A 144179-nucleotide genomic window follows, 5' to 3' on the forward strand; every position below is an offset into this window, starting at 1 on the left:
CGGTGTACTCTTTCGATTATCATCTGGTCGCATCTTTCTTGTGGGAGTATCAAAGCAAAGATTTCCTTGGTTGATTTTTCCAGAATTTCCCTAGAGTCACTTTCCGGAATACCTTTGATTCTAACGTATTTTCTACGGCTCCGGTTTTCTTGGTCTTCCAAAAGTAGGGAAGCGGAGTTTAATTGAGACCTATGGAACTCCAGATGGTCTTTGATGATGTTGGAGTGGTTTATTATGGAGGATTGTGTGGTTTCCAGGGTCTCTACCCTATTGCCAATTTGCTGTATGACCATTCTAAGGCCCGAGACCTCTGCTATTAATGGCTTCATCGCCAAGGCTAATGCGTTTTTGAGGAATGATTTTGATATTCTTCCAGCAACAGATTTTGGAGCATCACTTTCTGATGCGCTATCGCTAGAGTCAGAGTCATCTATGTGGTCCTCTATTGCGCTGTTAGAGTAACAATTTTTATTAGCTGAACGGCTAAATGCAGGGCTACAGGAGGTGCCAGGATACAGGCCAGGCTAATGGGAGAGCGGGAAGGCCGTGGGCTCTAAGGCCGCAGAAGCAGTCTGTCTGGAGGGGATCCTCTCTATTAGATGTGTAACGGCCCTCTGGTCGAGGGGGGGAGGGGGCGGCGGGGCTCCGGCAGGGACGAGGGGAAAATGACAGCCTCTCTCCTGTCTGGGCACAACAGCAAGGCTTCAGTCACAGGTAATCTCCCTTCAGAGGCTCAGCAGCCTCACTTCTGCCCAGCGGTGTACAGCGGGCCTCTCGTCTGTCCACCCCCTCCGCCGACCGGGCCCCCAAGATTCGCCGCTCTCACCTGGTTAGTCGGCCCATGTGGGGTGAGTATAGTGGCAGTCGGCAGCAGCCGCCGAGAGGATCTCAGCAAACCGGCGGTCTCTCCCTCCGCTGTGCTATGGCGGTCGCGGCCCTCTCCTACTTCCCGCGCACACCGCATTCTCGTGTGGCCGGGTGTGCTAGGCGCACTGCAAGATGGCAGCCGCTCCTGCAGGCCGGAGTTCCAGCGCCATCTCCCGAGTTTGAGTCTTTTAGTTACCTTGTCTGTATACCCTGTTATTTGTAGAATTATTACACTGGTGCAGTCCACCTTCTTTGGGTGGAGAGGGGGCCACTGATAGGGCCTGCACAGGAGACAGGGCTATGCTGGCGGCTCGGGCCTCCTAACCATCCTAGGTACTCCCGAGATAAGGAAAAGCCAGGGCCCCATTTATGTGGTAGGGACAGGAGCGGGTCCCAGTGCGCCGTCCTGCCCCTTTATTGCCGCATACGGCGTGACAGGTTCATTACAGAGCCCTAAGGGCATCACAAGGGACTCATAATGGTCGTCCCTGGTGTTAAAAGCCATTTTCCATTTGCCCCCTTCATGGATGCGAATCAGACCACCGAAACAATTCCTCTAAATATAGATAACAACGATCCTCTCCACAACTCAACAACTAAAACCAATAGAGATAGCGAAGTAAAAACACGATCAACTTTGATAGAAACAAGAGGTCATTTAATTACTAATATTACTAGAAAAATTCAATAACAATTATAGATAACATACATATATTCAAATACAAATAGTTGCATATAAATAATTACAACAGATATAGAATAATAAAACTCTGCTGCCCATGGACTGTACTATATAACAACAGAGACACACAATACTGAGGCCACCCTCTCCTACCTATGCTGGTATTGCAAGACTAATAAAGACAGTATAAGGCCGGCGTCACACTTGCGAGTTTTACGGACGTAAGAGCGCAGAAACTACGTCCGTAAAACTCGCAAAAAATACGGCACAATTATTCTCTATGCCCCTGCTCCTATCTGCCGTATTTTACTGATCAGTATTATACGGCTTTCTACGGCCGTAGAAAATCGCAGCATGCTGCGTTTGTCACCGTATTGCGCAAATAAAACGCCAATGATAGTCTATGGAAGCCCCAAAAATACGGATTACACACGGACCAGCAGTGTGACTTGCGAGAAATACGCAGCGGTGTTAGATAGAAAAGCCGGTAATTCAGTGCGGTGTACAGTAAAATCACACTGACAGCTTACAGTAGAATAGGTAGAATAAATGTGGACACATAGAATAGGTATATATATATATATATATGTCAGTGAGACACATATATGTAAATATATTCTTACTTCATACAGCCGCGATATAGCAAAAAGCCGGTAATTCAGTTACCGGCTTTTGCTTTCTCCTTCCTAAAACCCGACATGATATGAGACATGGTTACATACAGTAAACCATGTCTTCTCTCCATTTTTTTGCAGATTCCACACTACTAATGTTAGTGGTGTGTATCTGCAAAATTTGGCCGTTCTAGCTCTTAAAATAAAGGGTTAAATGGCGGAAAAAATTGGCGTGGGCTCCCGCGCAATTTTCTCCGCCAGAGTAGTAAAGCCAGTGACTGAGGGCAGATATTAATAGCCTGGAGAGGCTCCACGGTTATTGGCCCCCCCCTGGCTAAAAACACCTTCCCTCAGCCACCCCAGAAAAGGCACATCTGGAAGATGCGCCTATTCTGGCACTTGGCCACTCTCTTCCCATTCCCGTGTAGCGGTGGGATATGGGGTAATGAAGGGTTAATGCCACCTTGCTATTGTAAGGTGACATTAAGCCTGATTAATAATGGAGAGGCGTCAATTATGACACCTATCCATTATTAATCCAATTGAATGAAAGGGATAAAAAAAACACACACACATTATTAAAAATTATTTTAATGAAATAAAAACAAAGGTTGTTGTAATATTTTATTTAACGCCCAATCCAATCACTGAAGACCCTCGTTCTGTAAAAGAAAAAACATAATAAACCAACAATATACTTACCTTCCGCAGATCTGTAAAGTCCAACGATGTAAATCCTTCTGAAGGGGTTAAAATATTTTGCAGACATGAGCTCCGCTAATGCAGGCTGCTCCTTGCTGCAAAACCCCGGGGAATGAAGCTAAATATAGGCCAATGATCTATATTTAGCTTCATTTGCGGTGAGGCGCCCTCTGCTGGCTGTTCGTAGATCGTGGGAACTTACCTAGAAAGCTCCCAGGCTCGAGTTCATATGAGGACAACCAGCAGAGGGCGCCTCACCGCAAATGAAGCTAAATATAGATCATTGACCTATATTTAGCTTCATTCCCCGGGGTTTTGCAGCAAGGAGCAGCCTGCATTAGCGGAGCTCGTGTCTGCAAAATATTTTAACCCCTTCAGAAGGATTTACATCGTTGGACTTTACAGATCTGCGGAAGGTAAGTATATTGTTGGTTTATTATGTTTTTTCTTTTACAGAACGAGGGTCTTCAGTGATTGGATTGGGCGTTAAATAAAATATTACAACAACCTTTGTTTTTATTTCATTAAAATAATTTTTAATAATGTGTGTGTGTTTTTTTTTAACCCTTTCATTCAATTGGATTAATACTGGATAGGTGTCATAATTGACGCCTCTCCATTATTAATTAGGCTTAATGTCACCTTACAATAGCAAGGTGGCATTAACCCTTCATTACCCCATATCCCACCGCTACACGGGAATGGGAAGAGAGTGGCCAAGTGCCAGAATAGGCGCATCTTCCAGATGTGCCTTTTCTGGGGTGGCTGGGGGCAGGTATTTTTAGCCGGGGGGGGGACCAATAACCGTGGACCCTCTCCAGGCTATTAATATCTGCCCTCAGTCACTGGCTTTACTACTCTGGTGGAGAAAATTGTGCGGGAGCCCACGCCAATTTTTTCCGCCATTTAACCCTTTATTTTAAGAGCTGGAACGGCCAAATTTTGCAGATACACACTACTAACATTAGTAGTGTGGATTATGCAAAAAAATGGTAATATGAGATGGTTTACTGTATGTAATCATGTCTCATATCATGTCGGGTTTAGGAAGGAGAAAGCAAAAGCCGGTAATTGAATTACCGGCTTTTTGCTATCTCGCGCTGTATGAAGGAATAATATATATATATATATATGTGTCTACTGACATATATATATATATATATATATATATATATATATATATATATATATATATATAGACAGTATATATGTTTTTATTTTTTTTTTAACACATGGATCCCTTGTATAGGCGTATGTCAGTTTGGCAAGCCTGTGATAAAAACACACAGTACGGCTGCCATACGGATTACATACGGAGGATGCCATGCGCAAAAAACGGTGACACACCCTGCCTACGGAGGAGCTACGGACCACTATTTTCGGGACTTTCCAGCGTATTACGGCCGTAATATACGGACCGTATTTGCATACGCTGAGTGTGACGCCGGCCTAAATAATGATTATACTGCGGTAAGTATCCCCTCCCATAAAGTTAGAGATGGGCCATTAAACATGTATACATCCACTAGTATGGTGTTAACGTCCTGCCGATAGTAGGCCAACACCCATCAGTCATATAAAGAATACATGTGCCCATTACCTGCAGCCATCGAAAAAGTAGGTCAGTGGTCCCCAGATACACCTCGACGCGCGTTTCGCTGTGCCTGCAGCTTCGTCAGGAGGTAACAGACAGTGTGTATGGCGTCCATTATATGCTAGCTGAGATAACCTAACTGCTTGCAGCTGTGACGGCGCGTCCCCGGCAAGTTGCCGCCCGATGACGAGCGCGGCGCTCAAGAATCACGTCACCCGGTAACATGGCCCGGTCATGTGACCAACCCTGTAACCAAGGCAGCGCGATGCCTATACAGAGCACCGCCACCCCCATCGGCCAGCAGCGCATGCGCAGGTCGCGCTCAAGTCTGCATCAAACAATGAAGACGTCTGCCAGGTAAAAGTGAACACTATACTAAAACAGAGCTATCTATCGTATACCTCAAATAGTGTGCTACTATAAGCCAATCAGTGACCATCCATAGATGAGTAGACACAGATATACACTGTCACCTACTAGCCCCCATATTTAAACATGAATTACCATGGTAATGAAACGTAATAAATAAATAATACAGCATTTAAACAAAACGAACATTGTTCTTGTGGTATATATATAACATATAATAAGGAGCATAGGTAAGAGTACAAATACAGTGGGCAAAAAAGTATTTAGTCAGTCAGCAATAGTGCAAGTTCCACCACTTAAAAAGATGAGAGGCGTCTGTAATTTACATCATAGGTAGACCTCAACTATGGGAGACAAACTGAGGAAAAAAAAATCCAGAAAATCACATTGTCTGTTTTTTTAACATTTTATTTGCATATTATGGTGGAAAATAAGTATTTGGTCAGAAACGAAATTTCATCTCAATACTTTGTAATATATCCTTTGTTGGCAATGACAGAGGTCAAACGTTTTCTGCAAGTCTTCACAAGGTTGCCACACACTGTTGTTGGTATGTTGGCCCATTCCTCCATGCAGATCTCCTCTAGAGCAGTGATGTTTTTGGCTTTTCGCTTGGCAACACGGACTTTCAACTCCCTCCAAAGGTTTTCTATAGGGTTGAGATCTGGAGACTGGCTAGGCCACTCCAGGACCTTGAAATGCTTCTTACGAAGCCACTCCTTCGTTGCCCTGGCGGTGTGCTTTGGATCATTGTCATGTTGAAAGACCCAGCCATGTTTCATCTTCAATGCCCTTGCTGATGGAAGGAGGTTTGCACTCAAAATCTCACGATACATGGCCCCATTCATTCTTTCATGTACCCGGATCAGTCGTCCTGGCCCCTTTGCAGAGAAACAGCCCCAAAGCATGATGTTTCCACCACCATGCTTTACAGTAGGTATGGTGTTTGATGGATGCAACTCAGTATTCTTTTTCCTCCAAACACGACAAGTTGTGTTTCTACCAAACAGTTCCAGTTTGGTTTCATCAGACCATAGGACATTCTCCCAAAACTCCTCTGGATCATCCAAATGCTCTCTAGCAAACTTCAGACGCGCCCGGACATGTACTGGCTTAAGCAGTGGGACACGTCTGGCACTGCAGGATCTGAGTCCATGGTGGCGTAGTGTGTTACTTATGGTAGGCCTTGTTACATTGGTCCCAGCTCTCTGCAGTTCATTCACTAGGTCCCCCCGCGTGGTTCTGGGATTTTTGCTCACCGTTCTTGTGATCATTCTGACCCCACGTGGTGGGATTTTGCGTGAAGCCCCAGATCGAGGGAGATTATCAGTGGTCTTGTATGTCTTCCATTTTATAATTATTGCTCCCACTGTTGATTTCTTCACTCCAAGCTGGTTGGCTATTGCAGATTCAGTCTTCCCAGCCTGGTGCAGGGCTACAATTTTGTTTCTGGTGTCCTTTGACAGCTCTTTGGTCTTCACCATAGTGGAGTTTGGAGTCAGACTGTTTGAGGGTGTGCACAGGTGTCTTTTTATACTGATAACAAGTTTAAACAGGTGCCATTACTACAGGTAATGAGTGGAGGAAAGAGGAGACTCTTAAAGAAGAAGTTACAGGTCTGTGAGAGCCAGAAATCTGGATTGTTTCTGACCAAATACTTATTTTCCACCATAATATGCAAATAAAATGATTAAAAAAAGACAATGTGATTTTCTGGATTTTTTTTCTCAGTTTGTCTCCCATAGTTGAGGTCTACCTATGATGTAAATTACAGACGCCTCTCATCTTTTTAAGTGGTGGAACTTGCACTATTGCTGACTGACTAAATACTTTTTTGCCCCACTGTATATACAAAATAAGTGAAATTAATAATAATGCAAATATATGAACTATAATAAGTAACTATGTTTGACTGTGTACTTATGTACATATCTACTGATAACTCATGCTCTCAAATACCATATTAGTATATTAATGCTACTTAAAATAAACAGTGACATTGTTTAAAACTGTATACAGTGCATCAGTGATCTCATACACAACATAATATGGGAGCCATAGAACAACCCATTATTATATCTGTAACCGCCTAAAACAATATAACATGTATCACATATATTATTTCCCAACAGGATTTTTTGAGAATAAAATGATTTGTGATTCCAATCCAATAGCGATAGGCAACTTGTTCGTCATCTATGGACATATCATCAATATTCCTTTCTCGCCAAGTAGCAAAGTTGAGGTAAGTACATGGCCTACATACCTGGACAGATAGACATAAACAAATGAATAACACAATATTAAAAACAAGCAAACAAAACATTAATTAAAATTTGCGCCATACATTAGATGAAGGATTTGAAGCTCACCACCTCATTAAGCCCATTGGGTGCAAGGGTATTGAGCGATATAATCCACTTAGTCTTCCTTTTCAGCAATTCTTTTTGGTAGTTGCCTCCTCTTATTCCCAACTGCACCCTATCTATTCCTCTTATTCTGAGGTCTTTGGGATCACTGTTATGATGGACTAGAAAGTGTCTAGGAATTGTTTTTAATGTTGTTATGTCTTGAGTTTGATCTGCATTTTTAATGTCCCTCACGTGCTCTAATACCCTTACTCTCAACTGTCGAGTAGTCATGCTGATATAGATCTGATTACATGGGCAAGATGCAAAATATATTACCATATCCGCTCTACAAGTAATGTGATGACTATTGTGAAATGTAAACGTACGCTCTATAAATTTGCAGGCCGAACAGTCGCCACATTTGAAACAGCCCCATTTAGGGCCTGCTCTCTCTGAGAAGAAAGAGTTTTTGGGGGCCACATAGTGGCTGCGGGTCAAAATGTCTTTTAGATTTTTCGATCTCCTCCACGTAATGGATGGAGTTTCAGAAAGATACTTCACCAAGTCATTGTCTACTGTCAGGACTGACCAATGTTTTTTACAGATATATAATATATCTGTCCATCTGGAGTTAAAATCAGTGATCAGTCTCACCGGCTGTTCTGCTTGTATCACAGTTTTTTGTTTTTTTACAAGTAACTGGTTTCTGGGTGTAAATTTCGCACGCCGATATCCCGCACGAATATTTTGATGGTTATAACCCCTTTGTTTCAAATTTCGTGTCAAAATTTTTGCCTGATTCTCAAATCTTGTATTATCTGAGCAGATACGTTTCATACGCAAAAATTGTCCCACCGGGACGGACCTAATAGTCTGTTGGTGATGTGATGACCCTGCGTGAAGGAGTGCGTTGGTTGCCGTATCCTTACGACATACGTCTGTTGTCACAAATCTATCATTGCCAACCTCTATAAGGACATCTAAAAATTCCACTCGTGTTTTACTGAATTTCCAAGTAAGATTGATGTTAAGCGAATTTTCATTTAATTTATTAAGAAATGATGTCAATCCCGTTTCAGTTCCTTGCCAGATGAACAAAATATCATCAATATATCTTGACCATGAGATCAAGGCAGCAAAACCCTCCAAATTATATACCACCTCTCTCTCCCACAGCCCCAGGAACAAATTTGCATAAGAGGGCGCACAAGTCGCCCCCATAGCAGTGCCCTGGAGCTGTAGGAAAAAACGGTCCTTAAACATAAAAAAAATATGTGTAAGAGAAAATTGCAGTAGATCAATAATAAAATTAATCAATTCCAAATCAAAATTAGTCATATTTAAGAAGGACCTCGATGCCACGATCCCATGGTCGTGATGTATAGAGGTGTAAAGTGACTCGACGTCACATGTAACAAGGAACATATCTTGCTTGAGTTCGACATCATTCAATCTCCTAAGGATGTCCGACGTATCTCTGATAAAGGATGGCAATAGAAGTCTATGAATCTACACACCCCCTCACACAGTCCACCAATCCCAGAGACTATAGGTCGTCCCGGTGGGTTGCAAGCATCTTTGTGTATCTTAGGGGTCATATAGAACGTGGGAATGATTGGTGAATTATTGATCAAACCATCTAACATTTTTTTGGAAATGATACCCTGCTCAAAACCTTGTTGGAGTAACACGTCCAAATCATTTTTAAATTTGTTGAGAGGGTTGCTATCCAGTTTAGCATAACATTGTTTAGTATGAAGCTGTTTGAAGGCCTCACGCTCATACATATCTACAGGCCATAACACAACATTTCCCCCCTTATCCGCGGGCTTAATAACAAGGTGCTTCATTTTCTTAAGTTCCTGAATTGCCCTATTCTCAACAGCGGACAGATTATACCTGGAGACATCCTCTGATAATGACCTTCAATTCCTGTATTTCCTTTTCCCACTTATTCAGATCTGTGTCCAATTCCTTGTCAAATTTAATACAATCTTCAACTGATAACACACTCTGAATTTTATTTCTCAAGACATCAATCTCTCCTTCTATGCTATCCAAAGATTTGCAATCCGCACCAATGAGTAGCTCCAACAGCGTACGTGAACATTTATTGAGGGACTCCTCCCATTTGTTAGTAAATGTTGGATCACTAATATCTAGGATAGGATGAATCTGGATCCTTAGACCCCTAGGGATGATGTCCTTTTGTAAATAGTTCTCTAATGCTGCCTTATTCCACCACACCTTGGTGCGTTTGTGGAGTAAATCTTTAATGCTGAGCTTCAAATCCTTAACATCTCTGTTGTCTGTCTCTGTTGCACTTTGTTCACCAAATAGAGACCCCAATTGGGTAATCCAATTTTTGTCACGTTTCCTAAAGTCCATGTAATCGGTACTAGAGGCAACACAGACAGTATTATACAGACCACCGAAACAATTCCTCTAAATATAGATAACAACGATCCTCTCCACAACTCAACAAGTAAAACCAATAGAGATAGTGAAGCAAAAACATGATCAACTTTGATAGAAACAAGAGGTCATTTAATTACTAATATTACTAGAAAAATTCAATAACAATTATAGATAACATTCATATATTCAAATACAAATAGTTGCATATAAATAATTACAACAGATATAGAATAATAAAACTCTGCTGCCCATGGACTGTACTATATAACAACAGAGACACACAATACTGAGGCCACCCTCTCCTACCTATGCTGGTATTGCATACATACTACATACAGTCATGGACAAAAATTTTGAGAATGAGACAAATATTAATTTTTCCAAAGTCTACTGCTTCATTTTTTCTAATGACAATTTGCATATACTCCTGAATGTCAGAGTGATCAGCTTAACAGCAATTACTGTACTTGCAAAGTCAATATTTGCCCAGAAAACGAACTTTAACCCCCAAAACACATTTCAACATCATTGCAGTCCTGCCTTAAAAGGAGCAGCTAACATCGTTTTAGTGATTGATCCATTAACACTGGTGCGGGTGTCGATGAGGACAGGGCTGGCGATCAATCAGTCATGATTAAGTAAGAATGACATCACTGGACACTTTAAAAGGAGGCTGGTGCTTGGTATCATTGTTTCTCTTCAGTTAACCATGGTTATCTCTAAAGAAACACATGCAGCCATCATTGCACTGCACAAAAATGGCCTAACAGGGAAGAGTATCGCAGCTACAAAGATTGCACCTCAGTCAACAATCTATCGCATCATCAAGAACTTCAAGGAGAGAGCTTCCATTGTTGTCAAAATGGCTCCAGGGCGCCCAAGAAAGACCAGCAAGCGCCAGGACCGTATCTTAAAACTGTTTCAGCTGCGGGATCGGACTACCAGCAGTGCCGAGCTTGCTCAGGAATGGCAGCAGTGCCGAGCTTGCTCAGGAATGGCAGCAGGCTGGTGTGAGTGCTTCTGCACGCACTGTGAGGCGGAGACTCTTTGAGCAAGGCCTGGTTTCAAGGAGTACAGCAAAGAAGCCACTTCTCTCCAGAAAAAAACATCAGGGACCGACTGATATTCTACAAAAGGTACAGGGAGTGGACTGCTGAGGACTGGGGCAAAGTCATTTTCTCTGATGAATCCCTTTTCGATTGTTTGTGACATCTGGAAAACAGCTTATTCGGAGAAGAAGAGGTGAGTGCTACCACCAGTCTTGTCTCATGCCAACTGTAAAGCATCCTGAAACCATTCATGTGTGGGGTTGCTTCTCAGCCAAGGGAATCGGCTCACTCACAGTCTTGCCTAAAAACACAGCCATGAATAAAGAATGGTACCAGAATGTCCTCCAAGAGCAACTTCTCCCAACCGTCCAAGAGCAGTTTGGCGCCCAACAATGCCTTTTCCAGCATGATGGAGCACCTTGCCATAAAGCAAAGGTGATAACTAAATGGCTCATGGAACAAAACATAGAGATTTTGGGTCCACGGCCTGGAAACTCCCCAGATCTTAATCCCATTGAGAACTTGTGGTCAATCATCAAGAGACGGGTAGACAAACAAAAAACAACAAATTCTGGCTAAATGCAAGCATTGATTATGCAAGAATGGACTGCTATCAGTCAGGATTTGGTCCAGAAGTTGATTGAGAGCATGCCAGGGAGAATTGCAGAGGTCTTGAAGAAGAAGGGTCAACACTGCAAATATTGACTTGCTGCATTAACTCATTCTAACTGTCAATATAACCTATTGGTACTCATAATATGATTGCAATTATATTTCTGTATGTGATATAAACATCAGACAAACACTAATAAAAGCCAGAGGGCAGCAGATCATGTGAAAATATAATTTTGGTGTCATTCTCAAAACTTTTGGCCATGACTGTACATACTTACTACATACATACTACATACATACATATTACATATATACTACATACATACATACTACACACATACTACATAAATACTACATACATACTACATACATACATATTACATATATACTACATACATACATACTACACACATACTACATACATACTACATACATACATATTGCATTTATACTACATACATACATACTACACACATACTACATACATACATATTACATATATACTACATACATACTACATACATACATATTACATATATACTACATACATACATACTACACACATACTACATAAATACTACATACATACTACATACATACATATTACATATATACTACATACATACATACTACACACATACTACATACATACTACATACATACATATTGCATTTATACTACATACATACATACTACACACATACTACATACATACATATTACATATATACTACACACATACTACATACATACTACATAAATACTACATACATACTACATAAATACTACATACATACTACATAAATACTACATACATACTACATACTACATACTACATGCATACTACATACAACATACATAAACACATACTACATACATACTACATACATACTACATACATACATATTACATATATACTACATACATGCATACTACTCACATACTACATACATACTACATAAATACTACATACATACTACATAAATACTACATACATACTACATAAATACTACATACACACTACATACTACATGCATACTACATACATACTACATACTACATACATACTACACACATACATACTACATACATACATACTACATACAGACTACATACATACATACTACATACAACATACATACTACATACATACTACATACAACATACTGCATACATACTACATACAACATACATACACACTACATACATACATACTACATACATACATAAAAAAAGAAAACCAAAGAAACAATGGACACAAGAGCTCAAAATAACAATATTAACAGTTTTATTAGAGACAGATAAAAAAATATGTAATAACAATAAATGCGTAAAAGACACCATATATGTAAGATACAAAAGATAAAAGCAGAGGCGAGCCTAGTGCCACGCACAAATACGCCAATACAACAACGGGCAAATCAAATAGTAGCTATAAGGTCAAGAAGCCATATATGGGAGCATATAAATGTAATCAAGGTGATGAAAAAAAGTATAATCCCAATATTCGCTATAATTCCTAATACCAAAAGAATGGCAGCTACATAAGAGATAAGGCTCCAAGATACTGAGCGGACAACAGGAAGATAACGTGAGTATATAACCAGATGTATGGGTGTCACATTAGAGCATAGTGCAAATAGACATAACCCACATGGCGAGATAGCATCTATCAGATCAGAGAAATTTGGCGTTATGGTCTGATTACCCCTAGTGGCTCAATAAGTCGAACATTGCACATAGTCCCGGGAAATCCCATGCAAAAGGGGAAGACTGAGCCGATAGAAGATAGATATTTTACCGACCTGCTGCTGTCATGCATGGAAGAGGAGGCCCCAACGCGCGTTTCGCAATAGTTGCTTCCTCGGGGGGCGCATACTACGTACATACATACTACATGCAGACTACATACATACATACTACATACAACATACATACTACATACATACTACATACAACATACTGCATACATATTACATACATACACACTACATACATACATACTACATACATACATACGACATACAGACTACATACATACATATTACATACATGCTACATAATACATACATACATACTACATACTACATGCTACATGCATACTACATACAACATACATACATACTACATACTACATACATACTACACACATACATACTACATACATACTACATACATACATACTACATACTACATACATACATACTACATACATACTACATACAGACTATATACAGACTACATACATACATACTACATACAACATACATACTACATACATACTACATACAACATACTGCATACATACTACATACAACATACATACACACTACATACAGACTACATACATACATATTACATACATGCTACATACTACATACTACATACATACTACATACACTACATACATACAGACATACAGTACATATAACATAGAGTACATACTCACCATTACTTGTCATTTTGTTCCCCCGAAGCCAGTGTCATCTGTAAAAAAGATTAAAATAACAAACAACCAATATACTCCCTGTCCGCAGAAATCCACGAGTGTCCCACGACGATCTCCCGTGGAGAACAGCAGCATCAGCTGATGCGACCGCTCTCCAGGGGCTCCAGGAACACAATGACGGGATGAAGGTATCCTTCCGCACTGTATTCCTCCGCCGCTGTAAAAAAATAGTCCCTAGTCTCACTTTTAGCATTGCTGTGTGAGAAATTTTCCCACGCAGCAATTGCCATAAAGTAAGACTTTGTCCTAAGGTAACCTCTCAGTGATGCACTGCAGGAGCCATTGTCTCCTGTCAGTGTGTCACTGAGGGTCCTATAGAGCAGTGACATCACCCGATGTCACTGTTCTATAGGGGAGATCGTCGTGGGACACTCGTTATTAATTGGACTACGGCGGACAGGTAGTATACGGTTTATTATTTTACTTTTCTTGCAGGCGCTGTAGTATGGTAAAATGAAGAATATTAAAATACTTTTTTCCTAATGTGTGCGTGTTTTATTAACCCTTTCTTACTATTGGATTAATAATGGATAGGCGTCTTATTGCTGGTATTTGTAGGGGGGGGGGCAATATCCATGGCCCCTCTCTAGGCTATGAATATCAGCCCGCAGCTGTCTGCGTAGCCTTTCTGGCTATAAAATATAGGGGGACCCCACGTCATTTTTTTTTGGGGGGGTCCCACTATTTTAATAGGCAGTAAAGGCTACGCAGACAGCTGCGGGCTGATATTCATAGCAGGCTACAAATATTGGCCCCCGGCCGTCGGCTTTCCCCCTCTGGCGCAGAAAATTGCGTGGGAGCCCACATCGTTTTTTTCCGTTTTTTTTTTAAATTCAACGCTCGACACACGTATCACGTATCGACGCACGTTGTGAAATTTGTGCACGACGTGGGCAGCGGATGCAGTTTTTCAATGCATCCGCTGCCCATTCTGAAGTCCGGGGATTAGGGGGCAGAGTTTCGGCCGCGCATGTGCGGTAGAAAATGGAGGACGCGACGGACAAAAAACGTTTACTTGAACGTTTTTTCGTGCCGACGGTTCGACAAAACACGACGTTGCACGATGGACAAGACGTGTGGCCATCCGTCACCATCCGTCGCTAGTACAAGTCTATGGGTAAAAAACGCATCCTGTGAGCACATTTGCAGGATCCGTTTTTTTCCCAAAATGACGGATTGCTAAAAACGCAAGTGTGAAAGTAGCCTTAGAAACATCGGCCTTTCTATTATATATCTATGGATATATCTATAGATATATTTATAGATAGATATATCTATAGATACATAGATGTATCTATCCATATATCTGGCTGCTTTCACACATCAGGTTTTTGCCGTCAGGCACAATCCGGCGAGTTTTGAAAAAAAAACGATCCATTTTTTTCCGCCGGATCCGTTTTTTTCCGCCGGATCTGTTTATTGCCACCGGATCTGTTTTTTTTCCCACCTGATCCGCTTTTTTTCCGCAGGATCCGTTTTTTTCCACCGCATCCGTTTTTTCCACCGGATCCGTTTTTTCCGCCGGATCCGTTTTTTTTCAGCAGGATCCGTTTTCCCGCAGGATCTGGTTTTTTTTTCGCAGGATCCGTTTTTTCCGCAGGATCCGCATTTTCCACGGATCCGGTGGAAAAAAATGGATCCGGCAGAAAAAAACGGCTCCCACGCAATTTTTGGACCTCCTGGCTGTCATAGCAGGACAGTCACCCAAAATTGCTCCCAAGGAAGGCTCTGTACTCAAAATAGACCAATGTTTACTAAGGATCTGCCTCATGTCCTCCCAATTGTGATTAAACGTGGAAAATGAACCTAATAGGTCCCGAATTTTTAGTAGGTAAACGGGCCCTGGAGGGCTTAAGGAGATCGGCACGTGGGGTCCAAAAATCTTAGTGACCTCTTGGTCAATAGCCATTATGTTCCTCCTCCGAGCTATCCTTTTGGCTCTAGGGGCCTACACCAGGTTCCATCTCACGCGGTCACTGTCTTGCCTGCACAAATGTCCTGCGCTGCACCACGTTTTCCTCCTCTGATGGCAAAAAACAATTCGATATCAGGCACCGGATCTCGTGTAGTAGCACAAATGTCATTTACTACGTCACCTGTGGCTGTTCTAAGATCTATATTGGCCTAACATCAAGGGAATTAGGAGTGCGCATACGTGAGCATGTGCGGGACATCCGTGCGGCCAAGACAGTGACCGACCCCTCCCTCCTTAAAACGATCCCACGCCATTTTAGGCAATACCATGGGAGTGAACCATCTACTTTCATGGTGAGAGGCAGGGGCGGACCTACCGCCGGTTCAACCGGTGCAGCCGCACCGGGGCCCGGAGGTGGAGGGGGGCCCATGCAGACAGGGGCATACAGGTCCCCAGCTTTCTGCTGCCGCTGTAGATCGATGCAGGCCCGGGCCCGCACTGTATTAGCAGTGTACAAATGCCGGCCGGCATCCCCCATTGCAGACAGCAGGCTGTGTGTCTGCTGCTCTGACGTCACCTGCGCGCCTGTTTCACTCTGCCGGAGGCCTGGAGAGGAGAGAAGAAGTTGGCAGAGAGCGAGCCAGGGGGTCGGGGCAGGAGGTATGTGACGGCTTCATCTAATTCCTGCTTTCTTATCTGCTTTCTGCAGAGGATCTACAGTTAGGGCCAGAAATATTTGGACAGTGACACAATTTTCGCGAGTTGGGCTCTGCATGCCACCACATTGGATTTGAAATGAAACCTCTACAACAGAATTCAAGTGCAGATTGTAACGTTTAATTTGAAGGGTTGAACAAAAATATCTGATAGAAAATGTAGGAATTGTACACATTTCTTTACAAACACTCCACATTTTAGGAGGTCAAAAGTAATTGGACAAATAAACATAACCCAAACAAAATATTTTTATTTTCAATATTTTGTTGCAAATCCTTTGGAGGCAATCACTGCCTTAAGTCTGGAACCCATGGACATCACCAAACGCTGGGTTTCCTCCTTCTTAATGCTTTGCCAGGCCTTTACAGCCGCAGCCTTCAGGTCTTGCTTGTTTGTGGGTCTTTCCGTCTTAAGTCTGGATTTGAGCAAGTGAAATGCATGCTCAATTGGGTTTAGATCTGGAGATTGACTTGGCCATTGCAGAATGTTCCACTTTTTGGCACTCATGAACTCCTGGGTAGCTTTGGCTGTATGCTTGGGGTCATTGTCCATCTGTACTAAGAAGCGCCGTCCAATCAACTTTGCAGCATTTGGCTGAATCTGGGCTGAAAGTATATCCCGGTCCACTTCAGAATTCATCCGGCTACTCTTGTCTGCTCTTATGTCATCAATAAACACAAGTGACCCAGTGCCATTGAAAGCCATGCATGCCCATGCCATCACGTTGCCTCCACCATGTTTTACAGAGGATGTGGTGTGCCTTGGATCCTATGCCGTTCCCTTTCTTCTCCCCATCATTCTGGTCCAGGTTGATCTTTGTCTCATCTGTCCATAGAATACTTTTCCAGAACTGAGCTGGCTTCTTGAGGTGTTTTTCTGTCTATTTTTGGTATTGATGAATGGTTTGCATCTAGATGTGAACCCTTTGTATTTACTGTCATGGAGTCTTCTCTTTACTGTTGACTTAGAGACAGATACACCTACTTCACTGAGAGTGTTCTGGACTTCAGTTGATGTTGTGAACGGGTTCTTCTTCACCAAATTAAGTATGCGGCGATCATCCACCACTGTTGTCATCCGTGGACGCCCAGGCCTTTTTGAGTTCCCAAGCTCACCAGTCAATTCCTTTTTTCTCAGAATGTACCCAACTGTTGATTTTGCTACTCCAAGCATGTCTGCTATCTCTCTGATGGATTTTTTCTTTTTTTTCAGCCTCAGGATGTTCTGCTTCACCTCAATTGAGAGTTCCTTTGACCGCATGTTGTCTGCTCACAGCAACAGCTTCCAAATGCAAAACCACACACCTGGAATCCACCCCTGACCTTTTAACTACTTCATTGATTACAGGTTAACGAGGGAGACGCCTTCAGAGTTAATTGCAGCCCTTAGAGTCCATTGTCCAATTACTTTTGGTCCCTTGAAAAAGAGGACGCTATGCATTACAGAGCTATGATTCCTAAAGCCTTTCTCCGATTTGGATGTGGAAACTATCATATTGCAGCTGGGAGTGTGCACTTTCAGCCCATATTATATATATAATTGTATTTCTGAACATGTTTTTGTAAACAGCTAAAATAACAAAACTTGTGTCACTGTCCAAATATTTCTGGCCCTAACTGTATCTGTACTGTAGTGAGATTTATTGCACCATCTTAAACTTACATACAGATAAGGTCCCGGCTCCAGCGTCACCCGATCTGTATGAAAGCTGAAGCTGCAGCAATGAGTCAGCAATATTCTACGTGGCTCTGCTGTATACTATGTGTCTGGGCAATATACTACGTGGCTCTGCTGTATACTATGTGTCTGGGCAATATACTACGTGGCTCTGCTGTATACTATGTGTCTGGGCAATATTCTACGTGGCTCTGCTGTATACTATGTGTCTGGGCAATATACTACGTGGCTCTGCTGTATACTATGTGGCTGGGCAATATTCTACGTGGCTCTGCTGTATACTATGTGTCTGGGCAATATACTACGTGGCTCTGCTGTATACTATGTGTCTGGGCAATATACTACGTGGCTCTGCTGTATACTATGTGTCTGGGCAATATACTACGTGGCTCTGCTGTATACTATGTGTCTGGGCAATATACTACGTGGCTCTGCTGTATACTATGTGTCTGGGCAATATACTACGTGGCTCTGCTGTATACTATGTGTCTGGGCAATATACTACGTGGCTCTGCTGTATACTATGTGTCTGGGCAATATACTACGTGGCTCTGCTGTATACTATGTGTCTGGGCAATATACTACGTGGCTCTGCTGTATACTATGTGGCTGGGCAATATTCTACGTGGCTCTGCTGTATACTATGTGTCTGGGCAATATACTACGTGGCTCTGCTGTATACTATGTGTCTGGGCAATATACTACGTGGCTCTGCTGTATACTATGTGTCTGGGCAATATACTACGTGGCTCTGCTGAATACTATGTGGCTGGGCAATATTCTACGTGGCTCTGCTGTATACTATGTGGCTGGGCAACATACTACGTGGCTCTGCTGTATACTATGTGGCTGGGCAACATACTACGTGGCTCTGCTGTATACTATGTGGCTGGGCAACATACTACGTGGCTCTGCTGTATACTATGTGTCTGGGCAATATACTACGTGGCTCTGCTGTATACTATGTGTCTGGGCAATATTCTACGTGGCTCTGCTGTATACTATGTGGCTGGGCAACATACTACGTGGCTCTGCTGTATACTATGTGTCTGGGCAATATACTACGTGGCTCTGCTGTATACTATGTGGCTGGGCAACATACTACGTGGCTCTGCTGTATACTATGTGGCTGGGCAATATACTATGTGGCTGAGCAATATACTACGTCGCTGGGCAATATACTACGTAACTGGGCAATATACTACGTGGCTGGGCAATATACTACGTGACTGGGCAATATACTACGTGGCTGGGCAATATACTACGTGGCTGGGCAATATACTACGTGACTGGGCAATATACTACGTGGCTGGGCAATATACTACGTGACTGGGCAATATACTACGTGGCTGGGCAATATACTACGTGACTGGGCAATATACTCCGTTGCTGTGCAATATACTATGTGGCTGGGCAATATACTACGTGACTGGGCAATATACTACGTGGCTGGGCAATATACTACGTGACTGGGCAATATACTACGTGACTGGGCAATATACTACGTGACTGGGCAATATACTACGTGTCTGTGCAATATACTACGTGGCTGTGCAATATACTACGTGACTGGGCAATATACTACATCACTGGGCAATATACTACGTGACTGGGCAATATACTACGTGGCTGGGCAATATACTACGTGACTGGGCAATATACTACGTGACTGGGCAATATACTACGTGACTGGGCAATATACTACGTGGCTGGGCAATATACTACGTGACTGGGCAATATACTACGTGACTGGGCAATATACTACGTGACTGGGCAATATACTACGTGGCTGGGCAATATACTACGTGACTGGGCAATATACTACGTGACTGGGCAATATACTACGTGACTGGGCAATATACTACGTGGCTGGGCAATATACTACGTGTCTGCAATATACTACGTGGCTGGGCAATATACTACGTGTCTGCTGTATACTCCGTTGCTGTGCAATATACTATGTGGCTGGGCAATATACTACGTGACTGGGCAATATACTATGTAACTTGACAATATACTACATGACTGGGCAATATACTACGTGGCTGGGCAATATACTACGTGGCTGGGCAATATACTACGTGTCTGTGCAATATACTACGTGGCTGGGCAATATACTACGTGGCTGGGCAATATACTACGTGTCTGTGCAATATACTACGTGTCTGTGCAATATACTACGTGGCTGTGCAATATACTACGTGACTGGGCAATATACTACGTGTCTGTGCAATATACTACGTGACTGGGCAATATACTACGTGACTGGGCAATATACTACGTGGCTGGGCAATATACTACGTGTCTGTGCAATATACTACGTGGCTGGGCAATATACTACGTGACTGGGCAATATACTACGTGGCTGGGCAATATACTACGTGACTGGGCAATATACTATGTAACTTGACAATATACTACATGACTGGGCAATATACTACATGGCTGGGCAATATACTACGTGGACATGCATATTCTAGAATACCCGATGCGTTAGAATCGGGCCACCATCTACTATATTATAATGTGAGTTCCTGCAGCCTGGTCAGTGCTCAGTGCATGTAACACTATATATGTGCACATAGTACAGTACAGTGGTGGCGATCCTATGGCACGGGTGCTAGAGGGGGCACGCGTGCCATCTCCTCAAAACTAGCTCCGCCATCACTTTTCTCAGCCCGCGTGTAATCTCCCAGACCCTCCTCACTAGCACCACAGCCACTCTGCTCCTAAGGGTAAGGTTCCACGTTCAGGATTGCCGACGCTTTGGATGGAGCGGAAAACTCACTCCGCCCAAAGCGCCGCTCCCTTCCATACGCCCAGTGATTCCGGATGTGTTCATTGCACATATCCGGAATCTCCGCACCCCATTCATAAGACCCTGTGATTTACCTTGCGGCGACGGAGCGTCGCCACAAGGTAAACAGACATGCTGCGTTCTAAAAAGACGCACCGCATGTCCGGAAACGCAGGGCCGCCGGATGCGTGTTCACGCATAGTGGGGACGGGATTTCATAAAATCACCTCCACTATATTGTAATATCTGGACGCTGCGGATTGAATGCTGCGGTTGTACGCAGCATTCAATCCGCAGCTAATCCGGATGTAATCTGGGCAGTGGACATGCACCCCAACTCTCCCATCAGGCCGCACGCCGTTCCATCAGTCTGTGCTCTTGCTGAGGACTGGGATGGTGCGCGATCTTAGGAGAGTGACGGCGGCACTATTGCCGAGATGGTGCGCATGCCCACAGGTAGGACTGATATATGAAGAGACTAGATCAGTGTTGGAACGGACAGAGGTGAGTATTTTTTTTGTAATGCAAGGCCATTACACAGTATGGAGCAGTATATGGGGCCATTATACTGTATGTAGCATCATGTGGGGCCATTATACTGTATGTAGCATCATGTGGGGCCATTATACTGTATGCAGCGTCATATGTGGCCATTATAATGTATGCAGCGTCATATGTGGCCATTATAATGTATGCATCATCATGTGGGGCCATTATATTGTATGCATCATCATGTGGGGCCATCATACTCTATGTACCATCATGTGTGGTCATTATACAGTATGGAGCATCATGTGGGGTCATTATACAGTATGCAGCATCATGTGTGGCCATTATACAGTATGGAGCATCATGTGTGGCCATTATACAGTATGGAGCATCATGTGTGGCCATTATACAGTATGGAGCATCATGTGTGGCCATTATACAGTATGGAGCATCATGTGTGACCATTATACAGTATAGAGCATCATGTGTGGTCATTATACAGTATTGAGCATCATGTGGGGTCATTATACAGTATGGAGCATCATGTGTGGTCATTATACAGTATGGAGCATCATGTGCGGTCATTATACAGTATGGAGCATCATGTGTGACCGTTATACAGTATGGAGCATCATATATGGCCATTATACAGTATGGAGCATCATGTGCGGCCATTATACAGTATGGAGCATCATGTGTGGCTATTATACAGTATGGAGCATCATGTGTGACCGTTATACAGTATGGAGCATCATATATGGCCATTATACATTATAAAGCATCATGTGCGGCCATTATACAGTATGCAGCATGATGTGTGGCCATTATACAGTATGGAGCATCATGTGTGGCCATTATACAGTATGGAGCATCATATATGGCCATTATACAGTATGGAGCATCATGTGTGGCTATTATACAGTATGGAGCATCATGTGCGGTCATTATACAGTATGGAGCATCATGTGTGACCGTTATACAGTATGGAGCATCATATATGGCCATTATACAGTATGGAGCATCATGTGCGGCCATTATACAGTATGGAGCATCATGTGTGGCTATTATACAGTATGGAGCATCATGTGTGACCGTTATACAGTATGGAGCATCATATATGGCCATTATACAGTATGGAGCATCATGTGTGGCCATTATACAGTATGGAGCATCATGTGTGACCATTATACAGTATAGAGCATCATGTGTGGTCATTATACAGTATTGAGCATCATGTGGGGTCATTATACAGTATGGAGCATCATGTGTGGTCATTATACAGTATGGAGCATCATGTGCGGTCATTATACAGTATGGAGCATCATATATGGCCATTATACAGTATGGAGCATCATGTGCGGCCATTATACAGTATGCAGCATCATGTGTGGCCATTATACAGTATGGAGCATCATATATGGCCATTATACAGTATGGAGCATCATGTGTGGCTATTATACAGTATGGAGCATCATGTGCGGTCATTATACAGTATGGAGCATCATGTGTGACCGTTATACAGTATGGAGCATCATATATGGCCATTATACAGTATGGAGCATCATGTGCGGCCATTATACAGTATGGAGCATCATGTGTGGCTATTATACAGTATGGAGCATCATGTGTGGCCATTATACAGTATGGAGCATCATGTGTGGCCATTATACAGTATGGAGCATCATGTGTGGCCATTATACAGTATGGAGCATCATGTGTGACCATTATACAGTATAGAGCATCATGTGTGGTCATTATACAGTATTGAGCATCATGTGGGGTCATTATACAGTATGGAGCATCATGTGTGGTCATTATACAGTATGGAGCATCATGTGCGGTCATTATACAGTATGGAGCATCATGTGCGGCCATTATACAGTATGGAGCATCATGTGTGGCTATTATACAGTATGGAGCATCATGTGTGACCGTTATACAGTATGGAGCATCATATATGGCCATTATACAGTATGGAGCATCATGTGCGGCCATTATACAGTATGCAGCATCATGTGTGGCCATTATACAGTATGGAGCATCATGTGTGGCCATTATACAGTATGGAGCATCATGTGTGACCGTTATACAGTATGGAGCATCATATATGGCCATTATACAGTATGGAGCATCATATATGGCCATTATACAGTATGGAGCATCATGTGTGGCTATTATACAGTATGGAGCATCATGTGCGGTCATTATACAGTATGGAGCATCATGTGTGACCGTTATACAGTATGGAGCATCATATATGGCCATTATACAGTATGGAGCATCATGTGCGGCCATTATACAGTATGGAGCATCATGTGTGGCTATTATACAGTATGGAGCATCATGTGTGACCGTTATACAGTATGGAGCATCATATATGGCCATTATACAGTATGGAGCATCATGTGCGGCCATTATACAGTATGCAGCATCATGTGTGGCCATTATACAGTATGGAGCATCATATATGGCCATTATACAGTATGGAGCATCATGTGTGACCGTTATACAGTATGGAGCATCATATATGGCCATTATACAGTATGGAGCATCATGTGCGGCCATTATACAGTATGGAGCATCATGTGTGACCGTTTTACAGTATGGAGCATCATATATGGTCATTATACAGTAGGCACCATCATGTGGGGCCATTATACAGTATGGAGCACTATGTGAGGCCCATTTCACTGTATGGAGGAATATGTGAATATAGTTTGACATGCCTGGCTTAAAGGGTTATTCTCATCATGATAAAGGGTTACAATTGCAAAGAGGCTGTAAAAAACAAACAACTTGGCAATATTACTTTGGAATAAAAATCCTCTTCATTCTCAAGAACAGACCTCCGCTGCAATCGGTGGCTAGTATCTTTGGCTTGGAGTGCAGTGCTTACAAGCTCTTTGCTATGACGTGCTAATGTAGGAGATTTTCTAATCTAAAACCACAGTATTCCGGTTAAATTGCTGTGTTGGCACTTTGCAATAAATACCGTAAGTGGATTTTAGATTGCAGTTTGGGCACTCGGTCTCTAAAAGGTTCGCCATCAGTGGTATAGTGCGTAACATCTAGTACACAGATTAGTATATGGCTCATATATAACAGACCTGGGCAAAATGTGGAAATCGGACCGGGCTATCTGTGATAACAAAACACCCGGAAACACTGGTCCGCAGGTCGCAATATACAGCTGACCTGCATCCAGATGTCATCGGGGGCTCTGTGAGGGCTCCTGCTCTATATAGGGGGCTCTGTGAGGGCACAAATTGTATATAGCTGTGTGGGGGTTATCCCTGTAGTACGTCTTTTACATGATACTGTTGTATGGAATAATGCAGTCTACTACACGATTCCATACTTTTATTTGTAGTATACTATCAGATACCAGACATATAATGTAATACAATATATAGGTACATGGTCAGGCTCTGCCGCTTCCCACAGTAATCACATAACCAAGAGGATGCACTTCGCACACTTGCTGTCTTGTGCCAACTAGAGAGTCTGCAGTGTTCTATTCACTGACAGCAAACACTAGTTGTCACCTGACTGCAAGTCTGACTGCACTGGAACCAGCAGAACCAAATCTTAACCTTTGATAATGAGGGCAATCTGGTTTGTTGCTCGGAGCCAGATTGCACTCATCATAAGCAGCATGCTGGGCCGGGCGGGGGGCCCAGACACATTTCCTGCACAGGGCCCCAAAGCTGTCAGTGTCCGCCACTGGTGAGAGGGATTGATGCCATTCATCTAGGAATTAGAGGTGGTAACGATAGAAAGATCCTGGCGCAAACAGAAGCTAAACGGATGGTGACATTGGACACTACGACCCCTAGAGGTCTGAATGAATCATTATCATTTGCATCTTTTCTGTGAATCGCCCCTTTTGTGAGTTTGAATCCTTGATTCTTATATGCGTTCTTGACCATTGGATTTGTACATATGCATAATATCTTTGCTGCTGCTCTCCGTCTACCCTCGTATTTTGGTGTAGGGCTTTTCTTATTTTTAACATTTTAATTCATTATTTTTTTATTGGTTTCTAACTTTTTCTTTATGTGTTGGTCTCACAGCAGGACTCTTTGGTCCCCCATCCCTAATGTATGTCTGACTGATTGGCGCAACCTTCAACTTACCTCTGGATATGTCTATGTCTGTGTTCCTGTTCCTGTTTCCTGTTTCCTGTTACCTCTGGATATGTCTACCCCTCATGCCAGCCTTCAGATATACATACAGTCTTTTTATTTTTTTATTTTGGGACTATCATGTCAGACTATTTGTGATTGTATGTATTTTTATTGCGATTTTGTATATTCATATTATTTCCAAATACCTCTATTTATATACATCGATGGTGGCTTTTACTGTGACATTAGGTTTGTTTTTTCCTCTGATATTCATTGGTGGGCTGTACTCTCTAGCATTTTTTATGTCCTGCTTTTACATCATTGGCGGTGTTGTGGGAGTGCGCATGCGCCCCAGCGCTCTGTGTCTCCGGCATGCGTTGGCGCAACTATTATACCTTCCTCGCATGCCTGGGGTCCATCCCCTTTGCTCCCAGGTGTGCATAGGAATGTGTGATGCTCTGATGTATCTGTCCGGACCTGAGCAGTGCGGTGCGCATGCGCCGTTATAACCACTATCATTGGCCACACGGACGTCACATGTCCGGTCACATGGCCATAAAAGGTCCTGCTCTTCCTATTATTCTTACTCCCCTTGATAAAGCGGTGTATTTGCCACGCGAAACGCGCGTCAGGGTCTGTCCACACCTGGCCCAGGGTCCTCTCTTGCTCTGCCTTTGGTAAGTTTTGCCCTCTCTGGTGTTTGTTTTGCCACCGTTACAATAACCTGTTTGGAATGGCGATCTTACCACCCTATTGAGCTTATATGCACTGACACTTTACCTAAAATTTCCCTTATCATTTACTCGGGCATGTGCAAGTATGGTCCCTCTGGGTTTTTTCTGTCTTTAGCCTGTGATTTTATCATATGTAATATCTAACTGCTATTCTTGTCTATATATTTGCTATTGTTACTAATAAAGACTTATTTTGTTACTATGGATACCTAGTTGCTCCGTTTTCTCCTTTTGTCATTACATATAGTGCGTCTGCACTCTGAATGGGAGTCTGCGTACTTACAGTCCTCTATTCCACTAGAGCGCTAGCGCATCTAGAGCACAGAACAATGGGTGTTCTGTCATGGGCAGCTGTGTCTCTCACCTGGCCAGATGAGGGCGGTGTTGGGTAATATGGAACCTCCGGTGGCAATGGCTCCGAGTCTCTAGATGGCAGTCTTCCCTCGTTCAGCTTACGCTTGTCCACGTGGAGAGCATACCATCTCTTGTCTCCCCAATGTCTGGTGTAGGTGACGCGGTCACCAGGGTAGAGATCACGGCCTGGATGCCCCTCCAACAAATGGGCCTCCACGTCACGTCGGTTCACGAAAACCTCGGGGTTAAGGTCCGGTTCCTTGATGAACCCCCAGCCGGCCTATCTTTCTGGCCCAGGCATTGGCTTGCAGATCTTTTTCATGCGCGACCTGGTGCTTGAATTTCTCCTCCCTCTCACTGTGCTCACGCCGTAAGGCCTGCTGCCGGCGGTACTCCTGCTGGGTGACAACTTCAATCCGCTCCCCCTCTCGCTGAGCCTCCCCAGGGAACCTGATCAGGTCGGTGGTGGTGTGGGTCCATCTGAAGGTCACCCACTCCCCTTGGATGTGTATGGCCTTTTTGGTGGGCTGCAGCGGGGCGTTGGAGGTCCTCAGGGTCTCCCAGGGCCTTTCCCATTCCAGGCGGTTACACACCTGGCCAGGTGGTGGTGGCAGGGGAGAGTCGACTGGCACTAGCAGGGCGGTGTCCTCAGCTACCGGGGTAGGGTCTGCAGGCTTACCCGCGGTCACGGCATCGCTAGGGCTGGACTCCTCTACTGCAGGTGGCGGCTCCGTCGGCTGGCTGCTCTGCTGCTCCTGGACACTGGCAGCTGCACGGTACCAGGATTTCCAGAGCTGGCGGCACAGCTCTTCGACTTCCACGCCGGGAACCTCCGGGTTCATGCATGATTGGCGGGAAGCACTGCGGGTATTCACCCCCTCCTCCTGGTGACCTCCGCTCGCCATCTTGCCAACCAGAGTAGTGTCTGCTCCCTCCTTTGGTTCCTGCTCCTCCTCTTCTGGAGGGCGGTTCCTTCTTCCTCCACCATCCCAGACTAGGAGGCGGATTCGTTTGGTTGATGGGCATATTTTTCTGACATAGTAGTATCTGTGAGGGGCTGGTTCCATTTTCGCGCCATCCTTCCAGGCTACGCCTACGATGACACGCCCTACTCCTCCAGCATGCCGCATGGCGCTATAATGGCGGCGGTTTTGGCGGGAATTTTTGGCGGCAAATCACAATCCATTAGTTACACAGTCTTTTAACACAAATCATGGTTAGGCACAGTCTCTAGGCGCACATGACCCAATCTTCAGGCTTTAGTAGATCCTGTTTGTGATGCCAAAGTTGGATTGCCCCCATGGGGCCGTGGGGTACTCGGTATCGGGTCTTGCGGTTCACAGGGGTATGTCACGGTGGCAGACCCAGGCCGTGGCCCTGGGACGTCCGTGTAAAAGGGAAAGGTCTTTAAGGGGAATGTTCATGACGCCACCTGTGGTATTCGGTCAGGGTGACCAACGCTGCTTTAAGGGGTCTGTTGGGGTGATGTTAGAATGTAAGTCCGCAAGGGCAGGGTCTTCGCCCCTCTGTATCAGTCCGTCATTGTTAGTTTGTTTACTGTAAGTGATATCTGTAATTTGTATGTAACCCCTTCTCATGTACAGCACCATGGAATCAATTTCACATAGTTTCCCGATGGCAGTGAGAGAGGCGAGGTGAGTGCGCAACGGGCTCCAAGGGGTGCGCAGCCAGGTCGCAACGACACGCTGATCTTCCAAGCTGTGGCTTCACACTTATTCTACGGTGAATAGGTGAATAGAATTGGCGCTTTGTCCCGGCCGGTGACTCCTCCAGCCGTCAGCGGGGATGCAGCCACTGTGTTCAGGTCCTGCGTGTTGGCAGCGAGCAGTTCTGCTTCACTGGTTAACCCCTTAGGTATCAAGGCGTCCAACATACAGATCCACCGGCTCTCTGCTCGGGACATCAGATTATAGAGTTCCCTTTTCTCCAATGTTGGTGGACAATTTCTATTCCCATTCCCGCCATATCCTGCACAGAGCCCCACGGTGTTGTTACATAAAGTGTCGCGACGAGGGAGGATCTGTGAATATTTTCTTTCTATTTCTGATGTGTTCATCAATTCCTACGTCCAGCCAATAAATCGGCCTCTGTGTTGAAGTCCAGAGGTTTGGAGCAGTTACGGTGAAGCCGCATAAATTGGCTTTTAAGGACGTTAATCGGCCAACGTGGCAGATGGCAGCCGTCTGTTGGAGTGAGCATATGGGCGTCTGGGCTTGTGGAAGGTGCGGCTGTGACGGGCGAGGTCCTCTATAAAGATCTTTGATTGTTTCAACACTGATAGTGGATGTGAATTTTTTTAATTATAATATCTTATCTATTTTGACAACTATGTGGTTGTCGTCATATTTGCAGCAGAACCTTTCTTTATACGTCAGCGCCACTAAGTACAACAACTTATGGTCAGACAGAAAAGACCGACAAGTTCCTCCTGATCCCAACAAAGAAAATATCAATAAAAGAAAAGAATCTTTACAAATATTCGAGCAACTGTTATTAAAGAAACGCGCAATTTGTGGGTAGTTGCCTCCTTAGGGCGCTACATAGCCTATGACTGTATCCCAAAGGGTTAACTCTTTACAAATCTCTATCGGGGATATTGGAGACCAAAACACATTGTCAAAATGGGATTCAATGTTCAGAACTTTCCCCAAACAGGCTGTTTTATCTATTATTGAGGAAAGTGTAAGGAGGTGACAGAGTCCGTCAGGTGTCTTCCCCCCGTGGATACTGTACACATGTATCACGTGCGGCACCTTAACGTTTACTAATGTTAATGTATTGTAATGTGATGTGTGTTATGTATAGAAGTAGGGATAGGCACATTAGAGATAGGGAATAGGCACATTAGTTTAGGAATAGACAGCCCCAGGCTGAGGAATGTGCTAGCGGTCTCCACCTTCAACGGTAACCCACCGCAAGAGGATCCGGGGCCTAAGGCAGGGATTAGGCACTGCTGAGATGGCAAGCCTTCTACCTTCTCCTTCTGAGTCCGGACGAGGGGAATGAGAGGAAGCTGGTGGACCTAGAGGCGCGGGTGTCATAGAAGAGACAGAGATTGTCCAGGAGAGAGAACAAATTTTAAGTTATTGACGAAGTGGATGGAAGTCCAATAACTAACACTCCATCAGGAGATAGATTTTCCATGTACCCTACTTTAGAAGGGGACAATTCATTTTCCCCTCGTCCATCTACTTCTTCTAACCACAAAGGACACAAAACTCCATCTATTACTGACAACTTACCCTCTGGCGGTCCTATGGATAGGGAGAATCCCCCTCTAATACCACCGTCCACACCTACAGTTATTCAACCATTGGAATCAAATGAGGGCACATCCACTGGAAGAATCAATAGAAACGAAGACCCTACACAAAATACAACTAGGGAGAACTCGAAAAGTACAGGAAATGCAACCTCTGGCCAACAGATCCGCAAAAAAACAAATTACTCAGTCGGCCCAAGAAGACACGTAGGAGGAGGCTGCCGAGGGGCGAAACTCACCCAAAAGAAATTAAATAGACCCAACTTGAAGGAACAGTCTATTTATAATTGGAGAAACATACTCTAGACCAGAGTGAAGTATCCTCGCTGGACAAAGGTCTCAACTACGCCCCTGCCAGTAAATTCGACAAATTCCAGCCTTTCATAGGGATTAAGCTCTTTATGAGAAAACTGGCTATTAAAAACATTTTAAAATAATACTAATAAAGGATTCAATGACCAAGCCCAAATCAATGCCTACGTACATACCAACTCAAGTAAGAAATCCCATTTTCACCCCCTCAATGAATACTCGGATCCATTTGAAACTTTTCAAAAAACCGTAATGGACGATATACGTAAAATCAGTGATAAGAGATGCTCTAAATACAAGTACAGTCTAACATTTCATGGACGAAGAGCTGTCGGATCTTTACAAGACAACAAAAGGTAGTAATGCGTCCAGCAGATAAGGGGGATCGCAATATTAGACCAGGATCAATACTGTACTCCTGAGCCATACACGCACCTATAAAAAAAATAGATGTAGACCCTACAGACAGTCTTATTGGGGAAATGAAAGTATTAACTAGCAGAGGGCTGAATATAGGATTTTTAAGCAAAAATGAATTAGAATTTATTAATACAACATTTCCCAGGACGGCTACTTTTTATTATTTGCATAAAATTCATAAAAATTTGGTGGATCCATTGGGGCATCTGATAATATCTGGTACTCAATGCCTCACAGACAATTTGTCAAGATTTGTAGATTGCCATCTTCAAAAACTTGTACCTTTATTGCCAGCTTATCTAAAAGGCAACACTCATGCTACAACTGCATGACACCATCTACCCTGGGGACATGCTGCACGCGAACCTGCTCCCCTGGCAGCGTTTTATAGACGGTGTTTTATTTATATGGTCAGGAGGCCATGAATCACTGAGGTCAATAAAAATGATTTCATTTTAGATTCACATCCACTATCAGTGAGGAAACCATCAAGATCTTTATGGAGGACCTCGCCCTTCACAGCCGCCCAGACTCCCGTATGCTCACTCCAACAGACGGCTGCCATCTGCCACGTTGGCCGATTAACGTCCCTAAAAACCAATTTATGAGGCTTCACCATAACTGCTCCAAACCTACGGACTTCAACACAGAGGCCGATCTATTGACTATAGTATTGGAGATTTCATTACGTGCGCCGCCCCTGGGGTGATATACACAATCACATACCCCTGTAATGAGCTGCACGTAGGCCGCACAAAATGTCCGACGAATGTGGGAATTGATGAACACCTCAGAAATAGAAAGAAAATATTCACAGGTCCTCCCTCGTCACGACACTTTATGTAACAACACCGTGGGGCTCTGTGCAGGATATGGCGGGAATGGGAATAGAAATTGTCCACCAACATTGGAGAAAAGGGAACTCTATAATCTGATGTCCCGAGCAGAGAGCCGGTGGATCTGTATGTTGGACGCCTTGATACCTAAGGGGTTAACCAGTGAAGCAGAACTGCTCGGCTTCTACTAATACACACCTGTTGACTCAACTTAAAGTCTTCCCACCATGAGCAGGACCATCCCTGAGGAAGGAAACCGGAGTTTCCGAAACACGTAGAGGGTGGTACGCTCAGCGCCTCGTACCGTTTGCCAGTCACGCGGCATCACGGGAGCATCCACGTCACACAGGTCCTGCACCAGCCGCACGCTGCCAGCACGCAGGACCTGAACACAGTGGCCGCATCCTTGTGGGCTCACATTCTACAGGATTATGGGGAAGGAGACAGTAGGTTGAGGGTTGCAGGAGCTCCGGTGGTGGTGAGGCGGTAGCTCCGGTGGTGGTGAGGCGGTAGCTCCGGTGGTGGTGAGGCGGTAGCTCCGGTGGTGGTGAGGCGGTAGCTTCGGTGTTGGTGAGGCGGTAGCTCCGGTGTTGGTGAGGCGGTAGCTCCGGTGTTGGTGAGGCGGTAGCTTCGGTAGTGGTGAGGAGGCAGCGGGGTCAGTGCAGGCTGTAGCTTTCCTGAAGAGATGGGTTTTCAGGTTCCGTCTGAAGGATCCGAATGTGGTTGATAGTCGGACGTGCTTTCACTTAAAACTGCGCCCCCAGCATCCGGGTCAGACCCCTGGTCCGGTCCTTTTTGCCTTCCTCCAGGAAACAAGAGACGCAGCCTCAGCAGTTCCAGACCCGCCTCAGTACAGGTACTTCCAGCCTGGTCTTCCTCGGTACGTAGCATCTAAACACCGTCTGGGACCTCACATTGTGTGGACATCAATCCACTACGGGAACAACTAATTGACTTTCCCTATACTAAATTTTTTTGACTGTACTGCCCCTCTACTGACCTCTAACTGAATGTACCTCATCATATATGTGAACCCTATGTGCACTTTAGACATTTCTTGCGCCTCATAGATCCAGCAGCTATACTGGTCTTTCATTGGACAATCCGTGAATTACATTCCCACTGTTGTACAGGTTTTTAGTGAGCTCTGTACCCGCTTAGGTGCATTTAACTCCCGCTTGGAAAAGACTTGCTAGATGCAGCATGGGGACATTTGTATAGGAGTAGTATGAACAGTAGCTGTGAATCCAGCACCAGAGTGACATAAAACACATATTAGAAGTAGCAGTATTAAGTAGTGTAGCTGTGAATTCATCACTGAGTTGATATAAAACTTAATAGAAGCAGCGTGGGGGGACATTGTACAGAAGTATTGTGAACTGCAGCTGTGAATTCAGAACTAGAGTGCGATAAAACACTTGCTAGAAGCATCATGGGGGACATTGTACAGAACTATTATGAACTGTAGCTGTGAATCCAGAACTGGAGTGAGATAAAACACTTAATAGAAGCAGCATGGGGGGACATTGTACAGAAGTATTATGAACTGTAACTGTGAATCCAGAACTGGGGTGAGATAAAACACTTAATAAAAGCAGCATGGAGGGACATTGTACAGAAGAATTATGAACTGTATCTGTGAATCCAGAACTGGGGTGAGATAAAACACTTAATAGAAGCAGCATGGGGGGACATTGCACATAAGTATTATGAACTGTAGCTGTGAATCCAGAACTGGAGTGAGATAAAACACTTAATAGAAGCAGCATGGGGGGACATTGTACAGAAGTATTATGAACTGTAACTGTGAATCCAGAACTGGGGTGAGATAAAACACTTAATAGAAGCAGCATGGGGGACATTGTACAGAAGTATTATGAACTGTAGCTGTGAATCCAGAACTGGGGTGAGATAAAACACTTAATAGAAGCAACATGGAGGGACATTGTACAGAAGTATTATGAACTGTAACTGTGAATCCAGAACTGGGGTGAGATAAAACACTTAATAAAAGCAACATGGAGGGACATTGTACAGAAGTATTATGAACTGTAGCTGTGAATCCAGCACTGGGGTTAGATAAAACACTTAATAGAAGCAGCATGGGGGGACATTGCACAGAAGTATTATGAACTGTAGCTGTGAATCCAGCAGTTGAATGAGATAAAACACATATTAGAAGCAGCAGTATTAAGTAGTGTGAGTAGTGCGAATACATCACTGGGGTGCGATAAAACACCTAGTCAAAGCAGCATTGTACAGCAATGTAACTGTGAACATAGGTTCAGTGTGAGATAAAACACTTACTAGAAAGCAGCAGCTCCCATGTATGTGTCCCTCTGCCTCTCTCTCTGCTCCTTCCTCATGCTCTTGGTCAATATGAATTATAAAGGGTAAATTTTACCATATAGTTTTATGTCTAAATTATTACAGAAGTGGCACGGTAGTTACTGAAAACAGAGCGATTCTTCAATAGCTTGGAATTTTTTTATTCGGGATGTACCTAAAAACATACAACATGAAGCTGCTCGGGTGGGACGGGGGTCTCCCCGCATCGGACCAACTCTATGCTATTCAGTAGTGTCTGGTACACTCAGGCACATTCAGTGTCAGTCAGCTGCTGCAAAAGTCCAGACTGTAAAACATCAAACCACCATATAAATCCCTGATCCATTGATACATAGAGCAGTAGAAATGGAGATTGGAATAAATAAACCTTTGTGTCCAATTAATATTTTACCCACAAAACTCAACGAAGCCGACAGATAAAACCCAAATCCTTTAGTGTTTCCAGGCTTCCAGCCTTAGTTCACGAGTCCTAAAGACAAGTCTGTGCAGCACTGAGCGAGATCATCCTATGACCTACGGAGATGACCCAGAAGGCTCCGATAAACACGTCCTATGATGAGCCATGAGCTCTGATATGAGCCCTAACACACGGGGTCTGTGCTCTCAGCTGGATTTCCAGTCATTGGGACCCTCCATCCGTCTTATCGTTTCATGTTTCCGATTAACCCCAAAACTTGATGTTGGGTCCGGTCAGGCAGTGCGCTTCTTGGACCTGATTCCAGATTTGTAGCAGGTTCTCAGACTCCACTCTGTGCACCACAAGAGCTCGCTGGTAGTTACAAGGGTCAAACTTCAGTCCAAAAACATAAAAGAGATTGTTATGGCGGAGAGTGAGATTTGAAGCCAAACACAAGAAGCCTAAATAAACATCATCGAGTGGAAAGACAGGAATCCGCAAGGAGGTTTGATACAGGGAGCGGACCAAAGCTGCTGAGAAAAGGAAGCCTCCTCCGGAAAGGAAGTAAGGATATTTCGCGTTGGGGAACAAGGTATAGGAGATTTTGTATTTGGAGTATCGAAGGACAACAGAGTGCCTCTGTAGGGCCCCGTGCAGCTGGAACGGAGACGGCGCATTCTCATTTATATATCGAACCAAGGAGGATGGATTCACAAACAGATCATCATCACCTAAAAGACAAAACATTGTCAACATCAAAATATAAACCATGATATAATCAAGATTATTCACCTGAAAGAGAGCACACAAGCATCATCAACAACAAGAAAAAAAACAACACACGGTCACAAGCATCAACAGATACTAAAACCAAGAAAACAACACCAACAAAACTTAGGCATGGTCATCACCTAAACAACAACACCCAGGCATCAGCATCACCAAGAGAGAACACAAGTATCATCATAACTAAGAAAAAAGCACACAGTGACAAGTATCAACAGTCATCAACACCAAGAGAACAACACAGTGACAAGCATCAACAGACATAAAACCAAGAAAACAACACCAACAAAACCTAGGCATGGTCATCACCTAAACAACAACACCCAGGCATCAGCATCACCAAGAGAGAACACACAAGTATCATCATAACTAAGAAAACAGCACACAGTGACAAGTATCAACAGTCATCAACACCAAGAGAACAACACACAGTGACAAGCATCAACAGTCATCAACACCAAGAGAACAACACACAGTGACAAGCATCAACAGTCATCAACACCAAGAGAACAACTCACAGTGACAAGCATAAACAGACATCAACACCAAGAAAACAACACCAACAAAACCTAGGCGCAGTCATCACCTAAACAACAACACCCAGGCATCAGCATCACCAAGAGAGAACACACAAGTATCATCATAACTAAGAAAACAGCACACAGTGACAAGTATCAACAGTCATCAACACCAAGAGAACAAAACACAGTGACAAGCATAAACAGACATCAACACCAAGAAAACAACACCAACAAAATCTAGGCATGGTCATCACTTAAACAACAACACTCAGGCATCAGCGTCACCTAGGAGACAACACACAAGTATCTTCATCACCAATAAAACAACACACAGTGACAAGCATCAGCAGACATCAACACTAAGAACAACACCAACAAAACAAAGGCATTGTCATCTCTTAAGCAACAACAATACACATGCACCAGCATCACCTAACAGAGAACACATAGGCATCATCATCACCTAGAACACAATACAGAGACATTGCCATCACCTAGAAGACTGCACACAGGCATCGTCATCACCTAGAAGACCGCACACAGACATTGTCATCACAGAGATGACAACACACAGGCATTGTCATCATCGAGAAGGAAAACATACAGGCATTGTCATCATCGAGAGGAAAACATACAGGCATTGTCATCACCGAGAGGACAACACACAGGCATTGTCATCACTGAGAGGACAACACACAGGCATTGTCATCACTGAGAGGACAACACACAGACATTGTCATCACTGAGAGGACCACACACAGGCATTGTCATCATTGAGAGAACAACACACAGGCATTGTCATCACCGAGAGGACAACACACAGGCATTGTCATCATCTAGAGAACAACACACAGGCATTGTCATCATCTAGAGAACAACACACAGGCATTGTCATCACTGAGAGGACAACACACAGGCATTGTCATCATCGAGAGGACAACACACAGGCATTGTCATCACCGAGAGGACAACACACAGGCATTGTCATCATCTAGAGAACAACACACAGGCATTGTCATCACCGAGAGGACAACACACAGGCATTGTCATCATCGAGAGAACAACACACAGGCATTGTCATCACTGAGAGAACAACACACAGGCATTGTCATCACCGAGAGGACAACACACAGGCATTGTCATCACTGAGAGGACAACACACAGGCATTGTCATCACTGAGAGGACAACACACAGACATTGTCATCACTGAGAGGACCACACACAGGCATTGTCATCATTGAGAGAACAACACACAGGCATTGTCATCACCGAGAGGACAACACACAGGCATTGTCATCATCTAGAGAACAACACACAGGCATTGTCATCATCTAGAGAACAACACACAGGCATTGTCATCACTGAGAGGACAACACACAGGCATTGTCATCACCGAGAGGACAACACACAGGCATTGTCATCATCTAGAGAACAACACACAGGCATTGTCATCACTGAGAGGACAACACACAGGCATTGTCATCACTGAGAGGACCACACACAGGCATTGTCATCACTGAGAGGACCACACACAAGCATTGTCATCACCGAAAGAACAACACACAGGCATTGCCATCATTGAGAGAACAACACACAGGCATTGTCATCACTGAGAGGACAACACACAGACATTGTCATCACTGAGAGGACCACACACAGGCTTTGTCATCACTGAGAGGACCACACACAGGCATTGTCATCACCGAAAGAACAACACACAGGCATTGTCATCACTGACAGGACAACACACAGGCATTATCATCACTGACAGGACAACACACAGGCATTGTCATCACTGACAGGACAACATACAGGCATTATCATCACTGACAGGACAACACACAGGCATTGTCATCATCGAGAGGACAACACACAGGCATTGTCATCACTGACAGGACAACACACAGGCATTATCATCACTGACAGGACAACACACAGGCATTGTCATCATCGAGAGGACAACACACAGACATTGTCATCTTCGAGAGGACAACACACACATTGTCATCACCGAGAGGATAACACACAGACATTGACATCCCTGAGAGAACAACACACTGACATTATCATCACTGACAGGACAACACACAGGCATTGTCATCACTGACAGGACAACACACAGGCATTGTCATCACCGAGAGGACAACACACAGGCATTGTCATCATCGAGAGGACAACACACAGGCATTGTCATAATTGAGAGGACAACACACAGGCATTGTTATCATTGAGAGGACAACACACAGGCATTGTCATAATTGAGAGGACAACACACAGGCATTGTCATCATCGAGAGGACAACATACAGGCATTGTCATCATCGAGAGGACAACACACACATTGTCATCACCGAGAGGATAACACACAGACATTGACATCCCTGAGAGAACAACACACAGACATTATCATCACTGACAGGACAACACACAGGCATTGTCATCACCGAGAGGACAACACACAGGCATTGTCATCATCGAGAGGACAACACACAGGCATTGTCATAATTGAGTGGACAACACACAGGCATTGTCATCATCGAGAGGACAACACACAGGCATTGTCATAATTGAGAGGACAACACACAGGCATTGTCATCATCGAGAGGACAACACACAGGCATTATCATCACTGACAGGACAATGCCCAGCCATCGTCATAAACTAGAAGACAACACATACACAGATTAATCTTGCAGTGTGGTCAGGTGTCTAAATTCTATTTGGGGCTTCTTCTGCGGTCTTATATATTTTTGGGCTCGGTTTAGGGTCCTAATTAATATTGGTGTCTGCTCTGGATTCTGAGTTGTTCTGTAATCTGGGGTTTAATTATTTTAGAACTTTATGTGTGACGTTTCCTGATGTAGGGACCTGCACAGGTGCATTCCCTCACTTTTGGACAGAGCGCACATGGTGGGAATGGGTGAGAGACATGCATCCTATTAGGACTAGAGCAGTTCTTTAATCTTGCATGTGCAGTATACCGTATATATATATATTTTATAAATATACACACAGTGGGGAAAATAAGTATCTGATACTCTGCCGATTTTGCAAGTTTTCCCACCTACAAAGAATGGAGAGGTCGGTATTTTTTATCGTAGGTACACTTCACCTGTGAGAGACAGAATCTAAAAATAAAATACAGAAAATCACATTACAGGATTGTTGCATAATTAATTTGCATTTTATTGCATGAAATAAGTATTTGATCACTGACCAACCAGCAAGAATTCTGAACTTATTATGGGGTCTGAATTTATTAGGGGGGTATGAAGTTATTATAGGGTCTGGTTTGGGGTCTGATTTTATTATGGAGACTGTATTATTGGGTCTGAAATTATTATGGGGTCTAGGTCCAATGTTTTTTCATGATGTCTGGTCTGAGGTCTGATTTTATTATTGGGCCTAGCCTGGGATGATTTTATTATGTGGTCTAGTTAAAAAAATTTTTATTGGGTCTGGTCTGAGGTCTGTTTTTGTTATTGGGCCTGGACTGGGATGATTTTTTATTCGGTCTAGTTCCATTTTTTTATAGGGTCTGGTCTGGGGTCAGAAATTGTTATGTCATCTGGTCTTGATTCTGACTTTATTATGGGGTCAGGAGTCTACTTTAATTTTCCCGAATATCTCAGCCTTGTTGTGGCTGTCTGTACGTTTTCAGATATTTTACAATGACTCCACAGGTGAAGGTGCCCTCTCTCTTACTCTCTCATGGTTAGGGTAGAATTACGGACCTTTGAATATAAAATTGGCCTCTTGAGGGTTGTCGTGCAGCCACTCCAGGAAACATCGCTCCTTGAGAGACAGGTTGTGGTGTCCTTCTGTGAAGTCCCACAGTAAGATGTCCCGGTATGCCTCCTCCTCCACCTTCACGATCTCCATGTGCTGCTCACGATCACTTAGTCCCATCAGGAAGACGGGCCTAAGCCGGTACCCCATCACTTCCGCTTGTTTGGCCCAGGTTTCTCTTATGGCCGCTCTCCTACTGGTGGACCTAGGGTGAGATTTGATAGCAAGCAGCAGTATAGGGGACAGACCCAAATCTTCTGGTTGTGGGGTGTACAGCAGGGAGCAGCGGTAACTCTGAAGGTAAGGAAACTCCTCCTGGAAGCGCGAGAAGTTTAGATGGTAAATGTGGACCCCATCATCCAGTGTCACGGACTGTCTCTTTGGCTCAGGGGACATTTTAAGGAACACAGGGATTTTGAATGAAAGCTTCAGACCTACTATAGAGAGGAGAACAAATACTCCCAAAAACAGAAGAGTGTGGAACCGAACTACAATCCGGGAACTCATGATGCCTACAAAAAAAACAGAAAGAGATGGATGAGACAGAGTCCTACTCATACATAACTCCCACTAACTGTCGCGCTACGACCCCTATACGCACACATGACTTCTCTTGACCACCATCTTACCACCCACATACACCTAAATGACACCTGATGACTGTCATTCTACAACCACCATACCTATACATGACTCTTGCTGACCATTGTCCTACAATCCCCATACTCATACATGATACCTGATGACTATCGTCCAAAAACCCCATACTCACACATGACTCCTGATGACAGTCATCCTGTAACTCAAACATGGCTGCCACCAGGAATTTCATGGCCCCATAATGGCAACATTTTTGGGTCCCCTAGAGACTAGGCTCCCCTCCAGCTCCACTTCCACCCCTCGAACCTTCCATAGTCCCACCACCGACTCTTGGAAAAACTCTACTTTTGCACTACATCTTCACCAGTCACACATTAACAGTTCCCATTGAACATCATATCACATACATAGCCATCAGCTTTTGTTTTGGCCAAAAGATTTTTTTAAGCCGCCACAAGGTAGACTCTTTTGGTCGAACTTTACTCTAACCTATTAAACATTTCTTAAAATATCCAATACTCTTTTTAGGTATATTTTTATTTATTTTTATTCAAGGGAATGTGTCACATACATCATTTAAAATAACTAATATTACCACCACATAGAGACTGAATAATACAACATACAAGGGACAAATACAGCCATACCATGACCAGATCCCATATTACCACCATATAATGACCAAAAAATACCACAAACAGGGATCAAATACCACAACACCATGAACCAGACAACACATTACCACAACATAGTGACTGAATAATATCACATACAGTGAACAAATGCTGTCACACCAGACCACAAATTACCATCACATAGTGACCAAATAATACCACATGCAGGGGACAAATACTGTCACAACATGAATAGACCACATACTACTATCACTTAGTGACCGAATAATACCACATATAAAGGACAAATACTGCCACACCATGACCAGACCACATATTACCACCACATAGTGACAGAATACTACATACAAGGGACAAATATAGTCACACCATGACCAGACCACATATCACCACCACATAGTAACTGAATAATACCTGCATAATCATCAACATTAACAGAAATAAACACTTGAAATAGATCACTCAGTTTGTAATGACTCTATATAATATATGAGTTTCACTTTTTGTATTGAAGAACTGAAATAAATTAACTTTTTGATGATATTCTAATTTTGTGAGAAGCACCTCTATGTTCTCCCATCCTGCCCCATATATCCTCCATTCTGGACTCACATGTTTTCCCATCCTGGCCCTATATGTCTCCATCCTGGCCCTATATGTCTCCATCCTGCTCCCATTTATTCTGTCATCCTGCCCCATATGGTCTCCCATGCCGGCCCACATATTCTCCATCCTGGCCCCATGTGTCTCCATTCTGCCCCATATTCTGGCTTTCAGTCCCCAAAAAAATTATCCTTACCTGGCCATGGTCCATCATATTTCTTCCCATTCCAGCCCAATATGTTTTCCCATCCTGGCCTTATATGTCTCCATCCTGCCCCCATATGTTCTCCCATCCTGCCCCCAATTATTCTCTCATCCTGCCCTATATGGTATCGCATCCTGGCCCCATATATTATCCATCCTGGCACCATGTGTCTCCATTCTGCCCCATATTGCGACTTTCAGTAATAAAAAAAAAGTTTTTCCTTACCTGGCCACGGTCCAGCATATTTCCTCCAATAATAGCTCCATGTTTCCCATCCTGGTCCTATATGTTCTCCCAACCTACCCCATATGTCCTCCCATTCTGGCCCCATATATTTTCCCATCCTGGCCCTATAAGTCTCCATCCTGCCCCCATACGTCATCCGATCTTGCCCTCATATGTTCTCCGATCCTGCCCCCATTTTTCTCCCATCCTGTCCCATATGGTCTACCATCACGGCCACATATATTCTCCATTCTGGCCCCATGTGTCTCCATTCTGCCCCATATTGCGGCTTTCAGTACAAAAAAAAGTTTATCCTTATCTGGCCGCGGTCCACCATATTTCCTCCCATCCCAGCCCCATCCTATCACCCAGAGACTCCAGTTCAAAACCCTTACAATGACGTACAAAGCCATCCACAACCTGTCTCCTCCATACATCTGTAACCTCGTCTCCCGGTACTTACCTACACGCAACCTCCGATCCTCACAAGATCTCCTTCTCTACTCCCCTCTTATCTCTTCTTCCCACAACCGCATACAAGACTTCTCCCGTGCTGCCCCCATACTCTGGAACTCTCTACCCCAACACATCAGACTCTCGTCTACCATAGAAACCTTCAAAAAGAACCTGAAGACTCATCTCTTCCGACAAGCCTACAACCTGCAGTGATCCTCAACCTACTGAACCGCAACACGACCAGCTCTACCCTCTCCTAGTGTATCCTCACCCATCCCCTGCAGACTGTGAGCCCTCGTGGGCAGGGTCCTCCCTCCTTATGTACCTGTGTGCCTTGTTTTTTGCTCATGTTTATTGTATTTGTCTATGTTTACCCCGTATTTACATGTAAAGCGCCATGGAATAAATGGCACTATAAAAATGTATAACAATAATAATATGTTTTCCCATCCTAGCCCTATATGTCTCCATGCTGCCCCCATATGTTCTCCCATTCTGCTCCTCTATGTCTCCATCCTGCCCCGATATGTTCTCCCATCCTGCCCCCATATGTTCTCCCATCCCGAGCCCATATATTCTTCATTCTGGCCTCTTGTGTCTCCATTCTGCGCAGTATTGTGGCTTTCAGTACAAAAAAAAAGTTTCTCCTTACCTGGCCGTGGTGCAGTATATTTCCTCCCATCCTAGCCCCATATATTTTCCCATCCTGGGCCTATATGTCTCCATTCTGCTCCATATGTTCTCCCATCCTGACCCATATGTCCGCCCATCGTGGCTCCATATGTTTTCCCATCCTGGCCCTATATGCCCCATATGCTCTCCCAATCCTGTCCCAATTTATTCTCCCATCCTGCCCCATATGGTCTACCATCACGGCCCCATATATTATCCATCCTGGCCCCATGTGTCTCCATTCTGCGCCATATTGCGGCTTTCAGTACAAAAACAAAAGTTTCTTCTTATGTGGCCGAGGTCCAGTATATTTCCTCCCATCCTCACCCCATATGTTCTCCCATCCTGCTCTATATGTCTAAATCCGTTCCATATTGCTGCTTTCAGAACAAAAAAAAAGGAAAATTTTTCATGACCTGGCTGCGGTCTAGCAGTGTCCTCTCCCTCATCCATTTGACGCGTGGACGAGCCGGTGCATGGCAATGACATCATACGCTGGCAACATGGGGCTGACGCCAGCTGCCGGCCTCTGACAGATGGCTTTTAACTATTGTTAACTATCGGTGGCCTCCTGCATGACAATAGATTTCAGCTGAATTTGTGTCTGCGGGCACACATTAAGTTACTGAACTGGCTGAATCCTGCCCATGGGGCCAGGTGAGCAAAAGCAAAAAGAGGGGGGACCCAGTTCTTGCTCCTGCTCACGGGGCCCCATACACCATTAAGGGCAGTAATGCCCTGATAGTGGCCATGAACACAAATACTACATATCAGCAAATTAGGACAGAGATGTATGCATAGGACAGGTTATAAATTGGGAAAAATTAAATTATATCAGTGAAGTATGGAGAGGACAGGTCTAGGAAGAGGAGCATAGAGTCATGGAGGAGGCAGACGACAGGTCCAGGAGGAAGAAAATGAGAAGGAAGGTGGAATGCAGAGGACAGGTCTGGGAGGAGGAGCAGAGTAATGTAGAAGGCAGAGGACATGTCTAGGAAGAGGAGCACAGAGTAATGTAGAAGGAAGATGACAGGTCTAGGAGGAGGAGCACAGAGTAATATAGAAGGCAGAGGACAGGTCTAGGAAGAGGAGCAGAGTAATGTAGTAGGCAGAGGACAGGTCTAGGAGGAGGAACAAATATTATTGGAGAAGTAAGTGGATTGATGTAGGAGGAGGAGAACAGAGTAATGTAGAAGACAGAGGACAGGTCTAGGAGGAGGGGCACAGAGTAATGTAGAAGGCAGAGGACAGGTCTAAGAGTAGGAGCACATAGTAATGTAGAAGGCAGAGGACAGGTCGAGGAGGAGGGGCACAGAGTAATGTAGAAGGCAGAGGACATGTCTAGGAGGAGGGGCACAGATTAATGTAGAAGCCAGAGGACAGGTCTAGGAGTAGGAGCACATAGTAATGTAGAAGGCAGAGGACAGGTCGAGGAGGAGGGGCACAGAGCCATGCAGAAGGCAGAGGAGAGGTCTAGGAGGTGGAGAACAGAATAATGCAGAAGACAGAGGACAGGTCTAGGAGGAGGAGCACATAGTAATGTAGAAGGATAGAGGAGACAGGTCTAGGAGGAGGAGCACATAGTAATGTAGAAGGCAGACGACAAGACTAGCAGGAGGAGCACAGAGTAATGTAGAAGGCAGATTACAAGTCTAGGAGAAGGACCAGAGTAATGTAGAAGGCAGAAGACAGGTTTAGGAGTAGGAACACATTAATGGAGAAGGAAGAGGAATGGTCTAGGAGGAGGAGAACAGAATAATGGAGAAGGCATAGAACAGGTCTAGGAGGAGGAGGACAGAGTAAATGTAGAAGGCAAAGAACAGGTCTAGGAAAAGGAGCACAGAGTAGGAACACAAATTAATGGAGAAGGATGAGGACAGGTGTAGGAGGAGGAGAACAGAATAATGTAGAAAGCAGAGGACATATCTAGGAGGTGGAGCACACAGTAATGTAGGAGGCAGAGGACAGGTCTAGGAGGAGGAGCACAGAGTAATGTAGAAGGCAGAGGACAGGTCTAGTAGGAGGAGCACATAGTAATGTAGGAGGCAGAGGAAAGGTCTAGGAGGAGCACATAGTAATGTAGGAGGCAGAGGACAGGTATAGAAGGAGGAGGACAGAGTAATATGTGACACCTCAGGGTCCTGGTCATCACAGTGGCATTGCTTTCCCCTTGGGGAGAGGGATGTCACGCTTGGAAGCGATGAAGGATATCTTTCACCAGGTAAATCTCACATACAACACGTTCACACTCCAGGCCAGAAGGGGGAGATCTGAACCCGGATTAAGGGGAACATCCCTGATATATTCTGCCTGGAGGGGAAGTTAGAGAGCAGACTGTCAGAGGACAGGGACGAGAGCAGACAGACATATAGTGTCGGAAGGTCTGAGGGAGCCATGTAGTCCGAGGAACTACAGCTTCTGGGAGAAAAGAACAGAAAGTACGAACAACTTGTAGAACAAGAGCAGGAGGGAGAAAGCACAGGAGAGAAGCACCAGTGGAGCAGAGGTGAGAAGAGGCTACATCCATGGTTAGTGCAGAGTCCGGTAGCCGGAAAACCGTGCCCGTGCTGAACTCTATAGAGGCATAGCAGAAACCGGCAAGACAACTGGATTGTACATCACCTGTCCGGATTGATACCTAGGAGACACAGTGATAATTATAGGGCCCGGGTCGTGTAAGAGACCCTGTAAAAAGGCCCAGTTCACCTGTCATATGGGTTGTGTCCTAACCTTCATGGGGGACAGAGAGGAACTGTGAGGACCTTATGTGAAGCGATAGGCAGTAAGGAACCACATCACCACCACACTTGAAGGAAGGCTTTGATCTCCACCTGGTAAAGGGAACTCCGGATTCACTTCTGAGCTGGCCGGACCCTGCCTGTACCTGTTGTCTGGTGCCCTGGACTGCGGTTGCCTGAAGCTTCAGTAAACCAGGTAAAGACTGCAAACCTGTGTCCTCGTTCTTCATTGCACTTCGACCCAACTTCACTTATACACCAGGAGCCCTGGGGACCTACTTCACCTGTGGGAAGTTATGCCATCTAGCTGCCATATCATCACACCAGAGGACCCCTTTAAGCAGCGTCGGTTCCTACTGACTGAATACCACAGTTGGCGTCACAAACAATAGACTTTATTCACTATTCCCCTTAAAAGATCTTTCCCCCTTTTATTGGGCGCCCAGGGCCACGGACTGGGTTGCAGCCACCGTGACATCCCCTTTAAGACAGAACCTGGTGCCGAGTACCCCACGGCCCTGGCGGGCGACTCAAATGTAGAAGTCAGAGGACAGGTCTAGTAGGAGGAGCATAGAGTAATATAGAAGGCAGAGGACAGGTCTAGGAGGAGGGGCACAGAGTGACGTAGACGGCAGAGGACATGTCTAGGAGTAGGAACACATTAATGGAAAAGGAAGAGAACAGGTGTAGGTGGAGGGGTACAGAGTGATGTAGACAATAGAGGACAGGTCTAGGAAGAGGAGCACAGAGTAATGTTGAAGGCAGAGGACAGGTCTAGGAGGAGGGCACAGAGTAATGTAGAAGGCAGAAGACAGGTCTAGGAGGAGGAGCACAGAGTAATGTAGAAGGCAGAGGACAAGTCCAGGAGGAGGTGCACAGAGTGATATAGACGGCAGAGGACAGGTCTAGGAGGAGGAGCACAGAGTAATGTAGAGGGCAGAGGACAAGTCCAGGAGGAGGTGCACAGAGTGATATAGACGGCAGAGGACAGGTCTAGGAAGAGGAGCACAGAGTAATGTTGAAGGCAGAGGACAGGTCTAGGAGGTGGAGCACACAGTAATGTAGAAGGCAGAAGACAGGTCTAGGAGGAGGGGCACAGAGTAATGTAGAAGGCAGAGGACAAGTCCAGGAGGAGGTGCACAGAGTGATATAGACGGCAGAGGACAGGTCTAGGAGGAGGAGCACAGAGTAATGTAGAGGGCAGAGGACAAGTCCAGGAGGAGGTGCACAGAGTGATATAGATGGCAGAGGACAGGTCTAGGAGGAGGGGCACAGAGTAATGTAGAAGGCAGAGGACAGGTCTAGGAGGAGGGGCACAGAGTAATGTAGAAGGCAGAGGACATGTCTAGGAGGAGGAGCACAGAGTAATGTAGAAGCCAGAGAACAGGTCTAGGAGTAGGAACACATTAATGGAGAAGGAAGAGAACAGGTGTAGGAGGAGGGGTACAGAGTGATGTAGACAATAGAGGACAGGTCTAGGAAGAGGAGCACAGAGTAATGTTGAAGGCAGAAGACAGGTCTAGGAGGAGGGCACAGAGTAATGTAGAAGGCAGAAGACAGGTCTAGGAGGAGGAGCACAGAGTAATGTAGAGGGCAGAGGACAAGTCCAGGAGGAGGTGCACAGAGTGATATAGATGGCAGAGGACAGGTCTAGGAGGAGGGGCACAGAGTAATGTAGAAGGCAGAGGACAGGTCTAGGAGGAGGGGCACATAGTAATGTAGAAGGCAGAGAACAGGTCTAGGAGTAGGAACACATTAATGGAGAAGGAAGAGAACAGGTGTAGGAGGAGGGGTACAGAGTGATATAGACGGCAGAGAACAGGTCTAGGAGTAGGAACACATTAATGGAGAAGGAAGAGAACAGGTGTAGGAGGAGGGGTACAGAGTGATGTAGACAACAGAGGACAGGTCTAGGAGGAGGAGCACATAGTAATGTAGAAGGCAGAAGACAAGTCTAGGAGGAGGGGCACAGAGTAAAGTAGAAGGCAGAGAACAGGTCTAGGAGTAGGAACACATATTATGGAGAAGGAATAGGACAGTTGTATGGAAAAACACATGAGAGAGCCGGGATACAGATGTCCCCAGCCGTCACCAATCTGTGATGGAGCTTACACAGTCACAGTTCTCTGACGCCCCTTACCCTCAGGTCAGCAAGGAACTGCACCTAGGATAAGTAGTCACCTGAGAGGCTGCCCTGTCACGTACTGGTTTTTGGGGCACTCTTCTGTGAGGGCGGTATATATCACCAGTCCCAGGCCGGGAATATAGATATTAACATTCTGATCCGTCACTGCCAGGATCCCCCAATAACATCAGAACAGTACGCTGTCACCAGTTCCTCATTAGATATAAGCCCAGTCCATTAATAAACTGATATCGGGTCAGAAACCAACCCCAGGTAGCGTATCAGTATCACAAACCACACAACACACTTCACACTCCAGTCCACCAGGGGGAGCTCTGCTCCTATCTATTAGGACACTCCTCACAGTTGGGTAAAACTGGTGGCTTGGATAGGAAGTTAGAGAGAAGCTGACTGGGCTTCACCCAGGCAGCACCTGTCAGGCAGACGGGAAAGGAGGAACATCAAATAGCTGCAGACAGAGTGGTCCCTGACAGGGGTGGGATCCTGTCAGAGGCCTAGCCAGAAGGTTACGGAGCTGCCCCTGCCCAACGTGCAGCAGCATCCTAAGAAAGGACACGAAGAGAATTGCGTTGCTGAGAGTGAGAAACAAAGTCATAGCACAAGAAGAGGAATCCAGAGGGAGTTCTGCCCTGCAATAGGCTGCCTCCCTCTGAGGCGCAGAAGCCGGTAGCCAGAACACCGAGGGAGTAAGGATCTCTATGCTTCACTTCAGAGACTGGCAGGACAGTTAATTCCACGTTAGCTGCCTGACCTTATACCCAGGAGGCACGGTGGCAACTTGTGGGGGCTGGGGTGTCGTAGGGTTCCTATCCATCTGGGGGACAGAGAGAAAGAGACATAACATCTAGAACACCAACATCAGTTGTGAGGACCTCACCGAGGAGCTCAGCAGGGAGGTACTACAACACTCAGGCACTAGAGGAAGGCTACTGATTTCTACCTGGATAAGGGGACTCTGCCTTCAGACCGGCCGAATTCTGCCTGCCCTGTGATCTGGTGCTCTGGACTGTGGACGCTGAAGCCTTCAGTAAAGGTAAAGAGACTGCAACCTTGTGTCCTCGTTATTCACTGCGCCTTACAACATCCACCATTCTCCATCTATACTCTGCGAAGCCCTGGGGACATACTTCACCTGTGGGAAGGTATACCATCTAGCTGCCATAACATCACCCCAGCAGACCCCTAAGCAGCGTCGGTCACCCTGACCGAATACCACAGATGGCGTCACGAACACTATTCCTACAAACTTTCGTCCTTTTGTTGGACGCCCCTCAAAGGGCCACGGACTGGGTCAGGCCACCGTGACATCCCCGACAAGAACCGAAGGACCCGGCTCTGAGTACCCCACTGCCCTGACGTGGGGGCAATCCAACTTTGGCGTCACGAACAGGATCTACTTAAGCCTGAAAATCGGGTTATGTGCGCCTAAGAACTGTGCCAGAATCGTATTTGAACTGTTTGTGCTTAAAGACTGTGTATTGCCATTTATCGCCAAAATTCCCGCCCAAACCGCCGCCATTACAGCGCCACGAGGGGCGCAGGAGAAGGGCGTGCCAACATGGGAGGGAACTACCAAAGCGGCACCAAAAGTGATGACCGCACCCTCTGACTACTGCTACGAGATGATGACGTGCCCAGCACCCAAGGAGCTCCGCCCCCAGAAAATGGAGGAGCAGCGTGCGTGTGTTGCCGAAGACCCAGGAGCAGAGATGGCAACCAGCGGGTACCTGAGCAACAACGAAGTGACCCAGAGCTGTCTCGAACCACTAGAGGCGAACCCGAACTCGCCGCTGCTGGAGGATCCGGACTTCCTGAAGTCGTCGGCGGAGGAGCCGAGCCACCAACTCCTGGACGCAGAGCCGAAAGCAGTGAAGAAATGGAAGTCGGCTCTGTGCAGGAAGAGCGCACTGGAAGAATTGCGGTCCGGGCAGCAGCAGACTCCAGCGTCCTCATCGACATCGATGGAACCACATCAGATGCAGGTACAGAAAACGCCTCTGCCCCACCGACCGCTCCTGCTCCAGTGACCACTCCTCGCCCAGACTGTGACCAACCGCCAGCCGCCGCTCCAGCCCCAGCGACTTCCCGTGCCACTGAGAAGACACCACTCCCGGGCCTAGCGATCGAGGGCATACCGGTGGATGTGAGCCCGGAGGGGGTGATATTCCGCTGGGACGCCCCGAGGGACGGAGTGAGCGGGTCCTATATTGCAATGCTCACCTCGGAGGAGTATAAACAATGCCTACTCTCCCACTGGAAAAACCGAAAGGAAACGGAACAGAATGCCCAACGTAAAGTAAAGAATCACAAAACCAAATGCTGCAATAAGAACACCGCGAAACAAGGGACAGTATTAGCCTTTCACCCGAAAAGGGGTTGGGGCTTTATACAGGAGCCAGGACTGCAAACCGAAGTCTTCCTTATTAGCTATAACGTGGAAGCCCAATTTCGCGACGGTCACCCTAACCGAAACTTGTGCAAAGGGGACCATGTGACCTACACCCGCCATTGGAGTGAGGTAGGTTGGTACACTAAGAACGTTAAGCGATGTGAACCTGCAGCAGCGCCACCTGCTGCCACAACTAAGACTAACGACATTACCCCTCTAGTCTCTGAACTAGCGGGTCCTCAAGCCAAAACCACCACTACTGTGTGCATCATTTCTACTACTGAACCTACTACTGTAGCAGATGCTGACACTTGTACCCAGACAAATAATGACTTGACCACACCTGAGAGACAAACCAATGACGTTGATACTGCATCAGATGAGGATTCGGATACCTGTAGAAGGGAAATGAAAGCCAGCACTCAATCAGTACAGTTCACGGTGCCAGTGAACGGGATATTCAATCCCACAACTCATAAAGTCAGAAGAAATCACTGCACTCATTTGGTTTTCAAAAGCATTAATAAGTAAGTTTATTTGATTTGAATCGGTGAAGAGATATTTAGGCGAATTGACGTTTCGGCCAACCCGTGGCCTTGTTCACAATATCGCTGTAATAAGCAAAGAACAAAACAGTATTACAAACAAGTAAATATATACATATATACAATTATACATAGGGGCAAATATCCATATCATGCAGCTGCCTTTGATCAGACATATTCTGTAGAGATAAGGACTAAAAGATCGTGCTGTACGATGGCGGGAAGTTCCAAGGAGAAAATATATTGAAGTATCGCTAAACATTATTGGAGGAAGAACATACCCTGTTGGAACTCTGCTGCATATAAAGAAGGACCCTTTACTTTTGGATGAGTCAGAAAGAGTGATATGGCAATATAACCTGAAAAGAACAACATAGCGTGAGGTAGCAGCTAAAATCCTATGTCCACCCGGTAGAGGACCTGCACAAACCTCATAGGGTTATATAGTAGTACAGATAATGACTAGATAGTATAGTGTTCTCTTCCTAGTGCCTGGATACAACAATCCCAAGTGAATGGCATAAAATGGAGATACTGACCCAGTTAGTATGTAAGATAACGTATGCCCATGCACAAAAGCCGTATCTGCGGCTGGAACGAAACTTGTGGCTGAAATATATGCACATATATATGAGAATGAGGCACAACTGTATATACTGACTGGACTGTGAAACATACAAAGTCATGGTAATACCTGTCCTGTAGGTGCAGTGAGCAACAAATTCGTCCTGTATATTTTGACGCGTCCCCCAGGGAACATAAAGGTATAGTGCTGTGGGCAGAGCAGAAGGGAGGATACATGTGGGGTCATGTCTTATATAGGGGATAGTAACCAAGCACATGCGTGTCATAAATAGGTACCTGTGTTAAGTATGCATATAGACGACCACATATGTTCTGGCAAATATCCGTAGAGGTAACCTCCCTGTGTGCTAGGGTATGTTGCCAGTGGATAGAGGAAAACCTTCCCTATTGGAAAAGATAGTAGTTCAGTCTAAAATAACTTAACCTAGTGGTGCAAAACATATCTGCTGATAGCGCTGGAGTCTCACGTTTCCGTTGTTCGTACAGGCAAGGGGCAAGCGTTGGTGACGTAGTGGAGGAGGCCGACACAGTCCTGTGTCTTGGCAGTGGAGCGGCTCAGTGTAATGCATGGTGCCCGGCGTTTTATCAGATACCCCAGCCGGTCATGTGACCGGAAGTTCCAGGGGACGCCGGCGCCTGCGCAGGAGACACTCACACTGCTGTGTGGGTCGGCAGATCGGCGCTTGCGCACACGGCCCCAAATCTGGAGCTTGTGTACAGCGCTTGTGTAAGGGACAAAAACGGCGCCTGCGCACATCTAACCCGGCAGAGCGTTGTGTTGACTACAGAGAGGCGGCGGCGCTGCGCTATTATGTGGCCCCAATAGTCGGCCAGACCGGCGCCTGCGCACCATGCTTAGGGTAGAGCGCTAGTATACAGAGGCAGGAATATGACGCCTGTGCGTATCGGTATGCGCTAGTGTGCTAGTTGGTGCTCGTACGGGTTAGTGTCTGTGATAGAATGTTGTATAGCCTAAATAAGCCCTCCTTGTCTAGAGAAAAGGGGAAGGAAAGAGGTTAGATAATAACCGGCATTCTATCGGGATATTACAGGCACTAGTCTCGGCCAACCCCTTGCTTGTACAGAAAAGCACATCCTCCAAATATATATATAACAACATTGTAATGACATTCATAATGGTAGGAGTCCAAACGAAAAAAAGGAAATAAGGAATAAAAGTTAACGCAAAGAAATGAAATCAAAGAAATGAAATGAAATAGGAAAAATGCAAAGAAAATAAAGAATAATGCAAATTGAGCAAAAAGGAAGTACTGACCACTAAAAAAAATAACTGATGATAATTGAATGGAATTAAAAAAAAATATATATATATAAAAATAATGAATCAAATAAAATGAATGAAAAAATGAAAAAAATGAAAAAAATGAAAAAATGAAAGAAATGAAAAAAATAAAAAAATAGAGGGGAACTGATATAAGGAAACTTATAAAAAAGGGCTAATTTGGGTATGCGTCTTACCATCCAAAACGCGTTTACCAAAGAGATTGGTTGTGCAAAAGGTCAATTGGCCTATACGGGAGAAAAAATTAATTAATTAAGTTAGCCAGTCTATCTCGCGGTTTAAGCCGCGTGGATGTAAAGTGTCGAGTGTATAAATCCAAAAAGTCTCTCGCTGTTTCAATAATCTAACATGATTCCCTCCTCGCCTAGGACGGGGGACCCTTTCTATTACTTGGAATCTTAATTGTGCTACGTTGTGGTTGGCTTCTTTGAAGTGAAGAGGGAGGGGGAGCCACACTTTGCCACAGCGGATAGTCGATTTATGATTAGAGATACGGTCTCTAACCGCCTGGGTGGTCTCCCCTACATAAAGTAACCCGCAGGGGCACTTTATGATATACACCACAAAATTTGTTGCACACGTGTAATAGTCCTTAATTTTGTAAGATTTGCCTGTTCGTGGGTGTACCACCTCACTACCCTTAATTACATTTGAGCAGCTCATGCAGCCCAGACACGGGAAGGTCCCTGTGCGTTTCTGACCAGAAAGCATTCTATGTACCAGTGTTTTTTGAGTGCCTAGGTCTGCTTTGACGACCCTGTCTTTTATGTTCTTGGGCCTTCTTGTGCACATAAGAGGGGGTTCTTTGAATACCGGGATAGTAGGGTACGCTTTATTTAAGAGTGGCCAATGTGCCCTGATTAGATTTTGTACTCTATGCATAGTGGGATGATGACTATGTACAAATGGGAGTCTAGGATTTTTCTGAATTTTAATTGTGTCATTCTCCGTTTCATTAAGAATCCTAGTGGATTCAGTTGTAAGAAGGTCAAGAGGGTAATTGCGGGCCCTAAATTTGTTAGACATCTCTTGTAGTCTGGTGGCTTTCAAATCTGGATCAGAGACAATTCTTGATACTCTCTTAAATTGGGACCTTGGAAGACTATCTCTCGTGGGTTTGGGGTGACAGCTGTTGTAGAGCAGGAGGCTGTTACAATCCGTTGGCTTGGAGTATAGGTCCGTGCTTAAAATACCCAAAGGGTTTTTGAGGACTTTAGTGTCTAAAAAGGTTATCTCACTGTCATGATGAGTCAGTGTGAAGGTAAGTTCCGGAAGGGTGGTATTAATGGCATCGTAGAATCCCTGAAGGCTGGTATGATTTCCTTGCCAGATGCAGAATATATCGTCGATATATCTGTACCAAACTAATGCGTTTTATTGGAAGATGGGGTTGGCATATACATGTTCCCTCTCGAAGTGGTCCATGTATAAATTTGCGTATGCCGGGGCCACATTGGACCCCATTGCGGTACCGCACGTCTGCACAAAGAAGTCATCTTCGAAGAGGAAGAAGTTCTCCCTAAGCACCAAGTTCAAGAGGTCTAGGCAGAGGTCATGTGTGTTCCTGTCGATGCCTACTTCCTGTAATGTAAGTGAAACAGCTGTAACACCCCTGTCATGTGCGATAGAGGTGTACAGACTGTTGACGTCTAAAGTACAAAGGAGGCTGTCGGGAGGGATGTTAGAGATATTACGAATTTTGGATAAGAAATCACTGGTGTCCAGTATGAAGGATTTAGTCAACTTGGTATAAGGTGTAAGTATTTTTTCCCAAAATTTTGAAAGGGGGTTGAGCACTGAGTCAGTTGAAGCAACAATGGGGCGGCCAGGGGGATTTTGAAGATTTTTATGTATTTTCGGGAGAATATACAATACTGGAGTAACTGGATGATGGTTAGTGAGGTAAGTTTTGGTTTTGCTATCTATGGTACCTAGGCTCATGTATTTATCAATTACAGTACTGATCTTCCGCTGTATAGAATAGGTGGGGTCCCCCTGGAGTTTTCTGTAGGTATTTGTATCAGATAGTTGGCGTCTTATTTCAGTGACATAGTGGTGCTTATTCATGATAACAATGGCTCCCCCCTTGTCTGCTGGTTTAATTACGATGTCCCTATTTTCACTCAGTGTGTCTAATGCTCGTTTTTCTGAGGAGCTAAGGTTATGTCGGACTGGGAGGAGACCTAGGCGTTGTTCATGTATGGTCTTCCTGATATCTCTATCAAGGAGGTCGATGAAAGTTTCCACTGCATGATTAGATTTAGGTGGAACAAAGGAGCTAGGATTCCTCAGGCCAAGTGATCCTAAGGTAATACCAGCTTCTTCACTCTGACTAGATGTAGTGCCCAATCTACTGACTCCTGTATATGTTTTTATTTTTTTCATTTTTTTCATTTTTTCATTTTTTTCATTTTTTTCATTCATTTTATTTGATTCATTATTTTTTTTTTTTTTTTATTTATTTTTTTTTAATTCCATTCAATTATCATCAGTTATTTTTTTTAGTGGTCAGTACTTCCTTTTTGCTCAATTTGCATTATTCTTTATTTTCTTTGCATTTTTCCTATTTCATTTCATTTCTTTGATTTCATTTCTTTGCGTTAACTTTTATTCCTTATTTCCTTTTTTTCGTTTGGACTCCTACCATTATGAATGTCATTACAATGTTGTTATATATATATTTGGAGGATGTGCTTTTCTGTACAAGCAAGGGGTTGGCCGAGACTAGTGCCTGTAATATCCCGATAGAATGCCGGTTATTATCTAACCTCTTTCCTTCCCCTTTTCTCTAGACAAGGAGGGCTTATTTAGGCTATACAACATTCTATCACAGACACTAACCCGTACGAGCACCAACTAGCACACTAGCGCATACCGATACGCACAGGCGTCATATTCCTGCCTCTGTATACTAGCGCTCTACCCTAAGCATGGTGCGCAGGCGCCGGTCTGGCCGACTATTGGGGCCACATAATAGCGCAGCGCCGCCGCCTCTCTGTAGTCAACACAACGCTCTGCCGGGTTAGATGTGCGCAGGCGCCGTTTTTGTCCCTTACACAAGCGCTGTACACAAGCTCCAGATTTGGGGCCGTGTGCGCAAGCGCCGATCTGCCGACCCACACAGCAGTGTGAGTGTCTCCTGCGCAGGCGCCGGCGTCCCCTGGAACTTCCGGTCACATGACCGGCTGGGGTATCTGATAAAACGCCGGGCACCATGCATCACACTGAGCCGCTCCACTGCCAAGACACAGGACTGTGTCGGCCTCCTCCACTACGCCACCAACGCTTGCCCCTTGCCTGTACGAACAACGGAAACGTGAGACTCCAGCGCTATCAGCAGATAAGTTTTGCACCACTAGGTTAAGTTATTTTAGACTGAACTACTATCTTTTCCAATAGGGAAGGTTTTCCTCTATCCACTGGCAACATACCCTAGCACACAGGGAGGTTACCTCTACGGATATTTGCCAGAACATATGTGGTCGTCTATATGCATACTTAACACAGGTACCTATTTATGACACGCATGTGCTTGGTTACTATCCCCTATATAAGACATGACCCCACATGTATCCTCCCTTCTGCTCTGCCCACAGCACTATACCTTTATGTTCCCTGGGGGACGCGTCAAAATATACAGGACGAATTTGTTGCTCACTGCACCTACAGGACAGGCATTACCATGACTTTGTATGTTTCACAGTCCAGTCAGTATATACAGTTGTGCCTCATTCTCATATATATGTGCATATATTTCAGCCACAAGTTTCGTTCCAGCCGCAGATACGGCTTTTGTGCAGGGGCATACGTTATCTTACATACTAACTGGGTCAGTATCTCCATTTTATGCCATTCACTTGGGATTGTTGTATCCAGGCACTAGGAAGAGAACACTATACTATCTAGTCATTATCTGTACTACTATATAACCCTATGAGGTTTGTGCAGGTCCTCTACCGGGTGGACATAGGATTTTAGCTGCTACCTCACGCTATGTTGTTCTTTTCAGGTTATATTGCCATATCACTCTTTCTGACTCATCCAAAAGTAAAGGGTCCTTCTTTATATGCAGCAGAGTTCCAACAGGGTATGTTCTTCCTCCAATAATGTTTAGCGATACTTCAATATATTTTCTCCTTGGAACTTCCCGCCATCGTACAGCACGATCTTTTAGTCCTTATCTCTACAGAATATGTCTGATCAAAGGCAGCTGCATGATATGGATATTTGCCCCTATGTATAATTGTATATATGTATATATTTACTTGTTTGTAATACTGTTTTGTTCTTTGCTTATTACAGCGATATTGTGAACAAGACCACGGGTTGGCCGAAACGTCAATTCGCCTAAATATCTCTTCACCGATTCAAATCAAATAAACTTACTTATTAATGCTTTTGAAAACCAAATGAGTGCAGTGATTTCTTCTGACTTTATGAGGATTCGGATACCAACCTTCCCAGGTCAGGAAGTGTTCACTACCGACTGATGTCTTGCACTCTACTGTGAAAGAACACTGAAAAGGATGTAAATAGTTAACTGTTTTTCCTTTGCTTTTCAAGTTTAAACCCGTCCAGGGTTAATTCTTAAAGGGATCCCCTACTTAAAGGGATCCTAAGTTTTTGCACAAGTTTTCTACTTTTATCAGCGAACTGCAGAATCATGAACAGTGCATGATCACAAACTACCTGTATATATAGTTTGCACCTTCTTAAAGGTGCTTTCTACTGGTTTTACAAAGGAGGCTTTTACAGAGACTGCCTCTTAACAGAAGCTGCTGTTAATTTTGCTGTAAAAATAACTTTGCCTTACAGACCTGAAGAAAAACCCGTTGGTGCGGCAGAATTCCGGGTCAGGATTGCACATCTTGTAGCCCACCCAAGACCAACGTTCAGGGGTTCGTCACGGGTCCCTCGCATCACATCACCTTTGTTGCTAAAACTGACTTGAATATTGATGATGTGGTTGTTTGCACTCCCTCTGAAAAGACTTGACTTTGCCAAATCTCCGGGCGCGGATGGGATACACCCCCGAGTACTGCAGGAATTAAGTACAGTCATTGATAGACCATTATTTTTAATCTTTAAAGACTCCATAATAACAGGGTCTGTACCACAGGACTGGCGTATAGCAAATGTGGGGCCAATATTCAAAAAGGGAACAAAAACTGAACTCGGAAACTATAGGCCAGTAATCTTCACCTCTACTGTGGGTAAAATCCTGGAGGGCATTCTAAGGGACGCTATACTGGAGTATCTGAAGAGGAATAACCTCATGACCCAGTATCAGCACGGGTTTACTAGGGACCGTTCATGTCAGACTAATCTGATCAGTTTCTATGAAGAGGTAAGTTCCGGACTGGACCAAGGGAACCCAGTGGATGTAGTCTATATGGACTTTTCAAAAGCTTTTGATACGGTGCCACACAAAAGGTTGATACATAAAATGAGAATAATGGGGATAGGGGAAAATATGTGCAAGTGGGTTGAGAGCTGGCTCAGGGATAGGAAACAAAGGGTGGTTATTAATGGAGCACACTCGGACTGGGTAGCGGTTAGCAGTGGGGTACCACAGGGGTCAGTATTGGGCCCTCTTCTTTTTAACATATTTATTAATGACCTTGTAGGGGGCATTCAGAGTAGAATTTCAATATTTGCAGATGACACTAAACTCTGCAGGGTAATCAATACAGAGGAGGACAATTTTATATTACAGGATGATTTATGTAAACTAGAAGCTTGGGCTGATAAATGGCAAATGAGCTTTAATGGGGATAAATGTAAGGTCATGCACTTGGGTAGAAGTAATAAGATGTATAATTATGTGCTTAATTCTAAAACTCTGGGCAAAACCGTCAATGAAAAAGACCTGGGTGTATGGGTGGATGACAAACTTAAATTCAGTGGCCAGTGTCAGGCAGCTGCTACAAAGGCAAATAAAATAATGGGATGCATTAAAAGAGGCATAGATGCTCATGAGGAGAATATAATTTTACCTCTATACAAGTCACTAGTGCGACCACACTTAGAATACTGTGCACAGTTCTGGTCTCCGGTGTTTAAGAAAGACATAGCTGAACTGGAGCGGGTGCAGAGAAGAGCGACCAAGGTTATTAGAGGACTGGGGGGTCTGCAATACCAAGATAGGTTATTACACTTGGGGCTATTTAGTTTGGAAAAACGAAGACTAAGGGGTGATCTTATTTTAATGTATAAATATATGAGGGGACAGTACAACGACCTTTCTGATGATCTTTTTAATCATAGACCTGAAACAGGGACAAGGGGGCATCCTCTGCGGTTGGAGGAAAAAAGGTTTAAGCCTAATAACAGACGCGGATTCTTTACTGTAAGAGCAGTGAGACTATGGAACTCTCTGCCGTATGATGTTGTAATGAGGGATTCATTACTTAAATTTAAGAGGGGACTGGATACCTTTCTGGAAAAGTATAATGTTACAGGGTATATACACTAGATTCCTTGATAGGGCGTTGATCCAGGGAACTAGTCTGATTGCCGTATGTGGAGTCGGGAAGGAATTTTTTTCCCCAATGTGGAGCTTACTCTTTGCACATGGGTTTTTTTTGCCTTCCTCTGGATCAACATGTTAGGTTAGGCTATGGGTTGAACTAGATGGACATATAGTCTTCCTTCAACCTTAATAACTATGTAACTATGTAGCTATGTAACCTGTCAGGCAGACAGGGAAAAGGAGGAACATCAAACAGCTGCAGACAGAGTGGTCCCTGACAGGGGTGGGATCCTGTCAGAGGCCTTGCCAGAAGGTTACGGAGCTGCGCCTGCCCCACGTGCGGCAGCATCCTAAGAAAGGACACGAAGGGAATTGCGTTGCTGAGAATGAGAAACAAAGTCATAGCACAAGGAGAGGAATCCAGAGGGAGTTCTGCCCTGCAATAGGCTGCCTCTCTCTGAGGCGCAGAAGCCGGTAGCCGGAACACCGAGGGAGTAAGGATCTCTATGCTTTACTTCAGAGACTGGCAGGACAGTTAATTCCACGTTAGCTGCCCGACCTTATACCCAGGAGGCACGGTGGCAACTTGTGGGGGCTGAGGTGTCGTAGGGTCCCTGTAAAAAGCCTCAGGCCATCAGTCATACGGGTTGTTCCTATCCATCTGGGGGAAAGTGAGAAAGAGACATACCATCTAGAACACCAACATCAGTTGTGAGGACCTCACTAAGGAGCTCAGCAGGGAGGTACTACAACACTCAGGCGCTAAACGAAGGCTACTGATTTCTACCTGGAAAAGGGGACTCTGGATTTGCCTTCAGACCGGCCGGACTCTGCCTGCCCTGTGGTCTGGTGCTCTGGACTGTGGATGCTGAAGCCTTCAGTAAAGGTAAAGAGACTGCAACCTTGTGTCCTTGTTCTTCACTGCACCTTACAACATCCACCGTTCTCCATCTACACTCTGGGTTGCCCTGGGGATACACTTCACCTGTGGGATGGTATACCATCTAGCTGCCATAAGTCACCCTCACATAAGTCACAGTTCTAGAAGGAGAAGCACAAAGTAATGTAGACCACAGTGGACAGGTCTAGGAGTTGGAACACAGTAATGTAGAAGGCAAAGAACAGGTCTAGGAAAAGGAGCACAGAGTAAATGTAGAAGGTAGAGGACAGGTCTAGGAGAAGGAGCACAGAGTAAATGTAGAAGGCAGAGGACAGGTCTAGGAAAAGGAGCACAGAGTAAATGTAGAAGGCAAAGAACAGGTCTAGGAGAAGGAGCACAGAGTAACTGTAGAAGGCAGAGGACAGGTCTAGGAGGAGGAACACAGAGTAATGTAGAAGGCAAATGACATGTCTAGTAGGAGGAGCACAGAGTAATGTAGAAGGTAGAGGACAGGTCTAGGACAAGGAGCACAGATTCATGTAGAAGATGGGGACAGGTCTAGGAGAAAGATGACGGACCTTTGTCATTTATCTTTGGCAGGTTGGTTGTGACTTAGGTTTGGGCAGTCTCAATTGTAGCTGGTTGTAAGTAGTACAGTAGTAGTGGGAATGTGAAGTTACACATTAAGAAAGATTCTCCATTTTGTGCTTTTGACTCCATTTTCTTGTTGCTTAAAGATAAATTCTGTTATTTAATTAGGTAAAAGGTTACAGCTGCCATGAGGTAACTTTATCTTGTTGTTCACAAGTCTGTTATTCAACTAGGCTATTGTTTATGTTCTGCTACAAGGCCAGAGTGCGCTCTTGAACCAGATAATGAGGCACCTGTTGGTATGCTTTTTCTATGCCAAGAAGACACGACCATATCTGTAGTTTCTGTTTTTTCTGTATCTTCATGAGTTAAGTTTTTCCTGCATTTTTATAGGTTAAGAACCGTGAGCGTGTTCTTATGCTGATTGGTTGAAGTATAATTTCTATGATTATAAAAAGTGATGCACAATAAACGGGGCCCAGAGATCTGCTCGATCCCCCATACAGAGACACACAACTCCGTCTGGTCATTTTCAGTTGCCGGCAACGCCCTGTAGATTAATTTGAAAATCACTGAGTCAACCGTGAAGGATCAATTTAGATCCTCTCTCAACAGGCATAATAATACAGGGGACAGCTGGACAAAAAGGACAGGTCAAAGGGTGGATTTTAGATAATGGGTGTTATGGCACCTGTTTACAATGATGATAAGACCAGTTGCGGATGGATTGGTGCTGGGGTGAACCCAGTAGTGAAACGTGAAGCTGAGAACTGCTTGTTCATATGGGATAGTGCTTTCCATTTTTTTCCAGTATTAATATTTACACATCCTGAAGATATAATTGTGCAAATATGCAAATCCTGGTCAAGCAATTAGAAGGCAAGAACCGTCCAAAATAAGCGGTGAGAGATCAGTGATATCATGAACCCACATAGATAAACTGTGCTGCATGGTCATAAAGCTCTGGGCTGCACATCCTCCTCTTCACACGGATAGCTGATATGTACCAGGACATTCAGATCATCAGATAAAACCCAGCAGCAGAAGCCCCTACTTCAGCCTTCGGGACAGAAGAAGGACTCTATGGAATCTATTAATCCCGTCCTCAGTGTCGGATGTGAGCAGTGATCCACTCAGTGTGTCTTTTTCTTTTATATAACAATCTTATGGGGGTCTCGTTGGCAGGACCCCCATGGATTTAAACATTTGAACTTACATAGTAACATAGTAACATAGTTAGTAAGGCCGAAAAAAGACATTTGTCCATCCAGTTCAGCCTATATTCCATCATAATAAATACCCAGATCTACGTCCTTCTACAGAACCTAATAATTGTATGATACAATATTGTTCTGCTCCAGGAAGACATCCAGGCCTCTCTTGAACCCCTCGACTGAGTTCGCCATCACCACCTCCTCAGGCAAGCAATTCCAGATTCTCACTGCCCTAACAGTAAAGAATCCTCTTCTATGTTGGTGGAAAAACCTTCTCTCCTCCAGACGCAAAGAATGCCCCCTTGTGCCCGTCACCTTCCTTGGTATAAACAGATCCTCAGCGAGATATTTGTATTGTCCCCTTATATACTTATACATGGTTATTAGATCGCCCCTCAGTCGTCTTTTTTCTAGACTAAATAATCCTAATTTTGCTAATCTATCTGGGTATTGTAGTTCTCCCATCCCCTTTATTAATTTTGTTGCCCTCCTTTGTACTCTCTCTAGTTCCATTATATCCTTCCTGAGCACCGGTGCCCAAAACTGGACACAGTACTCCATGTGCGGTCTAACTAGGGATTTGTACAGAGGCAGTATAATGCTCTCATCATGTGTATCCAGACCTCTTTTAATGCACCCCATGATCCTGTTTGCCTTGGCAGCTGCTGCCTGGCACTGGCTGCTCCAGGTAAGTTTATCATTAACTAGGATCCCCAAGTCCTTCTCCCTGTCAGATTTACCCAGTGGTTTCCCGTTCAGTGTGTAATGGTGATATTGATTCCCTCTTCCCATGTGTATAACCTTACATTTATCATTGTTAAACCTCATCTGCCACCTTTCAGCCCAAGTTTCCAACTTATCCAGATCCATCTGTAGCATCCATCTGTAGATATTTTGATTGTTGTCTTGCTTGCTGGAAGCTCTGGGACGCAGAGGGAGCACCTCCGCACCGTGAGTCGGTGCGGAGGGTCTTTTTGCGCCCTCTGCGTGGTCTTTTTGTAGGTTTTTGTGCTGACCGCAAAGCTACCTTTCCTATCCTCAGTCTGTTCAGTAAGTCAGGCCTCACTTTGCTTAATCTATTTCATCTCTTGTATTTTCATCTTTACTCACAGTCATTATATGTGGGGGGCTGCCTTTTCCTTTGGGGAATTTCTCTGAGGCAAGGTAGGCTTTATTTTTCTATCTTTAGGGCTAGCTAGTTCCTTAGGCTGTGCCGAGTTGCATAGGGAGCGTTAGGCGCAATCCACGGCTATTTCTAGTGTGGTTGATAGGATTAGGGATTGCGGTCAGCAGAGTTCCCACGTCCCAGAGCTTGTCCTGTATTATTGTAACTATCAGGTCTTTCCGTGTGCTCTTAACCACCAGGTCCATTATTGTCCTGACCACCAGGTCATAACAAGATACGCCTGGTCTGTATATACAATATATCCACAGCTCCTCTGTAATCACACGGAGGATATGCCTGGTCTGTATATACTATATATCCACAGCTCCTCTGTAATCACACGGAGGATACACCAGGTCTGTATATACTATATATCCACAGCTCCTCTGTAATCACACGGAGTATACACCTGGTCTGTATATACTATATATCCACAGCTCCTCTGTAATCACACGGAGGATACACCTGGTCTGTATATACTATATATCCACAGCTCCTCTGTAATCACACGGAGGATACACTTGGTCTGTATATACTATATATCCACAGCTCCTCTGTAATCACATCGAGTATACACTGTGTCTGTATATACTATATATCCACAGCTCCTCTGTAATCACACGGAGGATACACCTGGTCTGTATGTACTACATATCCACAGCTCCTCTGTAATCACACGGAGGATACACCTGGTCTGTGTCACGATATGGTATGAAATATCATAAGTAGTTCTCTTGCTCAAGGCTGTGGGCTAACAAGCCCCCCTTCCCTTTCATTCAGCCAAGAGCTGCTTTGCCCCTGCACTGGGGGAAGTTTTATGGCCGAGAGGAATTTACGGCCAGGGTAGAATCTCGCTCCAGCTAGAACAGGAAAGTGGCTCCAAGATTCAGGAAAGATTCTTTGTTTAGTTTTTGTTAGATATTAGGCAAACGATTTAAGCTAGAAATACGAAAATATATATTTTTATTCTCACTCGGTGGATCTACACAACCCGCGAAACACGAGCTTCTAACTCCATCTGGTAAAGAAGTAGGGATTTCTCTGGAAATATGTATCCCAGATAGGACATATTTGATCTCATTAGAATGCTCACGTTAATCCGAGATGAATTATGGGTTTGGTATGACTCTGTCATGTTTTGTAGTGAAGTTATAGAAATTAGAGAGAATAGTTTAAAGTTTAGGCAGAATGTAGAGAGAGGAGGGTCTGGATAAGCCAGCCTTTCTGTGATGTCACAGCCTTAATGTTTTAAGTGTCTGGCAGGCTCTGAGGAGTCACTTTTTGCTGATTTCTCCCTCTGGACTGCTTTGTCCTATTGTCCTGGAAGAGCTGGTACATCCCATGGACTGGGATGTATGGAAACTGCACTAGCCTGGATGCCAGCAATGCTTTTAATATGTGAGTGTTATCTTTTCTCATTTATTCCCTTTATGTTATAATTACCCTTGTACATATTTGCAATTGTCTCATGTATAACATCTTTATAAACTATTTTTGATAACGCACTGCCTAGTTATTTTGAATGGGATATACTATTATATATTAGTTCGTTCTCCTGCTCTAAACCGTACCCTAAGTCTCTTGAAGGGAAAATACGCTACTGTTACTGTTGTGTTGGGTTAGCTTCGGACCCGTTTAATCGAAGCTGGTGGCAGCGAAAGTGTGCTGACGGTTGGATTATGCTGAAGCAACTGCGGGTTTGATAATTATTGTTCCTGCCTGTGTGGGAGTAGTTATCGCGTCGCTGCAGCGTGCCCAATAGCCAGTACATAGCAGGCAGCCTTTCTGGCGACTAATTACCCAGGGTGCAGTACCTAATCTGACCTGAGAGTAAGGGGGCGCCAGAGAGCTGCAAGTGTTAAGTGGAACTGTAAGCGGGATATACATAAATCCCTGCAGTTCGTGGTATATAGAAAAGCAGTGGGATACCTGGAATAAGCCCCTGCTGTAAACTAAGAGGTCAATAGCCTTGTGTGTGGTTTTTCATCACATTGTTAGCAGTGGAGGGATAACTAAGATAAGCCCCCCTGCACATGTGATAGCCGTCTGTCGGCCTAAAGTCACCCTGATCCGTGACGTAGGGGTGACGGTCACGGTGTGAATCCTGACCCAGTGGTGACAGCGGTCAGGGGAATCGTGACAATTGGTGGCAAGGTGGTGGGATATCTTAGAGCATTAGTGATTTGGTTTGAGTAATCATTCCTCTCACTAAAAACTTGCAGAAAGTTCTTGCGAGGACTCTGCGCAAATAAGTTTGGAGAACGAACTCAGTGCTTTTTAGTTGTGAGACAATTGCGTACTGGTAATTATCCCCTCCCTTTCTCTTCGTTTTTCTATCCTATCTTTTATTTGGCAACCATGGTTGTGCTGGGAGAAACCTTCTATGAGCAGCAGACCAGAGACACCCTTGTCGCCTTATGCAAGTCACAGCACATTGACTCTGCAAGCAAAAACAAAGCCCAACTGGTCGCAGATCTGGTGCAATGGGAAGCCGCTCGAGACCAATCTCAGAGCTCAGAGGCCGCAGAAGCCAGCACAAGCGAACATGGTGCTGCAACAGAGGTCCAACCACTGAATGCTGGCCCTGTTAGCAATCCGGGCGAATTGGACCCCCACCTGCAGGCGGCCTTGAAAGAATTCCCCATTGACGACCATGAGGGACGTCGGCAGCTGATTCAGCAATACCGGCAGGAGGCCCAGCGAGCTGAGAGAGAGGCCCGAGCTGAGAGAGAGGCCCGAGCTGAGAGAGAGGCACAGGCCCAGCGAGCCGAGCGGCAAGCTGAGCGGGAGTACCAGCTGCAGTTAGCCCGACTGCAAATGCAGGGGTTGTCTCAGACCAACCGTGAGCCCAGCAGCGCTCAGATACCTAAGCCCCGGCCCGATCACTTCCCTGTTATGGAGAAGGACGGAGACTTGGACACTTTTCTGCGGGCCTTTGAGAAAGCCTGCAGACAGTACCGGCTGCCTACAGATGAATGGGCCCGATACCTGACACCAGGGCTGAAAGGTAAAGCTCTGGAGGCGTTTGCTGCCCTCCCTCAAGAACAAGATGGAGACTATGAGGCCATCAAGCAGGCTCTGATAGCCAAGTACCAGCTTACACCCGAGGTGTACCGTAGAAAGTTCCGGACCCTCCAACGTGGCCCACACGACAGTTACAGTGATGTGGTGCATGGACTGGGGACCCACTTTGACCAGTGGACCCAAGGACTGTCAGTGACCACCTTTGCACAGCTGCGAGACCTGATGATCAAAGACCAGTTTTTTCATCTTTGCCCAGCTGAGGTACGACAGTTCGTGATGGACAGAGAACCCAAAGACGTGACGAAAGCAGCGCAGATTGCCGATGCCTATGAGGCCAACCGTAGATCGGAAGCGCGGAAGCCAGTCACCACCAGCTGGAGAGGGGGTAAGCCTGCAACCAACGCCAGTACCCCTGCCAGCCAACACACCAGAGGTCCTGGCCCTGTGGCCAACAGCACCAGACCTACCACCGAACCTCGCACGTGTCACACCTGCAAGCGGCCTGGGCATATCAGTACCTTCTGTCCAGACAGGCCGAAGAACACCCCAGCCAAGGCCCCAGGGCCTAATGCAGCAGTTCTTTTGGTGGGTGGTGTGGTTGGGAGGGTGTGTGACAACGTGCAGCCCGTCACTGTGGGAGGCCATGTTGCTACAGGCCTCAAGGACACCGGGGCTGAACGAACCCTCATCCGACCCGAACTGGCGGCCCCTGAAGAAATCATTCCGGGGAAAACCCTAACTGTCACTGGGATTGGGGGCATCAGCTGTCCCTTACCGATGGCCCGGGTTTTTATTGATTGGGGTGCTGGGAGCGGGGTGAAGGAAGTGGGGCTGTCGGATAATTTGCCCACTGATGTTTTGTTGGGAACTGATTTGGGGAGGATGTTTGCATACTACGTCCCTGACACCCCTCCCCAATCTACTAATAAGGGTGACGTTAACCCTGATGATGATGATGATGATGGGAAATCGCATGTGTTACCTGACCATGCTTTATCTTGTAATGATGCATCTAATAACCATTTTTTCCCTAGGATTGAGGGTGAAAATGTTGTACCTGTGCCAGCGGAACCTGATAATGATTTTTCTGTGAAGGTTAATGTGTCCATAGGTACAGGCGTGCCCAGCCACGTCGCTCTGCGGAGTGAGACGGCTGAGGAACCCCTAACAGGGGCAAGTGTCGGTGCTACAGGAAATGGGGAGATGCATGGGAACCGTGAGGAAGGTGACGCCATGAAAGTGACCAGTGCCACCGAGGAAGGTAACTGGCCCATAAGTAGCACTGCCCCTGGAGTGTTGGGGGTGGATGGGGAGGTAGAGCCCATAGCAGCGCCGGCTGATGGGCCTGTAGAAATCCCCGGGGAGACAGCCTACGTAGCTGCTGTCACCCGCAGTCAGAGTGCCCGGAACGCAGATAACTGTCAGCCTTCCGGACCCTCCTCAGTCATCACTGTGACTGAACCAGAGGTGGACCCAGAGCAGGTCCAAGAGGGTTCCCGTGGGGAAGGGACCCTGACGTCGCTTCTGGCTTCCCCTAGCCAGGAGTTTCAGGCCGCTCTGCACACAGATGCGAGCCTAGAGAGTTTGAGACAACTCGCCGGGACGCGCTTCTCCGAGACTGATAAGGAGAAGGTGTTCTGGGAACAAGGTAGGTTGTACCGGGAGACAGTACCCGGAGAATCACAAAAGGAGTGGTTGAGGGAAAGACAGCTGGTCGTCCCACAGCAATTCCGGGGTGAGTTGTTGCGGATTGCCCATGAGATCCCGCTAGCTGGACACTTGGGGATCAGCAAAACTAAGGCCCGGCTGTCTCAACACTTCTATTGGCCTAAGATGGGGACAGATGTGTCAAACTACTGCCGCTCCTGTATCACTTGTCAAAGAGTGGGGAAGGCGGGGCCTGCTCTTAAGGCTCCCCTGATCCCTTTGCCAGTGATAGAGGAGCCTTTCCAGAGGATCGCGGTGGACATTGTGGGCCCGCTGGCCGTCCCCAGCAGCTCTGGAAAGCAATACATCCTTACTGTGGTAGACTATGCTACCCGGTACCCAGAGGCAGTAGCTCTGTCGTCAACTAGGGCAGATAAGGTGGCGGATGCCCTGTTGGCCATCTTTTCACGTGTAGGATTTCCCAGGGAAATGCTTACTGATCAAGGGACCCAATTTATGTCTCGCCTAATGGAGGCTCTCTGTAAGAAAATGCAGGTGAAGCACCTGGTATCGAGTGCGTATCACCCACAGACCAATGGCTTGTGTGAACGCTTCAATGGTACCCTCAAACAGATGCTACGCATGCTGGTTGAGACTCAAGGGCGCGACTGGGAGCGGTACCTCCCACACCTGCTGTTCGCTTACCGAGAGGTTCCGCAGGCCTCGACGGGGTTCTCCCCCTTCGAGCTCCTGTACGGCAGGCGAGTTCGGGGACCCCTTGGGTTGGTAAGAGAATCCTGGGAAGAGGAGCCGAACCCTTCTGAAGTGTCCATAGTGGAGTATGTCATGCGCTTCCGTGACAAGATGCAGACCTTGACGCAGTTGGTGCATGACAACATGACGCAGGCTCAGGCTGATCAGAAGCACTGGTACGACCAGAACGCCCGGGAGCGGACCTACCACGTGGGTCAAAAGGTGTGGGTGCTGGTCCCCGTACCAACGGATAAGCTTCAGGCAGCCTGGGAGGGCCCGTACGTCGTCCACCAACAGCTCAACCCGGTCACTTACGTGGTCACGCTTGACCACGCTCGGGGTAGGCGAAAGGCCTTTCACGTCAACATGATGAAGGCTCATCACGAACGTGAACCTTTCGTCCTACCGGTCTGCAGCTTGCCCGAAGACGGTGAGGAAGACACCCTCCTGGACTTGCTGGCCCAAGCCAAGGCCAATGGGTCCATCGAGGATGTGGAGGTAAGCGCCTCGTTAACTGAACCCCAGCGGGTGCAGTTGCAAACCACACTGGAACCCTTCCGGGTCGTATTCTCCAACCGACCTGGGAGGACTGAGTTAGCAGTCCACGAGGTGGACACCGGGAATCACGCCCCACTACGGCGAACACCCTATCGAATCTCTGACCAGGTGCAGCAGACTATGCGCCAAGAGATCGATGAGATGTTACAGCTGGGGGTGATTCGACGGTCAAAGAGCGCGTGGGCATCACCTGTAGTTCTCGTGCCAAAGAAGGACCGGACCACCCGGTTCTGCGTGGACTACAGGGGGCTCAACGCCATCACAGCCTCGGATGCGCACCCAATGCCGCGCATCGAGGAGCTGCTTGAGAAGTTAGCCGGCGCAGATTACCTAACAATAATGGATCTGAGTCGAGGATACTGGCAGATTCCCCTGAGCCCTGAGGCGCAGGAGAAGTCCGCCTTTATCACACCCTTTGGACTGTACGAGTCCACGGTCATGCCCTTCGGCATGAAGAATGCCCCTGCCACTTTCCAGCGGATGGTCAACCTCCTGCTTCAGGGACTGGAGACGTACGCCGTGGCGTACTTGGATGACATTGCCATCTTCAGTTCCTCCTGGGAGGAACACCTGCAGCATCTTGAGGAGGTGCTCAGGCGAATTCACCAAGCAGGACTGACTATCAAGCCGGGAAAGTGTCAGATGGGCATGAGGGAGGTTCCCTACCTGGGGCACCGGGTAGGCGAAGGCACCATGGAGCCAGAGCATGGCAATGGTGATGGGTTGGCCCACCAGGGTGAACCTGCTGAGGTGCGCATGGAGGAGAACCATCAGGTCCTGCCTCCCTAGCGCACACCAAAAGGGGGAGGTGTCACGATATGGTATGAAATATCATAAGTAGTTCTCTTGCTCAAGGCTGTGGGCTAACAAGCCCCCCTTCCCTTTCATTCAGCCAAGAGCTGCTTTGCCCCTGCACTGGGGGAAGTTTTATGGCCGAGAGGAATTTACGGCCAGGGTAGAATCTCGCTCCAGCTAGAACAGGAAAGTGGCTCCAAGATTCAGGAAAGATTCTTTGTTTAGTTTTTGTTAGATATTAGGCAAACGATTTAAGCTAGAAATACGAAAATATATATTTTTATTCTCACTCGGTGGATCTACACAACCCGCGAAACACGAGCTTCTAACTCCATCTGGTAAAGAAGTAGGGATTTCTCTGGAAATATGTATCCCAGATAGGACATATTTGATCTCATTAGAATGCTCACGTTAATCCGAGATGAATTATGGGTTTGGTATGACTCTGTCATGTTTTGTAGTGAAGTTATAGAAATTAGAGAGAATAGTTTAAAGTTTAGGCAGAATGTAGAGAGAGGAGGGTCTGGATAAGCCAGCCTTTCTGTGATGTCACAGCCTTAATGTTTTAAGTGTCTGGCAGGCTCTGAGGAGTCACTTTTTGCTGATTTCTCCCTCTGGACTGCTTTGTCCTATTGTCCTGGAAGAGCTGGTACATCCCATGGACTGGGATGTATGGAAACTGCACTAGCCTGGATGCCAGCAATGCTTTTAATATGTGAGTGTTATCTTTTCTCATTTATTCCCTTTATGTTATAATTACCCTTGTACATATTTGCAATTGTCTCATGTATAACATCTTTATAAACTATTTTTGATAACGCACTGCCTAGTTATTTTGAATGGGATATACTATTATATATTAGTTCGTTCTCCTGCTCTAAACCGTACCCTAAGTCTCTTGAAGGGAAAATACGCTACTGTTACTGTTGTGTTGGGTTAGCTTCGGACCCGTTTAATCGAAGCTGGTGGCAGCGAAAGTGTGCTGACGGTTGGATTATGCTGAAGCAACTGCGGGTTTGATAATTATTGTTCCTGCCTGTGTGGGAGTAGTTATTGCGTCGCTGCAGCGTGCCCAATAGCCAGTACATAGCAGGCAGCCTTTCTGGCGACTAATTACCCAGGGTGCAGTACCTAATCTGACCTGAGAGTAAGGGGGCGCCAGAGAGCTGCAAGTGTTAAGTGGAACTGTAAGCGGGATATACATAAATCCCTGCAGTTCGTGGTATATAGAAAAGCAGTGGGATACCTGGAATAAGCCCCTGCTGTAAACTAAGAGGTCAATAGCCTTGTGTGTGGTTTTTCATCACATTGTTAGCAGTGGAGGGATAACTAAGATAAGCCCCCCTGCACATGTGATAGCCGTCTGTCGGCCTAAAGTCACCCTGATCCGTGACGTAGGGGTGACGGTCACGGTGTGAATCCTGACCCAGTGGTGACAGCGATCAGGGGAATCGTGACAGTCTGTATATACTATATATCCACAGCTCCTCTGTAATCACACGGAGGATACACCTGGTCTGTATATACTATGTATCCACAGCTCCTCTGTAATCACACGGAGGATACACCTGGTCTGTATATACTATATATCCACAGCTCCTCTGTAATCACACGGAGGATACACCTGGTCTGTATATACTATATATCCACAGCTCCTCTGTAATCATACGGAGGATACACCGGGTCTGTATATACTATATATCCACAGCTCCTCTGTAATCACACGGAGGATACACCGGGTCTGTATATACTATATATCCACAGCTCCTCTGTAATCACACGGAGGATACTGTTGTGAATTCTGTTGTCGGGCTCCCTCCTGTGGTCATGAATGGTACTTCGGCTGGTTCTGTCCATGGACTTCCTCTGGTGGGTGTTTCTGAGTTTCCTTCCACAGGTGACGAGGTTAATTCGTTAGCTGGCTGCTCTATTTAACTCCAGTTAGATCTTTGCTCCATGCCACCTGTCAATGTTCCAGTATTGGTCTAGTTCACTCCTGGATCGTTCTTGTGACCTGTCTTCCCAGCAGAAGCTAAGTGACTGCTTGTTTTTCTCTGGTTTGCTATTTTTCTGTCCAGCTTGCTATTTTACATAGTAACATAGTAACATAGTAACATAGTTAGTAAGGCCGAAAAAAGACATTTGTCCATCCAGTTCAGCCTATATTCCATCATAATAAATACCCAGATTTACGTCCTTCTACAGAACCTAATAATTGTATGATACAATATTGTTCTGCTCCAGGAAGACATCCAGGCCTCTCTTGAACCCCTCGACTGAGTTCGCCATCACCACCTCCTCAGGCAAGCAATTCCAGATTCTCACTGCCCTAACAGTAAAGAATCCTCTTCTATGTTGGTGGAAAAACCTTCTCTCCTCCAGACGCAAAGAATGCCCCCTTGTGCCCGTCACCTTCCTTGGTATAAACAGATCCTCAGCGAGATATTTGTATTGTCCCCTTATATACTTATACATGGTTATTATATCGCCCCTCAGTCGTCTTTTTTCTAGACTAAATAATCCTAATTTTGCTAATCTATCTGGGTATTGTAGTTCTCCCATCCCCTTTATTAATTTTGTTGCCCTCCTTTGTACTCTCTCTAGTTCCATTATATCCTTCCTGAGCACCGGTGCCCAAAACTGGACACAGTACTCCATGTGCGGTCTAACTAGGGATTTGTACAGAGGCAGTATAATGCTCTCATCATGTGTATCCAGACCTCTTTTAATGCACCCCATGATCCTGTTTGCCTTGGCAGCTGCTGCCTGGCACTGGCTGCTCCAGGTAAGTTTATCATTAACTAGGATCCCCAAGTCCTTCTCCCTGTCAGATTTACCCAGTGGTTTCCCGTTCAGTGTGTAATGGTGATATTGATTCCCTCTTCCCATGTGTATAACCTTACATTTATCATTGTTAAACCTCATCTGCCACCTTTCAGCCCAAGTTTCCAACTTATCCAGATCCATCTGTAGCATCCATCTGTAGATATTTTGATTGTTGTCTTGCTTGCTGGAAGCTCTGGGACGCAGAGGGAGCACCTCCGCACCGTGAGTCGGTGCGGAGGGTCTTTTTGCGCCCTCTGCGTGGTCTTTTTGTAGGTTTTTGTGCTGACCACAAAGCTACCTTTCCTATCCTCAGTCTGTTCAGTAAGTCAGGCCTCACTTTGCTTAATCTATTTCATCTCTGTGTTTGTATTTTCATCTTTACTCACAGTCATTATATGTGGGGGGCTGCCTTTTCCTTTGGGGAATTTCTCTGAGGCAAGGTAGGCTTTATTTTTCTATCTTTAGGGCTAGCTAGTTCCTTAGGCTGTGCCGAGTTGCATAGGGAGCGTTAGGCGCAATCCACGGCTATTTCTAGTGTGGTTGATAGGATTAGGGATTGCGGTCAGCAGAGTTCCCACGTCCCAGAGCTTGTCCTGTATTATTGTAACTATCAGGTCTTTCCGTGTGCTCTTAACCACCAGGTCCATTATTGTCCTGACCACCAGGTCATAACAAGATACGCCTGGTCTGTATATACAATATATCCACAGCTCCTCTGTAATCACACGGAGGATATGCCTGGTCTGTATATACTATATATCCACAGCTCCTCTGTAATCACACGGAGGATACACCAGGTCTGTATATACTATATATCCACAGCTCCTCTGTAATCACACGGAGTATACACCTGGTCTGTATATACTATATATCCACAGCTCCTCTGTAATCACACGGAGGATACACCTGGTCTGTATATACTATATATCCACAGCTCCTCTGTAATCACACGGAGGATACACTTGGTCTGTATATACTATATATCCACAGCTCCTCTGTAATCACATCGAGTATACACTGTGTCTGTATATACTATATATCCACAGCTCCTCTGTAATCACACGGAGGATACACCTGGTCTGTATGTACTACATATCCACAGCTCCTCTGTAATCACACGGAGGATACACCTGGTCTGTATATACTATATATCCACAGCTCCTCTGTAATCACACGGAGGATACACCTGGTCTGTATATACTATATATCCACAGCTCCTCTGTAATCATACGGAGGATACACCAGGTCTGTATATACTATATATCCACAGCTCCTCTGTAATCACACAGAGGATACACCAGGTCTGTATATACTATATATCTACAGCTCCTCTGTAATCACACAGAGGATACACCAGGTCTGTATATACTATATATCCACAGCTCCTCTGTAATCATACGGAGGATACACCTGGTCTGTATATACTATATATCCACAGCTCCTCTGTAATCACACGGAGGATACACCTGGTCTGTATATACTATATATCCACAGCTCCTCTGTAATCACACGGAGGATACACCTGGTCTGTATATACTATATATCCACAGCTCCTCTGTAATCACACGGAGGATACACCTGGTCTGTATATACTATATATCCACAGCTCCTCTGTAATCACACGGAGGATACACCTGGTCTGTATATACTATATATCCACAGCTCCTCTGTAATCACACGGAGGATACACCTGGTCTGTATATACTATATATCCACAGCTCCTCTGTAATCACACGGAGGATACACCTGGTCTGTATATACTATATATCCACAGCTCCTCTGTAATCACACGGAGGATACACCTGGTCTGTATATACTATATATCCACAGCTCCTCTGTAATCACACGGAGGATACACCTGGTCTGTATATACTATATATCCACAGTTCCTTTGTAATCACACGGAGGATACACCGTGTCTGTATATACAATATATCCACAGTTCATCTGTAATCACACGGAGGATACACCAGGTCTGTATATACTATATATCCACAGCTCCTCTGTAATCACACAGAGGATACACCAGGTCTGTATATACTATATATCCACCGCTCCTCTGTAATCATACGGAGGATGCACCAGGTCTGTATATACTATATATCCACAGCTCCTCTGTAATCACACGGAGGATACACCTGGTCTGTATATACTATATATCCACAGCTCCTCTGTAATCACACGGAGGATACACCAGGTCTGTATATACTATGTATCCACAGCTCCTCTGTAATCACACGGAGGATACACCTGGTCTGTATATACTATATATCCACAGCTCCTCTGTAATCACACGGAGGATACACCTGGTCTGTATATACTATATATCCACAGCTCCTCTGTAATCACACGGAGGATACACCTGGTCTGTATATACTATATATCCACAGCTCCTCTGTAATCACACGGAGGATACGCGTGGTCTGTATATACTATATATCCACAGCTCCTCTGTAATCACACGGAGTATACACTGTGTCTGTATATACTATATATCCATAGCTCCTCTGTAATCACATGGAGGATACACCTAGTCTGTATATACTATATATCCACAGCTCCTCTGTAATCACACGGAGGATACACCTGGTCTGTATATACTATATAACAACAGCTCCTCTGTAATCACACGGAGGATACACCTGGTCTGTATATACTATATATCCACAGCTCCTCTGTAATCACACGGAGTATACACTGTGTCTGTATATACTATATATCCACAGCTCCTCTGTAATCACATGGAGTATACACCTGGTCTGTATATACTATATATCCATAGCTCCTCTGTAATCACATGGAGGATACACCTAGTCTGTATATACTATATATCCACAGATCCTCTGTAATCACACGGAGTATACACCTGGTCTGTATATACTACATATCCACAGCTCCTCTGTAATCACACGGAGGATACACCGGGTCTGTATATACTATATATCCACAGCTCCTCTGTAATCACACGGAGGATACACCGGGTCTGTATATACTATATATCCACAGCTCCTCTGTAATCACACGGAGGATACACCAGGTCTGTATATACTATATATCCACAGCTCCTCTGTAATCACACGGAGTATACACCTGGTCTGTATATACTATATATCCACAGCTCCTCTGTAATCACACGGAGGATACACCTGGTCTGTATATACTATATATCCAGAGCTCCTCTGTAATCACACGGAGGATACACCTGGTCTGTATATACTATAAATCCACAGCGCCTCTGTAATCACACGGAGGATACACCTGGTCTGTATATACTATATATCCACAGCTCCTCTGTAATCACACGGAGGATACACCTGGTCTGTATATACTATATATCCACAGCTCCTCTGTAATCACACGGAGGATACACCTGGTCTGTATATACTATATATCCACAGTTCCTCTGTAATCACACGGAGGATACACCGGGTCTGTATATACTATGTATCCACAGCTCCTCTGTAATCACACGGAGGATACACCGGGTCTGTATATACTATATATCCACAGCTCCTCTGTAATCACACGGAGGATACACCAGGTCTGTATATACTATATATCCACAGCTCCTCTGTAATCACACGGAGGATACACCAGGTCTGTATATACTATATATCCACAGCTCCTCTGTAATCACACGGAGTATACACCTGGTCTGTATATACTATATATCCACAGCTCCTCTGTAATCACACGGAGTATACACCTGGTCTGTATATACTATATATCCACAGCTCCTCTGTAATCACACGGAGTATACACCTGGTCTGTATATACTATATATCCAGAGCGCCTCTGTAATCACACGGAGGATACACCTGGTCTGTATATACTATATATCCACAGCTCCTCTGTAATCACACGGAGGATACACCTGGTCTGTATATACTATATATCCACAGCTCCTCTGTAATCACACGGAGGATACACCTGGTCTGTATATACTATATATCCACAGTTCCTCTGTAATCACACGGAGGATACACCGGGTCTGTATATACTATGTATCCACAGCTCCTCTGTAATCACACGGAGGATACACCGGGTCTGTATATACTATATATCCACAGCTCCTCTGTAATCACACGGAGGATACACCAGGTCTGTATATACTATATATCCACAGCTCCTCTGTAATCACACGGAGGATACACCAGGTCTGTATATACTATATATCCACAGCTCCTCTGTAATCACACGGAGTATACACCTGGTCTGTATATACTATATATCCACAGCTCCTCTGTAATCACACGGAGTATACACCTGGTCTGTATATACTATATATCCACAGCTCCTCTGTAATCACACGGAGTATACACCTGGTCTGTATATACTATATATCCAGAGCTCCTCTGTAATCACACGGAGGATACACCTGGTCTGTATATACTATATATCCACAGCTCCTCTGTAATCACACGGAGTATACACCGGGTCTGTATATACTATATATCCACAGCTCCTCTGTAATCACACAGAGTATACACCTGGTCTGTATATACTATATATCCACCGCTCCTCTGTAATCACACGGAGGATACACCGGGTCTGTATATACTATATATCCACAGCTCCTCTGTAATCACACGGAGGATACACCTGGTCTGTATATACTATATATCCACAGCTCCTCTGTAATCACACGGAGTATACACCTGGTCTGTATATACTATATATCCACAGCTCCTCTGTAATCACACGGAGGATACACCTGGTCTGTATATACTACATATCCACAGCTCCTTTGTAATCACACGGAGTATACACCAGGTCTGTATATACTATATATCCACAGCTCCTCTGTAATCACACGGAGTATACACCTGGTCTGTATATACTATATATCCACAGCTCCTCTGTAATCACACGGAGGATACACCTGGTCTGTATATACTATATATCCACAGCTCCTCTGTAATCACACGGAGTATACACCTGGTCTGTATATACTATATATCCACAGCTCGTCTGTAATCACACGGAGGATACACCAGGTCTGTATATACTATATATCCACAGCTCCTCTGTAATCAAACGGAGTATACACCTGGTCTGTATATACTATATATCCACAGCTCCTCTGTAATCACACGGAGTATACACCTGGTCTGTATATACTATATATCCACAGCTCCTCTGTAATCACACGGAGTATACACCTGGTCTGTATATACCATATATCCTCAGCTCCTCTGTAATCACACGGAGGATACACCGGGTCTGTATATACTATATATCCACAGCTCCTCTGTAATCACACGGAGTATACACCTGGTCTGTATATACTATATATCCACAGCTCTTCTGTAATCACACGGAGGATACACCTGGTCTGTATATACTATATATCCACAGCTCCTCTGTAATCACACGGAGTATACACCTGGTCTGTATATACTATATATCCACAGCTCCTCTGTAATCACACGGAGGATACACCTGGTCTGTATATACTATATATCCACAGCTCCTCTGTAATCACACGGAGTATACACCTGGTCTGTATATACTATATATCCACAGCTCCTCTGTAATCACACGGAGGATACACCGGGTCTGTATATACCATATATCCACAGCTCCTCTGTAATCACACGGAGTATACACCTGGTCTGTATATACCATATATCCTCAGCTCCTCTGTAATCACACGGAGGATACACCGGGTCTGTATATACTATATATCCACAGCTCCTCTGTAATCACACGGAGTATACTCCGGGTCTGTATATACCATATATCCACAGCTCCTCTGTAATCACACGGAGTATACACCTGGTCTGTATATACCATATATCCTCAGCTCCTCTGTAATCACACAGAGTATACACCTGGTCTGTATATACTATATATCCACAGCTCCTCTGTAATCACACGGAGGATACACCGGGTCTGTATATACTATATATCCACAGCTCCTCTGTAATCACACGGAGTATACACCTGGTCTGTATATACTATATATCCACAGCTCCTCTGTAATCACACGGAGGATACACCTGGTCTGTATATACTATATATCCTCAGCTCCTCTGTAATCACACAGAGGATACACCAGGTCTGTATATACTATGTATCCACAGCTCCTCTGTAATCACACGGAGGATACGCCTGGTCTGTATATACTATATATCCACAGCTCCTCTGTAATCACACGGAGTATACACCTGGTCTGTATATACTATATATCCACAGCTCCTCTGTAATCACACGGAGTATACACCGGGTCTGTATATACCATATATCCACAGCTCCTCTGTAATCACACGGAGTATACACCTGGTCTGTATATACCATATATCCTCAGCTCCTCTGTAATCACACGGAGGATACACCGGGTCTGTATATACTATATATCCACAGCTCCTCTGTAATCACACGGAGTATACTCCGGGTCTGTATATACCATATATCCACAGCTCCTCTGTAATCACACGGAGTATACACCTGGTCTGTATATACTATATATCCTCAGCTCCTCTGTAATCACACAGAGTATACACCTGGTCTGTATATACTATATATCCACAGCTCCTCTGTAATCACACGGAGGATACACCAGGTCTGTATTTACTATATATCCACAGCTCCTCTGTAATCACACGGAGGATACACCTGGTCTGTATATACCATATATCCTCAGCTCCTCTGTAATCACACAGAGTATACACCTGGTCTGTATATACTATATATCCACAGCTCCTCTGTAATCACACGGAGGATACACCTGGTCTGTATATACTATATATCCACAGCTCCTCTGTAATCATACGGAGGATACACCGGGTCTGTATATACCATATATCCACAGCTCCTCTGTAATCACACGGAGTATACTCCGGGTCTGTATATACCATATATCCACAGCTCCTCTGTAATCACACGGAGTATACACCTGGTCTGTATATACCATATATCCTCAGCTCCTCTGTAATCACACAGAGTATACACCTGGTCTGTATATACTATATATCCACAGCTCCTCTGTAATCACACGGAGGATACACCGGGTCTGTATATACTATATATCCACAGCTCCTCTGTAATCACACGGAGGATACACCTGGTCTGTATATACTATATATCCACAGCTCCTCTGTAATCACACGGAGGATACACCTGGTCTGTATATACTATATATCCACAGCTCCTCTGTAATCACACGGAGGATACACCTGGTCTGTATATACTATATATCCACAGCTCTTCTGTAATCACACAGAGGATACACCAGGTCTGTATATACTATATATCCACAGCTCCTCTGTAATCACACGGAGGATACACCTGGTCTGTATATACTATATATCCACAGCTCCTCTGTAATCACACGGAGGATACACCTGGTCTGTATATACTATATATCCACAGCTCCTCTGTAATCACACGGAGGATACACCTGGTCTGTATATACTATATATCCACAGCTCCTCTGTAATCACACGGAGGATACACCTGGTCTGTATATACTATATATCCACAGCTCCTCTGTAATCACACGGAGGATACACCTGGTCTGTATATACTATATATCCACAGCTCCTCTGTAATCACACGGAGGATACACCGGGTCTGTATATACTATATATCCACAGCTCCTCTGTAATCACACGGAGGATACACCTGGTCTGTATATACTATATATCCACAGCTCCTCTGTAATCACACGGAGGATACACCTGGTCTGTATATACTATATATCCACAGCTCCTCTGTAATCACACGGAGGATACACCTGGTCTGTATATACTATATATCCACAGCTCTTCTGTAATCACACAGAGGATACACCAGGTCTGTATATACTATATATCCACAGCTCCTCTGTAATCACACGGAGGATACACTGTGTCTGTATATACTATATATCCACAGCTCCTCTGTAATCACACGGAGGATACACCTGGTCTGTATATACTATATATCCACAGCTCCTCTGTAATCACACGGAGGATACACTGTGTCTGTATATACTATATATCCACAGCTCCTCTGTAATCACATGGAGGATACACCTGGTCTGTATATACTATATATCCACAGCTCCTCTGTAATCACACGGAGGATACACCTGGTCTGTATATACTATATATCCACAGCTCCTCTGTAATCACACGGGAGTATACACCTGGTCTGTATATACTATATATCCACAGCTCCTCTGTAATCACACGGAGGATACACCTGGTCTGTATATACTATATATCCACAGCTCGTCTGTAATCACACGGAGGATACACTGTGTCTGTATATACTATATATCCACAGCTCCTCTGTAATCACATGGAGGATACACCTGGTCTGTATATACTATATATCCACAGCTCCTCTGTAATCACACGGAGGATACACCAGGTCTGTATATACTATATATCCACAGCTCCTCTGTAATCACACGGAGGATACACCTGGTCTGTATATACTATATATCCACAGCTCCTCTGTAATCACACGGAGGATACACCTGGTCTGTATATACTATATATCCAGAGCTCCTCTGTAATCACACGGAGTATACACCTGGTATGTATATACTATATATCCACAGCTCCTCTGTAATCACACGGAGGATACACTGTGTCTGTATATACTATATATCCACAGCTCCCCTGTAATCACACGGAGGATACACCTGGTATGTATATACTATATATCCACAGCTCCTCTGTAATCACACGGAGGATACACTGTGTCTGTATATACTATATATCCACAGCTCCCCTGTAATCACACGGAGGATACACCAGGTCTGTATATACTATATATCCACAGCTCCTCTGTAATCACACGGAGGATACACTGTGTCTGTATATACTATATATCCATAGCTCCTCTGTAATCACACGGAGGATACACCTGGTCTGTATATACTATATACCCACAGCTCCTCTGTAATCACACGGAGGATACACCGGGTCTGTATATACTATATATCCACAGCTCCTCTGTAATCACACGGAGGATACACCTGGTCTGTATATACTATATATCAACAGCTCCTCTGTAATCACACGGAGGATACACCAGGTCTGTATATACTATATATCCACAGCTCCTCTGTAATCACACGGAGTATACACCTGGTCTGTATATACTATATATCCACAGCTCCTCTGTAATCACACGGAGGATACACCAGGTCTGTATATACTATATATCCACAGCTCCCCTGTAATCACACGGAGGATACACCTGGTCTGTATATACTATATATCCACAGCTCCTCTGTAATCACACGGAGGATTCACCTGGTCTGTATATACTATATATCCACAGCTCCTCTGTAATCACACGGAGTATACACCTGGTATGTATATACTATATATCCACAGCTCCTCTGTAATCACACGGAGGATACACTGTGTCTGTATATACTATATATCCACAGCTCCCCTGTAATCACACGGAGTATACACCTGGTCTGTATATACTATATATCCACAGCTCCTCTGTAATCACACGGAGGATACACTGTGTCTGTATATACTATATATCCACAGCTCCTCTGTAATCACACGGAGGATACACCAGGTCTGTATATACTATATATCCACAGCTCCTCTGTAATCACACGGAGTATACACCTGGTCTGTATATAATATATATCCACAGCTCCTCTGTAATCACACGGAGGATACACCAGGTCTGTATATACTATATATCCACAGCTCCTCTGTAATCACACGGAGGATACACCAGGTCTGTATATACTATATATCCACAGCTCCTCTGTAATCACACGGAGGATACACCAGGTCTGTATATACTATATATCCACAGCTCCTCTGTAATCACACGGAGTATACACCTGGTCTGTATATACTATATATCCACAGCTCCTCTGTAATCACACGGAGGATACACCTGGTCTGTATATACTATATATCCACAGCTCCTCTGTAATCACACGGAGGATACACCTGGTCTGTATATACTATATATCCACAGCTCCTCTGTGATCACACGGAGGATACACCTGGTCTGTATATACTATATATCCACAGCTCCTCTGTGATCACACGGAGGATACACCTGGTCTGTATATACTATATATCCACAGCTCCTCTGTAATCACACGGAGGATACACCAGGTCTGTATATACTATATATCCACAGCTCCTCTGTAATCACACGGAGGATACACCAGGTCTGTATATACTATATATCCACAGCTCCTCTGTAATCACACGGAGTATACACCTGGTCTGTATATACTATATATCCACAGCTCCTCTGTAATCACACGGAGGATACACCAGGTCTGTATATACTATATATCCACAGCTCCTCTGTAATCACACGGAGGATACACCTGGTCTGTATATACTATATATCCACAGCTCCTCTGTGATCACACGGAGGATACACCTGGTCTGTATATACTATATATCCACAGCTCCTCTGTAATCACACGGAGGATACACCAGGTCTGTATATACTATATATCCACAGCTCCTCTGTAATCACACGGAGGATACACCAGGTCTGTATATACTATATATCCACAGCTCCTCTGTAATCACACGGAGTATACACCTGGTCTGTATATACTATATATCCACAGCTCCTCTGTAATCACACGGAGGATACACCAGGTCTGTATATACTATATATCCACAGCTCCTCTGTAATCACACGGAGGATACACCAGGTCTGTATATACTATTGTGATGGGGTGTACGGCAGAGCAAGAAGGGACAACAGGCCGAGGGATGATTCAACAGATTTATTATCAAGAACGCTGGAACAACACATGCACGTAGATCTACAGAGTCCACAATTAGTCCAGTGGAACAGGTTCGGGGGCACCTCCCGATAATCCTTGTGCCAGGTAACAAAGCAATAGTCCACAATTAGTCCAAGGGATCCCAAAACAATCTCACGAACAACGAGATCTGTCCTCAGCTCAAGTCTCGCCCCGTTCGCTTCCGCAGTCACAGATGGACATGGGGTCTTGCCTCAGCTAAGAATCCCCACTCCTCCTTCAAGGATCAACTCACATCTGATCTCAAAATAAGAATGGATTGTCTGAGCTCCTGGGATCCGCCCATGAAGGGGGGTAGAGGTCACACCTTCTATTCAATGGTTGGGTCCACCAGAAGATTCTAGACTGGTTGGCTCCACTTAGTCTATTCATTATGTGCATTTGACTAGCCACCCGCTGTGAGGAAGAATGGCTATTCCTTCCCTAGTGGTGTGGACAAAGCTTAATTACATTAGAGCTCAGGGCTGCAAGTATTGGGGGAAGGAGACAGGTTAGTTACATGCACCCCATGACATTGCAAAATGTACAGTAAATACAACGAAAGAGAAGTCGCATCACATCATGACATATTATACAAAATACAGGACAGGGAAAAAGTACATATCATGACAACTATATATCCACAGCTCCTCTGTAATCACATGGAGTATACACCGTGTCTGTATATCTAATATATAATTGCCTAGAATACTACTTCCTGCAATTTGTGCCAACTTCCGTGGCTTTGTCCGGAGCTAATATCCGGAGCTAATGTCCGGAGCTAATGTGCGGAGATAATGTCCGGAGCTAATGTCCGGAGCTAATGTCCGGAGCTAATGTGCGGAGCTAATGTCTGGAGCTAATGTCCGGAGCTAATGTCCGGAGCTAATGTGCGGAGATAATGTCCGGAGCTAATGTCCGGAGCTAATGTGCGGAGCTAATGTCCGGAGCTAATGTCCGGAGCTAATGTCCGGAGCTAATGTCCGGAGATAAGTGACGTCAACAGTGTCCAGTGTCTGATTGGTTGCCGCCTGCTGCGAGCGACCAATCAGAAACGTGCCGTACTGTGACACACTCCGCCCGCCATTTTGGTGTGATTTTTGAATTTTTACCTCACAGCAAGTTTCTACTGCGTGGAGGCGGCCCAGTGACGTTGCTCTTCAAGCTCCTGCCGAATTTCGTCAAAAAAATGATAATACCATTTACCAAAACTATATATATTTAGTTGTGAAGTGGTTCAGTGACATTTTCACACCAATTTTGAACTTTTGTTTGGTGTTTTCTCCATATACTGCCTATTATTCACTGACTGTTATACTGAGAGACTGCCGTTTATTAACCTCTTCTTTGCCACATTGGGTATATTGCTCTATTATTTGCCACATAAGGACATTGTCCATTATTGCCCAGCAATTTCTCTGCAATATAAACTGCCTATTTATTAATATCTGCATTCCTGCAAAGAACTATTGCCTATTATTAACTGGCTATTTTCCTACTACCTGACACTGCCTCTTATTAACCTGTTGTTTGCCACCACCACGCTTAAAGCTGTTTAGCTTAGCCAACATGAGCTCTAATAGTAAGGATACTAATGACACAGAGCCCAAAGCTGCTGATGGCGCACGTAAGATTAGGTCTGATAGAAAGTATACTAATAATGCAGAGCAAAAAGACGCCGATGCCGCACGTAAGCGCAAACAGCGTGCTAACAAGAGTACAGAGGATAGATGCAAGCGCATGGACACTGTTAAGTATACTAATGACACAGAGTCCAAACCTTATGATGGCGCACGTAAGATCAGGTCTGATATAAAGTATGGTAATGATGCAGAGCGAAAAGCCGCCGATGCCGGACGTAAGCGCAAGCAGCGTGTTAACAAGAGTACAGAGGATAGATGCAAGTGCCTGGATACTGTTAAGTATACTAATGACACAGAGCCCAAAACTGCTGATGGCGCACGTAAGATCAGGTCTGATATAAAGTATGGTAATGATGCAGAGCGAAAAGTCGTCGATGCCGCACGTAAGCGCAAACAGCGTGTTAACAAGAGTACAGAGGAGAGATGCAAGTGCCTGGATACTATTAAGTATACTAATGACACAGAGCCCAAAGCTGCTGATGGCGCACGTAACATCAGGTCTGATATAAAGTATGGTAATGATGCAGAGCGAAAAGCCGCCGATGCCGCACGTAAGCGCAAACAGCGTGCTAACAAGAGTACAGAGGAGAGATGCAAGCGCCTGGACACTGTTAAGTATACTAATGACACAGAGCCCAAAGCTGCTGATGGCGCACGTAACATCAGGTCTGATAATAAGTATACCAATGACTCTGAGCGAAAAGCCGCCGATGCCGCACGTAAGCACAAACAGCGTGCTAACGAGACTACAGAGGATAGACATAAGCCCCTAGACACTGTTAATGCTGCTTGCAATAAACGCATTACTAATGAGTCTTTTGAGGACAAAACTAATCGATTAAGTAATAAAGCTGCTGCTGCACGCTCTCAACGTTGCAAACATAATATTTCCACGTCCTCAGTCATAGATTCTGCCCACAATACAGCTTCTTTGTCTCCATTCATAGAATGTGTGCAGCTTGAAGCTCCTTTAACCGTTGGTAAATCTGCACGTAAGCGCAAACACTGTCCTACTTACACTCCAAATGATAAACGCCGTCGCCTGCACACTGTTAAGTCTGCTTATAAGACATGCTTCACACCTGACTCTTCTAAGGCAACAAACAAACCATTACCAAATGCAGCTGGTGCACGCCGTGAATGGCACAAAAAAACCACTTGCACCTCCATATTAATAAACTCTGACCACGATACACCTTCCAACTCCTCAGTGATTGAATCTGTGGACAGTGAAGATCCTCTACCAGGTCCACGCTTTATATATGTTGGCTTACAGAAACATTCCATTAAAATGAAGGCTTGGCTAAGCCCAAGAGATGATTAAAAACGTTTCATACCAACCCATCAGATGTAAAATTACTGTGAAAATACCTGATGGGCACACAAGTATGCGCCAGTATGGGTACTAAGAGCCTTTCCACATAATAATGAAATATTTTAAAATGTCATAGAACATACCAATATACATAGTTATTGATACATATTATTTATTATTTACATTATTGTTCTTAAGCAAAGAACCGTTGTTGTGGCATTTGCCACAACACGCAAAGTTGTCGTCTGATGTCTTTCATCCCTCCCCTCATAAGCATGTTCATGGATCCTGTGTAACTGTACCTTAAATAACAAGAATTGTCAAGAGCTGGTGAGTGCAGCCATTTTTTGTTCTTTCTTACTATTATTTATTAATTGTATTATTCTTACATTTGAATAAATAAAGTATATATGGATTCTAGACTCCCGATTCTTTAGAATCGGGCTGCCATCTAGTACTATATATAAAAAAAGAATAAAAACGTTTTTCAGCTCACCCAACAGGGATCCACAAGCGATACAAACATCCGAGCAGGGAAAAGGTCCAGGACGTGGTAGAAGCACAAAGAGTTCGGTAATCCACCTCCAGGAAAAAGGGAAAATTCTGATGTATTAAAATCCAATAAACTTCATTGAAACAAATCCATAAAGTAGTCGATCCCAATAGGTGGCTGGGCATAGGATCACATATCAGCCCTCGCTGTTCGCGTGTCGAGCACAAACGTGTTCTTAGTCTTCAGCATGAGGAAAGAGGTTCAGCAGGTCGATACAAATGATCAAAACAGGTGAAAGAAATAAGTAATTAACAAACTCAAAAGACAATCAACATACACCCAAAATCCGACCTGGTGAGAACATACACAGAAAAGGAAAAAAAAAAACAAGAAAATCAGATTAAAATACATAAAAATATCAAGAAAGATATTGATAGAAAAAAGAAAACAACGTTATCTGTTACGACGTATAACAAAGCTAATAGTACAACATCATTTCTCTCTCTCTAAGATTTAGGCCAGAGGGGGCTCGAGTGTTTAGACACAGTATCCAAAAAGCCTCTCGGTCACACAAGGTCCTTTCTCTGTCTCCGCCCCGTGAATTCTTGTGAATATGTTCAGTCGCATAGACGTCAATGATGAAATGTTCCTGTTCTAGGTTTGTATGAAGTGATTGGAGGCGCTGGAGACGTCTCAATGTGGATTGTGTAATATCTTATAATTTACGGGTGGTGGATCCAATATGATGCAGATTGCATGAGACGCATTCTATGATATAAATGACAAGGTCTGTGTTCCAGTTGATAAAGTCTTTTATATTGTACATTTTCTGATGATTGGTGCCTGTGAAGGTTGCGGTTTTTAGAGAACAAACAGGTTTTCCATGGAGAAGAGCCACATTTAATAAAACCGTTTGTAGGTAGCCGGCTGGCTCGGGTTTTTTTAAGCCCACCGGACTGGACAAAGCTTGGAGCAAGCAAGGTGCCTAAGGCGGGGGCTTTTCTGGAAACTATTTGAACCCCTTCCTGTAGAATGAGATCTATTGTGGGGTCATTTCGTCAGATATTTAGATTTCGGTGGACTATATTTGAGATTGACTTAGAGTATGTGCTATAAGTTAATATTAATACCGGTTATTTCTGATAAACATTTTTATTGGGAAAATGTGTTTTATCTTTATTGACGGAAGTATCATTACTTGAAATTGAGATGTTAACTAATTCCGGTCCGGTCTTATTTTAAGCAACAATTATGGCTTTCCAAAAAACGTCCCAAAAAACACACACCAGGCGGAAGGGCCGAAAGCACCATAAACACGCCAACTATTTTCCAGAACCGCCTGAGGAGTCAAAACAAAATATCGCATTAGACGTGGTTAATCTTTCTTCGACAGTCTTTTTCCGATACGGACATACAACTTCTTTCGCGAGGACTGAATTTTTCTCCCACGAACTCTGAACTGGACTTATTTTCGACACTTAAGGACATAAATAAATTTATCAGAGATCTAACTGTTAAAAAAAACATTTTTTTGAAGTTTATAAAGACATTGTCCCCGATAACCCAAGATGTATCATCAATGAATTCGTAGGCAAAAACTTCATGGAACCAAATGGACTCATGTCGCTTATGGATCTGGATACTAACCTGGATTTGACGACTCCTACGGATACAGGATCTACTTTTAGAGTAAAAAATCCTTTTTTTAATCCTGTCCAAGCCCGGACTGACACCATGGATCGTTTCCAGGAAAGAGAAGAGATACCGCAACGCACCTTACAATCGGACAGCCAGAAACGTAATCCTAATCTGACCAAAGTAGAACGGGAATCTCTTGAAAATATTAAAAACAATCCAGACATAGTAATTAGAATGTCGGATAAGGGGGGCTCAGTGGTGGTTTTAAATAAATCTGATTATTTTGACACTATCAATAATATGCTAAATGATAACCAAAGTTACATGTGTTTGAAGTCTAATCCTACCATTGAATTTTCTTCTCTTCTGAAGAACATGGTTAATGAAGGTGTTTCGGAGGGGATTTTTTCCCAGCAACAAGCGGATTATATATGTGTAGATCATCCTAAAATCCCAATACTGCACGCATTACCCAAAACCCACAAGGAAATTCCCCCCCCATGCGCCTTATTATTTCAGGCCTGGGATCATATAGCGAACATTTGGGGGGTGGTTGGACTTCTTGTTACAACCTCTAGTCCAGCGGGTGCCTGGCTATATTAAAGACTCGCGGAATATTCTCAGTATTTTTCACAATGTAAGGCTGGTTTCACATTTGCGTTTAAAAACGCAGCGTTTTAAACGCAAACGCATATGGTGAAAAAAACGCATGTAAACGCGTTAAAACGCCGCATGCATTTTTGCATGTTTCAATACAATCGCGGCGTTTTGACGCGTTTACATGCGTTTTTCCTGCATTTGCGTTTTTAAAACGCATGATGAGAAGTGTGTGACAGCTGCCAATCATCAAAATCAACAAGAAAACCCACTTTAAACAGAAATAGCTAGGGTTAGGGTTAGGGTTAGGATCCCTAGTAACCCTAGGGATCCTAACCCTAACCCTAACCCTAAGGGATCCTAACCCTAACCCTATCCCTAACCCTAAGGGATCCTAACCCTAACCCTAAGGGATCCTAACCCTAACCCTAAGGGATCCTATCCCTAACCCTAACCTTAAGGGATCCTAACCCTAACCCTAACACTTAGGGTTAGGGTTAGGATCCCTTATGGTTAGGGTAAGGGTTAGGGATAGGGTTTGGGGTTGGCTTATCAGTGTGTATTCTTGTGTTTTTCTATTAAAACGCATGTGTTTAAAAACGCATGCAAACGCATGTGCTTAAAAACGCATGTGTTTACATAGACAGCAATAGGTTTTTTTGCCGCCAAAAAAGCATGCTTTTTTGCCGCAAAAAAACACAGCTAGAAATTACTACATGTTGCATTTCTGCAACACAACGCATGCATAGAAAAGACGCATGTGGCGGCAAAACGCGGTAAAACGCATGCAAAAAACGCATGCGTTTTTAATGTTAAGTATAGGAAAAAAAAACGCATGCGTTTTTTTGCGCTAAAACGCAGCGGCAAAAAACGCAAATGTGAAACCAGCCTAACATGGGATTCTAACTGGTCTTGGCGGCATGTGATGTGGTTGCATTATATTCATCAATTCCCCATAGAGTGGCCCTACATGCTGGACAATTTCATCTTTTCAAGTACAGTAACTATTCCACTGATTTACAATCTTACATCATTTCAGTTTTATCGTTTTTGATTTCTCATAATTATTTTTTTGTTTGACAAAAAATTCTTTTTGCAATTAGGTGGAGTTTCAATGGGTGCAAAATTTTCCCCTTCAGTGGCCAACTTAGTTATGTCTTGGTGGTAGGAGAACTATATTTTCAATGTAGGCAATCCATTCCTGACACAAATTCAATGGTATTGTAGATTTATTGATGACCTATTGTTAGTGTGGAGCGGGGACATGTCTTCTGTCAACAATTTTATTAATTATTTGAACAATAACCCTTTCAACTTAAAGTTTACTTACCATTGGGATTCGGAACATATCTTTAACCCTTTCGGGTATTCCACAGCAGTTAATCCAAACACGAACCTACCGCAGGTAACACCATACTTCATGCCAAAAGCTTCCACCCAGTTCACACCATGAAATCTATCCCTGTTGGCGAGAGGTCATTAGAGCTAAACACGATTGCAGTAATGAAACTATTTCTCACAGCAGACATTCGACACAGACTCAGTGACCGTAAATATCCGGGATGGGCTATAGACAGAGCCGGCAATTTAGTAAAAAATAAGAAAAAACAAAATCCAGCTCACCATACCGACATTCCCAAGAGCTCGGAGCACGGAACCGCTGTGTCAGGGCGTAGACGAACAGGAAAGAGAAGGAGATCCAGCTCAACGAAATAGTGAAAAATCCATAGTTTATTTCACTTAAAATATAGTGAAAGGACAAAACATCAGCATACAAAAAAATATTATAAAACCAAGGTCAACGTGTTTCCGGTGACTAAGCACCCTTAATCATGATACCTGGTACAAGACATGTCTATACTTTTATACTAGTATCCGGTTATCGCTCCGGTGCTGCAATTGGTGGAATTGTCTAATCAAGCAAAAATAGACACACATGATAATGGAAGCAAGACAAGCTTGATGGAAGCACAAAAACAAATGTTTAAGTTAAACAAAAAAGCAGAGAAAACAGAAATAGCATAAGATACAAAAACTATATACAAAATGAAAAATGAAATAACATTACCATCACTATTCAGTAAAAAATAAGACCAGACCGGAATTAGTTAACATCTCAATTTCAAGTAATGATACTTCCGTCAATAAAAATAAAACACATTTTCCCAATAAAAATGTCTATCAAGAAACAACCGGTATTAATATTAACTTATAGTACATACTTTAAGTCAATCTCAAATATAGTCCACCGAAATCTAGATATCTGACAAGATGACCCCACTATGGTGTTCATTTTAGGACATGGTCACAAATCAAAGTCAAACATCAGAAATACTCTGTCTGAAATCCTCATTCTGATACTTCACTCTTATACCTGACTTTCATACAAATCAAAGTCAAACATCAGAAATAACATCAGAAATACTCTGTGTGATACCTGATTCTGATACTTGACTCTGATGCTTGACTCTGATACCTGACTCTGATGCTTGACTCTGATACCTGACTTTGATACTTGATTCTGATACCTCATTCTGATACTTGACTCTGATGCTTGACTCTGATGCTTGACTCTGATACCTGACTCTGATACCTGACTCTGATGCTTGACTCTGATACCTGACTCTGATGCTTGACTCTGATGCTTGACTCTGATACCTGACTCTGATACTTGATTCTGATACTTGAGTCTGATACTTGACTCTTATACATAAAATTAGTAAAATTAGTAAAATTAGCTAAAATTAGTACCTGGCATCACTTGAGCTTGTGGTGCAGTGCTAAGGCCGACGGCTGTAGTCTCTAGACGCAGGATCCATTTTTATTCCGCCGGATCCGTTTTATTTTTCCGCCGGATCCGTTTTTTTCTGCAGGATCCGTTTTTTTCCCTCAGGATCCGGTTTTTTTTTTCCCGGATCCGTTTTGTCCGCCGGATCCGTTTTTGTCTGCCGGCTCCGCTTTTTTTTCTGCCTGATCCGTTTTTTTTCACCAGATCTGTTATTTTTTACGCCAGATCCAGTTTTTTTTTCTGCCGACCCCGTTTTTTTTACACCGGATCCAGTTTTTTTTCTACGGATCCGTTTTTTTTTCTGCCGGATCCGTTTTTTGTTCGCCGGATCCGTTTTTTTCTTCCGGCTCTGTTTTTTTTACGCCGGATCCGTTTTTTTTCGCCGGATCCGTTTTTTTCTTCCGGCTGTTTTTTTTACGCCGGATCCGTTTTTTTTTGCCAGATCTGTTTTTGTCTGCCGACTCCGTTTTTTTTAGGCCGGATCCGGTTTTTTTACACCAGATCCGTTTTTTTTCCGCCAGATCCATTTTTCTTCTGTGGAAAAAAACGGATCCGGCGTTAAAAAACGGAATTGGCGTAAAAAAATGGATCTGGCGTAAAAAAAACGGATCCGGCAGAAAAAAACGGATATGGCAAAAAAACCGGATCCGGCAGATAAAAACGTATCGGGCGAAAAAAAATGGATCCGGCGTAAAAAAAATGGATACGGCGTAAAAAAACGGATCCGGCGTAAAAAAAACGGATCCGGCGAAAAAAATGGATCCGGCAGAAAAAAACGGACATGGCGAAAAAAAACCGGAAATGGCATAAAAAACGGATCTGGCGTAAAAAAAAACGGATTTGGCAGAAAAAAACGGATATGGCGAAAAAACGGATCTGGCAGAAAAAAAACGGATCCGGCGTAAAAAAACCGGATCTGGCGTAAAAATAACGGATCCGGCGTAAAAAAAAACGGATATGGCGAAAAAAAACGGATCCGGCGTAAAAAAAAAAACAGATCCGGCGTAAAAAAAAAAAAAAGGATCCAGCGTAAAAAAAAAACGGATATGGCGAAAAAAATGGATGCGGTAGAAAAAAACGGATCTGGCGAAAAAAATGGAATCGGCGTAAAAAAAAACGGATCTGGCGTAAAAAAACGGATTCGGCAGAAAAAAATGGACCCGGTGTAAAAAAACGGATCCGGCGTAAAAAACGGATATCGCGAAAAAAATGGATCCGGCAGGAAAAAACGGATATGGTGAAAAAAACGGAATCGGCGTAAAAAAAACGGATCCGGCGTAAAACAACGGATCCGGCAGAAAAACGGATATGGCAAAAAAAGCTGGATCCGGCGTAAAATAAACAGATCCGGCAGAAAAAAAAAACGGATATGGTGAAAAAAACGGATCCGGCAGAAAAAAACCAGATCCGGCGTAAAAAAAAAAACGGATCCGGCAGAAAAAAACGGATCCGACGTAAAAACAAAATGGATTCGGCAGAAGAAAAACGGAGACGGCGTAAAAAAAATGGATCCGGCAGAAGAAAAACGGATCCGGTGGAAAAAAAACGGATCCGGCGTCTAGAGACTACAGCCGTCGGCCTTACCATTGCACGACAAGCTCAAGTGATCCCAGGTACTAATTTTAGCCAATTTTACTAATTTCATGTATCAGAGTCAAGTATCAGAGTCAGGTATCAGAGTCAAGTATCAGAGTCAGGTATCAGAGTCAGGTATCAGAGTCAGGTATCAGAGTCAGGTATCAGAGTCAGGTATCAGAGTCAAGTATCAGAGTCAAGTATCAGAGTCAGGTATCAGAGTCAGGTATCAGAGTCAGGTATCAGAGTCAGGTATCAGAGTCAAGTATCAGAGTCAGGTATCAGAGTCAGGTATCAGAGTCAAGTATCAGAGTCAGGTATCAGAATCAAGTATCAGAGTCAGGTATCAGAATCAAGTATCAGAGTCAGGTATCAGAGTCAGGTATCAGAGTCAAGTATCAGAGTAACATAGTAACATAGTTAGTAAGGCCGAAAAAAGACATTTGTCCATCCAGTTCAGCCTATATTCCATCATAATAAATACCCAGATCTACGTCCTTCTACAGAACCTAATAATTGTATGATACAATATTGTTCTGCTCCAGGAAGACATCCAGGCCTCTCTTGAACCCCTCGACTGAGTTTGTGGGTGATTGTGATGGGAGGAAGGGGGACTTATAATGGACTTAGGAACAGGGGGAGGCGGAGAAAGACATTATTGCTTATTATGTCTAACACAATCCCTTAGTATAGAGTGCACGTACTTATTATGTATAACACAGTCCCTTAGTATATAGTGTACTCTCTAATTCTTTATAACACCATCCTTAGTTAAATAGTGTCCTCTTTATTATTAAGTATAACATATAGTAACATAGTTAGTAAGGCCGAAAAAAGACATTTGTCCATCCAGTTCAGCCTATATTCCATCATAATAAATCCCCAGATCTACGTCCTTCTACAGAACCTAATTGTATGATACAATATTGTTCTGCTCCAGGAAGACATCCAGGCCTCTCTTGAACCCCTCGACTGAGTTCGCCATCACCACCTCCTCAGGCAAGCAATTCCAGATTCTCACTGCCCTAACAGTAAAGAATCCTCTTCTATGTTGGTGGAAAAACCTTCTCTCCTCCAGACGCAAAGAATGCCCCCTTGTGCCCGTCACCTTCCTTGGTATAAACAGATCCTCAGCGAGATATTTGTATTGTCCCCTTATATACTTATACATGGTTATTAGATCGCCCCTCAGTCGTCTTTTTTCTAGACTAAATAATCCTAATTTCGCTAATCTATCTGGGTATTGTAGTTCTCCCATCCCCTTTATTAATTTTGTTGCCCTCCTTTGTACTCTCTCTAGTTCCATTATATCCTTCCTGAGCACCGGTGCCCAAAACTGGACACAGTACTCCATGTGCGGTCTAACTAGGGATTTGTACAGAGGCAGTATAATGCTCTCATCATGTGTATCCAGACCTCTTTTAATGCACCCCATGATCCTGTTTGCCTTGGCAGCTGCTGCCTGGCACTGGCTGCTCCAGGTAAGTTTATCATTAACTAGGATCCCCAAGTCCTTCTCCCTGTCAGATTTACCCAGTGGTTTCCCGTTCAGTGTGTAATGGTGATATTGATTCCCTCTTCCCATGTGTATAACCTTACATTTATCATTGTTAAACCTCATCTGCCACCTTTCAGCCCAAGTTTCCAACTTATCCAGATCCATCTGTAGCAGAATACTATCTTCTCTTGTATTAACTGCTTTACATAGTTTTGTATCATCTGCAAATATCAATATTTTACTGTGTAAACCTTCTACCAGATCATTAATGAATATGTTGAAGAGAACAGGTCCCAATACTGACCCCTGCGGTCCCCACTGGTCACAGCGACCCAGTTAGAGACTATACCATTTATAACCACCCTCTGCTTTCTATCACTAAGCCAGTTACTAACCCATTTACACACATTTTCCCCCAGACCAAGCATTCTCATTTTGTGTACCAACCTCTTGTGCGGCACGGTATCAAACGCTTTGGAAAAATCGAGATATACCACGTCCAATGACTCACCGTGGTCCAGTCTATAGCTTACCTCTTCATAAAAACTGATTAGATTGGTTTGACAGGAGCGATTTCTCATAAACCCATGCTGATATGGAGTTAAACAGTTATTCTCATTGAGATAATCCAGAATAACATCCCTCAGAAACCCTTCAAATATTTTACCAACAATAGAGGTTAGACTTACTGGCCTATAATTTCCAGGTTCACTTTTAGAGCCCTTTTTGAATATTGGCACCACATTTGCTATGCGCCAGTCCTGCGGAACAGACCCTGTCGCTATAGAGTCCCTAAAAATAAGAAATAATGGTTTATCTATTCCATTACTTAGAGTCAAGTATCAGAGTCAGGTATCAGAGTCAGGTATCAGAGTCAGGTATCAGAGTCAGGTATCAGAGTCAGGTATCAGAGTCAGGTATCAGACTCAGGTATCAGAATCAGGTATCAGACAGAGTATTTCTGATGTTTGACTTTGATTTGTGACCATGTCCTAAAATGAACACCGTACCCCACAATAGATCTCATTCTACAGGAAGGGGTTCAAAAAGTCTCCAGAAAAGCCCCCGCCTTAGGCACCTTGCTTGCTCCAAGCTTTGTCCAGTCCGGTGGGCTTAAAAAACCCGAGCCAGCCGGCTATCTACAAACGGTTTTTTTAAATGTGGCTCTTCTCCGTGCAAAACCTGTTTGTTCTCTAAAAACCGCAACCTTCACAGGCACCAATCATCAGAAAATGTACAATATAAAAGACTTTATCAACTGGAACACAGACCTTGTCATTTATATCATAGAATGCGTCTCATGCAATCTGCATCATATTGGATCCACCACCCGTAAATTATAAGATATTACACAATCCACATTGAGACGTCTCCAGCGCCTCCAATCACTTCATACAAACCTAGAACAGGAACATTTCATCATTGACGTCTATGCGACTGAACATATTCACAAGAATTCACGGGGCGGAGACAGAGAAAGGATCTTGTGTGACCGAGAGGCTTTTTGGATACTGTGTCTAAACACTCGAGCCCCCTCTGGTCTAAATCTTAGAGAGAGAGAAATGATGTTGTACTATTAGCTTTGTTATACGTCGTAACAGATAACTTTGTTTTCTTTTTTCTATCAATATTTTTCTTGATTTTTTTATGTATTTTAATCTGATTTTCTTGTTTGTTTGTTTTTTCCTTTTCTGTGTATGTTCTCACCAGGTCGGATTTTGGGTGTATGTTGATTGTCTTTTGAGTTTGTTAATTACTTATTTCTTTCACCTGTTTTGATCATTTGTATCGACCTGCTGAACCTCTTTCCTCATGCTGAAGACTAAGAACACGTTTGTGCTCGACACGCGAACAGCGAGGGCTGATATGTGATCCTATGCCCAGCCACCTATTGGGATCGACTACTTTATGGATTTGTTTCAATAAAGTTTATTGGATTTTAATACATCAGAATTTTCCCTTTTTCCTGGAGCGGAATTACCGAACTCTTTGTTATATACTATATATCCACAGCTCCTCTGTAATCACACGGAGGATACACTGTGTCTGTATATACTATATATCCACAGCTCCTCTGTAATCACACGGAGGATACACCAGGTCTGTATATACTATATATCCACAGCTCCTCTGTAATCACACGGAGGATACACCTGGTTTGTATATACTATATATCCACAGCTCCTCTGTAATCACACGGAGGATACACCTGGTCTGTATATACTACATATCCACAGCTCCTCTGTAATCACACGGAGGATACACCTGGTCTGTATATACTATATATCCACAGCTCCTCTGTAATCACACGGAGGATACACCTGGTCTGTATATACTACATATCCACAGCTCCTTTGTAATCACACAGAGGATACACCTGGTCTGTATATACTATATATCCACAGCTCCTCTGTAATCACACAGAGGATACACCTGGTCTGTATATACTATATATCCACAGCTCCTCTGTAATCACACGGAGGATACACCTGGTCTGTATATACTACATATCCACAGCTCCTTTGTAATCACACAGAGGATACACCTGGTCTGTATATACTATATATCCACAGCTCCTCTGTAATCACACGGAGGATACACCTGGTCTGTATATACTATATATCCACAGCTCCTCTGTAATCACACGGAGGATACACCAGGTCTGTATATACTATATATCCACAGCTCCTCTGTAATCACACGGAGGATACACCTGGTCTGTATATACTATATATCCACAGCTCCTCTGTAATCACACGGAGGATACACCTGGTCTGTATATACTACATATCCACAGCTCCTTTGTAATCACACAGAGGATACACCTGGTCTGTATATACTATATACCCACAGCTCCTCTGTAATCACACAGAGGATACACCTGGTCTGTATATACTATATACCCACAGCTCCTCTGTAATCACACGGAGGATACACCTGGTCTGTATATACTATATATCCACAGCTCCTCTGTAATCACACGGAGTATACACCTGGTCTGTATATACTATATATCCACAGCTCCTCTGTAATCACACGGAGTATACACCTGGTCTGTATATACTATATATCCAGAGCTCCTCTGTAATCACACGGAGGATACACCTGGTCTGTATATACTACATATCCACAGCTCCTTTGTAATCACACAGAGGATACACCTGGTCTGTATATACTATATACCCACAGCTCCTCTGTAATCACACGGAGTATACACCTGGTCTGTATATACTATATATCCACAGCTCCTCTGTAATCACACGGAGGATATACCTGGTCTGTATATACTATATATCCACAGCTCCTCTGTAATCACACGGAGTATACACCAGGTCTGTATATACTATATATCCACAGCTCCTCTGTAATCACACGGAGTATACACCTGGTCTGTATATACTATATATCCACAACTCCTCTGTAATCACACGGAGGATACACCTGGTCTGTATATACTATATATCCACAGCTCCTCTGTAATCACACGGAGGATACACCAGGTCTGTATATACTATATATCCACAGCTCCTCTGTAATCACACGGAGGATACACCTGGTCTGTATATACTATATATCCACAGCTCCTCTGTAATCACACGGAGGATACACCTGGTCTGTATATACTATATATCCACAGCTCCTCTGTAATCACACGGAGGATACACCTGGTCTGTATATACTATATATCCACAGCTCCTCTGTAATCACACGGAGGATACACCTGGTCTGTATATACTATATATCCACAGCACCTCTGTAATCACACGGAGGATACACCTGGTCTGTATATACTATATATCCACAGTTCCTTTGTAATCACACGGAGGATACACCGTGTCTGTATATACAATATATCCACAGCTCCTCTGTAATCACACGGAGGATACACCTGGTCTGTATATACTATATATCCACAGCTCATCTGTAATCACACGGAGGATACACCTGGTCTGTATATACTATATATCCACAGCTCCTCTGTAATCACACGGAGGATACACCTGGTCTGTATATACTATATATCCACAGTTCCTTTGTAATCACACGGAGGATACACCAGGTCTGTATATACTATATATCCACAGCTCCTCTGTAATCACACGGAGGATACACCGTGTCTGTATATACAATATATCCACAGTTCCTCTGTAATCACACGGAGGATACACCAGGTCTGTATATACTATATATCCACAGCTCCTCTGTAATCACACGGAGGATACACCTGGTCTGTATATACAATATATCCACAGCTCCTCTGTAATCACACGGAGGATACACTGTGTCTGTATATACTATATACCCACAGCTCCTCTGTAATCACACGGAGTATACACCTGGTCTGTATATACTATATATCCACAGCTCCTCTGTAATCACACGGAGTATACACCTGGTCTGTATATACTATATATCCACAGCTCATCTGTAATCACACGGAGGATACACCTGGTCTGTATATACTATATATCCACAGCTCCTCTGTAATCACACGGAGTATACACCTGGTCTGTATATACTATATATCCACAGCTCCTCTGTAATCACACGGAGGATACACCTGGTCTGTATATACTATATATCCACAGCTCCTCTGTAATCACACGGAGGATACACCTGGTCTGTATATACTATATATCCACAGCTCATCTGTAATCACACGGAGGATACACCTGGTCTGTATATACTATGTATCCACAGCTCCTCTGTAATCACACAGAGGATACACCTGGTCTGTATATACTATATATCCACAGCTCCTCTGTAATCACAAGGAGGATACACTGTGTCTGTATATACTATATATCCACAGCTCCTCTGTAATCACACAGAGGATACACCTGGTCTGTATATACTATATACCCACAGCTCCTCTGTAATCACACAGAGGATACACCTGGTCTGTATATACTATATATCCACAGCTCCTCTGTAATCACAAGGAGGATACACTGTGTCTGTATATACTATATATCCACAGCTCCTCTGTAATCATACGGAGGATACACCTGGTCTGTATATACTATATACCCACAGCTCCTCTGTAATCACACGGAGGATACACCTGGTCTGTATATACTATATATCCACAGCTCCTCTGTAATCACACGGAGGATACACCAGGTCTGTATATACTATATATCCACAGCTCATCTGTAATCACACGGAGGATACACCTGGTCTGTATATACTATATATCCACAGCTCCTCTGTAATCACACAGAGTATACACCTGGTCTGTATATACTATATATCCACAGCTCCTCTGTAATCACACGGAGTATACACCTGGTCTGTATATACTATATATCCACAGCTCCTCTGTAATCACACGGAGGATACACCTGGTCTGTATATACTATATATCCACAGCTCCTCTGTAATCACACGGAGTATACACCTGGTCTGTATATACTATATATCCACAGCTCCTCTGTAATCACACGGAGGATAAACCTGGTCTGTATATACTATATATCCACAGCTCCTCTGTAATCACACGGAGGATACACCTGGTCTGTATATACTATATATCCACAGCTCCTCTGTAATCACACGGAGGATACACCTGGTCTGTATATACTATATATCCACAGCTCCTCTGTAATCACACAGAGTATACACCTGGTCTGTATATACTATATATCCACAGCTCCTCTGTAATCACACGGAGGATACACTGTGTCTGTATATACTATATATCCACAGCTCCTCTGTAATCACACGGAGTATACACCAGGTCTGTATATACTATATATCCACAGCTCCTCTGTAATCACACGGAGGATACACCTGGTCTGTATATACTATATATCCACAGCTCCTCTGTAATCACACGGAGGATACACCTGGTCTGTATATACTATATATCCACAGCTCCTCTGTAATCACACAGAGTATACACCTGGTCTGTATATACTATATATCCACAGCTCCTCTGTAATCACACAGAGGATACACCGGGTCTGTATATACTATATATCCACAGCTCCTCTGTAATCACACGGAGGATACACCTGGTCTGTATATACTATATATCCACAGCTACTCTGTAATCACACGGAGGATACACCTGGTCTGTATATACTATATATCCACAGCTCCTCTGTAATCACACGGAGTATACACCTGGTCTGTATATACTATATATCCACAGCTCCTCTGTAATCACACGGAGGATACACCTGGTCTGTATATACTATATATCCACTGCTCCTCTGTGATCACACGGAGGATACACTGTGTCTGTATATACTATATACCCACAGCTCCTCTGTAATCACACGGAGGATACACCAGGTCTGTATATACTATATATCCACAGCTCATCTGTAATCACACGGAGGATACACCTGGTCTGTATATACTATATATCCACAGCTCCTCTGTAATCACACAGAGGATACACCGGGTCTGTATATACTATATATCCACAGCTCCTCTGTAATCACACGGAGGATACACCTGGTCTGTATATACTATATATCCACAGCTACTCTGTAATCACACGGAGGATACACCTGGTCTGTATATACTATATATCCACAGCTCCTCTGTAATCACACGGAGTATACACCTGGTCTGTATATACTATATATCCACAGCTCCTCTGTAATCACACGGAGGATACACCTGGTCTGTATATACTATATATCCACTGCTCCTCTGTGATCACACGGAGGATACACTGTGTCTGTATATACTATATACCCACAGCTCCTCTGTAATCACACGGAGGATACACCAGGTCTGTATATACTATATATCCACAGCTCATCTGTAATCACACGGAGGATACACCTGGTCTGTATACAGGTCCTTCTCAAAAAATTAGCATATAGTGTTAAATTTCATTATTTACCATAATGTAATGATTACAATTAAACTTTCATATATTATAGATTCATTATCCACCAACTGAAATTTGTCAGGTCTTTTATTGTTTTAATACTGATGATTTTGGCATACAACTCCTGATAACCCAAAAAACCTGTCTCAATAAATTAGCATATTTCACCCATCCAATCAAATAAAAGTGTTTTTTAATAACAAACAAAAAAACCATCAAATAATAATGTTCAGTTATGCACTCAATACTTGGTCAGGAATCCTTTGGCAGAAATGACTGCTTCAATGCGGCGTGGCATGGAGGCAATCAGCCTGTGACACTGCTGAGATGTTATGGAGGCCCAGGATGCTTCAATAGCGGCCTTAAGCTCAACCAGAGTGTTGGGTCTTGCGTCTCTCAACTTTCTCTTCACAATATCCCACAGATTCTCTATGGGGTTCAGGTCAGGAGAGTTGGCAGGCCAATTGAGCACAGTAATACCATGGTCAGTAAACCATTTACCAGTGGTTTTGGCACTGTGAGCAGGTGCCAGGTCGTGCTGAAAAAATGAAATCTTCATCACCATAAAGCATTGACCCTGCCCTTGATGAAACACAGTGGACCAACACCAGCAGCTGACATGGCACCCCACACCATCACTGACTGTGGGTACTTGACACTGGACTTCAGGCATTTTGGCATTTCCTTCTCCCCAGTCTTCCTCCAGAATCTGGCACCTTGATTTCCGAATGACATGCAAAATTTGCTTTCATCAGAAAAAAGTACTTGGGACCACTTAGCAACAGTCCAGTGCTGCTTCTCTGTAGCCCAGGTCAGGCGCCTCTGCCGCTGTTTATGGTTCAAAAGTGGCTTTACCTGGGGAATGCGGCACCTGTAGCCCATTTCCTGCACACGCCTGTGCACGGTGGCTCTGGATGTTTCCACACCAGACTCAGTCCACTGCTTCCTCAGGTTCCCCAAGGTCTGGAATCGGTCCTTCTCCACAATCTTCCTCAGGGTCCGGTCTCCTCTTCTCGTTCTACAGCGTTTTCTGCCACATTGTTTCCTTCCAACAGACTTACCATTGAGGTGCCTTGATACAGCACTCTGGGAACAGCCTATTTGTTGAGAAATTTCTTTCTGGGTCTTACCCTCTTGCTTGAGGGTGTCAATGATGGCCTTCTTGACATCTGTCAGGTCGCTAGTCTTACCCATGATGGGGGTTTTGAGTAATGAACCCGGCAGGGAGTTTATATAAGCCTCAGGTATCTTTTGCATGTGTTTAGAGTTAATTAGTTGATTCAGAAGATTAGGGTAATAGGTTGTTTAGAAAACCTTTTCTTGATATGCTAATTTATTGAGACAGGTTTTTTGGGTTATCAGGAGTTGTATGCCAAAATCATCAGTATTAAAACAATAAAAGACCTGACAAATTTCAGTTGGTGGATAATGAATCTATAATACATGAAAGTTTAATTGTAATCATTACATTATGGTAAATAATGAAATTTAACACTATATGCTAATTTTTTGAGAAGGACCTGTATACTATATATCCACAGCTCCTCTGTAATCACACAGAGTATACACCTGGTCTGTATATACTATATATCCACAGCTCCTCTGTAATCACACAGAGGATACACCGGGTCTGTATATACTATATATCCACTGCTCCTCTGTGATCACACGGAGGATACACCTGGTCTGTATATACTATATACCCACAGCTCCTCTGTAATCACACGGAGGATACACCAGGTCTGTATATACTATATATCCACAGCTCATCTCTAATCACACGGAGGATACACCTGGTCTGTATATACTATATATCCACAGCTCCTCTGTAATCACACAGAGTATACACCTGGTCTGTATATACTATATATCCACAGCTCCTCTGTAATCACACAGAGGATACACCGGGTCTGTATATACTATATATCCACAGCTCCTCTGTAATCACACGGAGGATACACCTGGTCTGTATATACTATATATCCACAGCTACTCTGTAATCACACGGAGGATACACCTGGTCTGTATATACTATATATCCACAGCTCCTCTGTAATCACACGGAGTATACACCTGGTCTGTATATACTATATATCCACAGCTCCTCTGTAATCACACAGAGTATACACCTGGTCTGTATATACTATATATCCACAGCTCCTCTGTAATCACACAGAGGATACACCGGGTCTGTATATACTATATATCCACAGCTCCTCTGTAATCACACGGAGGATACACCTGGTCTGTATATACTATATATCCACAGCTACTCTGTAATCACACGGAGGATACACCTGGTCTGTATATACTATATATCCACAGCTCCTCTGTAATCACACGGAGGATACACCGGGTCTGTATATACTATATATCCACATCTCCTCTGTGATCACACGGAGTATACACCAGGTCTGTATATACTATATATCCACAGCTCCTCTGTAATCTCACGGAGGATACACCAGGTCTGTATATACTATATATCCAGAGCTCCTCTGTAATCACACGGAGGATACACCTGGTCTGTATATACTATATATCCACAGCTCCTCTGTGATCACACGGAGTATACACCAGGTCTGTATATACTATATATCCACAGCACCTCTGTAATCACACGGAGGATACACCTGGTCTGTATATATTATATATCCACAGCTCCTCTGCAATCACACGGAGGATACACCTGGTCTGTATATACTATATATCCACAGCTCCTCTGTAATCACACAGAGGATACACCTGGTCTGTATATACTATATATCCACAGCTCCTCTGTAATCACACGGAGGATACACCAGGTCTGTATATACTATATATCCGCAGCTCCTCTGTAATCACACGGAGGATACACCTGGTCTGTATATACTATATATCCACAGCTCCTCTGTAATCACACGGAGGATACACCAGGTCTGTATATACTATATATCCACAGCTCCTCTGTAATCACACGGAGGATACACCTGGTCTGTATATACTATATATCCACAGCTCCTCTGTAATCATACGGAGGATACACCTGGTCTGTATATACTATATATCCACAGGTCCTCTGTAATCTCACGGAGGATACACCAGGTCTGTATATACTATATATCCACAGCTCCTCTGTAATCACACGGAGGATACACTGTGTCTGTGTATACTATATATCCACAGCTCCTCTGTAATCACACGGAGTATGCACCAGGTCAGTATATACTATATATCCACAGCTCCTCTGTAATCACACGGAGGATACACATGGTCTGTATATACTATATATCCACAGCTCCTCTGTAATCACACGGAGTATACACCAGGTCAGTATATACTATATATCCACAGCTCCTCTGTAATCACACGGAGGATACACCTGGTCTGTATATACTATATATCCACAGCTCCTCTGTAATCACACGGAGGATACACCAGGTCTGTATATACTATATATCCACAGCTCCTCTGTAATCACACGGAGGATACACCAGGTCTGTATATACTATATATCCACAGCTCCTCTGTAATCACACGGAGGATACACCTGGTCTGTATATACTATATATCCACAGCTCCTCTGTAATCACACGGAGGATACACCTGGTCTGTATATACTATATATCCACAGCTCCTCTGTAATCACACGGAGGATACACCAGGTCTGTATATACTATATATCCACAGCTCCTCTGTAATCACACGGAGGATACACCTGGTCTGTATATACTATATATCCACAGCTCCTCTGTAATCACACGGAGGATACACCTGGTCTGTATATACTATATATCCACAGCTCCTCTGTAATCACACGGAGGATACACCTGGTCTGTATATACTATATATCCACAGCTCCTCTGTAATCACACGGAGGATACACCGGGTCTGTATATACTATATATCCACAGCTCCTCTGTAATCACACGGAGGATACACCAGGTCTGTATATACTATGTATCCACAGCTCCTCTGTAATCACACGGAGGATACACCAGGTCTGTATATACTATATATCCACAGCTCCTCTGTAATCACACGGAGTATACACCTGGTCTGTATATACTATATATCCACAGCTCCTCTGTAATCACACGGAGGATACACCAGGTCTGTATATACTATGTATCCACAGCTCCTCTGTAATCACACGGAGGATACACCAGGTCTGTATATACTATATATCCACAGCTCCTCTGTAATCACACGGAGTATACACCTGGTCTGTATATACTATATATCCACAGCTCCTCTGTAATCACACGGAGGATACACCAGGTCTGTATATACTATGTATCCACAGCTCCTCTGTAATCACACGGAGGATACACAAGGTCTGTATATACTATATATCCACAGCTCCTCTGTAATCACACGGAGTATACACCTGGTCTGTATATACTATATATCCACAGCTCCTCTGTAATCACACGGAGGATACACCTGGTCTGTATATACTATATATCCACAGCTCCTCTGTAATCACACGGAGGATACACCTGGTCTGCATATACTATATATCCACAGCTCCTCTGTAATCACACGGAGGATGCACTTGGTCTGTATATACTATATATCCACAGCTCCTCTGTAATCACAAGGAGTATACACCTGGTCTGTATATACTATATATCCACAGCTCCTCTGTAATCACACAGAGTATACACCTGGTCTGTATATACTATATATCCACAGCTCCTCTGTAATCACACGGAGGATACACCTGGTCTGTATATACTATATATCCACAGCTCCTCTGTAATCACACGGAGGATACACCTGGTCTGTATATACTATATATTCACAGCTCTTCTGTAATCACACGGAGGATACACCTGGTCTGTATATACTATATATCCACAGCTCCTCTGTAATCACACGGAGGATACACCTGGTCTGTATATACTATGTATCCACAGCTCCTCTGTAATCACACGGAGGATACACCTGGTCTGTATATACTATGTATCCACAGCTCCTCTGTAATCAGACGGAGGATACACCTGGTCTGTATATACTATATATCCACAGCTCCTCTGTAATCACACAGAGGATACACCTGGTCTGTATATACTATGTATCCACAGCTCCTCTGTAATCACACAGAGGATACACCTGGTCTGTATATACTATATATCCACAGCTCCTCTGTAATCACACGGAGGATACACCAGGTCTGTATATACTATATATCCACAGCTCCTCTGTAATCACACGAGGGATACACTGTGCCTGTATATACTATATATCCACAGCTCCTCTGTGATCACACGGAGGATACACCAGGTCTGTATATACTATATATCCACAGCTCCTCTGTAATCACACGGAGGATACACCTGGTCTGTATATACTATATATCCACAGCTCCTCTGTAATCACACGGAGGATACACCTGGTCTGTATATACTATATATCCACAGCTCCTCTGTAATCACACGGAGGATACACTGTGTCTGTATATACTATATATCCACAGCTCCTCTGTAATCACACGGAGTATACACCGGGTCTGTATATACTATATATCCACAGCTCCTCTGTAATCACACAGAGTATACACCTGGTCTGTATATACTATATATCCACCGCTCCTCTGTAATCATACGGAGGATACACCTGGTCTGTATATACTATATATCCACAGCTCCTCTGTAATCACACGAAGGATACACCTGGTCTGTATATACTATATATCCACAGCTCCTCTGTAATCACACGGAGTATACACCTGGTCTGTATATACTATATATCCACAACTCCTCTGTAATCACACGGAGGATACACCTGGTCTGTATATACTATATATCCACAGCTCCTCTGTAATCACACGGAGGATACACCAGGTCTGTATATACTATATATCCACAGCTCCTCTGTAATCACACGGAGGATACACCTGGTCTGTATATACTATATATCCACAGCTCCTCTGTAATCACACGGAGGATACACCTGGTCTGTATATACTATATATCCACAGCTCCTCTGTAATCACACGGAGGATACACCTGGTCTGTATATACTATATATCCACAGCTCCTCTGTAATCACACGGAGGATACACCTGGTCTGTATATACTATATATCCACAGCACCTCTGTAATCACACGGAGGATACACCTGGTCTGTATATACTATATGTCCACAGTTCCTTTGTAATCACACGGAGGATACACCGTGTCTGTATATACAATATATCCACAGCTCCTCTGTAATCACACGGAGGATACACCTGGTCTGTATATACTATATATCCACAGCTCATCTGTAATCACACGGAGGATACACCTGGTCTGTATATACTATATATCCACAGCTCCTCTGTAATCACACGGAGGATACACCTGGTCTGTATATACTATATATCCACAGTTCCTTTGTAATCACACGGAGGATACACCAGGTCTGTATATACTATATATCCACAGCTCCTCTGTAATCACACGGAGGATACACCGTGTCTGTATATACAATATATCCACAGTTCCTCTGTAATCACACGGAGGATACACCAGGTCTGTATATACTATATATCCACAGCTCCTCTGTAATCACACGGAGGATATGCCTGGTCTGTATATACTATATATCCACAGCTCCTCTGTAATCACACGGAGGATACACCTGGTCTGTATATACAATATATCCACAGCTCCTCTGTAATCACACGGAGGATACACTGTGTCTGTATATACTATATACCCACAGCTCCTCTGTAATCACACGGAGTATACACCTGGTCTGTATATACTATATATCCACAGCTCCTCTGTAATCACACGGAGTATACACCTGGTCTGTATATACTATATATCCACAGCTCCTCTGTAATCACACGGAGTATACACCTGGTCTGTATATACTATATATCCACAGCTCCTCTGTAATCACACGGAGTATACACCTGGTCTGTATATACTATATATCCACAGCTCATCTGTAATCACACGGAGGATACACCTGGTCTGTATATACTATATATCCACAGCTCCTCTGTAATCACACGGAGTATACACCTGGTCTGTATATACTATATATCCACAGCTCCTCTGTAATCACACGGAGTATACACCTGGTCTGTATATACTATATATCCACAGCTCCTCTGTAATCACACGGAGTATACACCTGGTCTGTATATACTATATATCCACAGCTCATCTGTAATCACACGGAGGATACACCTGGTCTGTATATACTATATATCCACAGCTCCTCTGTAATCACACGGAGTATACACCTGGTCTGTATATACTATATATCCACAGCTCCTCTGTAATCACACGGAGGATACACCTGGTCTGTATATACTATATATCCACAGCTCCTCTGTAATCACACGGAGGATACACCTGGTCTGTATATACTATATATCCACAGCTCATCTGTAATCACACGGAGGATACACCTGGTCTGTATATACTATATATCCACAGCTCCTCTGTAATCACACGGAGTATACACCTGGTCTGTATATACTATATATCCACAGCTCCTCTGTAATCACACGGAGGATACACCTGGTCTGTATATACTATATATCCACAGCTCCTCTGTAATCACACGGAGGATACACCTGGTCTGTATATACTATATATCCACAGCTCCTCTGTAATCACACGGAGGATACACCTGGTCTGTATATAATATATATCCACAGTTCCTTTGTAATCACACAGAGTATACACCGGGTCTGTATATACTATATATCCACAGCTCCTCTGTGATCACACAGAGGATACACCTGGTCTGTATATACAATATATCCACAGTTCCTCTGTAATCACACGGAGGATACACCAGGTCTGTATATACTATATATCCACAGCTCCTCTGTAATCACACGGAGGATATGCCTGGTCTGTATATACTATATACCCACAGCTCCTCTGTAATCACACAGAGGATACACCTGGTCTGTATATACTATATATCCACAGCTCCTCTGTAATCACAAGGAGGATACACTGTGTCTGTATATACTATATATCCACAGCTCCTCTGTAATCATACGGAGGATACACCTGGTCTGTATATACTATATACCCACAGCTCCTCTGTAATCACACGGAGGATACACCTGGTCTGTATATACTATATATCCACAGCTCCTCTGTAATCACACGGAGGATACACCAGGTCTGTATATACTATATATCCACAGCTCATCTGTAATCACACGGAGGATACACCTGGTCTGTATATACTATATATCCACAGCTCCTCTGTAATCACACAGAGTATACACCTGGTCTGTATATACTATATATCCACAGCTCCTCTGTAATCACACGGAGTATACACCTGGTCTGTATATACTATATATCCACAGCTCCTCTGTAATCACACGGAGGATACACCTGGTCTGTATATACTATATATCCACAGCTCCTCTGTAATCACACGGAGTATACACCTGGTCTGTATATACTATATATCCACAGCTCCTCTGTAATCACACGGAGGATAAACCTGGTCTGTATATACTATATATCCACAGCTCATCTGTAATCACACGGAGGATACACCTGGTCTGTATATACTATATATCCACAGCTCCTCTGTAATCACACGGAGGATACACCTGGTCTGTATATACTATGTATCCACAGCTCCTCTGTAATCACACGGAGGATACACCTGGTCTGTATATACTATGTATCCACAGCTCCTCTGTAATCACATGGAGGATACACCTGGTCTGTATATACTATATATCCACAGCTCCTCTGTAATCACACGGAGGATACACCTGGTCTGTATATACTATATATCCACAGCTCCTCTGTAATCACACGGAGGATACACCTGGTCTGTATATACTATATATCCACAGCTCCTCTGTAATCACACAGAGGATACACCTGGTCTGTATATACTATGTATCCACAGCTCCTCTGTAATCACACGGAGGATACACCAGGTCTGTATATACTATATATCCACAGCTCGTCTGTAATCACACGGAGGATACACCGTGTCTCTATATACCATATATCCACAGCTCCTCTGTAATCACAAGGAGTATACACCTGGTCTGTATATACTATATATCCACAGCTCCTCTGTAATCACACAGAGTATACACCTGGTCTGTATATACTATATATCCACAGCTCCTCTGTAATCACACGGAGGATACATCAGGTCTGTATATACTATATATCCACAGCTCTTCTGTAATCACACGGAGGATACACCTGGTCTGTATATACTATATATCCACAGCTCCTCTGTAATCACACGGAGGATACACCTGGTCTGTATATACTATGTATCCACAGCTCCTCTGTAATCACACGGAGGATACACCTGGTCTGTATATACTATATATCCACAGCTCCTCTGTAATCACACGGAGGATACACCTGGTCTGTATATACTATGTATCCACAGCTCCTCTGTAATCACACGGAGGATACACCAGGTCTGTATATACTATATATCCACAGCTCCTCTGTAATCACACAGAGGATACACCTGGTCTGTATATACTATGTATCCACAGCTCCTCTGTAATCACACGGAGTATACACCAGGTCTGTATATACTATATATCCACAGCTCCTCTGTAATCACACGGAGGATACACCTGGTCTGTATATACTATATATCCACAGCTCCTCTGTAATCACACAGAGTATACACCTGGTCTGTATATACTATATATCCACAGCTCCTCTGTAATCACACGGAGGATACACCTGGTCTGTATATACTATGTATCCACAGCTCTTCTGTAATCACACGGAGGATACACCTGGTCTGTATATACTATATATCCACAGCTCCTCTGTAATCACACGGAGGATACACCAGGTCTGTATATACTATATATCCACAGCTCCTCTGTAATCACACGGAGGATACACCGGGTCTGTATATACTATATATCCACAGTTCCTTTGTAATCACACGGAGGATACACCGTGTCTGTATATACAATATATCCACAGTTCCTCTGTAATCACACAGAGGATACACCTGGTCTGTATATACTATGTATCCACAGCTCCTCTGTAATCACACGGAGGATACACCTGGTCTGTATATACTATGTATCCACAGCTCCTCTGTAATCACACGGAGGATACACCTGGTCTGTATATACTATATATCCACAGCTCCTCTGTAATCACACGGAGGATACACCAGGTCTGTATATACTATATATCCACAGCTCCTCTGTAATCACACGAGGGATACACTGTGCCTGTATATACTATATATCCACAGCTCCTCTGTGATCACACGGAGGATACACCAGGTCTGTATATACTATATATCCACAGCTCCTCTGTAATCACACGGAGGATACACCTGGTCTGTATATACTATATATCCACAGCTCCTCTGTAATCACACGGAGGATACACCAGGTCTGTATATACTATATATCCACAGCTCCTCTGTAATCACACGAAGGATACACCTGGTCTGTATATACTATATATCCACAGCTCCTCTGTAATCACACGGAGTATACACCAGGTCTGTATATACTATATATCCACAGCTCCTCTGTAATCACACGGAGTATACACCTGGTCTGTATATACTATATATCCACAACTCCTCTGTAATCACACGGAGGATACACCTGGTCTGTATATACTATATATCCACAGCTCCTCTGTAATCACACGGAGGATACACCAGGTCTGTATATACTATATATCCACAGCTCCTCTGTAATCACACGGAGGATACACCTGGTCTGTATATACTATATATCCACAGCTCCTCTGTAATCACACGGAGGATACACCTGGTCTGTATATACTATATATCCACAGCTCCTCTGTAATCACACGGAGGATACACCTGGTCTGTATATACTATATATCCACAGCTCCTCTGTAATCACACGGAGGATACACCTGGTCTGTATATACTATATATCCACAGCACCTCTGTAATCACACGGAGGATACACCTGGTCTGTATATACTATATATCCACAGTTCCTTTGTAATCACACGGAGGATACACCGTGTCTGTATATACAATATATCCACAGCTCCTCTGTAATCACACGGAGGATACACCTGGTCTGTATATACTATATATCCACAGCTCATCTGTAATCACACGGAGGATACACCTGGTCTGTATATACTATATATCCACAGCTCCTCTGTAATCACACGGAGGATACACCTGGTCTGTATATACTATATATCCACAGTTCCTTTGTAATCACACGGAGGATACACTGTGTCTGTATATACTATATATCCACAGCTCCTCTGTAATCACACGGAGGATACACCGTGTCTGTATATACAATATATCCACAGTTCCTCTGTAATCACACGGAGGATACACCAGGTCTGTATATACTATATATCCACAGCTCCTCTGTAATCACACGGAGGATATGCCTGGTCTGTATATACTATATATCCACAGCTCCTCTGTAATCACACGGAGGATACACCTGGTCTGTATATACAATATATCCACAGCTCCTCTGTAATCACACGGAGGATACACCGTGTCTCTATATACCATATATCCACAGCTCCTCTGTAATCACACGGAGTATACACCTGGTCTGTATATACTATATATCCACAGCTCCTCTGTAATCACACGGAGTATACACCTGGTCTGTATATACTATATATCCACAGCTCATCTGTAATCACACGGAGGATACACCTGGTCTGTATATACTATATATCCACAGCTCCTCTGTAATCACACGGAGTATACACCTGGTCTGTATATACTATATATCCACAGCTCCTCTGTAATCACACGGAGTATACACCTGGTCTGTATATACTATATATCCACAGCTCATCTGTAATCACACGGAGGATACACCTGGTCTGTATATACTATATATCCACAGCTCCTCTGTAATCACACGGAGTATACACCTGGTCTGTATATACTATATATCCACAGCTCCTCTGTAATCACACGGAGGATACACCTGGTCTGTATATACTATATATCCACAGCTCATCTGTAATCACACGGAGGATACACCTGGTCTGTATATACTATATATCCACAGCTCCTCTGTAATCACACGGAGTATACACCTGGTCTGTATATACTATATATCCACAGCTCCTCTGTAATCACACGGAGGATACACCTGGTCTGTACATACTATATATCCACAGCTCCTCTGTAATCACACGGAGGATACACCTGGTCTGTATATAATATATATCCACAGTTCCTTTGTAATCACACAGAGTATACACCGGGTCTGTATATACTATATATCCACAGCTCCTCTGTGATCACACAGAGGATACACCTGGTCTGTATATACTATATATCCACAGCCCCTCTGTAATCACACGGAGGATACACCTGGTCTGTATATACTATATATCCACAGTTCCTCTGTAATCACACGGAGGATACACCAGGTCTGTATATACTATATATCCACAGCTCCTCTGTAATCACACGGAGGATATGCCTGGTCTGTATATACTATATACCCACAGCTCCTCTGTAATCACACAGAGGATACACCTGGTCTGTATATACTATATATCCACAGCTCCTCTGTAATCACAAGGAGGATACACTGTGTCTGTATATACTATATATCCACAGCTCCTCTGTAATCATACGGAGGATACACCTGGTCTGTATATACTATATACCCACAGCTCCTCTGTAATCACACGGAGGATACACCTGGTCTGTATATACCATATATCCTCAGCTCCTCTGTAATCACACGGAGGATACACCTGGTCTGTATATACTATATATCCACAGCTCCTCTGTAATCACACGGAGGATACACCAGGTCTGTATATACTATATATCCACAGCTCATCTGTAATCACACGGAGGATACACCTGATCTGTATATACTATATATCCACAGCTCCTCTGTAATCACACGGAGGATACACCTGGTCTGTATATACTATATATCCACAGCTCCTCTGTAATCACACAGAGGATACACCTGGTCTGTATATACTATATATCCACAGCTCCTCTGTAATCACACGGAGGATACACCTGATCTGTATATACTATATATCCACAGCTCCTCTGTAATCACACGGAGGATACACCTGGTCTGTATATACTATATATCCACAGCTCCTCTGTAATCACACAGAGGATACACCTGGTCTGTATATACTATATATCCACAGCTCCTCTGTAATCACACGGAGGATACACCTGGTCTGTATATACTATATATCCACAGCTCCTCTGTAATCACACAGAGTATACACCTGGTCTGTATATACTATATATCCACAGCTCCTCTGTAATCACACGGAGTATACACCTGGTCTGTATATACTATATATTCACAGCTCCTCTGTAATCACACGGAGGATACACCTGGTCTGTATATACTATATATCCACAGCTCCTCTGTAATCACACGGAGTATACACCTGGTCTGTATATACTATATATCCACAGCTCCTCTGTAATCACACGGAGGATAAACCTGGTCTGTATATACTATATATCCACAGCTCATCTGTAATCACACGGAGGATACACCTGGTCTGTATATACTATATATCCACAGCTCCTCTGTAATCACACAGAGGATACACCTGGTCTGTATATACTATGTATCCACAGCTCCTCTGTAATCACACGGAGGATACACCTGGTCTGTATATACTATATATCCACAGCTCCTCTGTAATCACACGGAGGATACACCTGGTCTGTATATACTATATATCCACAGCTCCTCTGTAATCACACAGAGGATACACCTGGTCTGTATATACTATGTATCCACAGCTCCTCTGTAATCACACAGAGGATACACCTGGTCTGTATATACTATATATCCACAGCTCCTCTGTAATCACACGGAGGATACACCTTGTCTGTATATACTATATATCCACAGCTCCTCTGTAATCACACGGAGGATACACCTGGTCTGTATATACTATATATCCACAGCTCCTCTGTAATCACATGGAGGATACACTGTGTCTGTATATACTATATATCCACAGCTCCTCTGTAATCACACGGAGGATACACCGGGTCTGTATCTACTATATATCCATAGCTCCTCTGTAATCACACGGAGGATACACCTGGTCTGTATATACTATGTATCCACAGCTCCTCTGTAATCACACGGAGGATACACCAGGTCTGTATATACTATGTATCCACAGCTCCTCTGTAATCACACGGAGGATACACCAGGTCTGTATATACTATATATCCACAGCTCCTCTGTAATCACACGGAGGATACACTGTGTCTGTATATACTATATATCCACAGCTCCTCTGTAATCACACGGAGGATACACCTGGTCTGTATATACTATATATCCACAGCTCGTCTGTAATCACACGGAGGATACACCGTGTCTCTATATACCATATATCCACAGCTCCTCTGTAATCACAAGGAGTATACACCTGGTCTGTATATACTATATATCCACAGCTCCTCTGTAATCACACAGAGTATACACCTGGTCTGTATATACTATATATCCACAGCTCCTCTGTAATCACACGGAGGATACACCAGGTCTGTATATACTATATATCCACAGCTCTTCTGTAATCACACGGAGGATACACCTGGTCTGTATATACTATATATCCACAGCTCCTCTGTAATCACACGGAGGATACACCTGGTCTGTATATACTATGTATCCACAGCTCCTCTGTAATCACACGGAGGATACACCTGGTCTGTATATACTATATATCCACAGCTCCTCTGTAATCACAAGGAGGATACACCTGGTCTGTATATACTATGTATCCACAGCTCCTCTGTAATCACACGGAGGATACACCAGGTCTGTATATACTATATATCCACAGCTCCTCTGTAATCACACAGAGGATACACCTGGTCTGTATATACTATGTATCCACAGCTCCTCTGTAATCACACGGAGTATACACCAGGTCTGTATATACTATATATCCACAGCTCCTCTGTAATCACACGGAGGATACACCTGGTCTGTATATACTATATATCCACAGCTCCTCTGTAATCACACGGAGGATACACCTGGTCTGTATATACTATATATCCACAGCTCCTCTGTAATCACACAGAGGATACACCTGGTCTGTATATACTATATATCCACAGCTCCTCTGTAATCACACGGAGGATACACCTGGTCTGTATATACTATATATCCACAGCTCCTCTGTAATCACACGGAGGATACACCTGGTCTGTATATACTATGTATCCACAGCTCTTCTGTAATCACACGGAGGATACACCTGGTCTGTATATACTATATATCCACAGCTCCTCTGTAATCACACGGAGGATACACCAGGTCTGTATATACTATATATCCACAGCTCCTCTGTAATCACACGGAGGATACACCAGGTCTGTATATACTATGTATCCACAGCTCCTCTGTAATCACACAGAGGATACACCTGGTCTGTATATACTATGTATCCACAGCTCCTCTGTAATCACACGGAGTATACACCTGGTCTGTATATACTATATATCCACAGCTCCTCTGTAATCACACGGAGGATACACCTGGTCTGTATATACTATATATCCACAGCTCCTCTGTAATCACACGGAGGATACACCTGGTCTGTATATACTATATATCCACAGCTCCTCTGTAATCACACAGAGTATACACCTGGTCTGTATATACTATGTATCCACAGCTCTTCTGTAATCACACGGAGGATACACCTGGTCTGTATATACTATGTATCCACAGCTCCTCTGTAATCACACGGAGGATACACCTGGTCTTTATATACTATATATCCACAGCTCCTCTGTAATCACACGGAGGATACACCTGGTCTGTATATACTATATATCCACAGCTCCTCTGTAATCACACGGAGTATACACCTGGTCTGTATATACTATATATCCACAGCTCCTCTGTAATCACACGGAGGATACACCAGGTCTGTATATACTATATATCCACAGCTCCTCTGTAATCACACGGAGGATACACCTGGTCTGTATATACTATGTATCCACAGCTCCTCTGTAATCACACGGAGGATACACCAGGTCTGTATATACTATATATCCACAGCTCCTCTGTAATCACACGGAGGATACACCTGGTCTGTATATACTATATATCCACAGCTCCTCTGTAATCACACAGAGTATACACCTGGTCTGTATATACTATGTATCCACAGCTCTTCTGTAATCACACGGAGGATACACCTGGTCTGTATATACTATGTATCCACAGCTCCTCTGTAATCACACGGAGGATACACCTGGTCTTTATATACTATATATCCACAGCTCCTCTGTAATCACACGGAGGATACACCTGGTCTGTATATACTATATATCCACAGCTCCTCTGTAATCACACGGAGGATACACCTGGTCTGTATATACCATATATCCATAGCTCCTCTGTAATCACACGGAGGATACGCCTGGTCTGTATATACTATATATCCACAGCTCCTCTGTAATCACACGGAGGATACACCGGGTCTGTATATACTATATATCCTCAGCTCCTCTGTAATCACACGGAGGATACACCTGGTCTGTATATACTATATATCCACAGCTCCTCTGTAATCACACGGAGGATACACCTGGTCTGTATATACTATATATCCACAGCTCCTCTGTAATCACACGGAGGATACACCTGGTCTGTATATACTATATATCCACAGCTCCTCTGTAATCACATGGAGGATACACCTGGTCTGTATATACTATATATCCACAGCTCCTCTGTAATCACACGGAGGATACACCGGGTCTGTATATACTATATATCCACAGCTCCTCTGTAATCACACAGAGGATACACCTGGTCTGTATATACTATGTATCCACAGCTCCTCTGTAATCACACGGAGGATACACCTGGTCTGTATATACTATATATCCACAGCTCCTCTGTGATCACACGGAGGATACACCAGGTCTGTATATACTATATATCCACAGCTCCTCTGTAATCACACGGAGGATACACCAGGTCTGTATATACTATATATCCACAGCTCCTCTGTAATCACACGGAGGATACACCTGGTCTGTATATACTATATATCCACAGCTCCTCTGTAATCACACGGAGGATACACCTGGTCTGTATATACTATGTATCCACAGCTCCTCTGTAATCACACGGAGGATACACCTGGTCTGTATATACTATGTATCCACAGCTCCTCTGTAATCACACGGAGGATACACCTGGTCTGTATATACTATATATCCACAGCTCCTCTGTGATCACACGGAGGATACACCAGGTCTGTATATACTATATATCCACAGCTCCTCTGTAATCACACGGAGGATACACCTGGTCTGTATATACTATATATCCACAGCTCCTCTGTAATCACACGGAGGATACACCTGGTCTGTATATACTATATATCCACAGCTCCTCTGTAATCACACGGAGGATACACCTGGTCTGTATATACTATATATCCACAGCTCCTCTGTGATCACACGGAGGATACACCTGGTCTGTATATACTATATATCCACAGCTCCTCTGTAATCACACGGAGGATACACCAGGTCTGTATATACTATATATCCACAGCTCCTCTGTGATCACACGGAGGATACACCAGGTCTGTATATACTATATATCCACAGCTCCTCTGTAATCTCACGGAGGATACACTGTGTCTGTATATACTATATATCCACAGCTCCTCTGTAATCACACGGAGTATACACCTGGTCTGTATATACTATATATCCACAGCTCCTCTGTAATCACACGGAGGATACACCAGGTCTGTATATACTATATATCCACAGCTCCTCTGTAATCACACGGAGGATACACCAGGTCAGTATATACTATATATCCACAGCTCCTCTGTAATCACACGGAGGATACACTGTGTCTGTATATACTATATATCCACAGCTCCTCTGTAATCACACGGAGTATACACCTGGTCTGTATATACTATATATCCACAGCTCCTCTGTAATCACACGGAGGATACACCAGGTCTGTATATACTATATATCCACAGCTCCTCTGTAATCACACGGAGGATACACCTGGTCTGTATATACTTTATATCCACAGCTCCTCTGTAATCACATGGAGGATACACCTGGTCTGTATATACTATATATCCACAGCTCCTCTGTGATCACACGGAGGATACACCTGGTCTGTATATACTATATATCCACAGCTCCTCTGTAATCACACGGAGTATGCACTGTGCCTGTATATACTATATACCCTCAGTTCCGCTGACTACGCTTCCACTCACCTCTTGCCGTCCAGCTGTATGTCCCTATATCTCGGCTCCTCGCCCTGGTTTCCCGCCAACCATGTCCTCACAATGTCGCCCTGGTCCGTGTCTTACCGGCTGTCACATTTCCAGAAGCCGCGGTGCGAGTAGTGCCACTTCCCGGGGTGTGGACGGTGGTATCGCTGGAGTGTTGTGTCACTGTCTGTTACTTAGAAATGTGCACTAAACAAAAGAGGAAATAAGAACGTCCGGTAGGGAGGAGAGAGATGGAGATCGCTCGTCTGCAGCACAATGATATTTGTTTAATCAGAGATTTGAAGGGGCGTGAAAAGTACGTGATTAAACATTTACAAACTTATCAGATGATTCAGGCCGCCTAACCTCCGGTCTCTTCACTATTTTATTCACGATGACTAGAGACGAGCGAGCAGTAAAATGGTCGGGTGCTCGTTTCGAGTAACCTACAAAGAGGTCTGGGGGCAGTGAAAATGTTCAAATGGATGGAAAAGACCCCTGGAGGCATCTCTGACCCCAAGGTCTCTGCTGAGAGCAATGGGGTCACACTTTTACTCCATGTTAAGGAGTATAGCATAAAAGCCATCACAAGGTGATCCTCATTGAGACGGCACCACCTTGTCGTGACGGGATGGCCTTTATGCTCTTTTAGATCAAAAACAGTATTAGGCCATGTGCACACGTTGCGGATTTCCTGCGGTTTTTTACTGTGCAGAAATGCTGCAGATCCGCAAGTGATTTACAGTACAATGTAAATCAATGGAAAAAAAAATGCTGTGCTGATGGTGCGAAAAACTCCGCACTGAAAACGCTGCGGGTTAAAAGAAGGAGCATGTCACGTATTTGTGCGGATCTGCAGCGTTTCTGCACCCATTGACTTCCATTGAGTCGGGCACATCCACAGCAAAACCGCAGATCTAGAAAAGATCTGCTGTGAGAAACGCTGCAGATCGGGAGAGGGGAAGAGTGTGTGGGGGATTGTGGGCAGAGACTGTGTGCGGGGAAGATGTGCGTGTCTGTGTGCGGGTGTTTGTGTGTGTCTGCGGCGATTGCGAGGGTCTGCGGGGATCGTGGGGCTCTCGGGCGTCTGTGCCGGGCTGCTGGGGGTCTGCGGCGGGCTGTCAGGGGTCTGCGGCAGGCTGTCGGGGGTCTGTGGCAGGCTGTCAGGATCTGCAGCGGGCTGTGGGGATCTGTGCCGGGCTGTGGGGGGTCTGCGCCGGGCTGTGGGGGGTCTGCGGTGGACTGTCAGGGGTCTGCGGCGGGCTGTCAGGGATGTGTGTCAGGTTGTGGGGGGTCTGCACTGGGCTGTGGGGGGTCTGTGCCAGGCTGTGGGGGGTCTGTGGTGGGCTGTCGGGGGTCTGTGGCGGACTGTCGGGGGTCTGCGGCGGGCTGTCAGGGCTCTGTGTCGGGCTGTGGGGGGTCTGTGCCGGGCTGTGGGGGGTCTGTGCCAGGCTGTCGGGGGTCTGTGCCGGGCTATGGGGGTCCTTGGGGGTGTGTGCGTGTGCAGGCATCGTCCGATGGGACTACAAGTCCCATCGGGCTATGCCTGCTACAGTGACAGTGATTGACACATTAGCCAATGATGGGACAGTAGTAGTCCCATTATCCGGCTAATGTGCTGAATGTAAAAAACAAAACAAAAAAAACACAAACATACTACAGAACAGACAACATACAACATATGACAGAACATACAACATATAAAATATGACAGAACATACAACATATGACAGAACATGCAACATATGACAGAACATACAACATATGACAGAACATACAACATATGACAGAACATACAACATATGACAGAACATACAACATATGACTGAACATACAACATATGACAGTTGTGATGCAGTGACCCCTGTGACAGCTAGGGGGCGCTGTGAGTGCTCCTTGGGATGTGCATGGAGGCATATCCATTGTGATAATGGTGGTGAAACAGTGACTGGCTGTGTTGTGAATGGCCGATATGTGTCGCAGAGGGAGTCTGCGTGGTAAGTCTGATGCAATGTTGTTCTGAGACCTTTAGTCCCTGAAGAATGTGTATATGTATGGTGTAGTTGTAAGGGAGACTTACTAGGCTAGTTGTGTGAGATGGGCGGGACAAACTAGCCACACATCCACACTCCCACCCAGGGGAGTGGTTAAGGGTATATGATGTGACCAGGGTGTGGGTCACATGTTCCTGTGTGGTTCCAGTGTTTGGACCTGAGTGGTGAAGGTCCTGGAAGTATGTGTTGGATTTCCTGGGAGTAGGAATCCTGAAGAGCACATGCTGGTGTGTTGGATTTCCTGGGAGTAGGAGTCCTGAATAGCACACTGAAAAACCTGTGTTGGATTTCCTGCGAGTAGGAGTCCTGAAGAGCACATGGTGGGGCTTTGGACTTGCTAGTAACCTGGGGTGTTGGACTGACGTCCTGAATAGCACCTAGACAAGTTGTATGCCTGGGGTTTGGACTGACGTCCTGAATAGCACCTGGACAGGTTATATGCCTGGGGTGTTGGACGAGGTCCTGCATAGCACCTGTACAGTTTATATGCCTGGGGTGTTGAACGAGGTCCTGAATAGCACCTGGACAGGTCATATGCCTGGGGTGTTGGTCGAGGTCCTGAATAGCACCTGGACAGGTCACATGTGCGGTTCATGTGAGGAGGAGATGCCAGTGTGTTGGATTTCCTGGGAGTAGGAATCCTGAATAGCACACTGGGCAACCTGTGTTGGGAGACCTGGGAGTAGGTTTCCTGAAGAGCACATGCTGGTGTGTTGGGAGGTCCTGGAAGTAGGACCAGATCCCTGAATAGCGCACAGAAAGACTATGATTCTGGATGGTCTATGTGGGGGAAGCTACCGTCCTTCGGTGGGTCTGGACTGACTAGGATATGCCACCCAGGCAAGTTGGTGATCCCTGTGAGGCAGCTTTCCCGGAGGAGTGGACTGACGAGGAGTCAGCAGGTGGAGCAGGAGCTCCAGTCAGGTACCTATACAGACTGTTGGTGCTTGTGATGTTCCATGAACTGTGTGGTCTCCCACGGTGACTGAACGGAGTGAGGTTCGGCGTGTTTAGAGACCGCGACCCAGTGTCATATGCGCTGTATGTGACTTGGGACATTGGTGAAGTGTTCGGCGTACAGACACCCATGGTAACTGGACGAAGTGAGAGATCCAGCATTTAGTGTCTGTGAAACAAAGCCATAAATGAAGTGTTTAAGACAAAGCTGCAAGGTAATATCACCAGTTGGTGCCTATTGTGTTCTATGAAATGTATATAATGAACTGTGCATAACCCGGTTTATGTCACTTTAATAAACCGTATAGACTGTGTTTAAGCAAAAAATCGTGCCTGACTACGTTAATCCCGTGCCAAGCGAGTGTCCCCCAATACACTTAGTGAGAGCAATCTTACACAGTACATACAACATACAACATATGACAGAACATACAACATATGACAGTACATACAACATATAACATGACAGTACATACAACATACAACATATGACAGTACATACAACATATAACATATGACAGAACATGCAACATATGACAGTACATACAACATATAACATGACAGTACATACAACATACAACATATGACAGTACATACAACATACAACATATGACAGTACATACAACATACAACATATGACAGAACATACAACATATGACAGTACATACAACATATAACATGACAGTACATACAACATACAACATATGACAGTACATACAACATATAACATATGACAGAACATGCAACATATGACAGTACATACAACATATAACATGACAGTACATACAACATACAACATATGACAGTACATACAACATACAACATATGACAGTACATACAACATACAACATATGACAGAACATACAACATATGACAGTACATACAACATATAACATATGACAGTACATACAACATATAACATATGACAGAACATACAACATATGACAGTACATGCAACATACAGCATATGACAGTACATACAACATATAATATATGACAGTACATACAACATATAACATATGACAGAACATACAACATATGACAGTGCATGCAACATACAGCATATGACAGTACATACAACATATAACATATGACAGTACATACAACATATGACAGTACATGCAACATACAACATATGACAGTACATAGAACATATGACAACATACAACATATAACATATGACAGTACATACAACATACAACATATGACATAACATACAACATATGACAGTACATACAACATATAACATATGACAGTACATACAACATATAACATATGACAGTACATATAACATATGACAGTACATACAACATATGACAGAACATACAACATATGACAGTACATACAACATATAACATATGACAGTACATACAACATACAACATATGACAGAACATACAACATATGACAGTACATACAACATATAACATATGACAGAACATACAACATATGACAGTACATACAACATATAACACATGACAGTACATACAACATACAGCATATGACAGTACATACAACATATGACAGAACATACAACATATAACATATGACAGTACATACAACATACAACATATGACAGAACATACAACATATAACATATGACAGTACATACAACATATGACAGTACATACAACATATGACAGTACATACAACATATAACATATGACAGAACATACAACATATGACAGAACATACAACATATAACATATGACAGTACATACAACATACAACATATGACAGAACATACAACATATAACATATGACAGTACATACAACATATGACAGAACATACAACATATGACAGTACATATAACATATGACAGTACATACAACATATGACAGTACATGCAACATATGACAGAACATACAACATATGACAGTACATACAACATATAACATATGACAGTACATACAACATATAATATATGACAGAACATACAACATATGACAGAACATACAACATATGACAGTATTTACAACATATAACATATGACAGTACATACAACATATAACATATGACAGTACATACAACATATGACAGTACATGCAACATATGACAGAACATACAACATATGGCAGAACATACAACATATGGCAGAACATACAACATATAACATATGACAGTACATACAACATACAACAGTACATACAACATATGACATAACACAACATATGACAATACATACAACATATAACATATGACAGTACATACAACATATAATATATGACAGAACATATAACATACATACATATAGACATACAATACATACATACAGTACATTCATACAATACATACATATAACATACAGTACATATAACATAGAGTTCATACTCACCATCACTTGTCACTTTGTTCCCCGAAGCCAGTGTCACCTGTAAAAAATATTAAAATAACAAACAACCAATATACTCCCTGATCTGCAGAAATCCACGAGTGTCCCACGACGATCTGCCATGGAGAACGGCAGCATCAGCTGATGCCACCGCTCTCTAGGGGCTCCAGGAACACAATGACGGGAGGAAGGTATCCTTCAGCACTGTATTCCTCCACCACTGTAAAAAATAGTTCCTAGTCTCACTTTTGGAATTGCTGTGTGAGAAAGTTCCCACGCAGCAATTGCCATAAACTGAGACTTTGAACTAAGGTAACCTCTCAGTGATGCACTGCAGGAGCCATTGTCTCCCGATGTCACTGTTCTATAGGGGAGATCGTCGTGGGACCCTCGTTATTAATTGGACTGCGTCGGACAGGGAGGATACAGTTTATTATTTTACGTTTTTTTGCAGGCGCTCAAGTATGGTAAGTATGGTTAAATTAAGAATAATAAAATACTTTTTCTGGCTGTGTCCTTATTTTTTTAACTCTTTCGCTACTCTAGGATTAATAATGGATAGGCGTCTTATTGACGCCTCTCCATTATTAACCCGGCTTAATGTCACCTTACAATAGCAAGGTGACGTTAACCCCTTATTACCCCATATCCCACCGCTACATGGGAGTGGGAAGAGAAGGGCTAAGTGCCGGAATTGGGGCATCTTACAGATGCGCCATTTGTGGGGCGGCTGCGGACTGATATTTGCAGACACTGTAGACACTGGGGGCAATATGCTGGACACACTGGGGGCAATATGCTGGACACACTGGGGGCAATATGCTGGACACACTGGAGGCAATATACTGGACACACTGGGGCAGAATGCTGGACAAACTGGGGGCAATATGCTGGACACACTGGGGGCAGGATGCTGGACAAACTGGGGGGAAATATGCTGGATCTGCGCTCAGTGGGAGGCAGCCTGCTTCTAGCTGGTCTCCCACTGGTGTTTTACTCCTGTTGCTACGACTTCGGTGCTCACTCACTATGGCACACTTCCTTTCTTGTCATTTCTTAGGAGGCTGCAACATGGGTTGCAGGCGCAGCTCCGTGTCCTTCTTTCCTTCCTGGGCCGAGCCCAGTCTGCTTCTCTCCTCTCCCTCTGACTATCTCCTTCTCCCTCCAGTCAGAACTGCCTCACTTCCTAACCAAACCCTCAGTTTTACCCAAGTGTGAGGAGTGGCCTAATAGATAGAACCTTTTGCTCCCCCTGGTGGCCGGCGTGTGAAGTGTGTGTGTGGCTGTGATACCTGGCAGGGTGAACTCCTTTGGTGCCATCAGATGTAACATCGCTCCCCCTGGTGGAAGAACGACATTACTGCAAGGACCAGGACTCTGGGGCGCTGCAAGAACATATGGCTGGAGCCAGGAATGAGATACACTGGGCCAGGATGGGGGATATTATTATTACCATAGGGGCTAATTAAGGGATATTATTACTGCAGTGATGTATTTATTTTATTTTTTGTGGACAGTGTTTTAAATGGGGGGCGGTCCTGTTACTGTGTAGAGTGACACTATGTTGCCTCTTTTTCTTCATGTGGTGTAATGTAGAAGTTGGGAAAAATTAAGTAATGTGTTCTGCAAGCGGAGCTCCAGATAACTGTGTTATTTCCTGCAGAGACGAGTCCTGGCTGGATGAGGTGATGGCGGTCTGCGCTGGATGAAAGATGCAGGACTTCACCTAGAGACGTCACTGGTGAGTCAGTGTTACCTATACATTGACACTATACACTGTATACTATATACTGAACTGAAGGGTAAATTGACTAGATCAATGGATGTTTGAAAGGTTATAGTTTCACACAGCAACTATTTTTCTGGAATAATCTGGTTCAGGTATATGATGACACCGTCGCATGACCCCGTCATATGACCGGGGGGCCCACAGTGTCTGAACAGCCCGGGGCCCTGGCTACCTTAATCCATATATATATATATATTTATATATATATATATATATATATATATATATATATTAATCTGTCACTTAAGTTGAAGTGACTACTGTCATCTTTTAAAATATCATTGGACTAGGTAGTTTATTGTGCGTACGCGGTTATATTGTGCTCTATATGCTGATACTGACTCTGTCCAGTGCTACATCCTCCCGGTCATGATCGGGTGGCCGGAATTGACGTAAGTGCTGTCATCTTTTCACCTTGCATAGCTGCCTATTACGCAAGGGGTCCTTCGATCTGCACTGCACCAACCTGGGCATGCGCACTAAGAAAACATCCTTTCATATAGAAATGAATGTGCGCATGCGCAGTGCTCTACACACTTTGTGGCCACCATGTACGTAGCACGGTACGTAGTGTTTGAGTACGTGCACATGATTGGCGGCCCTGACCTACACAGCCAGCTATGTATGTGTGTCCGGGTTGTGCATTGTTACTAGCTCGGCACAATGAGTCATGCGCAGTGCTGACCTGGCTTCTCCATCTGCGCAGTGTGTCTTCTGCGCGAGTAGCTCTTTGGTCATGCGCACTAGGAGCGCTTCAGATGAACTCCGGAAATAGTTCTTCCACTTCCGGGTTCTTGGCATATAGACTGCGGGAACGCTCTCTTCACTACAGCTTTCTCCAGACCGCGTGCAGCGCTCACATCGCCCGCTGCTTTCTGCCTATGATTGGCAATCCCCTGATGAGCCCCTTTGGACCTCCTAATGGGGCGAAACGCGTCGGGATGAGACATCTGTCTCTCTGAGATAAGTGCATTATATGGATACACCTGTGCTGCTGGGCTGGCGCCTGTCTATTATACCATATGGATATGATGTGGGCTACTAGGCACAACGTGAACAGCACCTGATTATCAACCTATCACTGTGTGGAGTCTATATCGGCCCTGGCTGAGAGGCGATGTGCCCTGATCAAGGATATACCTAATAAGGGCGCCTCTATATGCAGGAAACATTGTTTTTTCTGGCGAGATGCCATTGGGTCTCTGATTAGGTCACTATTTTGACATTCCCTTTTTCTTTTTCTCTGGCGTTGATGCCATATAAGTATTCATCTGAAAAACACTTTTTATTTCTTATCTGGCGGGGATGCTCTTGTATGTGAACCTGACAAAACTCATGTGACCAGGTGACCGATATTTTGTGCATATATTTCTGGCGTTGATGCCCCCACGTATGTTTTATTTTTTTTTTTTTCTCTGGCGAGGACGCCCTTCTTTATATTTATTTTTTGTCTGGCGGTGATGCCATTAGGTTATTAAACTGAATGAATAACTCACTCATTCCTGCACCCATCTAAGTACTCAGTACGATACATCTGAGTTATAGACGCGTTATTGTATTATGAGGTGCGCTCTAAATGAGCTTTCTTTTTTTAGATGGTGATGCCTTTGACATTACGGCAACAATACTAACACTTTCAGATGTGACTCTCTTTTTATGGTATTTTCTCTATTTTGGTGCCATATACACAAGCTATATCGTTCTCTAAGGACAATACCATATAGTAGGGACTGAGACCCCCTTTTTGTACCCTGAATATTTAAGTGGATAAACTTGGGACCTTTTGGGTATCCTTTTGGTCTCTTCTCTCTGCAGTACCACCACTACAGAATATAAGAGATTATTTAGTGTAAAATAACATCTTTTTCTACCTTTCTAAGTATTGTTTACTCATCTCTAGCTCACGCTATACGCCAGAGTAAAGTGTATATCAGCTGAATTGTGCTATCCTTGCACCTAAAGCCAGCATTTAGCAGCACTGTTATTTTATGTATCACTTTCTTCTTTCTTTTTGCTCTCTTGTGGTGTTTATTTTTGGTGGTGGCTTTTTTGTAGGGACTTCTGTTAGGGACTTAAGGGTCAGTCCATGTTGAGCGGGGGCGCCACATCGTATCCCAGGGTGCCAACCTCCGCTGCCACGAAGGGAATCTTTTAGGGATAGGCACGTCTATCTTCCCTAGTCCTTTCCTGTATTTTTGTATTTATATATTTTTTCTGGCATTTTTATATATACCAGTGACCCTTTTTTCCCCGCAGGTTCTCTCCTGCTGGTCTATATGATATTATTGTTATCTGGTTTTAATTATTACATTAAAATATAATTTTTTTAGGTCTCTTGTTAGTTTATCGGTTTTGCTTTTTGGAATATTTAGACCTTGGCTATTGCAATTTTGGTTTTTCCACCTTAATCCACCCCTGCTCCCACCTATGTCCGGACTATCCCTGAGGCCTAGTGTGTAAGTCCATTCTTGTCCCAGGAATCCAGCCAGACAAGAGAGCGAGAACCACCTGGTCTTGTCCCTTATATGTGACCAACTAAAAGAGGTGCGTCCATCCCCAGGTGTGGGGGATGAGGTCATGGTCTATTGTCCACGAAGATACATCCCCTCAGTCCTAAATGAAACTTGTTTTTCTAGCTCATGGCAGCTTTGTTTTACAGTTAAACAAGAAAAGAGAAACAGCATCAAGCCATATAGTAGGGACCACCACTCGTATAATACAAATGTAATTTATTTGTCAACCAAAAAAACACACACAAACACCAACAATTAAAAACATTTAAAACCTCAACTCAAATGAGTCCTGGGTACCAAAAAAGGAACCGCCACCCCTGGACATGGTGAATAAGGTAAATATACAGATAATAGGTACACTGTGCAAAATACAATTATACAGCTTATGTGGTAATGGATACAACTAATACACGGATATGTTTATCCTATGAAAAAAGTCTCAAACACTTATAGAAGCATGGCACAGCTCGCTTAAAACAGAATGTAAATGTGGTAAAATTACCATTATATGGATACAGACATACATCTACTATATAAAGCTGAATGTGTGTGTGTGTGTGTGTGTGTGTGTGTGTGTGTGTGTGTGTGTGTGTGTGTGTGTGTGTGTGTGTGTGTGTGTCCGGGATTGGCATCTGCACCGTCGCAGCTACAGCCACAAAATTTTGCACAGTCACACGTCTGGACCCCGAGAGCGTCATAGGCTACGTTGTGAGGCGAAATTTTAACCCTGCGCTTTCCAATTCACCAAACAATTTTGCCCCTATCTACATGATGGGGAAAAGTGAAAGGAAAAGTGTTGGAGGCAAATTGACAGCTGCCAGATGTGAACAAGGGGGACTTAAAGAGTGAGAGCGATGGCGCCAAAGAGTATATACCGTACAGTTGCTAAGGTGGGGCCCCGACATGGGATACTCACCACACACGGGGATATGAACACACACACAAAAGGCGCCACACACTACCACGTGCTTGAACACATATACCACCCTCAGCACACATTTCACCACACATACACCAACCTCGCCACATAAAAGTCGAAACACAAAAGTCGCCGCTCAAAACTCGCCACGCGCAAAACTCGCCACATGCAAAAACTAGGCTCACGCAAAACTCGCCACAAGTGCAAAACTCACCTCATGGAAAACTCGCCACTAGCAAAACTTGCACATGCAGAAAAATTGCCACATGCACAAAATTTGCAACACATGCAAAAGTTGCCTCACACAAAACTTGCACATACTCAAAAGGCACCAGACATAAAACTCACCACGCGCAAAACTCGCCATGCACAAAACTTGCTGCACACAACTTGCTACACTAACCTGTCACATGCAACTCGACACACAAAAAGTTGCTACACGCATGTCGCCACACGAAACTCATCTCACAAAAGTCGCTACATGCATGTCGCCACACGAAACTCAACACACACAACTTGATAAACGAAACTCGCCCTAAAACACACACAAGTCTGGTATTAGCCTTCAAAAATAAAAATCTGATTAATAAGCAGACAAACTACAAGAGCAACAAATGTACCATATAGGAAATTCGGCAGCTGTCAGTCACATAACCTGTCTATTATGTGTATGTGTGAGCTAATATATACTGCCAGGGGGAGGGCTTCCTGTTGGCTGGGGATTTATCAGGCTGCCAATTTAGCTTACAAATACTGAGGTAAAAATACTGAGCAAATAACGTGTTAACGAGGTCTAATACAGGAGATCACACAGGTATATACTATATACAGGAGAGATGACACACAGGTATATACTATATAAAGGAGGAGATGACACACAGGTACATACTATATACAGCAGGAGATGACATACAGGTATATACTATATACAGGAGGAGATGACACACAGGTACAGTGGGGCAAAAAAGTATTTAGTCAGTCAGCAATAGTGCAAGTTCCACCACTTAAAAAGATGAGAGGCGTCTGTAATTTACATCATAGGTAGACCTCAACTATGGGAGACAAACTGAGAAAAAAAAATCCAGAAAATCACATTGTCTGTTTTTTTAACATTTTATTTGCATATTATGGTGGAAAATAAGTATTTGGTCAGAAAAAAACAATCCAGATTTCTGGCTCTCACAGACCTGTAACTTCTTCTTTAAGAGTCTCCTCTTTCCTCCACTCATTACCTGTAGTAATGGCACCTGATTAAACTTGTTATCAGTATAAAAAGACACCTGTGCACACCCTCAAACAGTCTGACTCCAAACTCCACTATGGTGAAGACCAAAGAGCTGTCAAAGGACACCAGGAACAAAATTGTAGCCCTGCACCAGGCTGGGAAGACTGAATCTGCAATAGCCAACCAGCTTGGAGTGAAGAAATCAACAGTGGGAGCAATAATTAGAAAATGGAAGACATACAAGACCACTGATAATCTCCCTCGATCTGGGGCTCCACGCAAAATCCCACCCCGTGGGGTCAGAATGATCACAAGAACGGTGAGCAAAAATCCCAGAACCACGTGGGGGGACCTAGTGAATGAACTGCAGAGAGCTGGGACCAATGTAACAAGGCCTACCATAAGTAACACACTACGCCACCATGGACTCAGATCCTGCAGTGCCAGACGTGTCCCACTGCTTAAGCCAGTACATGTCCGGGCCCGTCTGAAGTTTGCTAGAGAGCATTTGGATGATCCAGAGGAGTTTTGGGAGAATGTCCTATGGTCTGATGAAACCAAACTGGAACTGTTTGGTAGAAACACAACTTGTCGTGTTTGGAGGAAAAAGAATACTGAGTTGCATCCATCAAACACCATACCTACTGTAAAGCATGGTGGTGGAAACATCATGCTTTGGGGCTGTTTCTCTGCAAAGGGGCCAGGACGACTGATCCGGGTACATGAAAGAATGAATGGGGCCATGTATCGTGAGATTTTGAGTGCAAACCTCCTTCCATCAGCAAGGGCATTGAAGATGAAACGTGGCTGGGTCTTTCAACATGGCAATGATCCAAAGCACACCGCCATGGCAACGAAGGAGTGGCTTCGTAAGAAGCATTTCAAGGTCCTGGAGTGGCCTAGCCAGTCTCCAGATCTCAACCCTATAGAAAACCTTTGGAGGGAGTTGAAAGTCCGTGTTGCCAAGCGAAAAGCCAAAAACATCACTGCTCTAGAGGAGATCTGCATGGAGGAATGGGCCAACATACCAACAACAGTGTGTGGCAACCTTGTGAAGACTTACAGAAAACGTTTGACCTCTGTCATTGCCAACAAAGGATATATTACAAAGTATTGAGATGAAATTTTGTTTCTGACCAAATACTTATTTTCCACCATAATATGCAAATAAAATGTTAAAAAAAACAGACAATGTGATTTTCTGGATTTTTTTTTCTCAGTTTGTCTCCCATAGTTGAGGTCTACCTATGATGTAAATTACAGACGCCTCTCATCTTTTTAAGTGGTGGAACTTGCACTATTGCTGACTGACTAAATACTTTTTTGCCCCACTGTATATACTATATACAGGAGCAGGAGGAGATGACATACAGGTATATGCTATATATAGAAGATGACATACAGGTATATACTATATACAGGAGGAGATGACACACAGATATATACTATATACAGGGGAGATGACACACAGGTATATACTATATACAGGAGGAGATGACATACAGGTATATACTATATATAGAAGGAGATGACATACAGGTATATACTATATATAGGAGGAGATGACATACAGGTATATACTATATATAGGAGGAGATGACATACAGGTATATACTATATACAGGGGAGATGACACACAGCAGGTATATACTATATACAGGGGAGATGATATACAGGTATATACTATACACAGGAGATGACATACAGGTGTATATTATATATAAGGGAGATGACAAACATGTATATACTGAGGTGAAAATGAGAGGTGTGAGGTGAAAATGAAAAGGTATATCCTTTTTGGTTTTACAGACTAACATAGACCATGGGACTTTTCCCATGTATGTATTTATTATTTTGACTATGTGGGCCTTATTGAGCCAACATGGCGTTTATACTTACTCATGTGCTAAACGCATGTTCAATAACCGCATGTATGGGCATAAAGATATTGGTTTTTAGCTCCTTTTTTGCACCCTTTTGGTGCGTTCACCACTATGGGGCGTTTCGCATGCGGGAGATTCACTCTCTTGACTACACTGGCTTTCTTTGTACTAAACGGCTGGTATTCCTTATGTGTTCCGGCGCATGCGCAGTAGTCGTACGCGCGGCCATATTGGTACTCGCATCTTAGCCGGCCAAAGATGTTCTTGGCGCATGCGCAGTAATCATACGTGCGGCCATATTGGTACTCTCACTTTAGCTTGCTAAGTGTCGTCACGTCCGGTTTCCGGGACGCTAGCAAGATGCACAATGTCTCCATGCCGTCTCTTTCTCCAGCTGCCTGGAGTTTTCCTTTGATAAGGTACATACCTGATTTGTATATATAGGTAGTCAACCGTCCATACAGGCACTTGCTCCTGACGAAGACACGCTAGGTGGCGACACGCGTTGGGCCTCCTGCCCCCTGGACCTCTGGTGTTAGGTGGTAATGGTTATGTTCTCACAACATGGCTATATGTGTCTAGCCTGACACAGTCTCGTGATTTCCATTTGATATATGTGCGCATCTTCTTGCTATGGATCCTTATAGGGTTTGGTATATATGCTGGGGTTTGTCCATTGCACTTATGCAATTTATGGTATCTCTGACTGCGTCACCAGTCTGACCAGCCCACGGTGCGCATATGGTTATGGATATGTGTATATGTTAATACTCATTCAGCACCGGTTCCATCATTTATCCATCATATGGGCGATATTATGTGCATAGCCTTTTTATAATATAATGTATGTCTGTATCCATATAATGGTAATTTTACCACATTTACATTCTGTTTTAAGCGAGCTGTGCCATGCTTCTATAAGTGTTTGAGACTTTTTTCATAGGATAAACATATCCGTGTATTAGTTGTATCCATTACCACATAAGCTGTATAATTGTATTTTGCACAGTGTACCTATTATCTGTATATTTACCTTATTCACCATGTCCAGGGGTGGCGGTTCCTTTTTTGGTACCCAGGACTCATTTGAGTTGAGGTTTTAAATGTTTTTAATTGTTGGTGTTTGTGTGTGTTTTTTTGGTTGACAAATAAATTACATTTGTATTATACGAGTGGTGGTCCCTACTATATGGCTTGATGCTGTTTCTCTTTTCTTGTTTAACTGATTGTCAAGCTTGGGTTGACCCCCCTCTCTTATTCTTTAGTGTGATTTCCATATGGATGGTGCCCTCCACCCTTTTTGTGTATAGCTTTGTTTTACAGCAGGCTGGAAGGGGGGCTTTGCTCCATGTGGCATACATGTATATATAAATGTGTATATACCTAAAACATGCACTAAACACATCTTTATATAGAGATATACATTTTGGTGGCATTTTCCTTCTGCTACAGTTACAGCAGGTTTTTTGCTCATTTTGTTTTTTACTTGTTTAGTTACAGCACATTTTTTGGTCATTTTGTTTTTTACTTGTTTAGTTACAGCAGGGTTTTTGCTCATTTTGTGTTTTACTTATTTAGTTACAGCAGGGTTTTTGCTCATTTTGTTTTTTTACTTGTTTAGTTACAGCAGAGTTTTTGCTCATTTTGTGTTTTACTTGTTTAGTTACAGCAGAGTATTTGCTCATTTTGTTTTTTACTTATTTAGTTACAGCAGGGATTTTGCTCATTTTGTTTTTTACTTAGCTACAGCAGAGTTTTTGCTCATTTTGTTTTTTACTTAGTTACAGCAGGGTTTTTGCTCATTTTGTTGTTTACTTATTTAGTTACTGCAGGTTTTTGCTCATTTTGTGTTTTACTTATTTAGTTACAGCAGGGTTTTTGCTCATTTTGTTGTTTACTTATTTAGTTACTGCAGGTTTTTGCTCATTTTGTGTTTTACTTATTTAGTTACAGCAGGGCTTTTGCTCATTTTGTTTTTTACTTACTTAGCTACAGCAAAGTTTTTGCTCATTTTGTTTTTTTACTTATTTAGTTACAGCAGAGTATTTGCTCATTTTGTTTTTTACTTAGTTACAGCAGGGTTTTTGCTCATTTTGTGTTTTACTTATTTAGTTACAGCAGGGTTTTTGCTCATTTTGTTTTTTTACTTGTTTAGTTACAGCAGAGTTTTTGCTCATTTTGTGTTTTACTTGTTTAGTTACAGCAGAGTTTTTGCTCATTTTGTGTTTTACTTGTTTAGTTACAGCAGAGTATTTGCTCATTTTGTTTTTTACTTGTTTAGTTACAGCAGGGATTTTGCTCATTTTGTTTTTTACTTAGCTACAGCAGAGTTTTTGCTCATTTTGTTTTTTACTTAGTTACAGCAGGGTTTTTGCTCATTTTGTTGTTTACTTATTTAGTTACTGCAGGTTTTTGCTCATTTTGTTTTTTTTCTTATTTAGTTACAGCAGAGTATTTGCTCATTTTGTTTTTTACTTAGTTACAGCAGGGTTTTTGCTCATTTTGTTGTTTACTTATTTAGTTACTGCAGGTTTTTGCTCATTTTGTGTTTTACTTATTTAGTTACAGCAGGGTTTTTGCTCATTTTGTTTTTTACTTACTTAGCTACAGCAGAGTTTTTGCTCATTTTGTTTTTACTTATTTAGTTACAGCAGGGTTTTTGCTCATTTTGTTTTTTACTTAGTTACAGCAGGGTTTTTGCTCATTTTGTTGTTTACTTATTTAGTTACTGCAGGTTTTTGCTCATTTTGTGTTTTACTTATTTAGTTACAGCAGATTTTTTGCTCATTTTGTTTTTTACTTGTTTAGTTACAGCAGGTTTTTGCTCATTTTGTTTTTTACTTAGCTACAGCAGAGTTTTTGCTCATTTTGTTTTTTACTTAGTTACAGCAGGGTTTTTGCTCATTTTGTTTTTTACTTACTTAGTTACAGCAGGGTTTTTGCTCATTTTGTTTACTTATTTAGTTACTGCAGGTTTTTTACTCATTTTGTGTTTTACTTATTTAGTTACAGCAGGGTTTTTGCTCGTTTTGTTTTTTACTTATTTAGTTACAGCAGATTTTTTGCTCATTTTGTTTTTTACTTAGTTACAGCAGATTTTTTGCTCATTTTGTTTTTTACTTATTTAGTTACAGCAGGGTTTTTGCTCATTTTGTTTTTTACTTATTTAGTTACAGCAGATTTTTTGCTCACTTTGCTTTTTACTTATTTAGTTACAGCAGGGTTTTTGCTCATTTTGTTGTTTACTTATTTAGTTACTGCAGGTTTTTGCTCATTTTGTGTTTTACTTATTTAGTTACAGCAGGGTTTTTGCTCATTTTGTTTTTTACTTACTTAGCTACAGCAGAGTTTTTGCTCATTTTGTTTTTACTTATTTAGTTACAGCAGGGTTTTTGCTCATTTTGTTTTTTACTTAGTTACAGCAGGGTTTTTGCTCATTTTGTTGTTTACTTATTTAGTTACTGCAGGTTTTTGCTCATTTTGTGTTTTACTTATTTAGTTACAGCAGATTTTTTGCTCATTTTGTTTTTTACTTGTTTAGTTACAGCAGGTTTTTGCTCATTTTGTTTTTTACTTAGCTACAGCAGAGTTTTTGCTCATTTTGTTTTTTACTTAGTTACAGCAGGGTTTTTGCTCATTTTGTTTTTTACTTACTTAGTTACAGCAGGGTTTTTGCTCATTTTGTTTACTTATTTAGTTACTGCAGGTTTTTTACTCATTTTGTGTTTTACTTATTTAGTTACAGCAGGGTTTTTGCTCGTTTTGTTTTTTACTTATTTAGTTACAGCAGATTTTTTGCTCATTTTGTTTTTTACTTATTTTGTTACAGCAGATTTTTTGCTCATTTTGTTTTTTACTTATTTAGTTACAGCAGGGTTTTTGCTCATTTTGTTTTTTACTTATTTAGTTACAGCAGATTTTTTGCTCACTTTGCTTTTTACTTATTTAGTTACAGCAGGGTTTTTGCTCATTTTGTGTTTTACTTATTTAGTTACAGCAGGGTTTTTGCTCATTTTGTTTTTTACTTATTTAGTTACAGCAGGGTTTTTGCTCATTTTGTGTTTTACTTATTTAGTTACAGTAGGGTTTCTTGCTGATTATGTTTCTTGTAGGTTTTGTATGCTTTGTGGTTAATGTGAACATGCGTTTATGTGCTTCATTATACCGACTTAAATCAAGCTCAATTTTCATGTATTTTATCATCTGGTCTAGGCCAGGCCTTGTCCATTGCTATCAGAGTGAGCCTATCTGCATTCTTTGCTCAAAAATAGATGTTAAGCCTCCAGCAAAATCCAGTAAAATGGTAAATCTTTATTTAGGATATAATAGAATAGTTGGCATTGCTGTGAGAAGCCAGGTAAAAGTGATTGGAAATAGGTGGATAGCATGGTGTTGAACATGATGCGGGTCCATAAACTGATAAATGAAGGACTATTGAGGGAAGTTAAAGCTGCTGACATAATTAACATGACGAGCCTGAGCGAAAGTTCGTGTAAAAAACAACAAATACAAACACGTATAAACTCAGTATTGTAACATGATAAATGAGGATATCCTAAATGAGAACAAAGAAAAAGGGGGAAATATGAGTAAAACATTTTTAAAAGCAAAAAAATAGGAAAAATTAGGGAAAATTATACAGTACCTCTACAATGGGTTAATAATGCAGCATGATTTTCCGCTGTAAATGACGTCCTGCAGGAACCCACGTGTTGAGTATATCTTTCCAGAATGCTCTCTATTTCGTAACATTTTTTGTCAGTCGCCTCCACGTATGTGTTTGGGAGTTTGTGTGATTGCATAAGCTGGATAAGCTATGAGATTTCATGAAATGGTTGGAAATATTAGAGATGTTCCGGTTTGTAGGTTGTTCTATGTCATATAGATGTTCACAAATCCTATTTTTTAATTTTCTGATTGTGGATCCCACCAGGGACGGACATACTGCATGTGCATCTGGTCTGGCTGCACTAGGGCCCAGAGGTGTAGGGTGGGCCCTGCAGGGCTGCTAACACTAAGGATAATCTGGCCTGTTTATCTGGCCCCGAGGCTCCGGGAGGCCCATGACCAGATTGCCCTTTTGTGCGGCAGGCAGGGAGCAATCACTGCAGCTCTGCTGCCTACAGGAGAAAATGGCAGCGGAGTTGCAGGAATCCGTCCTGCGTCCTGGCTGTGCTTCCTGTGTGACACATCAGTGCGGCTGGATGACGTCAGCATTCAGCACACAGCTGTGTCAGAGAGAAAGCTGTCGGCGACGACAATGGTGCGGCTGTGGGGAAAGTGCGGAGAGGTGAGTGGTGTGTGTAGGTGGTGAAGATGTGTGCAGGTGGTGGAGAGGACAATGATTGAGGTGGTGGAAAGAAAAATGATCTGGGTGGTGGGGAGAAGACAATTATGGAGGTGATGGAGAGGGCAATGATGAGGTGGTGGGGGAGATAGCAATGATGGAGGTGGTGGAAAGGGCAATGATGGGGTTGTGGGGGAAAAGCAATGATGGAGGTGGTGGAAAGAACAATGATGGGGTGGTGGGGAGAATGCAATGATGGTGGGGGTGGAAAGGATGATGCTGGTGGTGGAAAGGGCAATTATGGGGGTGGTAGGGGAGGAGGAAATGATGGAAGTGATGGAAAGGGCAATGATGGGGAGGTGGGGAAAAAGCAATGATGGAGGTGTTGGATAGTACTATGATGGGGTGGTGGGGGAGAATGCAATGATGGTGGTGATGGAAAGGGCAATAATGGGAGTGGTGGGAGAGGAGGAAATGATGGAGGTGGTGGAAGGGGCAATGATGGTAGTGGTGGGGAAAAGACAACGATGGCGGTGGTGGGGAAGGAGGAAATAATGGAGGTAGTGGAATAGGCAAAGATGGTGGTGGAAAGGACAATGATGGTGATGGAGGGGGGAGGAAAAGATGGAGGTGGTGGAATGGGCAAGGATGATGGTGGTTGGAAAGAACAATGATGGTGGTGGTGGAAAGGGCAATGATGGGGATTGTGGGGGAGGAGGAAATGATGGAGGTGGTGGGATGGGCAATGATGGGGGTGGTGGGGGATAAGGTAATGATGGAGGTGGGAGAGAAGGCAATGATGGTGGTAGTGGAAAAGATAATGATGGGAGTGGTGGGGAAGGAGGCAATGATGGGGTAGTAGAGGAGAAGGCTGTGGTGATGGTGGTGGTGGAAAGGACGATGGTGGTGGTGGAAAGGGCAATTGTAGGGGTGGTAGGGAGGAGGAAATGATGAAGGTGATGGAAAGGGCAATGATGGGGTGGTGGGGAAAAGCAATGATGGAGGTGGTGGAAAGAACAATGATGGGGTGTTGGGGGAGAAAGCAACGATGGTGGTGATGGAAAGGACAATGGTGGTGGTGGTGGAAAGGACAATAATGGGGGTGGTGGGGGAGGAGGAAATGATAAGGTGGTGGAATGGGCAATGATATGGGGTTGTGGGGTAGAAAGCAATGATAGTGGTGATGGAGAAAGCAATGATGGAGGTGGGGGAGAGGACAATGAGGGGTGTGGGTGATTGTGATGGGAGGAAGGGGGACTTATAATGGACTTAGGAACAGGGGGAGGCGGAGAAAGACATTATTGCTTATTATGTCTAACACAATCCCTTAGTATAGAGTGCACGTACTTATTATGTATAACACAGTCCCTTAGTATATAGTGTACTCTCTAATTCTTTATAACACCATCCTTAGTTAAATAGTGTCCTCTTTATTATTAAGTATAACATATAGTAACATAGTTAGTAAGGCCGAAAAAAGACATTTGTCCATCCAGTTCAGCCTATATTCCATCATAATAAATCCCCAGATCTACGTCCTTCTACAGAACCTAATTGTATGATACAATATTGTTCTGCTCCAGGAAGACATCCAGGCCTCTCTTGAACCCCTCGACTGAGTTCGCCATCACCACCTCCTCAGGCAAGCAATTCCAGATTCTCACTGCCCTAACAGTAAAGAATCCTCTTCTATGTTGGTGGAAAAACCTTCTCTCCTCCAGACGCAAAGAATGCCCCCTTGTGCCCGTCACCTTCCTTGGTATAAACAGATCCTCAGCGAGATATTTGTATTGTCCCCTTATATACTTATACATGGTTATTAGATCGCCCCTCAGTCGTCTTTTTTCTAGACTAAATAATCCTAATTTCGCTAATCTATCTGGGTATTGTAGTTCTCCCATCCCCTTTATTAATTTTGTTGCCCTCCTTTGTACTCTCTCTAGTTCCATTATATCCTTCCTGAGCACCGGTGCCCAAAACTGGACACAGTACTCCATGTGCGGTCTAACTAGGGATTTGTACAGAGGCAGTATAATGCTCTCATCATGTGTATCCAGACCTCTTTTAATGCACCCCATGATCCTGTTTGCCTTGGAAGCTGCTGCCTGGCACTGGCTGCTCCAGGTAAGTTTATCATTAACTAGGATCCCCAAGTCCTTCTCCCTGTCAGATTTACCCAGTGGTTTCCCATTCAGTGTGTAATGGTGATATTGATTCCTTCTTCCCATGTGTATAACCTTACATTTATCATTGTTAAACCTCATCTGCCACCTTTCAGCCCAAGTTTCCAACTTATCCAGATCCATCTGTAGCAGAATACTATCTTCTCTTGTATTAACTGCTTTACATAGTTTTGTATCATCTGCAAATATCGATATTTTACTGTGTAAACCTTCTACCAGATCATTAATGAATATGTTGAAGAGAACAGGTCCCAATACTGACCCCTGCGGTACCCCACTGGTCACAGCGACCCAGTTAGAGACTATACCATTTATAACCACCCTCTGCTTTCTATCACTAAGCCAGTTACTAACCCATTTACACACATTTTCCCCCAGACCAAGCATTCTCATTTTGTGTACCAACCTCTTGTGCGGCACGGTATCAAACGTTTTGGAAAAATCGAGATATACCACGTCCAATGACTCACCGTGTTCCAGTCTATAGCTTACCTCTTCATAACACAATCCCTTATTACGGACCATCCTCTCTAGTTATATATGGTGCCATCCCTTAGTATATAGCTTCCTCTGCTGTTATCTACAGTACTGTCTCTTACATAGTGTATTCTTGTTAATTTTGTTATTCACAGCGCCCTCTTTTATTACACAGTCCCCTCTCTTTTTAGATATAAAATGACTGCTGATGGAGGAGCCTGTGACCAGACTACTAGTTTATCATCTCCTCCATTTGAAAAGAAGCTTTCCCACGCTCCATTAGCCATCATTGCATTATACAGCTAACAAGATAGGACGGTATGCAATAAAGACAGGGCTCTATATAATCCAACTAGATTGTGGCCCGATTCTAACGCATCGGGTATTCTAGAATATGCATGTCCCCGTAGTATATGGACAATGATGATTCCAGAATTCGCGGCAGACTGTGTCCGTCGCTGATTGGTCGAGGCAACCTTTATGACATCATCATCTCCGTGTGCGGTTCCACCATTACTCCAAAGCAACATGCCCGCTGCCTTGGGGTCATCCTTGATTCTGACCTTTCATTCACCCCCTACATCCGATCACTGGCTCGCTCTTCTTACCTGCATCTCAAAAACATTTCTAGAATTCGCCCTTTTCTTAATTTCGACTCTGCAAAAACTCTGACTGTTTCACTTATTCATTCTCGTCTGGACTATTGTAACTCTCTACTAATCGGTCTCCCTCTTGCAAAACTCTCCCCGCTCCAATCTGTCCTGAATGCTGCAGCCAGGATCATATTCCTCACCAACCGTTACACCGATGCCTCTACCCTGTGCCAGTCATTACACTGGCTACCCATCCACTCCAGAATCCAGTACAAAACTACTACCCTCATCCACAAAGCACTCCATGGCTCAGCACCACCCTACATCTCCTCCCTGGTATCAGTCTACCACCCTACCCGTGCCCTCCGCTCCGCTAATGACCTCAGGTTAGCATCCTCAATAATCAGAACCTCCCACTCCCGTCTCCAAGACTTTACACGTGCTGCGCCGATTCTTTGGAATGCACTACCTAGGTTAATACGATTAATCCCCAATCCCCACAGTTTTAAGCGTGCCCTAAAAACTCATTTGTTCAGACTGGCCTACCGCCTCAATGCATTAACCTAACGATCCCTGTGTGGCCTATTTATAATAAAATAAAAAAAAAAAAAAAGGTTCCTCGCATCATGTTCTCATACACTTTATGCAGTATTAGCCCTCTGTGTCTGTACTGCTACATACTTAGGCAGGTAACTGGTTCATGCAGCTTTACATGAACACCTGAGCCTTACACTATGGCCGGTCCGAATAACTAAAGCAATTGTTACCATCCACCTCTCCTGTCTCCCCTTTTCCTCATAGATTGTAGCTTGCGAGCAGCAGGGCCCTCACTCCTCCTGGTATCTGTTTTGAACTGTATTTCTGTTATGCTGTAATGTCTATTGTCTGTACAAGTCCCCTCTATAATTTGTAAAGCGCTGCGGAATATGTTGGCGCTATATAAATAAAATTATTATTATTATTATTATCATCGTCGCCATGGCAACCATTATGACATCATCGTCGCTGTGCCCGTCACTGATTGGTCGAGGCCGGGCGGCCTCGACCAATCAGAGACGCGGGATGTCTACGTCCTTTATGACATCATCGTCGCTGTGCCCATCGCTGATTGGTCGAGGCCTGGCGGCCTCGACCAATCAGAGATGCGGGATTTCTACGTCTATACTGTGCCCGTCGCTGATTGGTCGAGGCCTGGCGGCCTCGACCAGAGACGTGGGATTTCCAGGACAGACAGACAGACAGACAGACGGAAAAACCCTTAGGCAATTATATAATCCAATATGTACACTATGTTCCAAATTATTATGCAGATGATATTTTTCTCGGATTTTCCTAAATGATCGGTGCAAATGACAGTCAGTCTAATAAAAGTCATCACCCGTTAGATTATACATTGAATTTTATTGAAGAAACCTCCCAATGATAACAGTATAATCTCCAAAATGAATAAAACCCCACAATGCACTGCTCCAAATTATTAGGCACAGTAGAATTTCTATACATTTGATATATTTTAAAGAACTGAAAAGTCTCATTTGTGGAATTTGCAGCATTAGGAGGTCACATTCACTGAACTAAAAAGCTTTTTAACTCCAAAACCTCCTAACAGGCCAAGTTACATGTAACATCGGAGCCTTCTTTGATATCACCTTCACAATTCTTGCATTCTTGAGTTTTTGGAGAGTTTCTTCTTATATTTCTTCCCTCCCAGAGCTGCCGTTTTGATGTGAACGGCCTCCCACCATCATAGATCTTGTGCAGGATGATTCTCCAAAGGTTCTCTATAGGGTTGAGGTCAGGGGAAGATGGTGGCCGCACCATGAGTTTATCTACTTTTATGCCCATAGCAGCCAATGACTCAGAGGTTTCTTTGCAGCATGAGATGGGGCATTGTCAGCATGAAGATGATTTTGCTCCTGGTTTCTGCTTTTAGACCATGGAAGAAACTTGTCAGTCAGAAACTCTATATACTTTGCAGAGGTCATTTTCACGTCTTCAGGAACCTTAAAGGGCCCCACCAGCTGTTTCCCCATGATTCATGATTTCTCCACCTCTTTGCTGACGTCACAGCCTTGTTGGGACATGGTGGCCATTCACCAACCATCCACTACTCCATCCATCTGGACATTCCAGGGTTGCTCGACACTCATCAGTAAACAAGACTGTTTGGAGTCTTCATGTATGTCTGGGCCCACTGCAACCGTTTCTGCTTGTGAACACTGTTTAGAAGTGGCCGAATAGTAGGTTTATGCACCACAGCAAGCCTTTGAAGG

The 144179-nt window shown here is 43.7% G+C and overlaps 1 protein-coding gene across 5 annotated transcripts; it reads right to left on the reverse strand.

The window, feature by feature from the left end:
• Nucleotides 1-33903: 33903 nt before the first annotated feature.
• LOC138677423 (N-acetyllactosaminide beta-1,3-N-acetylglucosaminyltransferase 2-like) lies at nucleotides 33904-119907 on the reverse strand. 5 transcript variants are annotated; one of them, XM_069767537.1, is made up of 4 exons: nucleotides 119794-119878; nucleotides 86501-86586; nucleotides 39218-39784; nucleotides 33904-34907 (listed from the first exon to the last, which is right to left on the reverse strand). In XM_069767537.1, the coding sequence occupies exons 3-4, from the start codon at nucleotides 39777-39779 to the stop codon at nucleotides 34441-34443; spliced, it is 1029 nt and encodes a 342-aa protein (XP_069623638.1). In that variant the 5' UTR covers nucleotides 39780-39784; nucleotides 86501-86586; nucleotides 119794-119878; the 3' UTR covers nucleotides 33904-34440. The 5 variants fall into 5 exon arrangements, with proteins under 5 accessions (XP_069623638.1, XP_069623636.1, XP_069623637.1 ...); XM_069767535.1 differs by having other exon boundaries at nucleotides 119698-119876; XM_069767536.1 differs by lacking the exon at nucleotides 86501-86586 and having other exon boundaries at nucleotides 119794-119907.
• Between the last annotated feature and the right edge of the window lie 24272 nt (nucleotides 119908-144179).

The sequence above is a fragment of the Ranitomeya imitator genome, chromosome 4, assembly GCF_032444005.1.
Source record: "Ranitomeya imitator isolate aRanImi1 chromosome 4, aRanImi1.pri, whole genome shotgun sequence".
Taxonomy (NCBI): domain Eukaryota; kingdom Metazoa; phylum Chordata; class Amphibia; order Anura; family Dendrobatidae; genus Ranitomeya; species Ranitomeya imitator.

Bases quoted from the DNA above. Each gene is read 5' to 3' on its own strand.
- LOC138677423 (XM_069767533.1), bottom strand. From the start codon at position 57,294: ATGCGAGGGACCCGTGACGAACCCCTGAACGTTGGTCTTGGGTGGGCT. The intron at 39,785-57,191 runs GTCTGTAAGGCA...TTTTTTTTGTAG, and splicing joins ACCAACGGGTTTTTCTTCAG to GCATCATGAGTTCCCGGATT. The intron at 34,908-39,217 runs GTCCGTAATTCT...TTTGTCTTTTAG, and splicing joins GGCCAATTTTATATTCAAAG to GTGATGATGATCTGTTTGTG.